The sequence below is a fragment of the Heterocephalus glaber genome, unplaced genomic scaffold, assembly GCF_053883595.1.
Source record: "Heterocephalus glaber isolate CG9 unplaced genomic scaffold, H.glaber_assembly_v1.0 deba00001463, whole genome shotgun sequence".
NCBI lineage: Eukaryota > Metazoa > Chordata > Mammalia > Rodentia > Bathyergidae > Heterocephalus > Heterocephalus glaber.
In genome coordinates this window covers 18296768-18439753 of record NW_028258310.1, presented here as the reverse complement: position 1 = coordinate 18439753, position 142986 = coordinate 18296768, and the positions used below count along the sequence as shown (strand labels likewise).

At 41.8% G+C, this 142986-nt stretch overlaps 2 protein-coding genes across 5 annotated transcripts; one reads left to right on the top strand and one right to left on the bottom strand.

The window, feature by feature from the left end:
- Positions 1 to 10548: 10548 nt before the first annotated feature.
- Positions 10549 to 23978, bottom strand: Gnpda1 (glucosamine-6-phosphate deaminase 1). Of its 2 annotated transcripts, none has more exons than XM_004854311.4 (7): positions 23895 to 23978; positions 22841 to 22970; positions 19390 to 19491; positions 17151 to 17333; positions 16023 to 16207; positions 12785 to 12959; positions 10549 to 11999 (listed from the first exon to the last, which is right to left on the bottom strand). In XM_004854311.4, exons 2-7 carry the CDS (start codon positions 22962 to 22964, stop codon positions 11905 to 11907), a joined length of 864 nt encoding a protein of 287 aa, XP_004854368.2. In that variant the 5' UTR covers positions 22965 to 22970; positions 23895 to 23978; the 3' UTR covers positions 10549 to 11904. The 2 variants fall into 2 exon arrangements, with proteins under 2 accessions (XP_004854368.2, XP_004854369.1); XM_004854312.4 differs by having other exon boundaries at positions 23296 to 23907.
- Positions 23979 to 33659: 9681 nt separating this feature from the next.
- Positions 33660 to 141292, top strand: Ndfip1 (Nedd4 family interacting protein 1). 3 transcript variants are annotated; one of them, XM_004854314.3, is made up of 9 exons: positions 33660 to 33784; positions 35544 to 35682; positions 119506 to 119593; positions 124543 to 124673; positions 128125 to 128212; positions 128981 to 129105; positions 130625 to 130691; positions 134076 to 134181; positions 140295 to 141292. In XM_004854314.3, the coding sequence occupies exons 2-8, from the start codon at positions 35647 to 35649 to the stop codon at positions 134177 to 134179; spliced, it is 639 nt and encodes a 212-aa protein (XP_004854371.1). In that variant the 5' UTR covers positions 33660 to 33784; positions 35544 to 35646; the 3' UTR covers positions 134180 to 134181; positions 140295 to 141292. The 3 variants fall into 3 exon arrangements, with proteins under 3 accessions (XP_004854371.1, XP_021121793.1, XP_004854370.1); XM_021266134.2 differs by having other exon boundaries at positions 33750 to 33958; XM_004854313.2 differs by lacking the exons at positions 33660 to 33784; positions 35544 to 35682 and adding an exon at positions 91707 to 92122.
- The last annotated feature ends 1694 nt before the right edge of the window (positions 141293 to 142986 follow it).

The following is a 142986-nucleotide window of genomic DNA, read 5'->3' as shown; positions in this document are numbered from 1 at the left end:
AATGTCCTATGAAGCCAGTGGGTTTGTGGAAGGCTGCTGTGTCAGGAGGTGTGTGATGGAGTCTTTGTATCTCAATTAATTGCTGGAAGGCTTTTCTTTTTTTTTTTTTTTTTTTTTTTTGGTTACCGGGGATCAAAATCGGGTCCTTGCGCTTGCACGGCAGGCAGCAAAACCACTGAGCTAAATCCCTGGCCCATGGAAGGCTTTTCTTACAAGTGGGCTGAGATTTGCCATAAGTGGACATGAACCTTGTAGGTCTTTTTGGTGGGAATTTGAAGGGGCTTTGTCTTTTGATTTTATATAAAAGGCTTGTGGGTCTAGGGCTGATAAATGAAAGTAAGATTCCAAATAACTCTCTTCTTTTTTTTTTGGTACCGGGGATCATGAACTCGGGTCCTTGCGCCTGCACAGCAGGTGGCGAAACCACTGAGCTAAATCCCAAATAACTCTTTTCTTAAGTCAAAATAGAGACTGACTTTTTACACTTGTGATTGAACTAACTTAAGGGCCTGCCTTTGTCAATTGAACTGCATTGTTGCATCCATTTTTTGTAAATGAACTTTTAATTTTGGAAAAGTTTTAGATGTACAGAAATACCTCAGAAATAGTGCCGAGTTCAATATATACCACACCCAGTTTCCCCTATTAATATCCACAGTAGTATGGTACATTAGTCACATTAATGAACTAATACTGATACATTATTTTTAGCTAGAGTCCATGTTTAATTGAGGTTTCCTTAGTTTTCCTCATGTCATTTTTTTACTCCATCCGGGTTCCACATTATACGTTGAATCATCATGTCTCCTTACACTCCTCTTGGCTGTCACAGTTGTTCCCTCCACTTTTATTGTTAGTATTATATACATATTCATTGTATCTTTTTTTTTTTAGTGTTAAGGAGTTAAGGATTCAACCCAGATCATTCACACTGAACTACATCCCCAGCCCCTATTTATTTTTATTTATTTATTTTTAGTACAGGGAATTGAACTCGGGACCTTGCGCTTGTGAGGCAGGTGGTGGAACCACTGAGGTAAATCCCTGACCTCTATTTTTTTTTTTTTTTTTTTTGGTACCAGGGATCAACCTCAGGTCCTTGCACTTGCGAGGCAGGTGACGGAACCACAGAGCTAGATCCCAGGCCCTCTATTTTTTATTTTGAAACAAGAGTCTTAAGTCCCTGAGTTGCTTTGGCTGTGCTCATACTTGCAGTCTTTCTGCCTTAGCCTCCCAGATTGCTGGGATTACAGGTATGGACCTCCATGTCTGATTTATATCCATTATATCTTGAGGCACCTGAATGGGTCAGGAGCTGAAAAACTTTTCTTGAAGTCTGATTATATGATCTTTTTTTTTTTTTAAGATAGGGTCTTGCTATGTAGTTCAGGCTGGCCTTGAACTTACTATGTACCCCATGCTGGCCTCAAACTCGAAGCAGTCCTGCCTCAGCCTCCCTAGTGCTGAGCTTACAGACCTGTGCCACCATTCCTGGCTGATTATCTGGTTTTAGCAGGCTCAACAAAATCCGTGAAATTATTTATTTATTTTTTGGTACCGGGGATCGAATTCAGTACCTTACACTTACTTACAAGGCAGGTGTGGTGCCACTGAGCTAAATCCTTGGCCCGGTTAAATTCTTTTTGATTGAGGTGTTTTTGCAGCTTTAAATCGATCATTTCTCAAGACATTTCACTGGTTGCAATGCCGTTCCAGGCTGTTTACCTGTTACAGTTGTTTCCCTGCTCAGCTTCATGAAAAAAAATTAAACACTGGACAAGTTGATAAGACTACCCACATGGCTCTGCTCTGTCATGAGAGGATTAGCTTGCCTTCTCAGCTAAGTCCTGAAGTTTGCAGAATCCATTTTAGCATGTACAGGGACATGACAAACAAAAGACTTGGAAGCCATCTTCCCAGATCTGTAGCTTGGCTAGTAGTCATTTTATAGTTGTAGAGCACTCTAGGTTACATCAGAAATCCCTTAGTATATCTCGTATTTATTTTTTCAAAAGACATTAAGTTAATTAGCTAAGAAACATGAAGCTATTCACATAGCTGTCTAGTTTAAAAGGAAATTTCAAAAGTTTGACTGGAGTTTGGGGCTCTTGCCAAGTATTAACTTTGTCATAAGTATCACCAGCAGGTGGCAGCAGTTCTCACAGAAATAGAGTAGCTAGCCCCAGCTGATCCTGGTGGAGCTGGCACACCTTGGAGTCCCAAGTACTAGAGGCTGAGGGGATTGCTTGAGCCCAGGCATTTGAGACCAACCTGGATTACATAATGAGACCATGTCTCAAGAAACAAAAAATAAAATAACTGGTTCAGTTAGTAGTTTCTGTATTTTGTTACAGAAGATTTAATTTCTGGGATTTTAATTTTCCTCGTATTTCATTATGGTGACTTGTATACCTTGATACACATAGAATGATGTTAGCAGCAAGGCAAGAACAGTAGTGTTACCCAAAACTTTAAGCCCACTTAAAACTTTTTTTTTTGGTACCGGGGATCAAACTCGGGACTTTTTGCTTGCTAGGCAGCTGCCTGAACCACTGAGCTAAATCCCCAGCTCCATTGTTGACATCTTAAGCAATTTTTACATACCAAAGTGTCATGCCAAATGGTTACCCTTATCTTCAACTACTGACACAAAGCAATTGAGTTATAGGACCAAAGACTTGTTATACTGTGATGCCTGCTGATGCTGTGATACTAGTAAGAGTAGCTAGTCTGTTCCCTAAACTTTGGCTTAATTAGAAAAACAATTGGTCAGCAGACCAGGCTGAGGGCTTATGGTCAGATAATTGGCTATAGGAACTCTAAGGATGTTCTTCACAAATGTTTATGATAAGTGCCAACTCTCAGCACCCTGTCTGGATTTTGTACAGTTACTCAAGTGGCCTGAAAATGTACCACTCCAAGGATTCCCATGTTTCTCAGAGCCAGAGGAAGCTCTGGAGGAGACTGCTCAGTAAAAACAGTGAGGTTCTGGGCCAGGGATTTAGCTCGGTGGTTCCACCGCCTGCCTCACAAGTGCGAGGTCCCAAGTTCAATCACCGGTACCAAAAAAACAATGAGGTTCTGATGCCAAAGTTGCTAAGTACAAAACCAACATGATTTCTTCCTCTTGCTTGGATCTCTTTTTTTTTTTTCCCCTTCAGTATAAAAACAAGTATACAATATGAATGTATATATATTTTAAAGTAATTGTGTATCTTACTCTCCACCCTGTTCTACTTTGTGCAGCCTATTCACTTCCTTAAAGAACTTACAGGACAGCCGGGGATGTAGCTCAGTGGTTCTGGCGCCTGCCTTGCAAGCAGAAGTTACCCAAGTTCAATCCCCAGTACCAAAAAAACCCCAAGAATTTACAGGAGCTCAGTTGTTCTGACACCTGCCTTGCAAACACAAGGTTCCAAGTTTGATCCCTGATACCAAAAAAAAAAAAAAGAATTTACAGGAGCTGAGCATGATGCTGCACACCTATAATCCGAGCACTGTACTCCAGCACTCTGGAGGCTGAGGCAGGAGAATCACAGTAAGTTTGAGGCTAGCCTGAACTGCATTGTAAGTTCAAGGCCAGCCTCAACTACATAACGAGACCCTGTCTTTAAATAAAAACCACTCATTTTATTTATTCATCTATTTATTTGTTTTTATGGTACTGGAGTACATCCCCAACCCTTTTTATCACCTGTTTTGAGATACAGTCTCACTAAGTTGCTCGTGCTGGGCTCAAACTTACAATCCTCCTGCCTCGGCTTCCCAGAGTGTTGGGATTATAGGCATGCATTACCAGGCTCAGTGAGAAAACTTCCTTAAAATAGCACTTGAACAAAGGCTTGGCAGTGTGGAAGTGATTCTTGTGGTTACCTTAGAAGAAAGAATTCCAGGCAAGAGGGACAGCTAGGGCATAGCCCCTTGGTATAGAAGCATGTTAGAGGACTCCAGGTATGGCATGGCAGCCAGTAAGGTCTAAAGCAGACTGAGGCACGGAGAATAGTGAAGATGGGGTGTGAGTGGGTAGCGAGGCAGACTCTACAGGGCCTTCATGACCTTGGGTTCCTACTCTGAGATGGAGAGCCTCTGAAGGGCCTTGCACAGAAAAGTGATGGGTCTGACTTCCATTTTAGGGTTGAACAAGGGCAGAACAAACCACTGAAGCCTTTCATTGTAACTCAGGTGAGAAGTCAGGTGGCTTGTCCCCATGTGTCAGCAGGTGGAATCTTAGGAATTGATTAGATCCTGTACTTACCTTGAAGATAAAACTAATAGGCTTTACTTATAGATTGTATGTGTTGTGTGAGAAAGTGAGGCATCAGGGTTGACTTCTAGGTGTTTTGTCTGAGCACTGGTGGAGAAAACTAGTACAGGTGTGCAGTGCAGATCAGTAATTTATTTGTGGACAGTTAAGTTTCAGATGCTTGTTAGATAGGGAGTTAGTGATTCAGGCTAGCAACAAGTATGGAAGACAATGTGTAGATGGTCTTCAAAGCCATAAGATAAAAAGATTACCAAGGGAGTGAGCTGTGTATAGAGGAAGGTCCAAGCACTGAGTCCTGGATCACTCCAAACACTTAAGAGGTCAAGGAGAGGAGGAAGAATCAGTTAAGGAGACAGAGAATGGCTTGTAAGGTATACTGAACTGTCAAGTGCTGCACATAGGTCAAATAAGAGCTCCAACAATAGGTTATCACTCAGCAATCAGTGTTAACCATTAGGGACTTTGACAAGTGCTGTTCCAATGCAGGGGCGGTGAAAATCTGGGATGTGTTTGAGAAAGGATGGGGTGTCCTCTTAACAGGAAAGCAAAACTGAAAATCCATCCAATTCCTCCTCTTCCTGCTGTCTCCTCTCCCTCCTTTCTGCCTTTCTCCCTCTCCCTCTGTTTTTTGTTGTGTTTTGTTTCATTTTTCTGAGACAGTGTTTCACTGTGTAGTCTGGGGTGGCCTTGAATTCACTCTGCCAGGCTGATCTCTTAACAGCGATCCTGACTCAAGCCTCTTAAGTGTAGGATTATAGGCTTGCACCGCCATGCTCAGCACAACAGCTTTTCTTCCATCCATCGGAGAATTGAGGCTATAGGTTAACGGGTTAATGTCCACCATAAAAACTAAATAGATAGGAAGATACACATCGGCTTATCTAAGGCAGGACCTCCTGGAAGAAATGACTGGAATTTAAATAATTTCTGGGGGCTAAGAGTGGACCTGCTTGAGAGTTAAAAACTAGGACCCACGGCTGGGGATTTAGCTCAGTGGTGCTGCTGCCTGCCTCGAAAGCACAAGGTCCTGAGTTCGATCCGTGGTACCAAAAAAACCCCAAAACTAGGACCTAGTCCAGGGCGCCCTGAATTCACACTTTCATGGGTTTTACCTCCAGGAGCCCTGCTTCCTTCTCACTGTGAAGATGTTGCCAAAAAGACACCTTGTGCTTTGGGCAGGGGGGAGGAAAAGTAGCCATTTAGAAATACAGAGAGAAAGCAGCCTCAGGTTTTCTGTTCTCTAAGGCAGAGGCCTGCCCTAAGGGAAAACTACTTTGCTAAAGCCTTCTCAGTGGTAGAGGAAGGGCAGTGAGATGGCTCAAGCCTCCTCTGGCTTTGCTGTATCGAGTAAGAGGAGGGAAAAGAAGCTACTGGGGGGAGTGGCACCAGATTTAGTAGAATGCTGTTTCAATCATAGGGCTCCAAAATAACAGTGGATTACAATGGAGAGAGCTGCAAGATTTTAAGAAGTGTCTAGGGAAACCTAATGACAACAGAGAAAACAAAAAGAAGGAAACAGGGAAATTGAAGGCCCTGAGATACCTATAGCTGTAGCAAACAGTCAGATAAACAACCTCCCACTAAAGGCCTATTTACTTCAGTTCCTATTACCCAATACAACTGTTTCCAGTTTATGTTTTTGTTTTTTGGTACCAGGGATCAAACTCGGTTGGGGACCTTGTGCTTATGAGGCAGGCGCCAGAACCACTGAGCTAAATCCCCCACCCAACTGTTTCCAGTTAAAAAAAAAACACGACAAGGGAGCAAAGTGTAGACAAAGCATCAGAACCAGACTCAGGTACAGCATGGTTCTCGGAGTGGTATACTGGACCAAGAACTTAATAACTGTAATGTGCTAAGGTCTTTAATGGAACACATGAACAACATGCAAGAATGGCATGGTGGTGCATGCCTGTAATCCCAACACTTCGGAGGCTGAGGCAGGAGGACTGCCATGAGTTCATGGCCAGTCTGGACTACATAGTGAGTTTAAGGCCAGTCTAAGCTACATGGCGAGAACTTGTCTCAAAAAAAAAAAAAAAAAAAATCATGGTGGCCACACTCCTGTATTTCTAGTGCTTGGAAGGCTGAGGCAGGAAGATCGTCAGGAGTTCAAGGCCAGCCTGAACAACAGCAAAACCTTGACTCAAAAAACAAAACAAGGAACAGTCAGTTACTGTTAGTAAAAAGTTGAAATGGGGCCGGGGATTTAGCTCAGGGGTTCTGCCACTTGCCTCGCAAGCACAAGGACCTGAGTTCCATCCCTGGTACCAAAAAAAAAAAGCTGAAATGTTAAGAATTTTAAAAAGTACTGGAAGTCGGGCCGGGGATTTAGCTCAGTGGTTCTGGCGCCTGCCTCGAAACCACAAGGACCCAAGTGAGTCATCATCTAGGAAGGAATCATTGACCTTGAGGAAGTGTCGATAAAAACTGCCCAAATTGGAATTTGAAGTTTGGAAAAAGGAATGTGTCTTAGTCACTTTCTCATCACTGAGATGCAATACCTGATACCCACAACTTAAAGGAGGAGAGGTTTATTTTGGCTCAAAGTTTGTAGAAGTTTCAGACCGTTGGCTTCAAGGCAGGACCTCACGGCACACAGGCACGGCGGAGGAGATATTGCTTATGTTATAGCATTGGGGAAGCAGAATGAAGAGAGGAATGGGAGGGAGCTATGTCCTTCTAGGCCACTCGTCCAGTAACACATCTCCATCCGGCCTCTACCTCCCCAACCAGGCTCCACCTCCTCCTCCGAACATCATTAGGTATAATGCCCCAGGATCCAATTGCCGCCCCCCCAAAGCCCCACCCATGAATGCATGAGGCTTTGAGGGGACATCTAGATATAAACCATAATATTTCTGCTCCTGGCCCCCTAAAAACTCATGTGCATCCTTTTATGCAAAAGGTATTTAGTCCATCTTTTAGAGTTGCCAAAGTCCTAACAGTTTCAGCATTGCTGAAAAGTCCCAAGTCCAGTCTCCTCTGAAACTTCAGGCATACTCTTAACAATGAGCCCCTGTAAAAATCAAAAGAAAGTTAAACCTTGCTGACATACAAAGGCACAGGGTACACATTCCCACTCAAAAAGGGAAGAATAGGGGGACAGAAACCAATGAAACTAAAGCAAGACCTAAACCCAGCAGGGCAAATAATCCTGTAGCTCCGTGTACAGGAGGACCTGGGGCAAGCTGTAGTGAGATGTGAACTTCCAAGGGCTTGCATGGCCTCGCCCCTACAGCATTGCCAGTGGTTGTAGCCCTCATGGCTTTTCTCTTGGGCAGGCTTTGCTCACTCTTTGTGGCTTCCTCAGATGTTCTATGTTCCTGGCTTGCCAACTTCCTGTGGTCTCCACTGCACTTCTGGCTTTACTCTCACAGCTTTACACACTGCCCTCTCAGGGGCACACTCCTTGGCCTCCTCAGCCTTCTGAAATCTGGGCAGAAGCCCTCCTGACCTCACAAAGCTTCCATTCCGTATATCTTTAAAACTACATGGATGACATCAGTGTCTGCCTCCAGCTCCAGCAGTAGTCTGGCTCTTTTGCATCATGGCTCCTGGGGCCTCTGAGTGTCTGAGCACTGAACTGAGTCCCACATCCCTGGGAATCAATTTCTAGAAGGCTCTTCTCTGACACAGTCTCCCAGCTTTACAGGAGCTTCCTTTCTAGTAAAACTCAAAACTTTTAAATTACTCAGCTGTGCTGTTTGATCCTGATTTTCAACAAAGAGCTGGCTATCGTCACCTCTGCATTAGGCCTCCTTGAAATTTCCTCTGCCAGACTAATTCCTCCATTGCCCTTAATCTCAGTCCCACAGTCTTAGGACATGAACAAATATAGACATATCCTGCCAGAGCATAACACACATGGCCTGCAGTCCAAGTGCCAGTGGGGGTCTTTGTTCTCAACTGATATCTCCTGAGCCTGGTCTTTACCATCTGCGTTTCTATGAGCATTCTGGTCTGATGGGCTTTGACCAGAATCTCCCATCAAGCTCAGCTCACTGCATTCAAAGACTTTTCCAGCCATCATCTCAAACCCTGTCCAACTAGTTGCAAAGACATCTAAACCACATGGTCAAGTACAGGCACAGCAAGAGGCTGTCAGGCTGAAGTGCAGCAAACAGTGGTGCTGTCTAGGGCAGTGTTAGGTCTAGACAGAGCAGTAGTTAACAAAGCCTGCCTTCATGGAGCATATGTTTAGTGGCAAACAGAATACCTGAGATGGTCAGTGGTTCTGAGGACACAGAGCAGGGCACGGAGTTAGGGAGTGCTGCTTTACACTGGAGGGTCAGGGGAGATCTCTGATAAATGGTGTTTGAATAGAGACCTAAGGAAGTAGAAAGCCAGAAGGGCAAGAGTAGGCCAGGGTCTTGTATCTATCTCTAGGCTATGAGCAGATACACTTAATAGAAGGTAGGTGACACCTATTTGTGCCCTCCCGCCCAGTACAGCCGTTACAGGAGTTTGGTCCCAGGGAGCACTGAGCTACATTAAGTTTTATCTTTTATTTTGAGACAAGTTCACACTAAGTTGCCCAGCTGGCCTCCAACTAGCTGAGGTTACAGGTACGTGTTCCTGCAACACCAGATTATGTCTACATTGCTACTTACTAAATGTAATGAAACTTTAAACACATTTTATCTGCTCTTCCTGAAATGCAACTCTATGTATAGTTAATAATTTTTTTCCCTGAGTATGAGACTTCTTGCCGTTTTATAGATTCAATTTATCCCTATTAGCTATAGTTAATAATTCCTCTTGCATCAGATCTTCATGACCTTGTCAGTGGGAACCCCATTTAACAGGCTTTGTCCTCTCTATACTGCTTCAGACATTTTTGGAAGTGCCCATATTTTCTGGCAAAAAGATATTCTAGGCCCACCAAGATCCCTGCCCTAAAATATCAATAGCTCCTCTCCAAGCCATCCTGAGTAGTTCCAGAGGTCCTCACTGACCAGGGGTACACACACACATTCTCATGTATTTTCTTTTGTAATGTGTCTACTTAAAACTTAAACATCTTTTTTTTTTTGGTACCGGGGATCGAACTCAGGTCCTTGCACTGCGAGTGCCGGAACCACTGAGCTAAATCCCTGGCCCCAAAACTTAAACATCTTGACTGGACAAACTGTGCTATAGGGACAGAACGGAATACTAATCAGCAGTAAGCAACAGATCACTACTACATGTTTGAAGATGAAACTGAAAAACATGCTTGGGGTGTGGACACAGGTCTGATACAGTACCTCCCTAGCAAGTGCAAGACCCTGGTTCATCTCCAGCACTGTAAGAAAAAAGAATGCCGTGCATGGTGAAAGAAGCCAGACACAAAAGATAATCATGTAATTCCATTTGTGTGAAATGTCCAGTAGAGGCTGGGCATAGAGCTCAGTGGTAAAATGTGTGCTTAGCACGTGCAAGGCCCCGAGTTCAATGCCGAGCATGTGCACGTGCACGCACACACACAGAAAAAGTACATCTTTAGACACAAAGCAAATCAGTAGTCACCTGGGACTGGGGATAAAACAGGGAACTTTTTGGAATGATAGAAATAGATTGTGGTGACTTATTATACAACTCCATAAAATTAAAAATCACTGTATTTACAATGGGTGGATTTTGTTGGTATGTAAATTATACTTCCATAAAATGATAAAAATTAAATCCCTTCTTCCACTTTCTTGTACCTCTGCAACAGGTTATATAGACATGAGACATTCCATTTCATTACTACAATTAAAACTGAAAAGACATTTTTTCCATACCTCACAGTTATGATTATGGTGCTGGGGATCCAACCCAGGGTCTCACAAATGCTAGGAAAGCACACCACCACTGAGCGCGCTCTCTAGCCCCTGCCCTTTTTTTTTTTTGAGACAGTCTCACTATATAGTTCAGGCTGGCCTCAAATTCCCGGTGATCCTTCTGCCTCAGCCTTCCAAGTGCCGGGATTACAAGTGTTCACCATCACATTCGGTTGCCTTATTCTTTTTTAAAACAGCTTTATCTCTGTTTAGATCTCAAATAAACACAATTTACCGCTCACCTGTTCATTCCCTTGTCACATGGGTGCTTCATTTTTATAAACTCTTTCTCCCACTTAAAATTGAAGAACAGATGCAGTGACAGTGACTACTGCTACATTTGTGACCTTGCTGTAAACTCTTGTGAAGACTAAGTGTGAAGCTTTCTGACCTGCTACTTCCAAAATAGCTAAAATTTGGAATCAAAACTTCAAAGAACAGCCTTCTGAACTCAAGATGGAGATCCATGAATGACACTTTTTTTAAAAATACTGGATTTAATAGAAAAATCACATTATAAACAAGTCTATTGATCCATTAGCTTAACACAGAATGACAGCACAATCACGTGTAAAAGCTAAAGACAAAATGCTGGTAGCAAACAGCTCTCAGAGAGGCCTGAGCAGGCTCTGAAAAATCTTTCCCAGAAATAGGCAACAGTTGCATCCAACAGGCACAAAAACAGGAATCGGAGGCAGCAGCCACTCCATGAGGCCTTACAGGGCATAAGGAAAGGCAAAGGAACAGCCCATCTTGGGAAGGAGAGGCGCAGGATACACCAAAGGGCTGTGTTTCTCAACGTCCTGAGAACCGCAGTCCACACCACAGGAACCTGAGTGTGTTATGGGAGCAGAGTGTTTAAGTGGATAAACAGTACAGAAGCATCCGGTGTGTGGTCTTGGCACTCAACTTTTAGGGAGGCAGGAAGTCAAAGCACTATACTGTATGCCGTGACTAAATTCAATCTGAGCTGCTGGCCAGTGCATCACCTTGGCCAGACACGCTGAAACTGCAAGGGTCTGATGCCCCGGTGGGCCTCTTCCTTACTGATGAGAACATAAGAGGCCTTTGACAAAAACACAGGGCTCCAGTGGGAAAAGGGTTTCCACCTTTTTCCTCACAGGTCCCTGTGGGAGAGAAGCTTGTCATGGCTGGGTCCCTGGGGCTTGGGTTTACCAGCAAAAATCACCTCTTTAACCCCATTCACCAAATCCTCCCACGGGGAGTCCTGGCAGTTCACAGAAGGGCCAGCTATGAGAGCAGAAAAAACTGTCCCTTATTACCTTCCCCCGGGAGAGTTTTCTTTCCACAGTACCTGGTACTGACCAGAGATGCTGCTTCCTTGCTCCTTGTACGTAACTTAGGTAGTGAGGGAGTCTGTTCCTTATTCTGAAACAGGGATTCTCAGATAAGGGGAGGCCTGCTCAAGGGGAACTCTCAAGACTCTCCAGTAGTGCTGTATCTAAAATATACAAGCCCCTACTTCCCAACCACTTGAGAGTAAGTGCACCTAAGGGTGGAAATTCCTGATGGGAGTGTGTTGTACATGTGAACAGTGGCTGAGACAGACAAAAGCTAAGAGCCCTAACTTGGGTGTGGCAGACATCAAAATAATGGAGTACACTTTTCAGAGATTTTTTTCTGATTAAATTGTAAGTCATTCTCCCACTAGCTAAACTGCATGACTAGGCTTCCTGTCTCACAACTGGGAAAACCCACTTATCTGCAGTAACCATACTGGATTAAAGAAAGACAATTCTTGTCCAATAAAGACAACTTCCAGAAAGGCCCGCCTGTTTCTGCGAGGTACCCAATACTAAGTCCCAGCACAGACTAATCACTGTATGGTTTCTTAGAAGACTGGCTTTTCTCAATTTCTTTCATACTGTATAGGGGGTCCACCAACTTGTTATGGACAAGCATCAAACCTATAAAAAATTAAAAACAAAGAAACAGTTAATGCAGATAGAGGCAAAGAGTGCATCATTTAATAGTAACATCCAGAACCTCTCAAATCTTGTCCTAGAACTGACATTTACCTCTTTTCTGTGTGATCTCCAAGTGAGAAACACTAAGAACGGGGAAAGAATTTGTCATTCCCAATGAGTGCAGAATTCCCAAGCTGCTGTCAACCCATCTACTACAGGAGCTGGCTATTAAAGGGTCAGTCTTTCTAAGAATAGATTACTAATTTACATGCTTAAACAATGAGGATTTTCATGTAAGTTTGGTAAAAGTAGTAGGTATCTTTTTTTTTGGTGGTGGTGCTGGGGATGGAACCCAGGGTTTCACACATGCTAGGCAAGCACTCTGCCCCTGAAACACCCCCCAGGCCTCCAGCAGATGTCCTCCTAAATGAAAGAAATAAAAATCCCCTGACAGCTTGTTCAGGCCCTCGGCTAGAGGGGAAAGAACTGAGGGCAGAGATATTGGTGGACACAGAAAACCCCAGGCTCACTGTCACTGGAAGGAGACCACCACACAGCCTTGGACTACAACTCTGCATTTTCTGGCCTCCTCCTCAGAGCAAACACCCCCAGAAATGGACCCCTGCAATCATGGATGAAAGAGAAATGACCATATAGTGAGGCAGTAGGGGTTGATTTTTATTAAAGCCATGGGTGTTGACTGAAACACCTACAATGAAAGCTAGCGCCCCTCCTTACTCCCACACACCCGAGCCTGACCTCATATTCCCATGCCCACCCCTCACCTTTGAAATACTTGACGGTCTTCACTTTCAGCTCCAGGGTGGCATCCTCATCACACACAAACACAGTGCAGGGATGCTGCTGGAAGGCAGACACCGTCCACATGTGGTTCACCCCCTCCTCGATGGCCTTGTACAGAGCAAATGCCTTATGAGCACCTGTGATAAGGATCATCACCTGGGGACCAGAAAACAAGCCTGTGACTGGGAGGCCCAGACACCTGAGTTCCAAGCCAGTGGTAAGGCTCACTCCTGTAATGTCACATTGAAAGTAGTAACTGTGCAACATGTTCTGCTCAGTGCCGGAGGGCACTGCTTCCCCTCTTATTTTAGGAATAGGGAATGCAGCTCCAGTAGATAAGTAACTTTCCCATGGTCATTTCTGACCCCAGAGCATGTGCTCTTCAGTACTGTGTAATAATAGTCCCTCCAGGCAACTTTGATGAGGACTGTGGGCGTGCCTTATGAACAGATGGGCCACATCCCTCAGGGCATAGCTAGGTGAGCTCACAATCTTTGAAGGGACCTCCACTTTGGAAGCAATGGTGAGAGTTATCTCTGTGAGGCTCCTGAGGCTGAATCCCAGACAGGCTACCCTTTAATCTGGTCCCTTTCAGTTCAGAGCATTAAACCTGCTAATGTGATTTGGGTAATGCTTTTTGTTTACATAAAACAAAGGCATAGATGCCACTTAACAGTTAAAATATCAAGGACATAAGTGCTGGAAAGTGGTCCTAAAGACTTCAGTTTCATAGATTTCCTTTTAATTCACTTGTACTATGGCATTATTTGTACTCAGTGTTGCTTTCTTAAAAGGTGAGCACACAGAGGCACAGAGTGACTGTGATTTCAGTACTCCTCAGCAGTTTGGAGCCCATTCTAGAAAAGTTTCCTGATTTCCAGCCCCAGGTCCTTTTCCAGATCAGATGCCCTCAATGAACAAGGATGGCCCCCAAACCCTGGTCAAAAATTTATCTTTTGAATAAAAATTTTTTGTGGTGCTGGGGATTGAGCCCAAGGCCTCACACATGCCAAGCAAGTGCTGTACCACTGAGCTATATCCCCAGCCCAAAAGTTCACTTCATAAATAGGGAACTTTTCCCTGATTTAGATGCTTGTTTGTAGATTTGGGCAAAGAAACTGGAAGCTAAGATGTCTATAGCTACTTCCCATTCACTATACCTCAGAAAAGAAGAGTAAATACTTCTAAATGCTAGTGAAAGCAGTAAGGACATTGGAATCACCAAAAAAAAAAATCTAATCTAAATGGCACCCAATTCTAGGGGGAAACTCCTTAAATTCAGTTCAAGATGCTCTTTGTCTTCAGTACTGGAGATTGAACCCAGGGTTTTTGTACCTCTCCAGCCCTTTAAAAAAAGTACCTGAGGGCCGGGGATTTAGCTCAGTGGTTCTGCCGCCTGCCTAACAAGCACGAAGTCCCAAGTTCGATCCCTGGTCCCCCCCAAAAAAAGTACCTGAGGGAGCCAGGGATTTAGCTCAGTGGTTTTGCCACCTGCTGCAAGCAAGCGCAAGGACCCGAGTTCAATCCCCGGTACCAAAAAAAAAAGTACCTCAGGTTAGCAATTTTTTTTTTTTTGGAAACAGGACCTCACTATGTAGGTCAGCCTGGCCTTGAACTCACTATGTAGCCCAGGCTAACCTCAAACTCATGACAATCTTCCTGCCTCAGCCTGTGGAGTGTTGGGTTTACAAAATGCAGAAGGCAGGGCTCTCTGAACATGATGTTTTGGAGTCTGTCAAGAAACTTCTCAATAACTATTTGGTTGTGCTTTTTAAAAAATTTTTTCATCTGGGCGTGGTGGCACACACCTGTGATCCCAGCACTTGGGAACTACATAGTGAGACCTGGTCTGAAAAAAAAAAAATTTGTGAATGTATGTTTCTTTTTTTTGGGTACCGGGGATTGAACTTGGGTCCTTGTGTTTACGGGGCAAGCGGCAGAACCACTGAGCTAAATTCATCTTGGGCAACTAGTATATAAACATATTGTGCCTGTGTCATTTTTACTCCCCTTTCCCCCCACCCAAGCCCTTTATTTTTTATTTTGAGATAGGGTCTCACTAAGTTGCCCAGGCTGGCCTCGAACTTGTGAGCCTCCTGGCTCAGTCTCCCAGAGTGCCGGGCTTACAGAGATGCCCCACCACATTCAACTACATACTTATATTCTAATTATGCCTCACCACATTTATTAGCCCTGAGCACAAGGCTATAACCACAGCATCCCTGGGTGCAGGAGGCACGTTCCTTCAAACGATGACCAAGGGGGTCCTCGGCCACATTTGTGGCCTGGGGCTGTTCTGTGCCCAAGAGATGCATATAAAGGGAACACTAGCAGAGGCCAGGGAGCCTGCACTGGTCAATCAGCAAAGGACAGAAAATATGCTCAAAGGATTCACCTCACACTGGGTACAATGGTGACCTCCAAAAAAGAAGAGGAATAGTGTTAGGACCAGCTGGAATTTTACCCTTATTTGTAGTGTTTTCATCTTTAACAAGAATGTATTCAGAGGGTGGGTGGTGTAGTTTAGTAGTAGAGTGCTTGCCCACAACTCCCAAGACCCTGAGTGTGATCCCCAGTCCTGCAAAACATGAAGCAAAAAACCAGAGCAAGGCATGTACAAGGTGAGATAATACAGTGAATGCCACTACCAAGTGCCATCCAAAGAAAAGCTGCACTGGGAAAAACAGTATGGTGTGTTCTCATCCACCTTACTCACTGGATCTGGCACCATGCGACTTCTGGCTCTCCCCCAAAAGTCAAAACAATCATGAAGGGTAAATGTTTTGAATCGATTCGGGACATCAAGGCAGCCACAAGAGAGCAATTAAAGATACTGACGGAAGAGGACTTCCAGAGCTGGCTCAGAGAATGGCAAGAACTATGGGATAAGCGTGCTCCAAGCAAGGGGAAGTATTTTGAGGGAAACTAACAGCAATGTATTATTATTAACTTTTTTCTATTATTATTATTTTATTTTCTATTATTATTATTTTTTCTTATTAATTTTTTTTCTTGGTACTGGGGATCGAACTCAGGACCTTGCGCTTTCGAGGCCAGCAGTGGCACCACTGAGCTAAATCCCTGGCTACTATTATTAATTTTTTAAAAATTACTCACTGTATATTTCAATCACACCTTGTGTTCAGGTAGTACCTATACAGCTAAAATTAACAAAAATATGAGCCCTCCACAAAGCTGGTGGAGCCCTTGTACCCTTACCTCTCTAGCGTCCATGACAGTGCCCACACCCACCGTCAGGGCCATGGTGGGAACCTTGGCAAGATCACCGTCAAAAAACCTAGCATTGGCCAGGATGGTGTCCATGGCCAGCGTTTTCACTCGGGTCCTGGACACCAGACTGGAGCCTGGCTCATTGAAGGCAATGTGTCCATCAGGGCCGATGCCTGCAGAGACAGCCACAGCAGCCCAGTAAGTTCCTGGGGATCCCAAATGTCAAGAATGGACAGTCTCTCCTTCCCTAACTGGAGTCTGAAAAAACAGCCTTTGAAAATGTATTTCTTTTCACATAGGATCCATGGTGGGGAAGTCTTAAGCACCCAAGGTACATACACACATTGTAACTTGTTCCCACATTCAAAGAGCTCAGCAAGAAGCAATCTATGAAGCTTCTGCCTCCACAGATTACTGGGCAGTGTAACTTGTCTGTCTCTCTTGCCGGTAGATGGGGTCCTGCTGCTGGGACAGAATTGCAACACAGCACCTCAGTAGGGGCTGCCAAGTTTAGGAACTCTTAGCATATCAAGCTCCTGCCCCCTCCTCCCCACTTCTAGGTGTAAGATCTAGAGCAGTAAAAGGCAGTCCAATCTCACACCCCTGTACATGACTCCTAGGGAGGCAACAGACAGACAAGAGCCCAAATCTGAGAGGTAGACACCCCAGGTTTCTGCCTTCTTCCCACTACTCCTTGATGAGTCATATGACTTCTCTGGGGTTCTACTGGTTATCAACAGCACGCAAGAGCTGTAGGGAACCTTCTGGAACTAGAGGAGTCCATAATCTTAAACGGTTTTGTTTTGTTTTTCATAATCTTAAATGTTTAGGTAAGTTATGGACTAATCTACAAAGCTTTAAGACCTCGGAGTAGAGGATCTCAGAGTACAAATCGAAACCCCTCAATGTACAGACCAGGCATTGAAGTGCAGAAAGAGGGAGTGTCCAAGACTACAGTTCTTGAGCAGTAGGGGCTCCCACTCTTGACGTGATGGATGACCCCAGTGTCACTAGCACAGACAAAGCGGGCTACGTGGAGACAGGCATGGCTTCTGGTTTCTCTTTCTACTGATTCCAAGCCCACTGGGCCTGGCCCTGCACATATACCACACTCACCTCCAACAAACAGCTCGATCCCACCGGCAGCCTTGATCTTCTCCTCAAAGGCATTGCACTCAGCCTGCAGGTCAGCTGCATTCCCATCCAGAATGTGGGTATTTTCTGGGTGGATGTCAATGTGTTTGAAGAAGTTGTTCCACATGAAGGAGTGGTAACTCTCCGGGTGGTCTCGAGGAAGGCCTGTGGGGCCAGGGGACACTCAGTTATGCCAGAGCCCTTCTCCCAAGGTGGAGACACTACCATAACAAACAGGGACATTCAGGACTGCCCATCATGGAGCCTTGGGCACCAGCCCTCTGACCCCAAACACTAAGGACAGCCGAGCTGGTGTCTCAGTGTCCACTCAATCAGTGCCATCCCCTGGGACCACAGGACCGGAAAACGCCCTCCTTCTGATCTCCTTTTCACAAGGAGATGACCACAGGCTGAGGTTGGGGCACTCTTGGCTTCTAGAGGTGGCCTGGCCACCTGGAGTAGCACTGGGCCCATCTAGGAAAGGAAGCAAGCACACTCTTCACCCTGTGCCTCCCACCCCCATTCACCCCAATTAAACCCTTGCTCAGTCTAAACCCCAATTTAAACACCAGGTGATTGGAGAAAGTTATCTCAGGGCTCCTCAAAATACACTTTGTTTTTTCAGCCAGAAAAAATGAATGTCTAAGGTGAATGTTTAATGTTAATCATTAAGAATATTTAAGATCAGGGCTGAGGATGTAGCTAGTGGTACAGTGCGTGTCTAGAGGGTGTGAGTCCCTGGCTTGATCCCCAGTTCCACAAAAATAAGAACAAAAAATTATATAAAATCAGCCTTAAAAAGGAAAAAATGCTAACACATACTACAACACAGATTCACCTTGAAAACATGTACTTATGTGAGGTACTTAAGAGAAATCAAATTCATGGAAACAGAAAGTAAAATGGTGGTTTCCAAAGCCTGGGGAGAGGAGGAAATGGAGAGCTGTTGTGTAATAGTTATAGTCTCACATTTGCAAGATGAATTCTGGAGTCTGGTTGTGCAATAATGTGACTGTACTTAACACTACTCAACTGTATATATAAAAGGGCTTAAACTGGGCATAGTGGTGCAAGCTTATAATCCTAGCACTCGGGAGGCTAAGGCAGGAGGATCGCCCCAAGATCAAGGCCAGCCTGCATTACAAAGTGAGACCCTGTCTTAAAAATACAAAAAGAAAAAAAGAAATCTAAGATGACAATTTTTTTTTTTTGGAGATAAGGTCCTGGGGTATGTTGCTCAGGCTGGCCTTGATCTCCTGGCCTAAGAGGTCCTCCTATCTTAGCCTCCTGAGTAGCTGGGACCACAGGGTTGCAAACCACACCATTTTTTGAAGATGGTAAATTTTGTTTCTGTACAGTAATTCTTTTTCAATAATTTTTTTAAAAAAGAATGTTTAAAGTGAAGCCTTTATAAATGATGGGATGGGGTGTGAGAGAAGACATGGTCAGTAGCAGAAAAGCCACCATCTCAGCCCTCTCCAAGTGTCTCTAGCAGAAAAGGGAGCTGGAGGAAGCACACTGGAGACACAGGCCCCAGGGACACATGCCAGCCAGGATGCATGCGTGAGCATTCATCCCATAAAGAGATGGTATAGAGCTGGGGAATGGGCAGCGGGGAAAGAGGCACCCTAATTATTAAGTGCTCACTCATGTTTTACTGCATACCAGAAGCTTCCACATTTACCACGGTATTATTTAATGATCACAGCCCATGACCCCTAAGGTCAGCTTTTTTTTTCCTTTTCCATACTGGGGACTGAACCCAGGGCATCTGCACCGAGCTACATCCCCTCATGGGGATGTAGTTTTTTTGTTTGTTTTTTTTTGGTACCAGGGATCAAACTCTGGGACCTTGAGCTTTCAAGGCAGGCGGCGGAACCACTGAGCTAAATCCCCAGCCCAGATGTAGATATTTTAAAAGTTTTGAGACAGAGTCTCACTAAATTGCTAAACTTCTGAGCTGGACTTGAATTTGCAATCCTCCTGCCTCTGCCTCTGGAGGGTGCTAAGATTATAGCCCTGTACCACCATACCCAGCACAGGTCAGCTTTACTAGCCCCATGTTCTAGCTGAGTAAACAAAGGCTAGAAGAGATAGGTAAGGAATCTATCACTAAATAGGGCTCCCTGACATCCCCCATCATTTATCAGAGCCACGCCTGCGAGAGGAGAGGCATGATGCTCCTGGAATCAGACAAGAACCCTGAAAGACGAAGACTCACCCACATACTCATCCATGTTGAAGGTCTTCACATATTTAAAGGACAGGTCCCCATTCTTGTAGTACTCAATCAGCTTCTTATAGGAGCCAAGTGGGGTGCTCCCTGCAAGAGAGGCCTCAGCCATGAATGCTGCCATACCCGTGAACACTCCCAGACCCAGCTCCTAAGGGGGCTGTTCCCCAGAGAGAATCTATCAGATCTGAGAGAAACAAATCAGAGTGTCCTAGCCAATGAACACTCTGGCCCTACTGCCATCTGCACACCACCTCCTTGTTCAGTGCCCATTTCCCACTAGAATGCAGGCTCCAGAAGGGCAGGGCTGGGTCTGTCTGTCTGCTGATCCCCAGTCCCCAGCATCCTGGTGACTGAAATCACTCTATCTGTACCTGACTTGAGCATCTGATGATTACTGATGTGATCATCTCCCAGCAACTACTATGTGGGAGGCAAGGGGCCGAGGATGGGGATGGAGACGAGAGAGAGCCGTCTGAGGAGAGGCCACTGTCTAGGACGGGGGACAGAGAACAGGGGTATCAGTGGTGCTCTGGGGTTCAGGGAGGACTTCCCCCTGAGAGGAGATTCAGAAAATGCACATAACAAAAGGCAGGAGGCCCACCGTGGATTAAAAGGCTGGAGGAGGGGGGCTGGGGGATGGCGCGGTGGTAGAAGACTTGCCTCACATGCACGGGGTTCAATCCCCTGCATTTAATAAAATAATCAGAAACTAAAGATGCAAGAGCCCCGAATGGACACTAGATTAATTTAATAACAGCTACCCATAAAAGATAAATACGCACAATAAGGAAAAATTTTTGAACATAGCTTATATATTAGATGGAATATAGTAGACCAGTTCTCAAGTCTGATAACAGTGTGGGGGTTATGGGAGAGAATGTTCTCATTCTTAAGAGGATAGAAGTTGAAAGTTTTAGAGGTAAGGTGTCAGGATGTCTGGAATGTATAGAAAAAAAGAATTGTGTGTGTATGTGTGCGCGCATGTGTGTAGACCATGAGCCAGAGAAAAATAAAAGCAAATGGTAACAAATGGTGCATCTTGATGAATGAAAACTACATTGTTAATTTGAACTTACCAGAATATTTGAAACTTTTCAAAGTAAAAAGATGGAAGGAAAAAAATCCAAATCAGACCATGTTATCATTCATCTTTTCAAAGCCCACAACAGCCCCTCACTCCACTCTCAGTAATAACCAGTCCTTACAAAGATGCCATATAACTCAGCCCCTGGCTCCCTCTCTGTGCTCCTCATTCTACACTGGGCGTTTCACCTCAGGGCCTTTTCACATGGTGTTCTTGCCCAGAAATGCTCTTCCTTCTTGTACCTGCGTGGTAACTCACCTCTTCAGGCCTTTCCCCAAATGTCACTTTCTCAGAGAGACCTTCCCTGACACGGTATCTGACACTGCAAAGCCCCGTCTAAATACTTCCTATCCTTCTTTGCTGCTTCATTTTTCTCTTTCCTTCTTAATGCCACCTAACATACTCTATGTTTTGCTAATTAACTTTGTTTATTTTCTGTCTCTCCCACTATAATTTGAGCTTTGCGAGGTGGGAACTTAAAACCTTTTGTTTGTTGCTGTATCCCTAGAGTTCTTTAGCTTACTGAGGGCACTCAGTGAGAATCTACTGAATGAATGATGGTGGCAGCACCACTCACCCCACTCACTACTCAGCTGGTCCCTGAGGCCAGGCCTTCACCATTTTCCAAACCTCCAGCCTTCCCACCAATTCTCTGAACTCCCCAACATACAGCCAATACTCTTTTACTGCTCCTTTTAGCTAGAGTTGGTTTCTATGCCTTCTATCCAGAACGCTGACCAGTGCTGCATCTAATGGAAGGAATGCTCCAAGGAACCCGGATGAAAATGCTGCACTGGTTCAAGCATGATAGGCAGGGAGGGGCTGCATTTTGAAGGCCTGGAATTCCACTCTGAGGAGCTTGGATCTGATTCTGTGATAATGGGAACCAGGGAGGAGGTGCAGCAGGGAGTGACTCCCTCCCTTCCGTTAGGAGACAGGATGTTAACTCAGTCCCTATTGAACTGAGACACGGGCGGTTTCACAGGTGCAGGATGATTTGACTCCCAAGAGGCTTATGCCTCTTGGACAGAGCTCAGCAAACACCACCCCAAAGGCCCAATCATACCTACTGCCTGTTTCATTCTGAGTTAAGCTCATAAGTTAAAAAGGGTTTTTTTGTTTGTTTTTTGGTACCGGGGAACAAACTCAGGACCTTGCGCTTACAGGGCAGGTGATTAAAAAGGGTTTTTACATTGTTAGTTTTTTTTTTTAAATCAAAAGAATATTTTATGACAGAAAATTACAGTAGAACCTGGAGTTATGATCGGCCTAACATAAGAACATCTTGGGTTATGACCAGAATTTTCGTTTTAACTTATGACCAAAGTCTTGAGTTACAACCCAAAAGCCGGCCCCCTGTGCTTCTAGATGATCTCAGATACAGATTTAGCCCTTAAAGAGTTCTAGAAGGAAAATTACAACATCCTTTTCTGTGAGGGGTTAACTGAGAAATCCTGGGCCAATATCTAAGGGCACTGAGATCTGCCTGTACACAGGAGACTTTGAAGGCTGTGTAGAGGAGCCTGAGCCTTCATTGCCCAACCTGAGTTACAACCGGTCCTCGTGAACAAATTGATTTCATAAGTCAAGGGTCAACTGTATACAAATTCAAAGTTAAGTGTCCATAAATAAAGTTTTATTGGCACACAGCCACATTAATTCATTCATGTATTGTCTGTGGGTGTTTCACACTCTACTGGCAGAATTGAGCAGCTACAACCATGAAGAGTAAAATATTTACTGTTTGGTCCATTACAGAAAAAGTTTCAATGCTACTGTTTTAGTGGATGGGCCCAGTAAGACCTTAGCGCAAATCCCTCACTGTAAAAGAAATAATTAGAACATTCGCCTTGAGGAACTGGGGTCAAAATACCTTCCTGTTAAAGCTAACATTCTGGCCTTTTCCAGAAGGAACTGGGACTGCTTTTCACTTAAGCTCTCTGCTCAATTGTCTTCTGAAAAATTATCTGACAGACTATCTTGTCAATTCTCTTAAGGATGGTACTTAGCTGGTACCTGCTACATGCACAAAAGAGAAATTAATTCATTTCATAAAATGAATGCCTTAGGGCATCAGGACTTAATTCTGCTAAGAAACCCTGGATGACAGGATTGACTTAGGATGTAACCTAAAAATCAAGTTCTTCCTGACTAAGAAAGATCCCTCCTGGAACAGGAGGGGTCAATAGGCCCAATAGCAGCAACCCATACAGGAAACCAAGTACTGTTTTGTACAGGCAGGGGGTCTGGTGTTCTCACAACAGCAGTACCTCAAACCCTTCTCTAAACCCCTGTGGCCCCTTAAAAGCCCGATATCCACTCTCCCCACCCCATCACTGTCCCACAACGCACCGGTGGGGAGCCCCAGGGTGAAGTACTTGTCTGGGCCTGGGTTAAACTGGATGATTCGGTTCCTGATGTACTTGGCGGCCCACTCGCTGGCCTGCGAGTAGTGGTCCAGGATGATGAGTTTCATCTTGTTCTGTGGTGGGGAGATGAGAAGACAAAGTAAATATAACGCTAAGGAGCCTGCGGAGAAAAGAAACAGAGAAGGCTGGGGGCGAGGAAGAAGCCCCTCTAAACCTGCACCCGACCTCCTTTCCAAATTAAGCAAGAAAAAGGCCCTGACTTTTAAGTTCCCACCAATAGGCTGGGCCAAAAGACACCACCCACCAGGAGGCGCAACTGTGAGGTGGAGCTGGGTTCTAATCCCAACTCCCCCATTTTTTTAAACCAACGACCAAACCTCATAAAGCAGCCTCTGGGCCCGTTTCCCACTACACAAAAATGTGGAGAGTAGTACCTACCTCCCCAATGTCATGGGAATACCGTAGTAAATGAGAGAAGGGAGTAAACACCGTAATATTCAATATGTTGACTATGATCTTGTAGCGCACGACTCAGTCCCGCTCTCTACACCCCCAGTCCCATACAGGACGGATCTCCACCCCTCAATTCTAGAGAATTGTAGATTCTCCCTCAATCGCAGGAGGCTCATGGGGTCCTCGGGCCAGTACAGCAGATGGAGGCGAGGGCGCCTGGGGACGTGTGTTCTTCAGTTCTGGGCGAGGGGTGCTCCCACCGCCAGCCTTACTTGGCGAACCCTGCTGGGTCTTCAGGTTCCCGCAAAGCACGAGGGACTAAAGTAATCGTTCCAGAAGGAGGGCGTTCGCCAACCCCCACCCCAGCACTAAGGTCACTGAGGGCGGAAGCCCGAGGTAGAGGTGGCCCGCGGGGCCGTCGGTGCGGTCGTGTTTCCCCCACCCCGTCACGATCACTTCACCTCTCCCGCCCCGCAGGGGAAGGGGTGAGAGCAGCTCGCCGGGATCCCAGCCCCCGAGGACCCGGGCAGCGACCCGGACCCCCACTCGCTGGGAGGGTCCCGCCTACCCAGCTCCCCACTTACTAGGTAGTCTCCCGCGGCGCGTCAGCGAGGACTGAGGCGGCCCCGCCCAGCGCGGTCACGTGGCCGCGGTCACGCGGAGCGGGCGGCTGCGGCTGACTCAGCGGGCCGGGGAGCCTGGGGCTTGGGGGCCCGGGGCCGGGTTTGGGGGCCGGGCCTGGATGGACTCTACCGGCCTCGGACCTCCGGTCCCCGCGCTCTCTCCCAGCTCAGCGGAGGAGCGAGCCGGCTGGGAAGAGCCATGAGAAACTCGCGTGCGGGAGGCGGGCGTCAGAGCTTGGCTTTGCCCAGGGGGAAGGTGACTTGGAGGGGCCAGGTAGCTCCCAAGACAGAGCTGGGCCCGGTGGCAGTGTGGTGAGGAGGGAGAGTGTATGTGGAATTCACTTCGAGAGCCTCCCGCGGTCGGCCTGTGATTGTAGTTTGTTCGGATGCCATTTATTGAAATGGGTATTGCAGCTTTCTTGCTTTAAATATAACTGGGGTTTGAAGTTTTAAGATCAAACGTTGCAGCTTGAGGTGGTTGTGCATGCCTGTAATCCCAGCACTCCGACTCCGGAGGCTGAGGCAGGAAGATTGCTGCGAGTTTGAGGCCAACTTGGGCTACAGAGTGCAAGACCACCCCGAATAACAGAGCAGGACCCTGTTTCAGAAAACCTAAAAATAACCATTTCTAATAGTGTACATTTAACCGGGCCTGAGGGCACACACCTGTAATCCCAGCACTCGGGAGGCTGAGGCAGGAGGCTTGGCATGAGTTCAAAACCACCCTGGGCTACACAGTGAGTTCGAGGCCAGGCTGAACTACATAATGAAATCCTGTCTCAAAAATTTTTTTAAAAAGTGTACATTTTGAATATTCTTCTATATGCTTACACTGTTACACAAAGTGTATGGTGCGTATACCCAAAGTCAGGTATTTAACTTACATTATTTCATTTAATCTTTACTAACTCCAATGAGGTAAGTTTACTATTACTCTTTGTTTGGGTTTTTTTTTGTTACTGGGGATCCAACTCAGGACCTTGCGCTTGTAAGGCAGGTGCCAGAACCACTGAGCTAAATCCCCGGCCCAGTTTACTATTACTCTTTTGTAGGTGGGAAAACTGAGGCTGAGACAGAAATTAACTTGGCCAAGGGCATAAGTAGCTTCCATAAGACTTCAAGACAGGTAAATCTTTTCAAATCCCAAAGCTCTGCTTTTAACCCTAACTTACATTGCCTACAAATTGCTACGACAAGCAGACTTTGGACTCCTTATGTGTCAACAAGTGATGTCCCTGCTGACAGGGCTGTGAATCAGCTGGGCGGGTTTCTTAACTGCCTACTGTGGATGCCTCCAGGCTCACTGGCCCTTGGGCCTAGCTCCCATGCAGACCACCTCAATAGGGGTGGCCTTCATCTGCTTCATGTCATTCCTGAGGAGCCCAGGGATGGTGGAGCTTACACTTTCATATTTTAGGAACTTGTTCTTTGGCCTTAGAATTGCTGTAGTTTTTGTTTATCTCTATTTAAAGTGGATTAGAAATCTCATCTTAGCATGAGGGTCACAGATCTTCAGACATGTCAGATAACACAGGCCTGGTCTGCAGCAGCTGCATACAGAGCGTCTTAGGAGTGACTCATGTGGTTTAAATTGAGCCAGTTTCTCCGGAGTCACTACTTTGGGGAACCTGTGCATGCTTCCTGTTAAGCCTGGAGCCACTGGAGTCACACTGCTCAGGGACCCAGCAGAAAGGCATAGGCAGGGGCCAGGGATTTAGTTCAGTGGTTCCGCTGCCTGCCTTGAAAGTGCAAGGAACAGAGTTTGCTCCCTGATACCAAAAAAAAAAAGGCATAGGGTTGGGTTCCGTCTTACCTTCTGGTTCTTTTTTTTTTTTTTTTTTTTGTACCGAGGATCGAACTTGGGACCTTGTGAACCACTGAGCTAAATCCCTGGCCCTAGCCTCTTGGTTCTTGAAGGAGTAACTCAAGCAAATGATTTTTTCAGGTCCCAGTTTTCTTATCTGGAACAAGAGAATTGGGTGACAATTGAGCAATACTGTCCTCACGAGGCTGTTGTATTAAGTGAAATGTAGCACAGCATGGAATTCATGGCCAGTTGTGATCAACCTCGATTCCTTCTGCCCTCCTCGCAGCCCACTTCAACCACAAGGACATGTCCTCTGGCCTGAATCTCCTATCCTCTTGTGTTCCTTCCATGCCACACGTTACCATACACATTCTCCAGCCTCTTGTCTCGAACTACAGTTGGCAACTTAGAAGAATTGTGACTTCATACAGTGGGACGCTGCAGCTCTTACAAGTACAGATGTTTTATGCCCTCTAATACATCCTTGCTTTGGGCAAACACCCTGTCCCCATGCCCAGAATGTCTAGCTTAGTCCATGGGATTGTAGAGAAACCCAAATACCCATTTTGGGTAGCACATTTGGGTGAATAAATGAGCGAATACATAAATAAATGTCTTTTACAAATTCCCCTTGAAGCTAGAGAAAATTCTAGAAGGGTATTTTATTACTAGCTATTGCTGCATAATAGATGACCCCAAAACCTGGTGGTTTAAAATGATTATAATTATTTGTTATCTCTCATGGTTTCCGTGGGCTAGAAATTGAGACAGGGCATAATAGGGATTGGGGCCTGGGACTTCAGATGAAAGATGCAGCGTCTGGGGCTGGAGTCCAGAGCTCCCACTGGCTCTCAGGCCTGGCAGTGTGTGCTCACCCACACCAAGAATGTTCCCACATGGACTCCCTGTGGCCTGTGCTTCCTGGAGACATGGGGCCTGGTTCTCAGGGCGAGCCGAGCACAGAGAGAGGCAGAGGTTGGCTAAGGTGGCCTCCTTTTGATGACATCTTGGAAGTCACATGGCATCACTTCTGCTGAGCTAAGTGGGCTGAGGAGATCACAAGCTCCCACTCGATTTTTAAAAAGAACATACCCCCATCTCTCTCTGTGAGTTCAGTAACATTTTTAGAACAGTATGTTGGATGAGACACATATTTAAGGATGGCCATCAGAAAATACAACCTCACGTAGACACTTTGAGCTGTAAAACTAGCACTGGACTGCAGGAACGGAGTATCTGCTCTGAGCCAGGCCCTGTGCTCCAGGTCTGTCGATCACAGTCTCATTGCTTCATGGTACTGAGTTTGTCTCCATTTTCATGTGTTTTTATCTTGGTTTCCTTGATTTGTAGGGTAGGATTATAGGGGAATGTTTACTCTCTGCCTAATACTTGTATGAAAGGAATGAGTTGGTCTTGATTAAAAAACAAGAAACCTTTAAAAACTTCAATCAATTTTATGCTTCCATCCAACCCTCAAAGTGCCACCTCTTCTTTGTGGTCTCTCATTCATTTGTAAACTATTCATTGAGTCTCTACTTTATTATATGCTTTCCCTGTTTTTGGTTCTAGGATATAATAGTAAAGAAAACACATCTTTGTGGATCACCACACTCTAGTGATTAAATTGTGATAAATTTTAGTAACTCAGTGTGATAGCCAACCTCTAAGATGGTGTCTAATGATTCTTCCTCTCATATAAATGCATCCCATAGTGGATAGGGACGATCAGTTATTATAGGAATGATGCGTGTGACTTCTAGGGCTAAGTCGGTGCCACTGAGCTAAATCCCTGACCACGCCTAGCCTTCTTTACTTCTTTTAATGGTAGCTGAATCTCATAGAGATTGTTTCTTGTGACATTCAGCTCAGGACTTTGCACGTAAAACCCAAAGCCCTGTGTGGTTCAGAACATTGGTGCTGGAGCCCCGTGCATTCAGATCCTGGAGCCAGGGATTTAGCTCAGTGGTGCTGCCACCTGGCTCACAAGATCCTGAGTTCGATCCCCGGTATACCCAGAGTACTTCCCACTACCACTGCCTGCCAGAGTGCTGAGATGTGCACTCTCAGAGTGCACCACCATGCCTGCTAGCTGGGACACTTTTCTTAACTTTTCCATGCCTCAGCTTCCTCAGCTATAAAATGGGTATGATGACAGTAGCTACTTCTGAGGGTTGCTCTGAGGATCAGATGCGTTGACACATGTACAGCATTTGGCACTGTCCTGTCACATGGTAATACCATGTAATACCAGTTTTTAGTAAATTAAACCATATGAAATTGACATTTTTCTGGATCAAAAGCTATTAAATATCAGCAATTTCATAGGGTTAATCTAATATTCTTGTCCTTTCACTATGGTTAATTTCAAAGAAATAGCCCAGCAAACAGAAACAATCAAATATTTGTTATCACCACTAGAAGAAGGTCCAAGAGCACCTAAATCAGAACCCAGAGCATCCCCTTAAAATTCTCCTCCTTTATTTCTTTTACTGTGAATCAGGAAACCTTCTTTGCTGCTCATTCTCAACTCCTAAGTAAAAAAATCTTTTTGGCCTCAACACCACACTCATATCCAAGCCAAAGTAGATTCCCCTCTTGCCCTCCCTTCAGTTCACCTTCATTCTCCTCTTCCCCATCATCAGTTTCTCCCAGTTCTTTTCCTGCAAATAGCTTAGTGTGACTCCTCCGCTGTCTGTCTCCCCCCCCCCATCCCCTTGAAACCGTCAAAAAAAACACTCCTTACTAGGAGCGCAGAGAGAAGTAGAGTTTTTTCCTAATTGTGTAAGAAAAACTAGCCTAAACATGACATGAAGTTTACTATCTACAGCTCAGTAGTGTTAATTATATTCTCACAGTGTTGTGTGGCCAATCCCCAGAATTTTTTCATCTGGTGAAACTGAGACTCCAAGTCGAGTGTGGTTATAAGAGTGCTGGGGTTATAGGCCTATGTCACTGTGCCTGGCTCAGTCTTGCCTTTCCCTACCAATTTTTTTGTTTTGTTTTGGTACCAGGGATCGAACTTGGGTCCTTCTGCTTTCGAGGCAGGCAGCAGAACCACTGAGCTAAATCCCCAGCCCTTTCTTAGCAATTTTGTTAATCTCTTCATCTGTAGATGGATGCTTAAGTTTCTTCAGCCACTTGGCTATTGCAGAATTCTTTTAAATGGGGACATAAGAACAAATTTAGTTCTTTGAGGTCTCACCACAAGGGAAAGACAGTACAATAACTCCTTGATTGTGTGGTTCAAATGTTAAATGGGAAAGCGGGTTGGAGGCAGGAGAAGCCACGTGGAGCAGAGCAGGACAAATGTGGGTGGTGTGTTCAGGAAAGGACACCAGAGCCACACTGTCTGGTGTTTTGTTTGTTGTTGTTTTTGGTACTGGGGATCAAACTTGGGACCTTGCGCTTGTGAGGCAGGCACCGGAACCACTAAGCAAAATCCCCGGTTCTCACACTGGTTTTGAATGTCAGCTCTGCCATGTGGATGGTGTAACTTCTGATAAGTTATCTAATTTCTTTGTGCCCCAATTGATTCATCCATAAGTAGGAAAATCATGTCTCCCTTATAGTTCATACTGTATTCTCAAAGAAATAGCCCTAGTGAAGAGTAAATGATGTCTTCTGGTTTTTGGTGGGTTTTTTTGCAGAACCAGGGATCGAACTGAGGACCTTGGGCTTTTGAGGCAGGCGCTGGCACCACTGAGCTAAATCTCCAGCCCAAATGACATCTTCTGTACACCCAAGGTGCTTGGCACAGTGCCTAGCAGAGTTAGCCCTCACTAAAGGATCACTATTCTTATTTCTAGGGTTTTGAGATGGGCTTGAAAAAATTAGGATTTGATCTTGAGGAGGAGGAAGGCATGGCAGATAGGCATGAAGGAAGGCACTGAAGCAAAGGACGGGGGGAATCACTTCCAGATTTAATTAATAAAAATACAGGACACACGGTGAAATTTGAATGATTTTTAAACAGCATGCATGCATACATTTAAAAGCGAAATACTCTGCAGGACATACTTATTCTAAAAACACATTTATTGTTTATCTGAGATAAACTATAGATATCGAAATCACACATCTCTTTCTTTCATTCTATTGCCTTGGTGATGTGGCCCTCTTTAATACTCCCTCATTATTTTGCAGAAGTTGCTTATAAAATTCCTTGCAGTTACAGGCCACGTTCCATTTACGCTTTGACATGACTTCTTCAGTGGTCACATCCAACTTTTATTTTGTTCTTTTGACTACTGAACATTCATTAATGAGAAATCATGCTCAGAGTTAGCATTAGGAGCCATCATAGTGGACATGTACAGGTACAAAATTAACAGCTCTGAGAACTACTCTTCAGATTTGACTGGTTGAAGGACATAATACCATCCTTCACAGCTTAGCTTGCTGTTCTGTTCTTCAGGGTTGCATTGCATGTTTTGATCAAGGACTTTTTTTTTTTTTGTACCGGGGCTCGAACTCAGGTCCTTGCGCTTGCGCAGCAGGCGGCAAAACCGCTGAGCTAAATCCCCGGCCTATCAAGGACTTTTTAAAATTGTTGCCCATTGACAAGAGAAACTTTGTCACCAAGTTTTAGTCTTTTAGCAAGGGAATACTCCTATAACACTCTTTCCTCTTTCAGTTTGCATGAACTTGTTACTAAATTGAAGTTGGGAATGAATAATTCTCTTTAATTTGTGGAATCTAAAAAAGTTAACAAGATAGTAGAAGGGAAACTATTATTAGATAAGAAGAAGAGAATAGGGGGCTGTCAGGTGGGTAATAGAGGGGATGGATATGAGCAAAATACAGACCTTGACTGCCCCTCAAATGTGAAACTAGGGGGGAGAGCAGGGCAGGGAGGGGTATGGATGTGTGTGAAAATGATTGAAGTATGTTCTGTGCATGTACAAATCTGCAAAATGAAACCCATTAACCTGTATAACCAATAAAAAGAGTGAAAAAAAAAAAGTAAAAAAGGGAAACCAAAAAGAGGAGGAGGAGGGGGAAAGCCAGCATGGTGGCACATGCCTGTAATCACAGCACTGAGGAGGCCGAGGCTGGAGGATCCCTGCAAACAGAGAGTTTAGGGCCAGCCTGAATTACATAGCCAGAACTAGTCTCAAACAAACAAACAAACAAACAAAAAAGAGAAGAAAACTACAAACAAGAAATATGTAGGCTTCATTCAGTGGATTGTTTTAAAAGTCAAGAATTTGAGGAGCTTTTCTTCATAATAGTGCTTCAGATAAATAGAGGATTCCCTCAACTGCATCTGTTAAAGATTGCCAGTCGATTTTTGAATATGAGAGAAATGAAAAATTCCAAATGTTAACAGAATCATAAAAATCCTATAACTGCTCAGTGAGTGCTATAAATGCTGAAGTAGGCAAACAATTTCACAATTGCTTCAAGCTCAATGGAAGACATCCAAAGCTATTTGTGATCATTATGCAAAATATGGCAAGACAGTTGATGCCTTCCATAAAATCATTCGTGCTTCGCTTCAACTTTGAATAAACATTGTACCTTTATGCAAACATCCACTAAAAGTTTTATTTGTATTATCACCAACAAAAGCAGTAAAATTTTTCTCATTAACTTCTAACTCAAAAGTTTCTGCAAAATTTGGCTATTGTTTCTGCAGTCTCATCTGGAAAGAATTCTACTTGCACTAGCCTTAATAAGCCTTTTTCGTGATTAAACAAATTGCACAAAAGTTTTTTTCTTTATTGTGATTACTTGTGGCTATGACATATAAAGTAAGGCATTTTTATTTTGGCAACAGATTTTATCCTAGCATTTGAAAATGTGCTTGCAATTTTAAAACCAGAAAATGCGTTTGTTAGTAATATGTTCTGTTTTTTTTAGCTGAATGATGCTGATATACAGTGTGGAAAGCCATGACAACGTCTGCTGCAGTTATCTCCTTAATCTGAATTTCTCTTAATAAAAAATTTATGAGTCAATCAGTTGTATGATTTTCTCATCTAGTAGTAAGGGAATTAATAGTTGAGGAAACTGTACATTTCTGTTCTACTTAACTATTAATATATGCTTTCCACAATTTTTTTCTTTTCTTTTCTTCTTTCTTTTTTTTCTTTTTTTTGAGACAATGTCTTGCTATGTAGATCAGGCTGGCCTCAAACTCAACAGTGTAGCCCAGGCTGGCCTCGAACTCATGGCGATCCTCCTGCCTCAGCCTCCCGAGTGCTAAGATTACAGGTGTGCGCCATCACACCTGGCTTTTTCCACAGTTTCTTATATTAAATGCGGTTTTTGTTTTGGTTTTTTTTTGGCATTGGGCAGGCACGGCACCACAGAGCTACACCATCACTGGCCCTCATATTAAATGAAGACTTGCCAGGGATTTAGCTCAGTGGTTTCGCTGCCTGCTGTGCAAGCGCAAGGACCCGAGTTCGATCCCTGGTAGCAAAAAATAAAATAAAATGAAGACTTGCCTACTGCACAGAAAGCTTCAAAAGGACCTCACCAAGTGTAATAAATGTCTATTGTTCAGAAAATTTATGCTTCCTTTTTGATATTTTGGGGATTCAGACATACACAAGAAATAGAAAAGAACAGCAATAATAGAAACCACACCAAGAATGGGAGATACCTAATTTGCTCAGCTCACAGCCCCTTCATACATGTGTCACAAGTGTGAACTCATAACAAACCATAAACGCGAACCCAGCTGCTCAGAATTAGATTAAACTGAAGTTGGCATCTGGTGAAAAACAAAAGCCCACTTTATTTCCCTGCAGGAAAGAACTGTACCAGTATGGCAAAGTCTCCCCAACACACCAGAACCCATTTTATGTAAGCTGTTGGGAAACTCTGCGCTCGGGCTGGTGGGCTCTCAGATGGGAAAATTTTTTTTAAGTGTATAATTTATATTTATTAAATGAAACGTCACATCCTACAATTATTCATCAATTAAAATTATTTCAATTTTCTATTACGAAAATATATAACATTCTGCTGGACGAGGACAGAATATGTAGTAAGGTTATGCAAAGTGCAAGCTGCTGTGCTCCTAAAAGGGGGGGGCTGCCAAAAGTGATTCAGGATAATTTACCATCTCCACCCTGGGAAAGAGATTTAAAATAAAATTGTGACTAAACTGCATTTTAGGATTAAGGAAATGAAAACATTGTTGTAATAGACTCTAGTCTCATTCACTGCCACAGACCATCACTTTTAGCAAGCTACTGAAATGTTCACAACTGTACATATCAACAATCAGCTGACATGATCACCCAAACCTAGAACATTAGTTACAGAACACTGAGATTATAAACACGAGTCCATATTTCTAGAATACTGAACAAGAGGTATCCGTGGCTTGACAGTACTCAGTAATCTGTGGCATCCTTTTAAAACTATTTTACATTTCTACAATGAAACCAAGCTATTAATTTCATGTTTATAAGGATCTTTCTCGATTATTAGTTTGAATCTGATCAAATCATAATCACTCCTTACATTTTTCTCTCAACTAATGATTTCCATTCTGCTACCTATGGTTCAATTTACCGTTTATTCTATGATAGCCAGAGCTTATTCCACAGGATCTGATCTACACAATTATGTGTTAGAGACAAAATATTTTCAGGTTTGTTTTCAAATGATATTCTACAAAGAATATATCAAGTGTTCAAGTTTACAGAAAATCATACAACTGACCATACAATTCACCAATATAAAAGCCTTAACAGTTGTTTAGTCCCCTGTTTAAGTAACACTAACAAGCCTTAATGCATACGGCCACCACCTGTTCTTCCCTGTGCTATCCTTCTGACACTTACATAAGAACATCAGATGCGAAATGTTGAGAGATCTTAGAACTTTGATCTGTGTTAGCGCAACTCAGCCTCCCTTTTGCAAGCGCAGGCACCTGAGTGAGGCACTTCCCGATTGGCTGATGTGTAAAGGGAGCTGCTGCTGATTGGCTGCTTCTAGGGCGGACGCGGATCTGCTTACTTTCTGACGTAGTTTCTGGAGCGAGGCAGTCGCTGTGCGGAGGATTTTCAGGACGTTTGTACCGACTGTAAGTTCTCTAATTAGCGGTGGTTTCTCTATAGGACTCGGACTTCTGCCAAGGGCAGCGCGCTTTTTTCTTTCCCGAATGTGAAATGCTTTTAATTCTGAGTCTCGCCTTCAGTTCGTCCCTATCCCAACCTGCCAGAGGCCATAGGGATTGTTCAGATCCTTATTTGTGGAGGTATGTTTTTCTGCACTAAAAAGAAAAAGAAAAAATTTTTTTGCAGTACTTTGCCGCTTAAGTGCTTTAAGTGCCAGTTCCTGTGGAGGAAACATAGCTCTGACAAAATTTTGAATTTATTGAAGGGAACAGAAGATAACAGTCAATACAAATTGTAGGAGAAAATACAGGATATGCCCTACTGGGTGGGGAGACAGGGGACTGCTCCCAACAGAAATCGAACATTCTTTTTTTTTTGCGGTACTGGGGATCGAATTCAGGACCTTGCGCTTGTGAGACAGGCGCGGCGCCACTGAGCTACATCCCCGGCTCTAGAACTTTCTTCTAAAAGGCTATTTATTATGCCCCAGGTTATTAAAGGGAAATAGTCGAACAACTTGAAGTGTCTTATGAGTCAGAAACTGGTTGAATATATATATTCTTTTTTGGTACCGGGGATCGAACTCGGGTCCTTGAGCTTGTGCAGCAGGCGGCGAAACCACTGAGCTAAGTCCCGGGTCCTGGTTGAATATATTTTTGTGCACCTGTAAAATGAACAATGTTTTGTTCTCTTTTATATCCATAAAAATTTTTAGTGCAGCCATTAAAAAGGATTATCACAGTAGTCAAATTTTTAAAAAAATCGATATCCAGCGTTCCCTGTATAGTATCATTTGTGCTAAAATATGCATGAGGGAGGCCATGGGCGTACTGCAGTTGTAGACTAATTGTCTGGTACACCCAGGCCCTGGGTTCGATCTCCAGCCCTGGAAAAAAAAAAATGCATGAGGGTCAAGGAGGTACGAATAAATACACTGTATGCTCGGTGCACATAGACTGTGTCTAGGCGGATATTCCGGAAACAGATCATGGTGCTCTCCTTGAGGGAGCGAAACTGAAACCAGGGGCCAGAGGGAGCTTTCCTTCTCATGGCGCATCTGTTTGATTTCCTTATCATTTATGAAGCATTGCCCTATTAAATTATTTTAAAAACAATGATTTAAAAAATCCAAGAGCCAGCCATGGTGGTGCATGCTGTAATCCCAGCTCACAATTGCCTCAGGCTGAAGCAAGAGAACTGCCTTGAGTTCCAGGCCAGCCTGGGGTACCTAGTGAGTTCTAGGACAGCCTGAACTACGTAGTGAGACCCTGCCTCAAAAAACCAAAATAAATATTAAAAATCAAATGTGTGGCTTGTGCACAGGCAGGAGTCACTGAAAGGTCAGGGGGTGTGGACGGGCTGGATGCTTTCTGAGCCGTGTGACTTCTCTGCAGCCGAGTGGACTTGAGAGCCTGGCAGCCCAGCTATATGGGATGTTTTCCACGTCTCAAAGCCTCTTACACACCGAAGAGCACAGGGAGCACAGGAAATAGCCCAGGCATGGGAAAGGAGTCTTTTGCCAGGGTGGGGAGGCAGTATCATCCCACGGTGAACATCCCACATAGTGAAAGAGTTCATAGTAAATGTTCTAAATGGTGGGAGGAGCCAGAGGGACAACAGAAAGCATTCTAATTATTTTGTGTGGCCTTCACTTCCTGGGAGCTTCACTGCTGGTGAAGATAAAAACCAAAAAGTCTCTAGAGCTTCCTTGGAATTTCATTACAGGAAGTTTCCTCTTTTGAGAGCTGGCCTGCTTTGAGGGGAATCCTTTCCTACCAGAAAAATATCAGCAGCACAGAAGAGACATACTGTGGTAACGTGTGTGACAATGGAGGAGCTGGGGACAGCCAGATCCACTGAGCAGGTAAGCAGCCTCATCATAGCAGCTGTTATTTATTGAGCACTCACTGTGTCCTAGAGACTGTTCGAACTACTTTGCACATATTTTCATTTAGCCCTCAGAACAACTCTATGAAGAAGGCGTGGTTTCTTCATTTTTATTGGTAAAAAGAACTTGGATAGATGGCTTATAAGTTCACCCAGGATCACCTAGCTAGTCAGTGGCCGACCCGGGGTTTGAGCCTGAGGATAGCCATCCTGCCTCCAGAAAAGGGCTTCTATAGCACAGCTCTAAAAAAACAATTAAAACCAGCCTGATGTGGTACAAGTCCAGAATATCAGCACTGGGTAGGCTGAGGCAGGAAGATAGCAAGTTTGAAGCCAGTCTGAACTACATAACAAGACCCTGTGTAAAGCATGCATGTGTTCTCTCTCTCTCTGTCTTTGTCTCTCTCTTAAAGCCATCAGACATTCATTGAGTACCTTTTGTGTTTCCCGGGATGAGAAGAGTTGTGGAAAACATTTGATGTCCCTGAGTGCCAGGGTAGCTCCTGGAATGTGATTTCTTTTGGCAGTAAAATATACATGACATAAACGTTACCATTTTAAAGTAAACAATTCAGTGGCTTACGATTCTTTGTTACTGAGGTGAAATTCACATAACAAAATTAGTCACGTAAAAGTAATCAATTCAGAGGCATTTAGGACGTTCACAGTTGTAAATCACTGTTTTTAATTCCAAAAACTTTATCACCGCAAAAGGAAATTCTCTACCAGATCAACAGAGTTCATTGCCATTGCCCTCTCTTTCCTGCCTGGGTCACCACAAATCTGTGTTCTCTCGCCATGGATTTGCCTATTCTGGGTATTTCATATAACTTGAATTATACAGTATGTGAACTTTTCTGTCTAAATTCTTTCACTTAGAATGTTTTTGTGGTTCCCCTGCATTGTAACATGTATGAATGCCTTAATCCTTTTTATAGATGGAATACTACAGATGCACATACCACAGTTTGTTTATCCAGTCCTTTACTGATGGAGGTTTGTGTTGTTTCCATCTTTTGGCCCCTGTTCATAGTGCTATTATGAATGTGCATGTGCGCGTACTTATTTGAATACCTGTTTTCTGCTCCTTAGGGTATATACTGAGGAGGGGAATTGCTGGGTCATATGGTAATTCTATGTTTATCTTTTTGAAGAATTCCCATAGTAGCATGTGATGTTTTGCCATTAGAATATTTTCTTCGTACTTCAGTTTATCTCTACGGAAGAAAAGGAGAGCATCTTTGTAGGGTGAATAAGAGGAGCATAATGTAGTAGAGTGGAGAGAAGACACACACTGGGCTAGTTTTGAATCCCTGCTCTACTGCTTGCTAATCACATGTGCATAGGCTCAGTTATGAGCCTCTATGAATCTTGGTTTCCTTGTCTGTAGAAATAGAGATGCTCATTCCACTCATCCATCTATTCATTCAGTGTATCTGCTCCAGGCTTACTGCAGGCTAGGCACAGGGGATACCATGAACAACCATGGAGTTTACAGAATGAGGCAAGGAGAAAGGGAGAACTCAGGGGTGAACTATTTTGCAAAAGGAAGAATCTTTTTGTTGTGAGATTAATTTCTCTCTTGCATTATAGGTGGACAGTGAGTATATCCATGTAGGCCCACATCTTATTCCTCTCTATAGCAGCATTCGACATAGACCCTACAGGTTATTTCAGGTTCTGGAGTTGTGAGCAATAGAAATTGACTGGCTCAGTTGAAGGGCTATGGAGGAAAGACTAGGATGACTTCTAAATGAAAAGAAGAACTAAACAGTACTCAGAAGGGTCTGGAAGTAGCCAGAGGCAGTGACAAGATCCTTAGCCTTAGCAGCTTGTAGCTAGGCCTCCTTTGGGCTCTGCCTTAGAGGTCTGCTCCAACGCTTTCTCCCAGTGCCCAGTGCCAGTACCTATTGGTTGCTTGCCCAGGCTCAGGGCACAGGGTGCGCCGTGCTACCTAGTGCTGTAGTTAGGTTTGTACAATGCCAGGGTTTCCCACTGTAGGCAGAAGAGGATTGAGCACTCACGATTTTCTTGCCGATAGCACTAAAATGTCCTGGGGAAGGGTGTCTTGGACAAAGTCATAGTTGGAGTAGAAAGAATAAAACTCTGAGACTGAAAGTGAAAATCAGCTTGGACTGAAAAAGAAAAAAGCAGGCTAGAAGGACAGAGATGACAACCTAGTTGTAAAGCCAAAGGAAACACTATTCCTCCCAAAGTCATACACAGCTGTGAGGTGTTATGAAGGCCCTTCTTTGAGTGACCACTGCTGTGTTACCTTTGACAAAAGGCTAAAGTAAGGCCTGCTGTCTTGGTTACTTTTCTCATTGCTGAGACAAAATACCTGACACCCAAAGTTAAAGGAAAAAGGTTTATTTAGCTCACAGTTTGTAGAGGTTTCACTCTATAGTCCGCTGGCTCCAAAGCAGGGTGGCATTGCAGAAGAGAAATAGTCCACGGCAAGCAGGCAGACATCAGCAAAGCAGCAAGCAGCAGCAGCAGCAGGCTTGCCTTCTTTCTCTTCCTTTGTATTCCATCCAGGCTACAAGCCTATTGATCGGTTCTGTCCATATCCAGGATGGGGCTTCCATTATCCATACCCTTAATCCCAGCATCACACCCTGAATCCGAACTCACACCCCCTAATCCAGCCATCTTTGAAACTCCCCACCTATGACCACATGGGGCTTTGTGGGGGGGTCATCTAGATACAAGCCATAACACCTGCCTTGCCTTTCTCATCTATTACTGGGGGTAACCAATGGTCCAGCCTCCCCAGCCATGATGATAATGCTAAAATTTCTAGTTAAAGCTGAGTTTGCTGGTGCACACCTATAACCCCAGTACTCTGGGAGGCTGAGGCAGAAAGATCATAAATTCAGACTCAGTCTAGACAACTTAGTGACTTAGTGAGATCCTGTCTCAAAATGAAAAAGGCAGGGGATGTAGCTCAGTGCAGAGGCTCTGGGTTCAATCCCCAGTACTAAAAAAACCAAAAATCCCTAGTTAATCCCATATCCAAAACAGTAACCAACCCAGAACTTACTCCTGCTTATCAGACTGAAGGCTTATTCCTGGTAAACTCTTGCTGAATAGGCTTTAGAAGAAATGGCAAGGGCTGGAATAGCACGCTGTGATTGACAGTCCAGCCAGGACCATGGCTAGTGGTGGCTACTCCCCACAGGAAAATGGAGCATTGTCTCCAGGAAAAAGTAAGGGCACTGAGCACCTAGACACAGCAGACTATTTCAGTTAATGCTAATTATTTTTTGTCATTGTGTGGGTTTTGTTTTTTTTTTTTCTTTTTGTGAGATGAGGTCTTGCTGTGTTGCCCAGACTGGCCTTGAATCTGAAATCTTCCTGCCTCAGCTTCCCAATAGCTGGGATTAGAGGTGTGTACCACCATACCTGGCTCGATGCTAAGTGTTATTAATGAGGTTATTTTTAGAGACAAATTATAGATAATAATAATGCCTCCTGATGATTATTTGCAGTGTGTCAGGCACTGTAGGTCTACCAACTCACTCGATTCTTATGGTGACTTCACACCTTCTTGTGGGTCTCCAGTTTCTAGGATATACTTTCTGCATGGGAAGGGTCCTCTGACACACATCTTCCAGACTTGTCCCTCACACCGGTAATGTGGCAAATAACTCTGAAAGGCAAGTCCCTAAAAAAATAAGAGCACTTCTTAGCAAACTCCTGGGAAGGGAAGAATTCTGTTGTCATGGGATGGATGTGTCGTCACTTCCTAAACATGCAGAAAGCAGAAGATGGCAGGTTGCTTCTGCCTCTAATATCACCTCACCTATTTGCTGGCCTAGCAGCGCTCTCTAGATCCTTCTAGATCTTCTGGAGGATGTGTGAAGTGAAAAGTGGCTGTGGATGCTGGGCATGGTGTGCACATCTATAATCCCAGTACTTGGGAGGTTGAGGCAGGAGGATCACTGCAAGTTCAAGGCCAGCCTGGGTTATATAGTGAGACCCTGTCTCACAAAAACAAAAAACAAAAAAAATTGACAAATAAAAGTGGCTGCAGGGCAGGAAGCTTGTAAGTTAGGTACCAGCCTGGGTTACATGGCTTGGACTACATAGTGAGACCCTGTCTCAAAAAAAAAGGAAAGAAAAAGTGGCTCCAGAACACCCCCCCACACCCCCTTCCCACAGGTTGGGGGGCTTACACCCTGCTCTGGTCCTACCAATGATTTAGAAGCTGTTCCCTGTGCACTAGGGTCTATGCTGAGAGCTCTGCATGTGTCATCTCATTTAACAGAGGACGAAACTGAGGCCTGATGCCCTTGCCCATGTGATGACAGAGCCAGGTCCCAGCCAGAGGCTGCCTAGAGGTCACGTGCTGAGCCTCAGGTTGCCTTGCTTGGCTGACCTGGGACACTCGGTCCATGCAGCCTGCTTACCATGTTTACATGTTTGCTTCTGTACTTGTTCATATGTAAATATATTTTAGTGAATTACCATACAAATCATAATTTGCAGAGGACCTAGCCCAGTAGGCTGTCATTATTATTGGACTCATAAATGGATGGGTTCCTGACAATTAGGCCAAACAAATCCTATTTTCTTTTTTGGTACCAGGGATCGAACTCAGGTCCTTGTGCTTGCGAGGCAGGCGGTGGAACCACTGAGCTAAATCCCCGGCCCCACTAATTCTATTTTCTCCACCACTTTAGCTTATGGCTCAGTGCACAGCTATGTAGTTTGCCTGAGCTCTTAAAGATTCTCCATCTTTCCAGTGAACTCCATCCTCCAGACTTCTCCCTCACACCCGTAATGCAGCGAACAATGCTGAAAGGCAAGTCCCTGAAAAATGAGAGCATTTCTTAGCAAATTCTCTTGGGAAGGGAAGAATCCTGTTGTCATGGGATGGATACATCATCTCTTCCTAAATTTTCTTTCATAATCTCAAGAATCCTCCTCAGGATCCTGGGAGGAGAAGGGGAAGGGAGCCCCTGCCCCTGGGCCCTAAGGCTGGGGAAAGCCCGGGGAGCCTCTCTGGTGCTGCCAGTCACCAGAGTGGTCTGAGGTGTGAGCTCTGTCACTGGCATCACCTTCCTCGTGGGCAGCACGGGAAATGCAGTTTCCTGGGCCATTCCAGCCCCACTGACGCCAGGTCTCTGGGAGTCTCCATGGCCCTACATTTGGTACATTTCCGGAGCTGTGGTCTTTTTCTAACATCAAGGGGAAGAAGACTGAGGCAGGGCTGGAATTAGGGGAGAAATGTGCTTTAAAAGCACTTCACCTGATGACCCTCACACATCTTTCCTGCCTGATTGTCATCATGGCCGCACTTGTCTCATTACTGTCAACTTCCTCAATGCACCGCTGTTCTAAGGCTCCCCCTGTGGAAGACAAAGTGATGGGAGTAGGCACTACCCCCACCCCCTGCTCGTACAGCACTCACGTCTTTCAGGCCCCTCTCCATCTTCCTCCATGTTCTGCTCTGCTGCTGCTGTTGCATTGGGGCAGGAGGGTATATGATGATGATGGCAGCTCTAGAATGTGCAAAGACCCATTACCTTTATGAAGGTCAGAGGTGATATTCCTAGGAATCAGTTTGTGTTTGCATTTGGGGCACTGATATTTTGTGCCTAATTTAATATGGACTGGATTGAGAGAATGGGAGTCTGTCTGTTTTCTCTCCCTGCCTGACCTTCCTTTCCCTTCTTCCCGAGTTTGTTTACTCCTTGTCTGTAGCTGCTTCTGCAGACTTCATCAGTCTGGCCTGCCTGAGGTGCCCTTCCAAGATGCCATTCCTGCTACATGGGGGAGAGGACAGCAGAGGAGACAGGGCCTATGGCTCTGCCTGGCTTAGGCTTAGGTGGGGGATTATTCTAGTGTCTGTGGGAAGACAGGAATAAATGTATGTGGAGCAACTTGCTACAACTCAACAACAATACTAAGTAAACATACTGATTTTTTTGTACTGGGGATCGAACTCGGGACCTTGCACTTGCAAGGCAGGCACCAGAGCCACTGAGCCAAATCATCCTGATTTTAAAATGAACAAGAGACTCAAACATTTCTCCACAGAAGATATGCAAATGGCCAGCAAACACATGGAAAAATGCTCAACATCACTAAATCTAAGGGAGTTGCAAATCAAAACTGCAATGAGATAGGCTCGCTCTGATGGTTACTCTCAAACAGAAGCCAAGTGTTGTCAAAGATGTGGGGAAATTGGGTTCTTTATCCACACTGCTGGTAGGAATCTAACATGGTGTAGCCACTATGATAGTTCCTTAAAAAATTAGAATTCAGGCTGGGGATATAGCTAAGTTGTAGTAGAGCAGTTGCCTGGCATATGTAAGACCCTGGGTTCAATCCTTAGCACTACAAACAATAAACAAACATATAAAAAAATTTTTTAAAGGATACTTTATTTTTTAAAAAAAGCAGGGGTGGGCCAGGGATTTAGCTCAATGGTTTTGCCACCTGCTGCACAAGCGCAAGGACCTGAGTTTGATCCCCGGTACCAAAAAAAAAAGCTGGGTACACATGCCTGTAATCCCAACACGCTGGGAGGCTGAGGCAGGAGGATTACAAATCTGAGCCCAGCTGGAGCAACTTAGCAATTTAGTGAGATACCAGATACGTGCTTCACGTCATGGCTTTGCTCAATATAACACCCTTGAGAAGTGGGGTCAGTGGGCAAGTCACTTTCCAGGCCCTCCGTCTGTCTCTCTTAGACGAAAGCTATCATTCTCTCAATAAATTTTGCGTACACTTAGCCTCCGTTGCTCCTAGAATTAATTCTTTGATTTTAGAGAACACGAACTGGGCGTGTTGGACATCTAGCAGGTTGGGAGTTATAATATTTCTCTTATATTATTTGGAGGTCTGTATATTGTATGCCCTATATATTATTATTTTTGTAATATTTTTCTTTAAAGTCATCTTTTAAATTGAAACATTTCCCTAATCAACTGTTACCTATATGGATTTTATGTTTCACTAAACATATATTTATATACATATAATTTTAAATAAATACATAACTATTAAAAAATTAAGCTGAGCATGGTGGAACATTTCTGTAACTGCTGTGGAAGCTGAGACAGGGGGATTGCAAGTTCAAGGCAAGCCTGGGCCATTTAGCAAGACTTTTTCTCAAAGTAAAATTTTTTTTAAAATTTAATTTAATTTTTTATTTTTTTAAATTTTATTTTATTTTAATTTATAGAACTTTCCATAACCTTTATGTAGACCACACTTCCCTTCTCTCATGAACCCAACTTTATTTCTTTTTCCTTAAATTCTTTTATTGGTACATTTTAGGTATACATTTATCTTTATCTCTGGGTGCTTGTACCTGTACATGATGCATCTTGGTTCTTATTTTTTCCCCATTCACTGTCCTCCTTTCACCCCCTCCACCCTTCCCTATTTACAAAGACTTTGTTTCCATTTTTTCTTTTCTCATAATTTTCCCTTTCCCTTCTTTCCTTTCCCCTTCCCCTCCCACCATCCCTACCCCTTTGGACCTTTTCTTCCTATTTCAAATTATCGATTAGTCATTTTAATCATTTTAATCCTTATTTACACTTTCAATTTCTCACACCAGAGAAACTATTCAGTAATTACACATGTGTGTTCTATGTATTTCACTTAAGATTATTGCCTCAATGTGCATCCATTTAGCTATAAATGTCTCTAATTTCTCATTTTTTATGGCTGAGTAGTGCTCCATTTTATTTTTAAAAACCCCACATTTTCTTTATCCAGTCTCCAGTTGATGAGGACTTGGGCTGTTTCCAAGCTTTAGCTATTACAAACTGCTGCTATGAACATGGGTCCACATATATCACTGTGGTATGATTCTCTTAATTCTTTGGGGAAGATACCCAGCAGAGGAATAGTTGTTCTCAAAGTAAAATTTAAAAAGGATGGAGGCTGTAGCCCTGGGATAGAGTGCTTGCCTCGGATGCATAAGGCCTTGGGTTCAATTCCCATTACTGCAAATAAATTTTTAAAAATGTACTCGTGTACCACTAAAATCATCTGGTATGTGTACTCCAGTGCTCAGAGTAGACTTACATTAGTGGACTCTCTCAGGCTTATGGAAACCAAGGACTGTCTGTGTGTGTGTGTATGTGTGTATTGTGTGTATGAGGGGCTTCTTGGCCAGTGGGTATGTGGTCTTCCCTATTTTCTGCATGGTGTTTCCTTCAACACTGAGCCAACAGTTCCAAAGCATTGTGTGCAAACCTTTAAAATCCCTTCATGTCCCTGTTTGCATCAAGGCATCCTCCCCAAGTTTCTGTTATTCCTTCTTTTATTGGAGCTGGTTTCACCCTGCTCTGTCACACCCTAGGGCGAGTCTGTCACACCCTAGGGCGAGTCTGTCACGCAGGCAGATCAGCTGACTTGAGAGATTGCTTGCCCTTGGAACACTGAACCATGTCTTGGGTCCCAGAAAGGGCTGGTCAGCTGATCTGAATAGCCCTAAGCTGCTTTTATGTTTGTTTCTCTTGCTCTCTCTGTTCTGGTGCTGGGAATCAATGAAGCCAGGACCTTGTGCATGCTAGGTAAGCACTCTACCACTAAGCTACATCCCTGGCCCCTCTTAAATCTTTGTCAGAATGTGTATTTTTAAAATGTTTTTATTCATTTTGTTGAGGTTTAACTTCTAGTCTTAAAATATATATCTTGATTAGTTTTTATTTAAGAATTCATTCACGAATCACTACAGAAATCGTGATGTAGTCCTGTGCTATTTAGTACAGTAGCCCACAGCCACATGCACTTATTGAGCAATTGAAGTGTGGCTAGTTTCAGGGTAATAAAAATATGCCTTTGACAACATAGTACCAAAAAAGTAACATATACCATTGGTATTTTTTCATTGTTGACTAATGTCCAAGTGACAATATTTTTTATATATTACATTAAATAAAATATATCATTAAAATTAATATCACCAGTTTTTAAAAACATCTTTTAAAATATGGCTAATAGGTAACTTTCAATTATACATGCAGCTTGCATTATATCTCTTTGGACAGCGCTGGTATAGAACAGTTCCAGCACTCTAGAACTCACGTTTCTTGCTCCTCAATGCCATCCTAAATGTATCCCCTGATCACTAGCATCCTGGATTCATTTGGCCAGTATTAGACCTTTATGTAATTGGAATCCTATGGTATGTACTCTTTCATATCAGGCTTTTTTCATTCAACATTAAATCTGTGAAATTCATCCATAGTTTAGTAGTTTGTTCTTTTTTACTGTTCTGTAGTATTTTATGGTATAAATAGGCAACAGTTTATTTTACCTGCTCTGTTGTTTGCTAACATTCATGCTAATTCAGTTTTTCATAAAACTATTGTCAACAAAACTTTGTATATGTATTTCTGTGGATAGACAGTACCAGATGACAATTTTTCAGCTTTATAGTGGTTGTTACAGTTTATATCTAGATGTCCCCTGTTTGAGGGGCCAGGGGCAGAATATTATGGCTTGTGTCTAGATGTCCCCTCCAAAGCCTCATGTAGCCATAGGTGGGACTTTTTCAGAGGTGGCTAGATCTTGAGTATGTGATTGATTCCTGGTGCAATGCTAGGATTAAGGGTCCTCAGATTAAGGGTGGATGATTGCTACATCAGTCCACTGAATGGTTTAGCACCACCCTAATCCTGGTATCGTGGACACAATATAAGGGACAGAAAGAGGCTTGTTTTGTCTTTTGCTTGCTTGCTTTTGCTGTCTTCTGCTTGCCATGAACTGTTTCTCCTCTCTGATGCCCCTTTGCCAAGCCACCCTTCCTTGGAGACAGCTGATTATTAAGGACTGAAACCTGTGCAAACTGTGAGCTAAATAAACCTTTGCTCCTTTAACTTGTGGGTTTGGGGCATTTTGTTTCAGCAGTGAGAAAAGTAACTAACACTTCCCCCAAGAGCTTCATGTGCTTATAGATGGGGCTTTTGGAAGGTGATTGAATTATGAGGTGCTACAGCTGACTTGCTGTCAGCAGGTGGGGCCTGGTTAGAGGGGGCGTCATTGGGGTGTGGCCTGGAAGGGTGTATCTCCCTTTTTGTCTCCTCCCTTTGCTGTCTGTTTCCTGACTGCCTTGATATGAGCCACTTTCCTCTGCCCAGACCCCTTTACCATGCCACTGACCATTCAAGGGATGACACTTCTGAAATGTGAGCCTCCTCCTTTAAGTTGTGAGTGTTGCATATTTTGTCCCACCAACAAGAAAGTCATTAAGACAATGGTGCAAAAGTGATACGCATTTAGCAGAAATTGTACTTTGAGTTTTGAATCTTGATCTTTTCCTCAGGTAGTACAATACTCTCATGATACTGGGCAACATGATACTGGGCAACAGCAGTGAGTCACAGCTCCATTAGCCACACAATCATGAGGGCAAATAATCAACCCTCGATAGAATACTGTGTTGCTAAGCCATGTTGTTCAGCACTGTTAGGTGTATTCAATGCATTTTCAACTTTCTGTGGTTGTTTCTTTTGCAGCACTGGAGATCAAACCCAGGGATACTCTTACCACTGAGATACATTCTCAGCCATTTTTCTTTTTAGACAGGTTCTTGCTAAGTTGCTCAAACTGGCCTCAAATTTAAAATCCTCCTGCCTCCACCTCTTAAATAGCTAAGATTACAGGTATGAGCCACTGTGCCCAATTCAACTTGCACTATTTTCAATTTACAGTGGGTTTATAGGGGTTGGCCCCATTGTGAGTCAAGGATCTTCTGTTCATAAACACTCATTTCTCTTGGTATGTATTTGAGAAAAGAATTTCTGGGTCATAGGGTAAATCTATGTTTCACTTTAGCAGTGCTGCCAAATGGTTTTTCAAAGTAGTTGTTACAGTGTAAACTCCATTTGCCATGGATAAGAGTCCTGGATGCTCCAGTGCTTGTGATTGTCAGTCTTTTTGATTTGTAGCCAGTCTAGTAAGAAGACAGTCTAACTTTCAATTGAAACTAATTCTTACCATTATCTTCTTTTTGCAAGGTACAGACACCCACCTAGAAGATACAGATAGGCAAAAACAAGATAAAAATAGTCATTATCTCAAGTCAACCTCTATTAGCATTTGATACCTGCATTTGTACATTTATCAGTGTGTATTGTGACAAAATGGCATCAAAGTATATTTTTTATTAATTTACCATGACCATCTTCCATGTTTATAAATATTCATCTACAGCAGTTTTTAACAGCTGAATAATATTCTGCTGTATGGCTTTGGCATAATTTAATCAATTTCCTTGCTCTTGAGGTAATCAAAATTTTCACTGTTATAAACAATGTTATAATGAGTGTCCTTGCCATTAAATCTTGGCTCATGTTCTTAAAATTTTCCATTGGTGAAGTTTCTTGTTAAAAATACGGTTTGCAACCAGGCATAATGGTACATGCCTGCAATTCCAGCACTCTGTGAAGCTGAGGCAGGAGGATTACAAGTTCAAGTCCAGCTTGGAAAACTTAGTGAGATCCTGTCTGAACATAAAAAAGGGTAGGAAATGTAGCTCAGTATGAAAGCCCTAGGTTAAATCCCCAGTACTGCCAACAACAACAAAAGCTAGTTTGCATGATTTGAAGGCTGCTAGACTGTCCTGTTCCTATCCCCATGCAGCTCTTTCTCTACCTTTGAAGCAAGGGGAGAGGGCAAAAGCATCCTGTCTAGAGCACAGGGTTGTTTCTTCCTACATCTGAAGTGTAGGAGGCACGGCACTCCTAGGACTCAGTAATCGATAATACAAAAGCACAGGTGTTTGTTTCTCTGGGGTTTTGAGGGGGCTATATGGGATTCCCAAAGAGGAGACACCTGAACTAAGAAAAGGAAATGTGGATTGAGAGCAGGGAAAGAATGACCAGATGAGTGAAAGTCCAGAGTGGCCTCTCGATTGTGGTCTCATTTGTGGGACTGGGAAATAACACCACTGTGACTTGGCTGCTGTTGGTTCTGACAATCCATATCCCCAGTAATTCCCATTTATATGGGAAGTTTCCCCCTGAGAAGGAGAAGAAATATCTAGAAGTGGATGAAAGGACCCCTCTCGCTCCTTTGGACTAGACTTAAAACACTCTATAAAAAGAGGAACCATAGCAAGAAGCTGGTGGGACAATTCAAGATGGACTTTCCAAGATTCTGAGCAAGGCAGAGCTGTTTAAGGGTCCAGGTGACCTGGTGTAGCTCAGAAGGAGCTGGCCCTGCAGGAAATGCTGTACCCTGAGCTGGGTGCTTATAAAGGAAAGAGGTTTGTTTAGCTCACAGATTTGGAGGTTGAAAGTCCAAGACTGGGTGACCCCATCTGTTTGGCCTCTGGTGAGGACCCTCTGGCTCTGTTACAACATGATAGAGAAACAGAAAGGAACCCAGCTGCATGAAGAAGGGATGTGGAGTGGCCTCATTTTATAGCAACCTGCTCTCACAGGATTAACTCACTGCTTGAGAACAGTATTAATTTCTTCCTAGGGTGATGCCCCCATGATCTAATTGTCTTGCACTGGGCCTCAGCTGTTAAAGGTTCTACCATTTCTTAACATTGCCACTCTGTGGAACGAGCTTCGAGCACATGAGCCATTGTGGGTCAACCACATCCAAAACAGTGCAGGCTGAATCTTCTACCTTGTAGATAAGGATAACACTCTAGGATAGAATGTTGGAGATATTATCCCAATACAGTAACAGTGAGCCACAAGTGACTGTTAAGCCCTTGAAACATGACTAGTGTGATTGAGGAACTGAATTAATTAATTTATTAATTGGTTTATTTATTTAAATGCTAGGATTAAACACAGTGTCTTGTGCATGCTAAAAACTAGACAACAACCCAGCCCATTTTATTCACTTATCCCATTACAAAAGCAACATAATAACAGGAATTAGTACATACCTTTCTGTAATAACTCTGAATGTAAGTGGTCTTAATTCACCAATTAAAGAACACAGGCTGGGCTGGGGATTTAGCTCAGTGGTTTCGCCACTTGCTGCGCAAGCGCAAAGACCCGAGTTCAATCCCCAGTACAAAAAACAAAAACAAACAAACAAACAAAACACAGGCTGACAGACTGGAGTAAAAAACAAGACCCAGCTGCTGCTTGTGAGAAACAAACCTCACTAGCAAAAAAGGATAGACTAAAAGTAAAAAGAGAAAAAAAATATTCCATGCACTATATGGATATTTCCCACAGGGCTGCCTGAGTGTTCTCACAGCATAGCAGCTTTCTCTTCTTTAAGAAAGAGAGAGAAGCAAGCTGCAGGCCTTTTATGATGTAGTCTCAGAAGTTAGACATCACAGGCTGGAGGTATCCCTCTGTGGCAAAGTGCTTGCCTAGCATGCACGAGGCCCTGATTTCGATCTCCAGAACCACAGTAAATAAATAAACAAAAGAAAGAAAAGAAAAAATAAGTCATATGTTATCACCTATAACATCCATTATATGTATGTATATTTTTCATACAAATGGGGCATTTATTACATTTTATTCATTAGAAGTTAATTCATTTTGCTGTGGTTTAGAGTGAGATGGATTAAATTCTACCACCTTTTGAAGGGAGGAATGTCATAAAATTTTTACATAAATTAAAACAACAACAATCAAATATATATTCTGTCAGTATGTACATCTGTAAAACATATCAGTCCATAAATCTTGTTGTATTGATTAACCATGGTAGAAAAAACAAAACAACAAAAAGTTAATTCCCTACCTTAAATTTTACATCAAAATAAATCCTTAATTGCAACATTTAAATGTTCAAAAGTAGTGGAAGAAAATTCAGATTTTAAAAAATTGCACTAGAAAAGGATATTGAATTTTCAAATGGCACAAACAGCCCGTGGGGAATGTACTGACAGTATCATCCTAACACCAAAGCTTAGGCAACATCGAAGAAAAACCTGACGGATAAAAGGTCATGAATAAAAATTAAATACTTTGGAAGAGAAAAGTCAAAAGATAAATGAAAGCTAGAGAGAAATATTTACAATCCATACACAAGAACTAAGCCCTTGAATTAAGATCTCTTACAATTTCTTGCAAAAAATGGGAAGGGGACAAGAGGTGGTGGAAGGAGGAGAAAGGGGAGATGAAGGGGACAATTAAAAATTAACATGTTATATACATGTACTGACTCCCCGTGATGAATGTAATCATTAGATATTGCAAACATGTACTAATAGAACTAAAAGTTTTTCTCCAAAGAGAGAGAGACTCCAAAATATGTCCCCAGCAGGTGTCCTTTCCTGGGTGAGTAGACAGTGCATATGCAGTCTGGAATTTCTCTCTCCACAGAACATTACATGTCTCAGCACCCAGGCAGAGTCTGTCGATTTCAACTCTTGAGCCCACTTCCAAAAATGCTTGCACCTCTCTGTATGGCTCACCTTCAAGAACTTTCCTCCTCGCTTTCCAGAGCCTCTCATTAAAATGCTTCCTGTGCAGGCTGTGACTCACAGCAGGGTTCTGGTCCTGGTTGTGCTGATTTCAGCAAGCCTTCCCTAAGGCATAGATGGCATTTCTGCAGTGCCCAAAGAGGGAATTAAAACTGGAAAGTCTATGCGTTCATTCAGCACCTCATTCTGAGGCCTGGATGTACCCAGAGCTGTGATTTTCTCTGTTTGTTCTCATGAGGGAGGGGGAAGGGTGTAGGGCTGGAAAGCTGATGTAGAGCTATCCTGGCTGCTTGTCATCCTTGTCATCCTGCAAGTCCCCTGCAGCTCTGGGGCTCAAATTCTCCTGCAAAACTAGCCAGGAGAGCAAGGTGGTCCCCATGGGCTCCTCCAGCTCTACCATCCTAGGATTCCGCTCATTTCTTCTTTTTAATGTGTGGGCTCAAGTATCTGGTAGAACCTTATTTGAAAAGTGTTTTGAAGCCCCTTAAGAGCTCTTCTCAGATTTTGCAGCCCACAGAGAGTAAAGAAAATGGTTCTAGTTACTGAAGCTATTCCTCCATTTTCTAAAACAGATTATGCTCCACTCATTTGGAAAAGGTACAGTTGCACAGAGAGAAATGAAGGAGGCAGTCGTCAGGTTAAGTGATGGGTCAGCCCTGGTCTGCAGGTGTTGCCCTATAATTTGAAAAGTGCCTGTTGGGTTTCCAGGTGCTCAGGTATCCTCTGTCTCCCCAGGGAGGCTGTATAGAGCAGGCTGGCTACAGACACGGAAAGCAGAATTTAAGGGGTTGATTTCAGGTCCCTCCTGTCCCAAAATGTTCTTTAACCTGTCTGAGGCTCCTGACGCTGGTGCTTCCTTGCAGTAAGGCCTGGGGAGCAACTATTTTTGGTTGCCCAACATGTCCTTCCCCTCACATGCGTCCATTCTCCTTCTGGTCTGGCCACAGATGAGGGTATGGGAGGGAGCCAGTGAGGGGAAGCATGCATTAAACCTCATTTTCCTGGACACTTGATGGGTCCAGGCATGGGTGTGATGTACACAATGCTGGGAGGGAGAGGCCCTGTCCCTGGAGTTACTGAGCAGGGAGTGATTCTGAGACTTCTGCCAGACCTCCTCGTTCTGACACAGGAAACAAGACTATGGAGTAAGGACAGGCAGAGGCAATGGGAAGGAGGTTTGAGTTCATTCTTGGAGTCCGTAAGCTACCTCATTGCCTTCCCAGCTGCAAAGTAAACAAATCCCTTTTTTTTTTTAACCATTTGAACTTAGGAGTGTTCTAATTCATGTATTCTTTGGTTTGGTTTTTTTTTTGGTACTGGGGATCGAACTCAGGACCTTGTGCTTGCGAGGCAGGCGCTGAAACCACTGAGCTAAATCCCCGGCCCCCCATGTATTCTTGTATTTCTGTAGGAAGCTCTTCTTAAATTGTGAATGTGTTACCCAAGAGGAATGATAACATGGAACCAGTAATATTGAGTAGGTTTTCACATCAGCTCTTACTGTTACATAGAACAGATAAGTTTGACAAGGAAAATAAAGGTATTAGGGAAGGGTGGAACCCTTGTACATTGGTGATTAGAATGTAAAGTGGTGTAGCTACTGTGGAAAATAGTCTAGCAGCTCCTCAAAAATTATATGTTACTGGATGACCTAGCAATTCCACTGCTTAGCTCTGTACCCAAGAAGATTGAAAACATGCTCATACAAAACCCTGTACCGAAATGTTGTTATTCATAATAACCAAAAAGTAGAAATAAACTAGCTAACAACTGATGAATGAATAAACAAAACATGGTATACCCATACAATGAAATATCATTCAACAATAAGAAGGAATGAAATATTGATCCATGCCACAATGCAGATGATCTTTGCCAGTACTAAGCAAAAGGAACCAGTCAAGTCAAGAGGGGTGATGTCCATAATAGGCAAATCTATGGAAACAGAAAAGTTACTGGTTGCCAGGGGCTGGAGAGCAGCTGTTAATAGAATGGTGTTTCTTTTGACAGTGTAAAACTATTCTGGAGTTAGACAATGGGGATAGTTTCACAATCTTTTAAAAATTAATTAATTAATTTTGAAGACATGGTATTACAGTTTGGATCTGAAATCCTCACGTGCTGAAGGTTCGGTGCTTAGTGCAGCAGTGTTCAGAGGAGAGGTCTTTGGGAAGTGATTTGATTACAAGGGCATTGACATCCTCGAGGGTCAATCCACTGGTGGGTCCATAATTAAAGGGCTACTGGGACTTGGTGGGAACATAGGGTATGGGGCCCAGTTGCAGAAAGTAGTTTACTGGGGACTGCCCTTGAAGGGTAGATTTTGTCCCTGTTCCGCCCCTCCTTGCTGCCATGAGGTGAGCTGCTTTGCTCCACCACATGCTTCCCACCATGATATTTTGCCTCAGAAAAAATGGAGCTATGTGACCATAGACTGAAACTTCTGAAAGCATGAGCTAGAATAAAACTTTTCTCCTTTAAGTTGTTTGCTCTCAGGTGTTTTGTTACAGTGATGGAAAGCAAACACAAGTGGGTGTCTCACCATGTTGTCCAGGCTGGCCTCAAACTCCTGGGCTCAAGTGATCCTCCTGCCTTAGGGTCCTGAGCAGCTGGGACTACAGGTGAATGCCACTGCATCTGGCTTGGTTGCCCAATCTTGCAAATGTACTAAAAACCACTTACGTGCCCTCTAAATGGATGAATTACTGGTATGTGAATTTCATCACAATTTTTTTTTTTTTGGTACCGGGGATCAAACTCAGGTCCTTGAACTTGCGCAGCAGGTGGCGAAACCACTGAGCTAAATCCCCAGCCCTTCATCACAATTTTTTAAAAAGTTATAATTACTGTTACTATCCTGGTCATTCCCATTTTTCTCATACTATGCTGAGTTCATTTTGTGGTTTGACTCTAATTCTCTCTCAGACATCCTTCATTTAGCTGCCCCCTATCATACAGGGTCCTCCACAGTTTTTAGAATCCTTGAGATACTACCTGCTATGAATCGGATTAGAGGCTGATTTCTCTTTCAAAGAAGAGAGATCTTTTTGTTCTTCTTTTTTCAGTTATTTTGCTAAGGAAAGGGACTAGTGTTATCAACTCAAAGAGGACAGGCAGCAGTAGACTGAAACTAATTCACAATTTTGTTTAAATTTACTTGTCAAAGGCAGAAATATTGAATTTCATGGATACTCCCAATTCTCTGCACTGGGAGCAGACTTCCAGGAAGCAATTATGTAGAACAAAATGTAATGGGTAACAGGGGTGCCTGGTGAATTATTCATAATCTGATAATGATTTTAACCCATTTTTGACATGACCTGCTACTGATGCTCGTTCCTGGAAAGTTCCCAAAGTAAGCAACATGGAGGTTTCCTTTAGTCATGCTTGTACAACCATAAAGCTCCTGGCTGCCCCAAAACCACTTGGATAACAAGATCAAAAGTGCCCCAGGATCCCTTTTCTTCCCTAAGACCACAAAGCAGAGGTAAAGGCTGCTTTGCAGCGTCCTGTGACTCATCCATCACTCCTCACTGCAGTCTGCTCAGGGAGGGTAGTGTGGGCTTCCTGCCCAGCAGCGTGCCTGGCACTGAGAAGGCAACAGTGCTTATTTGTTCTTGATTGTTGAATGAATGAATGAACCAATGAATGGTGGAAAGAATGAGATATTTATAGTAAGTGAGAGTTGAGCTAAATAGTTTTGTTGCTTATTACCATAGCTATAGTAAGCAAGTATCTTGCACTCAGTTTCTTTATAAAGTGTAATATAAAGTGTAATATCTGGCTTGCTGCATTATTGGGAGACTTTGAGAACATAGTAACTGCTCAGTAAGTAGTAGATACTATTAGGCTCTTCCTTCGTAGTAGCAATCATGGAACTTCCCCAAACCTGTTTAAGTGTGAGGGAGTCAGTCAAGCTTCCTTAGGAGCCATAGGTTCCCAGAACTGTCCAGATAGCAGAATCCCCTGGGAGATTTTTTAAAAATATAAATTTCCAGTTTTTACTTCTAGGGATTCTGACTCAGTAGGAATTTAATAGAATGAGGCCAGAAAATATATTTTATAGTTTTGATTTTCAACAGGGTTAAATGTACAGATCTTCAGTGTGTAGCTGCATAATTTTTGACAAGTGTATGCACTTGTATATCTAATACCCCAATCAAGATGTTGAACATTTCAGTGGGCACGATGGTGCACACCTGTGATCCTAGCATTTGGGAAGCTGAGGCAGGAAGATTGGGAGTTCAAGGCCAGCTTGGCCTATAGAGCAAGACTCTGTCTCAAAAAAAAAAAAAAAAAACACAAATAAAAAGAATATAGGACTTTTAATTTCCATGATCCCAGAACATTTTCACTTCCCATCCATTCACATCCTGCGGACAACTACTGGTTCTATTTTTATTACCAAAAATTAGTTTTGCTTGTTCTTGAATGTGTGTCAATGGAATCATACAATATGCACTTCTTGGGTGTCTGGTTTCTTTTGTTTCTCATGATGTTTTGGGGATCCATCCACATTGTTGCTTGTATCATATCAATTGTTCATTCCTTTTCATTGCTAAGTACTATTTCACTATATGACTAAACCTTAATTTGTAACCTATAAGAGCTTTTAAGGGTTATTTTATTTTTTGTTTTTTTGAGACAGGGTCACGCCATGTAGTTCAGGCTGGCCTTGAACTCACTATGTAGCCCAGGCTAGCCTTGAACTCGCAGTGATCCTCCTGCCTCAGCACTCTGAGTGCTGGGGTTACAGGTGTACACCGCCACTCTACCTAAGGGTTATTTTTTACTATTATGAATAAAAGTTCTATAAATATGTTTTCATTGCTCATGAATAAATACCCAAGAGTGATATTGTTGGGTAATAGCATACGGATATGTTAACTTTATTTTAAAGACCCTTCAAATGATTCTGATGGTCAGATTTGAGTGAAAGATCAACCTGGATGATTTGATATTGATAATCTGTTGGTCATTATTTCACTGTGTGCCTTTCAGAAAGAAGTTCTTTCACTCGAGAAATACTTTCTGTTCACTCTTTCCCCAGTGGAGGAGACCAACTTTCCTCACTGGCTTTCCAGTTTCTTACCAGGGAAGAGAGCTCCCAGGCAAAGGTCCCTATGAGTCTCTTGGATTGTGTCATCCAAGTAGGTCCAGGAATCAGTGGGGGTGCAGGGAACCCAAGGAAGAGGCTGCAACCTGAGGAAGGTTTCCTCCACCCTTGGGATTGCTAGGTGGGTTAGGAGGCCCAGCAGTCCCACCACCACTGTGTGCAGGCTGGGGTGATTGGAACAGAGGCCTTAGACCATGTATAAGCATCACCTGGGGTTTCTGAGGGAAGAGCCTATCGGGCTCAGGACAGGGCAGTTGGAATCAGGGTCTCTAATTATGATGAGAGAGGAAAGAGAAGAAGCTGTGAGAACAACCATTTTATTTCAAGGGTCATGCTGGCTGTTGGCTCAGGGATCACGATTTTTTTTTTTTTCTCTTTCTGAAGTTGCTTTTTGCTTTTCGACATTATTAGAAATCACAGTAGGAGCAAAGACATGTGGAAGCTGAAGTGATCTTCAAGGTCAGTGTTTCCTAAAGAGTGAATCATGTGCGTGGGATTCAGCATGGTTTCTGGAGCCATGAAGATGAATATGATTAAAAATATGTATATGTTTTAGTGCACAGCAGGAAAACTACAACTATACAGAAAATACATGGTTTTCTGGGTATATTGCTTAGTATAAAGCCAAGTTAAAAAGCTAATTCAGTTTTCAGAAAATAGTAAGTATATAATAGTACAAGTGATATACAGGAGTGATAAAATGTACAAGGGAGAGGCTTAGATTATAGACCGGTAGTAAAGCACTTGCCTAGCATGTACCACCCCTTAGGTTCCATCACCAGTAACAAACATGGGTGAAGGTGGATAAGGATGACTAAGTTTTAGAAACTCCAGTCAAATCAGGCATTTAGCAGATGAGGAAACTGAAGCCTTGCGATGCAAATGACTTGCTCAAAGTCAGACCCCATCAGAGCTAAGACAGGATTCCCAAATTTACCTAATTCCTGATCCAGGGCTTATTCCAGTCTATCTGGTTTTTCACCCTTGTAAAAAGGGAAAGATAGGGGCAGGGATTAACTCAGTGGTTTCCCTGCCTGCCTCGCAAGCACAAAATCCCAAGTTCTAGCCCCAGTACCAAAAAAAAAAAAAAAGGGAAAGATATGAACAAAAGAGCTCCCAGACTACGCCCTAGATTCAGAGTGAAATGCATTTGAGAAACAGCCTACAACTGACTAAACCACAAAATCAGAAGGAATCTGTCAGAAGGTGTGGGCTCCAGTAAATCTGAGTTCATAAAAAGGTAGGGGTTGGGGTGTACCTCACTTGGAACATGCTTGCCTAGAATGTACAAGGCCACAGATAATCCTCAACCCTGCAAAAAAAATGATGATGAGGAGGAGGAGGAGGAGGAGGAGGAGGAGGAGAAACCAGATTTCTAAGGAATGAACAGCAAGATTTTGGTAATTCTCTTTTTTTGAAATCTCAGAGGGAACAAGGACAGAGCAGCATCACAGCTGGTTTCCCTACCCTGCCTCCCATCCCTCCCAAAGAGTGCAAATGACCTCTCAGACAAAGCTCTAGTCCTGTGCACAAGTGCCCACATGAGTCAACTAACCAAACCCTGCACAGACTTTCCAAGGCCGAGAAGGCCATAATTGTTCACGGAAATTGCTGCAGGCAGCTGGAGATGTGTAAGGACATGGCTTCTCAGATGACTGTCTTCTTCAAATCCTTACAAACTCACCAGGGAGATTTAGAGGGCAACTCTGATAGAATTTTAGCATTTGCTGATCCCACGGTACTGAGGGAAAATGGTAGCCCCTGGAAATGCAAGCACAGATTTGAACTTCTCCAGGGGGAGTCACTCTTCCCACCTTTCATGTCCTTCTTTCTCTTTTCTGAGTGGGATCTGCGTCCTTCTTGCTGAGTTGGCCTAACCTCCATGGTCTTGAAGCTGGTGCTTATACTTCCTTTGCATTCTTACTGTTGGGATGCTGGCTAGGTATAACTTGCTAACCCTTTGTCACAGAAAGTCTTAAGAGATCTGAGCATGTGGCCCCAGTTTAGCCCCAAAGGAAACATAGTGGGGGACACCACATAATAAAATTTACCAGTCAACGTAGGAGTTCAGCATTGAGGGAGACAGCATTTTATCATAGGTCCAAACCAGAGTCTATGGCTGGCTGACCCCTCTGTATTCCACTTCCTATCCTTGTGCTGATGATTGGGAACGAGTCCTCTAAGAATGTAATAGTAGGTAAGTTAAATAACTATAATTCTAAAGCTTCTTCTGTCCTTTGTAGGCTCAGAATGAAGAGTCTTTTGTTTAGCAAATCACCTTAATATATTTTTATACTCAGGAACTTGACTTGGGTGGAGGCCAAGAGATGAATACCTCTGCATTAGAAAGTAACAAAGAATTTGGGAGCACATGCAGGGAGATGTGGGGGAGAGGTAAGGAGCAAACAGCGCAGCATCCTTAGTGTGAGTACCAAGGATAGAAGCCAGTGAGAAATGAGTCTCTGGGTGGAGCCTAAGTTAGTCTGAGCTGTGGGTGCCCCCATCTGTCACACCCAAACCTTTAGCAAAATCTGCTGTACAGAGCAGCCTGGAATTTGTTGGTCATGTGTGGAGTAGATGGGACTCCTCTTGGGGGCAGCACAGGTGAGGTGAACAGAGGAGCCTCCAGAGCAGAAGTGACCTCAGGGTCTGGGCCTGCCGTGGGGCACAGGCCACAAGGCTGCCCTCCAGGAGCACAGGTGAGACTGTGAAAGTGAGAAAGGAGAAGTAAGGTGGGAGACAGGAGGGAGCAGAGGGCACACGCTAAATGGTCTCACTTCTCTGGACCCTGGGAGTATTGGCCTTCCCAACCACTGGCAGCCAACCAGGAACCAGGGAGCCTCCTTGCCTGGGCTCTGTGATCCCATCCTTGGTGTTCGCCGATTAGTCCAGGGATGGGACCCTCTGGCCTGAGGCAATGACTCTTTTCTCCTGAAGTCCTGATCTTGGAATTGGACAATCTTTAAAGTCAGGCTGTGTTCTGTGACTGAAAAGTGAAATTCACAGGATTCATCAGCGGTCACACTTCTGTCTTATGGGGAAAACCACTACATGGAGAAGGGAGGAAGCTGATTTCTACACGAGGGAATCAGAGGAGACAGTGACAGAACCCTGGGAACTTTCAGGCCTCGGAGCCTCCACTACCTCATTGCCTAGTGTACTTTTCCCCCCTCAACTGGCTGAAGCATGGTCTCTGCCCCTTGCATCTACAGGTGCTTAGTTTGCACCAAGTGCCTCCTCCTCACTTGTTCATAGGGTGTGTCCTGCTGGTAGTGGGGAGCAGAGCAAGCATGGTCCTAAGATTGGAGCTCCCCAGCTCCTTTCCCTTTACTACCCTCACCATGATCCAAAATTCTCTTTGTTTGTTTGCTTGTTTACCCGTTTCCTTTCATAACCCCTTCCCATCCAGGAAAATGCAAAGTCCCATTTCCTCTTGTTTAACATGGTATCCCTAGTGCCCAGGACATAATGGGCATTCATGTGTCCCTGAATGTGTAAATGAATGTACAAAGAAGCTGCCTTGGAACTAGGCCTCTGTAGACCCGCTGCGAGTCACGATTGCTGCAGAAACATCCCAGTGTGGGTCACTGAATCTGGGATGTTTGAAGTTTGTGTGTCCATGCTGTCTGCCCACTGGGGCGTGTGACCATTCGAAGTGCAAGGCTGGATGCACAAGCAATGCTTCATAAGCTACAGATACAGAGCTGGGGGCTGGGTGTGGCAGGCAGGCTGGTGGGAGGTGAAGTTCAATACAGATCACAAAGATTTCTGAGAGGAGCAGAGAACTGAAAGGCAGCTGTAATTAGAAAGTGTAAGTATTCAGAGCTGCCCGAGGTCAGAGGGGCTGGGCTCACAGGCTGGGGAGGGTGCGCAGGAAATGGGCACAGAGGTCCTGCAGTTCAGGGCTGACACAATTGGACAGAGACCAGCAGCTAGTTGCCATGGGAACCGCCAATCCGAGGGGCCACTCCTGTGGTGAGGAGTCAAGATTTCTGAAGAAGAGGCTAAAAATGCTGCCTTTGTTCCCACTTTGAGCAAGTTGCCATCAAATCCCTGCGGGGGTGATGTGGTATGGGGACTGGGGACAGAACCAACGACTGCTGGCCACTGTGGTCAGAAGGGAGCCACGTGAGGACCTGGGAGACTAGCTGGGGCTGGAGGTGGGGAAGCTAAATATGTCCTTCCGTGTAGCTATTTGTGTGTTCCCACACGGAGCAGTGGCCAGTGGCTTGGATTTCAGAGTCTGAATGTCCAAGATTCAGATCACACCTGGGCCTCTTAGTAGCTGTGAGACCTGAGGAATGACCGAGCCTGTTTCCTTACACATAAGGAAGGATTACCAACACCTTTTCCCCCCAGTGCTTGTAAAGATTTAGAGAAGCGATGCACATTACATATTCACTTAGTGAGTGGTAGATGCTACTGTCATTATTTTGAAAAATGACAGCAGCTTGCCCAAAGGGCTCTTGGCTGCTGGAGTGTAAAAGTCAGATTTTGCTTCTTCAGGGAAGCCAAAAAGGCCATCAAGAGACACTCAAAAACTCCAAGGCATGACTAGTGAGACTAGCAAAGAGATATTGAGAAAGAAAATATTCTCAAGGCAGTCTTGAGAGTGGTAAGTTCTTGGGGACTCCTTCGTCTTTGTTTTTCTGCCCAATTTGTGGGCCTGGATAGGATGAAGAGGTGAGGCCACCCCTCGCTCTCCTGCCACAGTCAAGAGAGAGAAAACAAGACCCTGAAGTGAAAGCTTCCTGGAATTTTCATGGGAGAAAGTGAGGTGATGGCGGAGGGGCTAGTGATGTGGACAGGCCAGAGTCAGACAAGCAAGAGCGCAGCTGTGGTCTGGCATCCCTGCCTCCCCAGCCAGAGATACCAGGAGATGTAGACGTCCCTGCTTGCTCTCTGGAGCAGCCCTATGTTGCTATGGCAACTCGGTGGGCTCTCTGTTGGATGTAAGAAAACAGGGGCTGCGTGAAAATCAGCATTGGAGGCAGCAGCTCTGTCCTTTTGCTGATGACAGGTGTGGGAATGGGGGAGATGTTGTCTTTGCATCTCAGGAGGTCATACAGAGGCCTCTGGGGTTTCCGGACCTTTGCTCCTGGCTCAGATCTACACCTGCCTCACTGTGTGGAGAGCTAGATATCTCCCTTGGTACCCTTACTGTGGAGCATTTCCTCAGACCACATGTTGACTTGAAGACTTCCTCTTCATTTCCCTTGCCAACCGAGTCAACTATTCTCGTTTATTCATCCATTGAACAATATATACTGTACAAGGCGCTGGGCCAGAGCAGAGAATGCTCCTGCCTTCATGGAGCTTATGTGGTTTTTTGGTTTTTTTGCTTTTTTTAGGGAGAAGATAGTAACAAATAAGCAGAGAGCAAGAATGAAGATAATACACAGGGCCAGAGGACCCAGAGAAGTTAGAGAAGCTGTATCCATTTAGACAGTGGTCAAGGGAGGGCCTTCTCTGGCTGCAAAGAGCTGCAGGTGTGGAGAGAGGTCAGGAAGAGCCAGCGCTGAGGCCAGAGCGGTGTGTACGGGCGTTTGGAGGAACAGGAGGGAGGGGTGCATGTGAGGGCTGCAGAAGCTGGAGCTGGAGAGCAGAGGTGGGTTGCTGCGGATCCACAGCCTGGCCACAAAGCCGGGATTTGCTCTGAAGGCAACAGGAAGCACAGGAAGCTTTTAAGCAGGAGAAGGAAGTGCTCCAACACATTTTAAAATTTATTTTTGGTGGTGCTAGGGATTCAACCCAAGACCTTGTGCATTCTAGGGAAGCATTCTACCACGCAAGCTACACTCCCAGCCCAGGTTTGCTTTAAATGCTCATGCTGTTCTACTAGTAGGCAATGGACTCCAGGAAGGGAAGAGTTGAAGCAGGGGGACCTGTGGGGAGACTGCTGCAGTGGCCCAGGTGAGAGATGATGGTGGCCTGGACTGGGACAGTGGAGGTGGAAGTGGAGCTAAGAGAATTTTCAGGTAAACCCAGGAGGGCTTGCTGTGGGGCTGAAGGTGGAGGATAAGGGGAAGGATGAGTTCCAAATATGTGATTTGAACTTCAGATGAGTGGAGGTGCCATTGTGAAGGGGGTGGAGAGCAGAGCACACGAGATGAATTGGACTGCACCTCAGTACTATGGCCTGAGTGAAATGTGTTCACATCATCTAAGAGCCTCTGCATGTTCACCATGAAACCTGAGAAATGAAGCATTTTATAAGCAACATCTCTAAGGAGTTAGGCTGAAAGGAAGCTTCCTTACAACAGAAATGGAGAAGAAAAAAATTATATTAAAACCTAACTACTGGATGTCTAGAGTGGTGGTAGGCTTCCTTGGGTCAATGACTACTCTTTTGGTGAAAGCCCAAATCCTCTTGGACATGATATGAACTAACTTACTGCCTGCTTTAAATACATTCTAAGTTAACCCTTGTTACTTGTTAAGAAATGAGAGCTGAGAAAGGTTAAGTAATTTGCAGAAGTTCACACAGGCAGCAAGTAGCACAGCCCAGATTGAAACAGATGGAACTTGTTAAGAACTCTGCAGTTCCAAGAGAGGTAAATGGCCAGGCCAAGTAAAGCAACAGGAATTTATGAGCTGTTCCCTGGAGACTTGAATGGGAAGAGATTTGGGGAGATGGAAGAGGGCTCTTGAGAGAGAAGAGGCAAATCCACAAGTTGCCACAAGGCCAGGGCCTGTGAAGTTTAGCCAGCAGTCCCTCCACAGTTTAGTGGCTGAGGAGATCCAAGAGTGTTGCCTGGCATTCATTGTAATGTTTCCTGTTTGGAACAGTGCTCTGACCGCTCTGTTACCCACAATCAGTAGAGTCACTGGTGTTGGGGACAGTAAAGAAGGGATGGTGAGCATAGAAAGAAGAGAGCAAAGAGGCCAGCAGTGATTCAAGAGCATGAAGTAAGGGTGGGAGTTGACCAGGAAAACATTATTAGCGACGTTGGAATCTACAGACGTCCTGGCCAGGGAGATGCCCTTCCTCTAGGAAGAAAAAAATCTCTTTTATTTGGATACAAGGAAACAGTGCTGGAAGGCTGGAGGACTTGAGTAAATCAGATCATTCCTGGTTTTTTACATCACAAACCAGCAGCAGAGCAGCTCAGAAAGAAGCTCTGTAGAATGAACACTTCTAAGTCAGTACAGTTAACCAACCGTTAGCAGGTTGCTCAAAGGGCTGGCAACGGCAGCCTCCTGAGCTGGCAATGGGGCAAACACCGTTTTCTGTGCAGCACTGCTCCGCTGCAAGGATCTCCATCCTGTTCCTGCCTGGCTTTATTAGAGCCAAGCTGGGTGGGCAGAGAAGCCGGCCTGGAGGAGGGGCCTGGGCAAATCCTCTGTCATGCTCTCTCCCTGCCCCTGTTCTTGATGACTGGACAGACGGTGCTTTATTTATTGTTCAGGGTTTGTATTATCGTGCAGATTTTCAGGCCTGTCTTTGCTTGTGAACAATGACGTCAGTTTTTGGTCACAATCTCCAAAGGAAAAATCACAGTTCTATAGAACTTTCCCTGTTCCTGCCTAATGGAAACCTCAGAAGTTTCTTTTTCTAGGGTAATTTTGGATTATCTCTTAGAAATTTAAATGTATATACCCTTTACCTCAGAAATTCCCTTTCTGTATTTTACAGGTATTATTTTATTTCTGCATGGATTTCACATATGGCATTGTAGGTAATAACAAAAAGTTAGAAACAACCTAAATATCCATCAAGAAGAAAATCTTCATAGTACACCCATATAATAGAAAAGTAATATGGTAGTCATAAAGAATTCAGTAGATCTACACACACTGAAAAGAATAAGGCCAAGACTAAACATTAAAAAGCAGGTTATAAAGTATGTAGGATATAGTCCCATGCAGAAAACAGAACAAAAAACATTCCTTACAAGACTGAAGGGTCAAAACAACCAGAATACCAAATTAGCTACAGTGGATACTTCTAGATAGAGTGGGTTTGGAGACTCAACTCAGCTTTTATTTCTATTGCATTGTTTGGCCTTTTTTCCAGCCGGGAATATATTTGGGTATTTCCTGTGTATTAATAATAAAAAAAACTTTGTAAAGCTTTAAAAATAAGCAAAGGTCCCTGAGTGAGGTGCAGAAGAAGGCTAATGCAGACTGACCCAACCTGCCTGGCTGCAGATTACGAGCTCCCAGGTCAGCCTGAGTGAGTTTCTATTCACCCAATTCTGCAACCCCAAGGTAGTCAGTTCAAGTTTAGCTTGAATCAAATCCTTCAGCCCTTTAAGAATCCCCTTAGCTAGGTGTGGTGGTGCACACATGTAATCCCAACACTCTGGGAAGCTAAGGAGGGAGATCACAAATTCGAGCCCAGTCTGGGCAATTTAGTGACTTAGCAAGTCCTTATCTCAAAATAAAAAGGGCTGGAGATGTAATTCAATGTAAAGACCTTAGGTTCAATCCCTAGTACCACTGGGCGTGGTGGCACCTAGCTGTAATCCCAGCACTCAAGAGGCTGAGGCAGGAGGACTGCCATGAGTTTGAGGCCAGCCTGGGCTACATAGTGAGTTCAGGACCATCAAGACCCTGACTTAAAAAAAAAAAAAAATCCCTAGTACCACATGCATGTACACACACACACACACACACACACACACAAAATCCCAAGTGCACAGCCCATTATAACCTATAAGAAGTACACATGATGAAACTGGGTCTCAAGATAAACTGTTGAGTGAAAAAAGCTAGGCACAGGGCATTGTGAGTAGAATTCCACTACTTGGGAGGAAATAAAAGGCCGTTTCTAGGAACTGTTAATGGTGATTGCTTCTGGAGTGAGTAACAGCGTGATGAGAAGCTTTATTATGACTACTTTTGTACCTTTGGAATTTTGAAATGTTTTGTGTGATCTAATTTTATAAGTAACTTTATTGGTTATTTTAAAAATATATAACTTTAAAAAAATTAATTATGTATATTGGTCCACTGAGGAGAAAAATTTCAGAAAGTGCCATTTAAGTTGCAGAGACATAGTTGGGAGAAGCTCCAGGATTTGGAGGCCTGGGGAGCACTGCTAGGATGATAGCGACACCTCAGATTACTGTCTTTGGCAATGACTCAGTGGCTTCTAGTGCACATTGGAACTGCCCTTTGAGTGACCCCTAAATCACCCTTTTGCTGTGATTGAGAGCTGCAGGCATCTTATCTTTTAGCTCCTATCAGGATATTTTAGGATAATAGGACACACATTTATTATCATTTTTCACTGTGTTTGGTTCATGCCTTAAGATTGATGTTTCCAAAATGTAGCTGAGAAAGCTTCCTGTTGTTCCCTGCCCAGAAAACATAATATTATATACCCAACTACTTCAATTCCTTTGTGGGTGAGCCAGGACCTAAATAAATAGACATGAATAAGTAAATATACCCAGCTAGGTAGCAAGTGGAGCCCATCTTAATGTCACATTCCAGTTTAAATATTGCAAACCTTCTTTGGAGAAAGCATATGTGCATGCACATACACACACACACACACACACACACACAGATACACAGATACACAGACACACAGGTGGGCGTACTTTTCACAAGTAAGTTCTTTTTCCACTGCTACTAAGGACAGTGGAAGCTCTTGAAGGTTTTTTTGGGGTATTTTTTAGAACTGGGGCTCAAACTCAGGACTTTGTGCTTGCCAGGCAGGCACAGGCGCTCTTGGAGGGTTTTAAGCCAGGGAGTGACCCGATGAGATTTGTAGTATTGAAAGGTGGGAGGGTCAAAATGTATAATTGATATTGTGAAGGAGGCAGAAAATGTCTAAAGGAATAGGGGAAGTTGCAGGGGAAGGGGAAAGGAAAGAAGGAAAAAGAAAAAATATGAGAAAAGGAAAAACAAGGAGATGAAGTCTTTGTAAATAGGGAGGGGTGGAGGGGCTGAAGGGAGGGCAGGGGAATGGGGAAAAAATAAGAACCAAGATGCATCATGTAAAGGTACAAGATCCCAATGATGAATATAACTGTATTGTATACCTAAAATGTACCAATAAACTAAATGAAAAAAAAAAAGAGGTGGGAGGGAATCTTCTCAAGGCTGAAACATGAGGAGAGAAGAGGCGGGGGCCACTGGCAGAGGTCCAAGCTGGACGTGATGGTGGTGATGGGGAACAGGCTGGGGTCAGTGGATAAAAAAAATTGCTTTGAAATTTGCAAAATGCCTTTCTTGTGGACCCTCTTGTGACCACTCTCTGTCCACGACAGCCCTTTGCGGCCCGATCCCGTGCTCCAGTCCAAACAAAGATGACAGACTGTCCTTAGGAACAGCTAAGGAGACAGGAGGAGAAGTTCGTGCTCAGGTTGCTGCAGTTCCTGCAAGTAGCATATAAAGTGCTGAGAAACTTGAGTCTGTGCTGGAGCCCTGAGCTGCTCAGGATTGTAGACTACTAATGTGTCAAGGACAGAGGAGCTTGTTGTAAATGATATGTGGGTGAAGGCAGAGTGAGGCAGAGTTTCAGACAGAAGGGTAGAATGGTTCCCTTTGGCCTTGCATTTATTTCGACCAAAACTTAGCTCTCTTCTTCGAAATCCCCAGTGTTTAGCCCCATGGCAAGCTCTGTGGAGCTGCAGAACAACAGACCGGTGGCATCCTGGCCCGAGTAAGAGGGAGGACACCTGGCTCCCAGTTCGTGACCTCGTCACCACCAGCCACCATGAGCCTGGGGCTTATCGCTTAGCCTCTTTGGACCTCGGTTCCTACAGAAGTAAAATGGTTATTGTTAACATCTCTCTTGGGGAATTTAATATGAACAAATGATTGCAGTCCATCCTTGCCACGTGCTATCCTTCTGTCACAGGAAAGCAACAATCTCATAAAGCAGTGATTTTTTTTTTTTTTAGTCAGTGCTGTGAGTGTCCTACTGTGAGTGAGGAGGAAGGAAAGTGGGTGAGATCCTAGATGCCTCAATTCCCTGCTTCAGTGAGGACAGCTCAACACTTTAACAGATTGGAAGTCTGGATAAGATTTCATGCGAATGAATGGCTCTACTCTAAAACCATGTTTTTTAGCTTGAAAACCACTGTTACAGAGCATCTTTCCCTGGGCAGCTCAGGTATCTGATCTTAACCCAGAAATGGCACATAGATCAATGGTGGCATCCTGGGCCTGCAGCAGACATCAGCAGTCCATCAGTGGTCCTTTTCTACCTAGCCTTAATAAAGCCTCCGCATCATTAGCAACACAGTAGTTCTAGCAGCTAGTTCCACAGTGGGCCTGTGAGATAAAAACCAATGTTATACTTGTCAGGTAAAAGGGCCGAAGACCAAGACCAGACCAGGCCACAAGCCTTTATTAGGGGAATGGATCTGCCAAGCTGTCTCTGAACAAAGGAGAGACAAAAGCAATATGGCCGGGGCAGGGACAGTCTTTTATAGAGACTGGGGTGGGGTTTGTAGGGGCTGAGGTGGGGTTGAGTGAGGTAGTGACTAGGGAATGGAGGAGCCCGTGATGTCACTAGGTGGTAGGAGGTGAACAAGTGTTAGGTTACTTTCTAGGCAGGAACAGGGGCATGCTGGGAAGGAGGGTTTATTCTTTGGTGGGAACAACCATCTTGGCATGATGTCACACAGGGGAGGGGGCAAGGCACCATAGGAAGAGGGCAGCTACTATACATAATAGCTGCTGAGGTGGTGGGAGACCTATCAATACTCTTTTGACTTTTCACTGTAGGTTGACCTTGAGTGCTCAGTTGAATTGAGGACAACAGTGATTTCTGTAGAAACCTCCACATTTCATATTTCTCCAGACATCTGAGAGTTAGAGGTGTGTGGGATGTGATTAAGATATAACTTGACCTCTAACTGGCAATTTACTAACACCTGACTTGTGGAAACTTGAGTACATATGATTCTTTAAAGATGAAAATATTCTGCTCACCTTTTCTATTTATATTTGTTATCAAAATAACTTCGGAAATTACTTGCCCTGTATTTGGGAAATGAGAATTTCTATCTTCTGGGATCATCCTATCACGAGAGAATTATTTGTTGGTTTGCTATGAAGCAGGATTATCCAGTAATTAAGTAGTTGGCCTTACTGCTAGGAGTGCACTCACTGACAGAGAAATCCACATGCAGAGTATGATCACATTCCTGATTCCCAGACCAAATATTGACATCAGTGAGGTAGCTTTTTGAATTCTGAGATTTGTAACCCATTATCTGGTAGTAATAGGTGCTTAAGCAAACATCACATTCTTGCATTTACTATTCAACAAATAGCTCTTTAATGCCTACCCTCCATCTGAGGTTGCCAAGATTAAATTTAGCTCTAAGAACATTACTGGTGTCCTTTCTCTGAGTCAGCTGGCTAGTGAATGCAGACATGGTACTATTTCCTTGTCTGGCCTACTATTGCCAAACGGCTCAATTAAGGCAATAAAACTGAAGAGGGCTTAATCTTCCTTTATCATTTATAATCAACAGGGATTCAGTTTTATTCTTGCAAATGGCCTGGGGAAAGATTTTATTGGGCCCCTTGCCTATTCAAACTAGTATATAACCATTAACTAGTTAATCCAAATAGGTCCTTAGGGAGGCCTGGCAGAACCATTATCGCTGCAGTGCTGGAAGTCAGGTGCTTTGTTCAAGACCAGGGACTGAAGACTGAACTTGTTTACGAAGAACTGGAGTCCAGCCCATCTATGCTAGGTTTGGTCACCTGCCTCTTTATTTTTCTGACATGAAAGGAGCCCCATGTTGCCACCTTCCAGCCCTGCTCCCGGTAACCTCATTCCCACTATGCTCTCTTCTCAGACACCCAGCCCCACCAGAAGCCCCCTGGTGGAAGTACTGGCCCTGAGAAACAAGGCTGGATGGACTTATACTTCAGAAATGACCCCAAATTTTATGCAGACCTTACCAGGTAAGGCTTTGGAGTCAGGCAAATCTTGGATCCAAATCTTGGTTTCATTGCTTATTAGCTACATGACTTAGGAAATATCAGTCTATCTCCAACCTCAGTTTCTTTCTCTGTGTTAATACCCATGGCATTGTTGCAAGAATTAAATGGCATAATATCTGTTAGCATTTGGCATCATACTGGCACATTAATACTAAATGTGTAGTAGCTATAAAATCATTAGGCAGCTGTTACAAATGGCCTTCACAAGGAAATGTAAGAAACTTCTGAGTCAGTTACATTTGGTCTTTGCAATAAAACACACCTAAAAAAATCTATAGACAAAACAGTATAAACCAGACTCTTAGAGATGGGCAGATCTATCTAAATCTGTGTTCTCTGTCTCTGTCTCTGCTTCTCTCTCTCTCCTCTATACAAGAAAGAAAGCAGACATACTTTGGAGAAATTCATTTATTATCTTTGGGAGACTGAGCTAAGTGCAACTGAGAAGCTAGTATTTTGACATTTATCTGTTTTCCTGATGTTTTATAGGCTCCATATAAAACCAGTCTAATGACCAAGCTTGAACAATTTGCTGGTAGAGAATGCAGGTTTCTGTTGGCCTTGGGTATATGGCTTTAATTTCATTTCTGGAATAAAGGAAGTACAAAGACATTAACTCTGAGACCATCAAAGAAAGAATTCTGTAATTGCAGTCTGGCAGCAAATGGGCTTCGGCTGTGTGCACTGGGAAAGCCAATGATAATTAATCCTGCACATTTATCTGAGCCCAAGAGCAGACACACAATAATGACAACTGTATTAGGCAAGAGAATTGTATTTGATCACTGGAGATTGGGCCTTCTGTGATACACACCCATTGCAGCATAAACCACATCACAGCCAAGAAATCAAGACCTTTGTGCCCACAATGGCAATAGCCTGCCACATGTGGTTACTGAGTATTTGAAATGTGCCTTGTCTAAAATGAGACATGAGAAGTATAAAATATATATTGCATTTCCTTTCTCTCCTTTTCTTTTCCTTTCTTTTCTTTTCTTTTCTTTCTTTCGTGTAGTGCTAGAGACTCAGAATAAGCACTCTACCACTGAGCTATACCCCAGTCTCACACACTGCATTTTGAAGACAGTATATATAAAAGGATGTAAAATATCTCATTTTAATATTGAGCACATGTTAAAGTAATGATATTTTAGATATGTTGGGCTTCATAAAATATATCATTAAAATTAATCTCACCTGTTTCTTTGTACTTCTTTAATATGTCTGCCAGAAAATTGAAAAGGTCATATATGGCTTTCACTAGAATTCTCTATAGTCAGGGGCCAACAGGTGAGGCAGACATTTAAGTCTGCTCCTCAGAGTATAGTGAGTCCTCCTTTTTGGGTGACTGTCTTTGTCCTGATCACAGGGTTGAGTCTCCTCTTGGTTACCATGGCGTAGGTTTTTGACCTGGGAATGGACAGTGGCTCAAGCCTGTCAATCAAATGCTTCCCTGGACACTTGCACTAGGAACTGGGGCTGGAGGCTACAGCATGCAAACTGGAGAGCTCTAGGTGGCTGTGGTTTTCTACTCCATGGCTCACAAAGGCAGACAGAGCTGATCTGCCAAGAAGGATAAGAATACAGCACATGTGCAGGTGTAGAGATGGAAGACGGGGAGCCTTGCTGGTGTTTGTCTCCCTGGTTGCAATATGTCTTTGGCCCAGGTGGAGTCCCGTCCTTGGATTTTGTGACATACTCTGGGTCCTTATCATATATGTCAACTTTTTTTCACTCAATCTAACTCAAAAGGGGTGCTATCTCCCGGAAGAGTCTGAGTAATCTGAACTTCAAATCCTCTGGTATTTGTCATCTCAAATCTAAATATGAGAAGATTTTCTATGATCACGAAGCCTAAGCTTCAAGTCCACTCACTTGCAACGGCCTTTTCAACACCCCCCACCCCTCTGCAGTACTGGGGATTGAACTCAGGGCTTTCACACTGAGCTCTGCAGCCAGCCCTTTATTAATTTTTTGAGACAGGGTTTCACTAAGTCTCTTAAATTGCCAGGGTCCAGCTTATGATCCTCCTGCTTCAGCCTCCCAGGAGTGCTAGGATACAAGTGTGCACCATCAAGCCCCACCTGTATTCTTTTTCTTAAAGAAGGTCTCCCAAACTACATATGGTCTAGGCCAGTGATGGTGAACCTTTTAGAGCTTTCAATAGCAACTAGCCTGCTGTGGCACAAAGCACCACTGGCCATACAAACTGTGGACTTTCCCTGCATATGTATTCCTTTCTGTAGCTGTAAATGGAAATCTTCATGACTTTAGAGGGACTGTTCCTCTGTCATACCAAATGTGTTGTTACAGTCTCTGACAAGCCTCACTCTGCCTGCAATGATCTTTTTTTTTTTCATTTTTCTTTCTTTCTCTCTCTTTCTTTTTATTTAATATGGGCTCTTGCTATGTTGCCCAGGCTACCCTGGAACTCTTGAGCTCAGTGATCCTCCCACCTCTGCCTCCTGAGTAGCTGGCACCACAGGTGTGCACCACCCTACTCAGTAAAGACCCTTCCTATGAACATCAAGGCTCACCTTCAGTGTGTCACACAGAATCAGACACATTTTAAAGGTGGTAAGGCTGATTTTATTCAGTAGTGCAGCAAGGCAGAGAGACTTCAATGTAAACTGAGCTGGGCTCATCAAACAAAAGGTCTATTTAATTTTTTCTTTCTGATACTGGGGTTGAACCCATAATTTTCTACCACTGAGCCACTTCCCCAGTTCTTTTCTTATTTTGAGACAAGGTCTCACTAATTTGCCCAGGGTGACCTTGAACTTGCCATCCTCCTGCCTCAGCCTTCTGAGTGGCTAGAATTAGAGGAGTGCGTCACCACACCAAGAGCGAAAGACCTTTTGTTGCTTCTCTAGGTGCTGGGAAATGCAACGGGCAAGCTTATAGAGGATGCACAAACTTCTCATACCTTTGGGATAGGAGGTATAGGAGGTAATTTTTTTTTTTGGTACTGGGGATGGAACTTGGGTCCTTGCGCTTATGAGGCAGGCAGCAGAACCATTGAGCTAAATCCCCGGCCCAATAGGAGGTAATTTTGCAGATTGAAGCAAGGCAACCACCAAAGATAGGTTCCTCCCCTCCCTCGGAAGAATGGCCAGGCCAGCCAGGACTCTAGGAATTTCCTGTGCCTAGGGCAGCTGGAAACAGGGAAAAGTCTGAGGGTTGTGTGGAATTTTAGACAACTGAATAGAGGGAGAAAGCATATTACTTTGCAGAGGAGGAACCAAGGTTAACAAGTGGCAAAGTGTTTTCCTCCAAGTGTAGCTCTAAAAAAAGATGCAGGGAAGAAAAACAAAGACAGAGAACTGCAATTCAAACTTGGGGCTGTCCAATTCCAAAGTCCATATTCCTAAGGATTGGGCTTTGGCTGTAGTTAGATGGTAATTTACTGGGATCAAATGTGTCATCATTTCCTGGTAGCTTTTTACATAGTAACATCTGCCATTGACTGAGCATTTACTGTGTGTGATTTTCTTTATATACCTCATCTTAAAAATGGCTTTATGTTTTTTAACTCATCCCAAATCATTGTGTAAACTAAACAAAACAAACCCGAGCCATATGGAAATGAACTAAGAAAAAAAATTTAAATCTCCAGAAATCTCACCCCCAGAGAAAATCAAGGCTAACATTTTGATAAACAGTTTTCTAAACATGTGTTTGCAGATAAACACATGAATACATGTTTAAATATATAAGTGGGAGCATACCACATAGGTTTTTGATAGTCATAAATTGTCCTAGCTAGTCATCCCAACAACCCTAAGGGATAGGCAGCGTCTTCTTCCTTTGGGGCTGAGAATGTTAGCTGATAAGCCCAGGACGCACAGCTAACGGGTCAAATGGGGCTAGTTTCACTTTACCTGATCCAAATACCCCAATTCCCTGGCAGAATAGAATTTGACAAAGTAAAAGTCTCTTTCCTTGTGAAATCTTTAAAAATCTATTCAGATGGGCCTGCTGTCAAGGCACCTTGGAGACAGGAAGATGTGCGGGCCCAGTGGGCTCCACAGTTGTGGTGACTGCACCCTTTATGAATAAAATGAAACATTTTGGGGCTGGGGATTTAGCTCAGTGGTTCCGCTGCCTGCCTCGCAAGCTCAAGGTCCTGAGTTTGATCCCTGGTACCAATAAAATAAAAATAAAATAAAGCATTTTCCAGAGCTGAAAGTCTTCTGGGAAGCAGTCTGAGGTCCCCATGTAAAGTAATGCTGCTTTGATGTCACCCAGGGAGTTGCCACTTGTCACCACATGCCACGTGACCGAGTCCTCCGGGATTGTCAGTGTTTATCCTTCCCGATCACTGCAAGAACTGTTCATCCTGGTCCATTGAAAACGACTTTATTGATATCACTCCTGCCCCACCCCAGCTTTGCTTTTGCTTTTCTTGAGGTTGTGCTTGCCAAGTGTTGTGGACTAAGCTGAATAATCTTAGGAGCTGCAGGATTTTGAGTGAATGAATGAAATACGGCTTTTTCTTCCTTTATTGACGAGGAGCATTTTAAGTGGGTCAGGGAGGCCACTGGTCTTTAGAAAGAAGAGAGAGAAGAAATTTTGATTCTGGTACTGGTGTGTTTGTTTGTGCCATACTAAAGGTTTCGCATTGAGCTACATTCCCAGCCTTTTTTTTTTTTTCTCTTAAGATGGAAGTCTCACTAAGTTGTCCAGGCTGACCTCAAATTATTTATTTATTTATTTATTTGGTACTGGGGCTCAAACTCAGGACCTTGTGCTTGCAAGGCAGACAGTGGAACCACTGAGCAAAATACCCAGCCCCTTACCTCAAATATTTGATCCTCCTGCCTTACCTTCCCAAGCTGCTTAGATTACAGATGTACAAAACCGCACCCTGCCCAGCCAAGATGTTGTACGATTAATAGGACACTGATTAGCCAGCTGAGGTAATGGGCACCTGTAATTCCAGCACTCTGGGAGGCTGAAGCAGGAGGATCACAAGCTCAAGGCCAGCCTGATCTACCTAGCGGGGGGCCGGGGGGCGGGCACTGATTAAATAAAATATGACACATACATGTGTTGGAAAAAATCACATGAATGAATTAAGTGGGTAGATAGGGAATGTCAGAGCACATTATCTTAAGAAAAAAAGGCAAGCAGAATGTATTGTTGAGCATGGTATTTTCCTTTTCCTCTTAAAAAAGAATATATATGGTTTATGAAAGGACAAAATCACAACATAATTTATTTTATTTTTTATGGTACTGGGGTTTGAAACCAGGGCTTTCACACTGAGCTACATTCCCAGACCTTTTTAAAATTTTTTTGTTTTGAGACAGGGTCTCACTAAGTTGCCCACGCTAGGTTCAAATTTGTGATCCTCCTGGCTCAGCCATTTGAAGTGTTGGGATTACAGGCATGTGCCATCACGCCTGGATAAAAAACTATTAATAATTAATAGTTGTTACCATTAGGAAGGGAGGGAATGGAAGCTTTCGGTTGTCATTTTAAACTTTCATGTTAAAATTTTTAGCCATATTCATTATTGCTAATGTGATGTCATAATTACTATCTATCACCAACAGGAATAATTGAGCGGTGAGAATGTGGGCCATTAAATGTTTTTCTCTCTGTACTTCTCCATTCCTTAAAAAAAAAAAAGTTAAGTGTTTTCTTTAAATTTCATCTTAATTTTTGTTTTTGGTGCTGGGGATTAAATGCAGGGCCTCATGTATGCTAAGCATGCTACCACTGAGCTAAACCTTCAGACTTAAAGATTTATTTTCTCTTATTTCATTTCATTTATTCATTTTTGGTACTGGGATTGAAATCAGAGCCTTTGCACTGAGCTACATCCCCAGATCATTTTTATTTGTTTGTTTTTTATTGAGACAGCGTCCCACAAAGTCTCTAAATTTCCCAGGCTGGACTTGAACTTGTGATTCTCCTGCCTCAGCCTCCCAGAGGCATGTGCCACCACATCTGGCTATAAATTTTATTTTTAAAAGGTGTTTTAGAGGACCCAGGGGTGTAGTTCAGTGGCACAGCGCCTGCCTGGCAAGTGCAAGGCACTGAGTTTAATTCCTGGTGCCAAGAAAAAGATGTTTTAGGGCTGGGGATTTATCTCAGTGGTTCTGCCACCTGCCTCGAAAGCGCAAGGTCCAGAGTTTGATCCCCAGTACCAAAAAAAAAAAAAGATGTTTTAGAAAGATTTTCTTTCTCCTTGGAACAATAAGGGGCCCTCACATCTTATAGAATTTTGGTGTTAGGAGAAACTCACAAACCAGCACTGTAAGTACAGTGAGCACACCAACTGTTAGAGAGGATCTGAGCAATATTAAACAATCCAGTTTGGGGGGGAAGCTTTTCTTTTGCCACTCTTGTAGTAAAGCAAGCAGGTCTGCCAGCAGTGCAGGAACTTAATAGTGTTGGGTGCTTGGAGCTCTGCGGTGCGAAGACCCTGGGGCCATCATGGGCTAAGATGTGATCCATGAGCCCTGTCTGGCCTGGCTGTGATGGCAGCAGCCCTCACCTGGAGAGCAAGCGGAGTGTGGTGAGTGTCGCCCAGGGACAAGTTCTCCTGGGTCAGTGACGGGCTCCCCACCCAGTATGCCACCACATCACGCTGTGCTCCCCAGTGTTCCAATACCCCAGAGGGGAAGCGGAGTCTGATGGAAACAGGAGAGAATACAAAGCCTAACAGTGCGTGAAATTAGCAGTGAGCACTAGAAAATGGAAGCCACTGTTCTGTCTGTTCTGGTGTAGGAGGGAAAGCACAAGCATTTCATCAGAATAGAAGTTAAAAACAGAGCAAAGCTGAGTACCAAGCCTGCCATTACCCTCTGAAGTGGAGGCCCTACTGCATACTGGCAGGGTGCTCCTGTGGCTAAGAAGACAGAGCTGGGTACTGTGTCAGACCAGCCTTGAGCAGCCGTGTAGCCCTTAGTATCTCATGGTGCTGTGCGGTGTCAGGGAAGATGGTGACATCTGAACTGATTACTGAATGGGACCAGAGAGCCGGCTTGGGCAGATGCAAATATGTCACCTGCAGTAAAGGTGCATCTGTTGGAACACTGTGGGATTTTCCAGGAACTTGGAGAAAGATTTGTCATCTCTGGTCTGACATCCACCAAGTCTTAACTAACGAGGATGAAGAGGCCTTTTCTCAATGAAGGGATCCTTTTTGTTTATTTTTGTTTTTTGAGACAGGTTCTCTCTATGTGGTTCAGGCTGGCCTTGAACTCAATATGTAGCCCAAGCTGGCCTTGAAGTCACAGTGATCTTCCTACCTCAGCCTCCTGAGTGCTGGGATTATAGGTGTGCACCACCATGCCAGGCTCATGAAGAGCTCTTTGAATCTGCTTCCACTTGGTCTTCAATGAGTTTGACAGTGCAAGGCTGTGTAGTGCCTAAAAGAGCTTCTTGCACCAAGCCCTGTGTCTGCTATCTGCATGAGCTGTCAGGCCTAATGCCCCAAACAGCAGCATTGACCTTGCCTCCTTAGTCTGTTGTCTCCCTGAGCTGCATCAGACAGTACTGAGTAGTCACTTTTGGAACATGGACAAATCATTTGATTCCGTATTAAAATGGTAGGGGTTTTCTTGGTGTTTTTTTGTTTGCTTGTTGGCTTTGAACTTGTGATTGGTTCAGGATTACTCCGGGCTAGCCTTGAGCTCAGAATCCTCTTACCTCAGCCTCCTGAGTGCTAGGATTACAGGTGTCAGGCATGCACCACTATTTTATTGTCTTTGTTGTTGCTGTTGTTGTTGTTTCTCAATACCAACTCTACATTCCCAGCCACCACCACCCCTTTTTTGTTAAATTTTGAGAAACAGTCTCACTAAATCACTAAGTTGCCTGGGCTGGGCTCAAGCTTGCCCCAGCCTCCTAGAGTGCTGGAATTACACCATACATTTGGTTTTACATTGTTGATGCTATATTCCTGCCTTCCCAGTAACAATTAATATACTTTTCCAACTATGCCTACCTCAGATAAATTGTAAGGTTTTTGGTTTTTGGTTTTTTGAGATGGGGATCATGCTGTGTTGCCCAGGATGGTTTCGAACTCCTGAGCTCAAGCATCTTCTGGCCCAGTCTCCCAAGTACTGGGACGATAGAAGCTCACCCCTGTACGGGATGGAATCTGCCTATGTTGTGCCTCAGAATTGGGTGGGGCTACGGGCTGGGGGGAAGCAAACCATAGAGTGGGAGCAGCAAGGGCTAGAAAATCCCTCATTCTCATTTAACAAGGACACTATATTAATGGTGCACCTGCTGCCCTATCACAGACAAGATGTAATCTTTGTTCTCTAGAACTTAGGGTTTAATGGGGAAGTCAGGTCCATTAAAAACTGTGTCTATCATATGTTTTGCTTCTTTGATTCCACAGAACCTTATCTGTGGCAATTCGGTTAACAGCATGATTCATAAGAAAAACCTACTTGATGTTTATGCCAGTTTCAAATGGAAACCCAAATACATGAACAATTGATGGAGTTCCTTCAGCATCACTTTCATTGCTGGAGCTCAGAAAGTGGCACCCCAAATGTGGCATTCTGTGATGTGGAGCTGGGGAAACAGTTGCAGAATGAAGGTCTCTCTGACATCATCCCCAACACCTTTCAATCATCTTTGATTCTCTCTTTCTCCTGAAGTGTAGAAAAGGGCTTTCTCTGAAGTTCCCTTATCTACCCAAAGATCGGCTCTGTCAAAGAACACAATGACCTTCAAGTCTTCTTACTGAAATTTTCTTAATCAAGGAAGAGATTGAAAATCAAATACCACACCATAGCCCAGAGGAACTTTGTCCCAGCCCATTGCTTTTTTCTAAGCTCATTCATTTCTCCTAAAAATCATTTCCTACCTCTTTAAAATTGCTTCTACTTCTCCATCACCACTTGCCCCTCTCTCTCCTTTCCCCTATAAAGGGAGAATTTAAGATGCAGACATCTGAGTCGGGTACAGTGGCACAAACCTGTAATCTCAGCTACCCAGAATGCTGAAGCAAGAAGATCAAAGTTCTAGGCCATCCTAGACAACTTAATGAGATCCTGTCTCAAAATAAAATTTAAAAAGGGATGGGATGTAGCTCAGTTATGGCTCCTTTTGGGGGTGATGAGAATGTTTTGGAATGAGATAGAGGTGATGGTTGCATGACATAATGTAGTAAATCCCACTGAACTATATTCCTTCAAATGGTTAATTTCATGTTATATAAATCCTACCTCAATAAAAAAAAGAAATTAAGTGCAAATATATGCTATACTTTGAAAATATGCTCAGGAAGAATTCAAATAACCAAAGGCCACATATTGTATGATTCCATTTACATGAAATCCCAGCAGTTAGGAGGCTGAAGCAGGAAAATCGTGAGCTCCAGACCAGAATTCACATAGTGAATTCAAGGCCAGCCTGGATTACAAAGGGAGGACCTGTCTCAAGTCAGTCTTCCCTTCTAGTGATACAAAGGAAATCTCGTTGGCTTACGGGCATTTGATTATTATCTTGCTCCTGATTTCTTGGAAATTAGATCTTACAAGTAAACAATTTAGGTTTGGTTTGGTGATGTGGAACATTAGCACAAATGATTCTACTTTTGACCTGCTTCTTTGTTATAACTGCTCTGACATTTATTGTAGCAAATGCTCCACAATGTTAATATATTGAAAGCCATTGAACTGAATGTTTTAAATAAGTGAAACATATGGTATGGGAATTAAGTACCAATAAAGTTATTATAATAAAAGGGTTATGTAGATAGAGGTATAGATGGTGTACTCTTGTAATACCAGCAACTCAGGAGGCTGAGGCAGGAAGATCACAAGTTCAAGGTCAGCTTGGGCAATTTAGCAAGATGTTTTCTCAAAATAAAAATCAAAAAGGGCTGGGGATATAAGCCAGTGTTAGAGTGCCTGCACAAAACCCTGGGTTTGATTCCCAGGTCCAAGAAAAAAAAAGGAGTTGTGGGTGGCGGCGGCGATGTGAGAACTTAGAAAGCTTTTTAAAAACTGAAACTGGGCTGGGAATGTAGCTCAGTGGTAGAGTGCTTGCCTAATATGTGTGAGGCATGGGTTTGATCTGTGACACCACACACACACACAAACACACACACACAATATGTGTATATGCATTTAAAGATGTCAGGTGGTAAAAAACTTTAAATATTAAAGTTTGTTTTTGTTTTTGTGTTTATTTTAAGATAGGGTCTTGCTGTGTAGCCCAAGGTGGCCTTGGACTCTCAATCCTTCTGCCTCACCTCACAGTGCTAAGATTACAGGTTTCTACCACTACGTGTAGTTTTTTTGAAAGTACTGGGAGTTGAATCCACGTAGCACACTGCTATACCATCAGCCCTTATTAATTTTATTTTGAGACAGGGTCTCGCTAAATTGCCCAGGTTAATCTTGAACTTTTGATCCTCCTGTCTCAGTCACCCAAGTAGCTGGGATCAACACTGTGTACCACAATCCCCAGCAAAGGTGTTTATATTTTAATAGTGGAATTTCAGGTCAGTTCTATTTTCTTTCTCATTATAAGCAGCTGTTTTCTAAATTTTCTACAATAAATTTTAATGACTGTAGAACCACTGGTATCTCTCACGGAGATTTATCCAGATGAGGAAAAGATGCTCCTTTTGCCTGGGGCTGCAGCACTACATAGGGGGAAAGTTTTGGACATTGGGATGCAGGCTGGAACTGGCCCATTTAGGTGGGGAGCTTTGCACCTGAACAACATGCACAGCTGCTCGTGATGGTACTAAAACTTGAGAGATAAGTATTTAAAATAAAAGAATAAAAAATAGCCAGGTGTGGTGGCACATACCCATAATCCCAGCACTCAGGAGGCTGAGGCAGGAAGATTGCTGTGAGTTCAAGGGCACCCTTGGGCTACATAGTGACTTCAAAACCAGCCTGAACTATATAGTGAAACCCTGTCTCAAAAAACCAGCCAACCACCCAACCAAACACAATAAAAATGAAAGTTAAAACAACGGCAGAGGAAAAATAATGTGAAAGCTTTTCAAAGCATGTGACCTTTTAAAGCATCCACTCTGGGTGGACTACTGTTCCTCAACTCTGACAGCCCACCAAGTGCATTCTTCCTCCCGACTCTTGCCCAAATGTGATCAATCCAGCTAAAATTGCTCTCCCCACTGGCTTCTTTCTCAGCCACTTCAGCACATGTGGCCATTTCTTCCTTTCTTGAACTTCTGTTGAACTTGGTCAAAAACATTTGAATGGAAATGGAGGTGGCTGGGTTGATTGTATTTTACCTGTCAACTCCATATTAAATGGCAGTGACTACTAGGGGCAAGGTACTGAGGAGGATTCTGGGCTGCATGTGACCTCAGTGGGAGTACTGTGATCAATTACTGATGTCTGTCATGGGCGTGGGAAACAGGAAACATTTGCACTTTCTCTGCCTGCCTTGAGCACTAATATTTCCTGTATCCACCCTCAGTTTAGTGTGATGATAAACACAGAGAGCCCAGGCAGCATGTCTATCACATATTGATCTTCTTTTTTATTTGTTGGTTTGTTTGCTTGTTTTTACCCACTGCACGAGAAGCATGGACCTTGTTCTGTTTAATGATCTATGTTATTGCTTTTACATTTCCACACAAACTAATAATAATACTGTACAAAAATTATAAAAAGAAGCTGGGCACAGTGGCACCCAGCTGTAATCCCAGTTACTTGGGAGGTGAGGTTACAGCCAGCCAGCCTGAGCAATTTAGCGAGAACTTGGCTCAAAATAAAAAGGGCTGGGATACAGTTTAGTGGTAGACTGTATGGCTAGCATGCAATAGGCCATGGGTTCACTCGCTAGAACCTCAAAAAATAAAAATTAAAATAATGAAAATTGAAAGAGTGGGCTGGGGATTTAGCTCAGTGGTTCCACCACCTGCCTTGTAAGTGCAAGGTCCGAAGTTCGATCCCCGGTACCAAAAAAAAAAAAAAAGAGCATGATGGCCTTTTGAAAATAGTGCTTTTTCAAGATCAAGATGGTTCCTAGAAAATGGAAGATATCCCCAAATGACCTCTCGTGCACGGGGGAGGGAAGGGAAGGATGGCAGAGTGGATGCAATGGAAACAGGCACATTTTTACTTTCTGTAGTTAAAACAAAACCTGTTTACCTTCAAAGTATCCTCACTGTATATGGGCAGAAAATGTAGTTTTTTAAACACAGGAAGCTGTGGAGTAAGAATTGAATACCTATTTATCAGATGAGTGAATGCATGAATAAAATAAAAGAACTGAAAACATCCCTAACAGAACAGGTTTCTATGGATCTCAAGCATCATGTGGCCTGGGCAGGGAGCCAGCAAATAAGTCTTTGTGTTAAGACTGACTCTGGACTAAGACGCCAACACCATCCAACAGGAGCTCCTCATGATGGAACACAGTTCTTTCCATCTCCCCAGTTCAGCTGGTTTGCAGGAAACTCAGTTTTAGCTGGCATGAACCCAGCCTCAGGCCTATTTTCTGCAGTGGTTCTAATCTCATCTTGCATGCAAGGAGTCACCCACAGAAATTGTGGGCCAGGAAAACTCCCCGGGTTTTATGGCTGGAAAGTCTGTGTCACCAGAAGCAGCACCAGTGACGTCTCCCTTCTCATTGCGATTTTGAAGAGGCAGGAAAAGGGTGCAAGGGCACATGAGAGTCCCTGGTATTTGCAGTTTGCAAAGTGTTTATACATACATTGTCTCGTTTAGATATCTTCAGGAGGTGAAAGAAGGCCAGAGAACCCCCCCCCCCATCCTGCTGTGAAGTCATCCGCTTTAGAGAAAGTAATGTGTGTTCATGTGTTATAAGAAAAGTCTAGGGCCGGGGATTTAGCTCAGTGGTTCCACTGCCAGCCTCGAAAGCAGAAGGACCCCAGTTAGATCCCTGGTACCAAAAAAAAAAAAGAAAAGTCTTTCCTGTCTGGCAAGAGACACCTCCTTTCAGCAAGAAGGAAAGTAGGTTCCCAAGCAAGGGTGGGCTCTCTGGATGGGGAAGGAAGGGCCACACACACCCCTGCTGGTTGATGAGGGAGATGTTTTAGAAGGGAGAAGGGAGCAATGTTTTTAGCTTGTAAGCCTCTTCTGGGAGAGCTGGGGATAGATCTACTTTTAGATGTGTTCTCTGACACCTTTGAAGAACTGTAGGGGTAACCAAGCACCTGGCGGGTATTCTGAGGGGAAAGTTAAGGGCCAGCAAGCTTCTCCCTGTTCTAAGTTCCATTTGACTTCAGCAATCTGATACAAAAAGCATGTTGTCTTTTTTTGTTTTTTTAAATCATAGTTTATGGCCCAGGGATTTAACTCAGTGGTTCCGCCGCCTGCCGTGCAAACACAAGGTCCCAAGTTCAATCCCCAGTACCAAAAAAAAAATCATTTTAATTGTACTAGCACATCGGAGTGTGACACAAATCCTAAAATCATGGAAGGCTGGGCCACAGCTTCACAGAGAGCATGTGGCCATAGTGATATGTATTCACCCAAAGTCAGTTCCTGTCGGTGTGATCATGGTCATGTGGCTTAACCTCTCTGGGCTCAGTTTCCTCATCTGTAAAATGAAATCTCAAACTAAATGATTTCTAAAATTCTTTTAGCCGTAATGATAAATCAATCTCTCTCTCTCTCACACTAATTAACCTTCATATGGCCTGTTCTGTCATCCACAGGTTGAGATGGATATAGACTCTACCTCATGTGTTATTGTGAGTAGTGAAAAGATAATAAATGTAAAATGCCCCGTCATAAAGGGCTCTATGTTATCCTGGCAGTGTTTTGGGGGTCATTGACATCAGAGGCACCTTTGTTAGGGAACTGTACAATAAAAAAAAGTGTGCCTTAAAACTTTATGGTAGAATATCTGGTAGGAATGGAAACTAGGGATCTGGGGAGCTTAAACTAGTACCTTGTCCACGTTTGCTTATGGAGTGGTGCTGCTTTATCAAGTAAAGGAGAGACAAAGCAAGGGGTTGGGGGATTGGTGTTTTGAAAGCCAAGAATACCCCTCCACTTGGCCACCAGGCTGGTGCCTAGTACATCATGCAGAGATGAAATCTGAGGTTTTATGATCTGTTTCATCATAATCAATTCTGAGCAAGGCTTTATTTCCAGGGTACTTTTTTTTTGAGACAGGGTCTCACTATGGAGTTCACTGCAATCCTCCTGCTTCAGCCTCCCAAGTGCTGGGATCACAGGCATGTACCACCACGCCCAGCAAGAATACTGTTGACATAGGAAAAATATAACTCCTGGCCTGACAGATGTCAAATGTGCTGAGTTCATGGTCTTACAACATCAAGGAATGAAGTCATGAACCAAAGGAGGAGGTTAGAAAAGTTTTGTTGGGAATATGAGTTTCCAGGAGGGGTCCTGAGTGTGTGGCCACAGAGGCCCTTTATCAGGGGTAATTCATACAGCAAAGTCACAATGTGGGTACAATGTGGGTCCAACTACAATCAGCCTATAGGATCACAAGTATGGCAGCTTAGCTAACATTGATCCAATAGGGAAACAAGTCATGTGGCAAGGGTGCATGGAAAGAACAAAGGTATTTTGGGAAGGGAGGGCAGTATGGGCCCAAATGTTCTGGTCCCCACCTGTGCGCCTGATGCCTGTCTGGGCCCACTGGGCCAGAGGGTACTAACTGCAGTCGAATCTCAAGTTGCTGTTCACCTCTCAGGCCTGGCTACTGCGGCCCCATCCTGAGGCCTGGTTCTCCTCAGATATGCTGATGTCTTCATTTCTTGTGCTGACTTCCTCAAGGGCCCAATCCTCCTCTGACTGCATAGTAATTCTGTCTAAGTTACCTGTCTCTAATACTATCCCAACTCATATAGCCACTCATGTTAGTAGTGTTAGCTTTCCATTACTGTAACAAATACCTGAGACAATCAACTTTCAGAAAGGAAAGTTGATTTCTTTGACTCATAATTTCAGAGGTTTCAGCCCATAGTCTGTTGGCCCCATTGTGATGGGGAGGCAGCTCATCACGGCATAGCAAAACTACTCTTCTCATGGCTGGGGTCTGGAAAAGAAAAACAGGAAGACTGATTCCACAGTTCCTTTTAAGAGCACACCTCCAATGACCTAAAATCTCTCAAACCTTCCAGTAAGTCTCCCTTCTTTTTTGAGAAAGGGTCTCACTATGTTCCTTACACTGGTTTTGAACTCCCAGGCTCAAGTGATCCTCCTGCCCCAGCCTCCTGAATAGCTAGGACTACAGGTGTACACTATTGTGCCAACTTTTTTTTTTTAAAGCTCCACCCCTCAATAGTGCCATACTGGGACCACACCTTCACCACATGGGCTTTGGGGGATCATTTAAGATCCAAAAGGAGGATTTAGCTCAGTGGCACTGCACCTGCCTCACAAGTGCAAGGTTCTGAGTTTGATCCCCAGTACCACATACACACACAAAAAAGATTCAAGTACAGCACCACCCCCTTATACCACTGCTCGCTCCAGAGGAGGGATTTGGCCTCAAAGGGTCCTATCTTTGACTCTATCTGTGGGCTTTGGTATTGATGATGTTGTCATAAATAAATATCCCCTCTTCCGGCATAATGCTAAAGAAAGAGTGCTGAATAATTTTGCCAGGATTTCCACCGTAATTTTTGAACTAAAGTTTTATTTCCTGGCCCTCCTGTGCTCTTATTTAGAGATGGAGATTCACTCTTGTACTTTGCCTGGGGCCTGCTCCAAGTCCCCTGGCCAGAGTTCCCTGGAGACCCATAGGAACTGGCATGCGTGCCCACAAGCTGCTGCTCAGTTAAGCCAACATCAGCTTCTTCCAGTGGGGCTCCTGCAGGTGACTTCTCTTATGTGTCATAATGAACACATATTGCTTCTCCCTTGACACACCCCAAGCAGTGCAGAGCTCCTAGGTTTAGTGTTTCCCTTGTGTAATTTTGTTTCTTATGATACTCCCTAAACACAGGGAGAAAACTAGCATCCTGGGAAATGTGAGAAACCCTTTACGAATATTGCTTTATGAATAAGCCTGGAGTTTAGAGGAGTTAAGCACCTTTCCTACTGTCCTTTTTCTTTATTCAAGGAGCTTACTAACTCAACTGGCTGGGACATTTTGTTCAGAGATGAGGAGCAGAGACTGTTTCCTTGTGGATGGACATTTTTCTGTTCTTCATTTCTTGGCCATCCACAATACCTTATAGAGAAGGGAAAAACAGTTTTCCTTCTATTCTTCTAAGTTCCAGGCTGGGGCCCCTTAGCAAAAGACATATTAACAGGAGAAAAGCAAGGAGAAGTTTAGTAACATGCATATCATATATACATGGTGATATAGGGGGAATAAATGTAACTCCCAACCTGCTGGATGCCAGATATGCCAAGTTTGTGTTTCTCAAAATCGAAGAATGAATTTTCAAGAACAATGGAGGTCAAGAATAGGAAAATCTATTGTGAGAGATAGCTCCTGAGAGACAGGAGGGACCTGAAAGTGGGTTGCCAAGAAACCCACTTTTTGGAGTTTTTTTTTTTGTTTTTCAAAGCCACTTTTTTTTTGGTACTGGGGATTGAACTCAGGTCCTTGTGCTTTTGAGGCAGGCCGCGGAAACGCTGAGCTAAATCCCTGGCCCTCAAACCCACTTTTTAAAGGAAGTTTTATAGAGCAAAATCATGAGGTGGTATAAAATCACGAGGCAGGTACAACGTGGTTCAAAACTATGATCAACCAGTAACATTACAAGTATAGCTGCTTAGGTAATATTGATCTAATGGGGAAGCAGGTCACATAGCAAGTGAATATGGAAAGAACAAAGAACTTTTTAGGAAGGGGTGGATTAGGAGGTCTTGGTCACCCACCTGGGTGACTGATGTTTATCTAGACTGTATTGGACCAAGCGATACCACTTATCTTTTTGGGGAGGTATGTAGGCCATCTTTATCTTGAGGCCTTCTCTGTAACAGATATACCTCTAACCATAGTTGTGATGGGTTTTCATCCTCTGTACTGACTCTTTAAGGGGCCTAGTGCTGTCTGACTCTCTGTAATATTTTTACTTAATTTTAGCTGTCTCTAATAATGGGAGATACACAGGGGAATGAGTAACTCTCAGAGTTGATTTAGAATTCAGGCTTAAATACCATCGTCAGCTGTATCCAAAAGGAGGGGTTGGGAAGATAAGTTATAGGAAGGTGACCAGGAAAAACAGAATAAACAAAAATAAGGTTTGTTATGCACATTTCAGATAGTGATTTCATTGATAAGTGTTTCTTGTGATTTAGAGCACCCCTCTCTTCCTGGTAAGGAAAAGGACATACCCTTGAAGATGGAAATTTCCTCTGTAGATATAAATTTTCCTTACAAAACCATCACTTGTATGTTTCATAGTTTTTCCTGTGTCTACTGGTTCTCAAAATAATCAGCTCAAGATAATCTTCATGTGAAAGAGCCATATTTTGGGGTGGCATATTCTTAAGTATACAGAGAACAGTAAGCCATTTGTCAGAAGAAGGATTACTCAGAGATTTTTATGGGATCTCCTCCTATGGTTGCACAGGTTGTATACTGTCCAGATACAGAGTGGGAGGTATCATTTGCACATACAACACTATGATGGCCATCTCTGGAGTTGGTACACCAATTTGCACAATCAAAGGTGGCAGCCCACATGGACAAACTATAGCATCACTCCTGGGAGGAGGGAACCCCAAACTTAAAGTATATATTCTGCTTAGGATAGAGAGATTAGTTTTAGCATATTTTTAATTTCTGTCTTTTTTCATCTTTATAATTAAATGTTAAGCTGAGCGTGGTGGAGCAGCTGTATTCCTGGCTACTCAGGAGGCCAGGTCCAGACAATCAAGAATCTGAGCCCAGCCTGGGCAACATAACAAGACGCTATCTCAAAATAAAAGAAAAAGAAAAAATTAAATGTTAGTGATGACTCTTAGAAGAAATCTCTCTATTGAGAAGCTAGAAAGAAAGAAAGACAAAGAAAGAAAGAAAAAGAGAGAAAGAAAGAGAAAAAAAGAAAGAAAAAGAAAGAGGAAGGGAGGAAAGGAGGAAGGGAGGAAGGGAGGGAAAGAAAGAAAAATTTTTCTATTGGTCTTAGTGACATTGGATGGGGTCTGAGAAGGTCCCCCAAAGAGGAGATGGGAACCTCATCTTAGCCTGCCAAGTAGGTTCTTGACTTGTGTCACAGAAAATTTTAGAATGTGTGAGAGGCATAGGCAGATTATTAGGCAGAAGTTAAAAATAAAGGAGAATAGGAAAAGAATTCCAGCTTGAGCACCTGGAGGGGCATTCTCTGATTCAGGGATTCAAACTGGCCTATCACAAGAAAGGCACCAGTTTTATGGGGTGCTGAGGTGGACTCAGGTCTGGTTGACCATTATCTCAGTCCTGGTTTCATAGCTGCAGAGGAATCCTTATGGCTTGAGGAGCAATTCAGTTCCCATGGGATGATTGTCTTTGGCTGGGAGTGGGGCTGCTGTAGTTCTCATCATGGCATAATTGCTTCTTCTCGGGAGGTGATCTCATCATGGGGTGGTCTGCAAAGCTCTGCCTTTCCTGGAACTAGCAGGGTGATTGTAGGTTTGGGGACTCCTAGGCATCACTCAAGGGAGCTCTGGAACTGGACATTGTAAAAAGCTGGCAATTAGGTAACCCCTCAATCCTGGAAATTATTTTAGTTACTCTTAAATTGTTGTCCACAGCATTGAAGGGGGATGAGATAGACTAGGTAAATTTAGGGCTAATAAACCTTGTAATGCATATATTCCTTAGGTGATTGAAATGCCTATGTGTAGAACTGAGCAGGGATCTGACCCAGGGCTTTAACTGTAATAAGATAATAAGTTTCCTTTCTACTTATTGTTATTCCTTCTACCTTACCTCACTTACATCATGTCTCATTTTATCACCTCAGGGTCACTCTCAATTATATAACTAATTAGGCCTCCATTTTAATTGTATACCTACTTTATGGTGCACTTGTAACACATATAACTTAATTTTTGTGTTAATCTTATTCCTGGTGTTATTTTAATTCTAATAGGACCTACTATACTCAGCTCTGCCTGACCTGTTTCCGTCACTTCCGAATAATGCCATCAAGTTATGACCTTATTAATCCATGTGATGAAGTTAGACTCCTCATGATTCAATCATTTTCCAGAAGTCCATCAGCTGGTCTTTCGGGGTCATTGTATAATCAAACTCATAACAAGGGACAAACAAAGGTTTTTCTGTTATGCAGAGAAAATCTCCCAGGTAGCAGTCTCCAGAAAACCTCCTGCGATAATCTGTCTGGACAGATGTATGACCCCTAACCTCTTCCTGTGATAAGATCTTTAGTGTAGGAAGAAAGTAAGGAGGAAGAGGAGGGAGGCCTCAGAGAAGGTTCGTTAGCAGCCACTTCTCCTACAGGTACAAATCTCCCCTCAAACGGACAGCTTTTCAGAGCTATTCCTGTTTCTTCGGGTGCTCTGAATAGTCATCTTGGCCTATTTTGATCTCCCTAGATAGCAGTGCTAAATTTTGCTGAATGAAAGGATCAGTTGTATTCCAGTAGCAAGAAGGTAAACCAAGGAATCAGGAGTCCTATGCGGGATTGCTATTTGATTAAACCTTTTCCTCTCACTCAACTTTTTAAATAAAAACCATTTACCTGCCTATATTTTAGGATCTTTTCTAGATCCTTATCCTCCTTTCTCATTTCCTTCCCTTTCTAGTAGGTCTTCTACATTACTCTTAGGTTTAAATTCTCGGTTCAAGCCCTTAGCAAAGAGCTTTTGTCTTACTACTAAGCTAAAGGTTGGCAAACTACTGCCTGAGGAGCAGATTGAGCCCACTGTTTTTTTGTGTGTGGCCTGAGAGTTAAGAGTTTTTACATTTTTAAATATTTTTAAAATGAAGGATAATATTTCATGACATGTGAAAGTCATATGAAATTCACATTGAAATGTCCATAAATGAAATGTTATTTATTATTATTATTATTTTTTAATGAAATGTTATTAGAACAGAGCTGTCTTAGTCCATCTGAAGCTGCTATAACAGAATACCAGAGTCTGGGTAATTTGTAAGAATTTTTTTTCTCACAGCTCTGGAAGCTGGAAAATCCTATATCCTTTCTTGCTGAGTCATTTATCACAAAAGGAAAGAGGGCAAGAGGAGCCAGAATTCAGTTTTATATTAACTCACCCTTGCAATAACTAACTTACTCCCCAGATTACAATATTAATTCGTTGTGATGGCAGAGCCTTCATGACCTAATCATCTCTTAACATAAGGTGCATCCGTTTTTCCTACAAATGACTTAAATAAAATAAAACATTTTAAAAGGACTGGGGATGTAGCTCAGTAGTAGAGTACTTGCCTACCATGTGTGAGGCTCTAGGTTTAATCCCCAGTACCCAAAAAACAGAACTGGACATGTGTTTACTATCTTTTCTTTTTCATTGTAAAGACCCAAAGGTTGGCACTGACCCTTCTATGTTCTGTTTTTCCTTCCCTGAACAGAGCAGTGCTCATATTTTAGACAAATTCTCACATTTTAAACAAATTTGCTTTTTGTTTTCCCCACTCCTACATGAGCAAGTGATGTAAATTTCCCGATTCTTCATCTGCAGAATGAGTTTGTGCTGAGGATTAAGGAGATGGTGTGTGCCTGGGTCCAAGACCAGAAACAATAGCAGCAATTATCAGTGGATAATTTATTTGTAATATGAAGATATTCTTTTTGGCCCTAATGAAACTCATGGAGATGTAGTGAGAATTAAAAGAAGTAGTCAGAAATGAAACTGCTTGGTTCAGCGCAAAGATTAGCTGGGAAATTTCAAGGCCTCAAAGGAGATAGATGTTAGGCTAACAAGGCTCTGAACAAATTTTACAAACACTTCTTGGATACTTACTGAGCTCAGCAGTGCCTAGGTCAAGCCTCAAGTGAACTTGAAAGATGGATGACCACATCTATCCTAGAAATTTTTATCTAAATTGGAAGGAGGGGCAATACGAACTTGAGCTATGCTCTTACTTGTCTGTGTTTCACCTTCTCTCAGGATTCGTGATTCAGAGTCAGCAATTCACATAAAAAACATTGCACATGGAAAGTATTAGTTATTCTGTGGGGAAATAAGTTTCTAAGTGTGGCAATCTGAAAGTCATAGCTTTCTCTATGGAAACTCTCTTGACAACATCCTGAGATGAAACCAAAGTACAATTTTTACAGGTTTGAACTATCTTCTCTGTCCACGTGGCTTGTACAGGGCTTGGATCCTGAGTACAAGAAATTCAGATATCCCCTTCTTTGGACAGTTCGCTTGCCAACTGCAGCCGTTAAATAGCAGTGACTCACTTTCTTAATTCTCCAGTTTATCCACCCATTGAATCAGGTCAAATAATCTCAGTTTTCTTATGAAAGGATTTGGAGAATTCAGGGGAAAAAAAAAGAGAGCAAAGTCTTTACTGTCAGTACCAAACATTTTAGTTGAGGATATTGGAAAAGAAGGACAGGAAGATGGGCACTTAGAGAGAAACTTTCTTTTGCTTTTGAGAGAAAATATCCTGTTATTTATACTGTGATAAATAAGTACATGTGTCCACATTCTAGGGATATGTAGATATTGAGGGAGAAAGTAATTTAGGAAAGAAATAGGAAAGGCAGCAACTTCTTTTTCCAGAAAACCCACAGCACTGCTGACACACATGAAGATGGCAGTTGGTTCAATGGCCATATGTGGCAGGACAGACATATTCCTCTCAATTCTTTCTTATATGTAAATTTAGACAATCTGGACAAAGAGGCCTGGATTTCTATTTTCCACTGATGATATTTTTTTTAAATTCCAAGTTAGACTTTTCCTCCCTTATATAAGAACACAAGGAAGGACATTTACGTTTGTTTGATGCATTGAACCTTATTACATTTAAAGGTTGTTTTTCTGGGTTAAAAACAACGAAGAGTGAGAACCCTCTCAGAATAAGGAGACCTGACAGCTTGGCATGTGTCTGAATTTGTTCATCTCCCAGCATGTACATGGGTGAGTCAAACATTTGAAAATAGGGATAGATATGTAGGGGTCTGGATGCTGATGGAGCCCTCAGAGGGAGGAAGATAAACATCTAGAATTTTTATGGATTACAATTTGCTCCTATATATGGAAACCTCAGGGTGTTTCAAAACATAGCTTTGTTTTAAAATATATAGTTAAATAAACTTGAAAATTACAGCACAGGCCTGTATTTCCAGCACTCTGGGAGGCTGGGGCAGGAAGATTGAAAGTTTGAGAACACTCTGGGCATTTAGCAACTTATTAAAACCCTGTTTCAAAATAAAAACACAAAAAAGGGCTGGGGATGTAGCTCAGCATAAAGACCTTGGGTTTAATCTTCAGTACTGGAAAGGAAGGAAGGAGGGAAGGAAAAAAAGAAGGGAGGAAGGAAGGAAGACAGAATGAACAACCCAACAAGCAAAGATAATCATAAGTATTAATACCAAGTCCAGATTACCAACTTACAAAAGAAATCAAGAAAGAATGGGCCAGGTGTAGCGTGGCACACCTGTAATCTCAGCTACTTGTGAGGCTGAGGCAGAGGGCAGCAAGTTCAAGTCTTGCTTGGACGACTTAGACTTTGTCTCAAAATAAATAAAAGAAGTGGGGAGTGTAGCACAAGGGTAGAGTGCCTCTTAGATCCCTCGTAGAAGAGGAGGTGGAGCAGTAAGGGGAGGAGGAATAGATGAAATGGGAATTGCAACAAGGTTCAAAGATTGAAGGATGACCCATCCCCATATTGGACATGTAGCTAGCAGCAATTGCAGATGGCTGGATTGATAAGAAACATACCCTGAATGTGGCATGAACCTGTATTGTGCTAGATGTCATCGGTAAGACAACAGACAACTACTGTCTTCATAAAACTTACTAAATTATAATAATAATAACTAAATAGTTGCATGACACAGTTAAGAAAGCTGGCTTAAAGGGCTTGCATTTCAACTTCACCCTTTGCTAGCCCTGTGTTACTGGATAAAGCATTTCATCTCTTCAGGCTCAGTTTCCTCATCTGCAAAACATTGATAATTGTGTCTCCTTCGTGGCAGCCATGCCAGCCTTCTTCCAGTTCCCCCACAGGTCAAGCTCTCTCTCTTGTCACTACCTTTGCTTACTTATGGTCCTGCTTCCTGTAAAGCTCTCTGGCACGGCTTTTTTTTTGTACTGGGGATCGAACTCAGATCCTTGCGCTTGTGAGGCAGGTGCTGGAACCACTGAGCTTAATCTCAGGACCCACGGCTGTCTTTCAAAGTTTGACTTTCATGTCTTCTCAGGAAGGTTTGTTCTAGAAAATATGGTTTCTATATCCACCCATGAGGCTGCTACTTTGCTAAAGGGTTGAATAAACATTCAGCTGCTATTATAGATACTCCCCTCTAACTAGGATTTAGGATGAGCAAACTTTTTCCAGTCAGCAAGCATTTTAGGGTTTGCAGGCAGGCTATCCTAAGCCAAAGGGCGCATCCGTGTTCTAATAAAACTTCATTCGTAGACACTGGATTTGGCCCCTGCCCTGTGCTCGGCTGACCCCTGACCTACGAGGATGGCAGTTAAGGGAGTAGATAAGAATCTAGCTCTGACTGCCAGACTGCAGGGCTCAGGTCGCCGCCGTGGGACACTGCCAAGCTCCAAAGCGCTCAGACTGCAGCGGCGGCGCGGGTCTGGGGCGAGGCCGGGCGGGCGGGGCGGGGCCAGTCGGGGGCGGGGCGGTGAGGCTGCGTCTTCGTCGTTCTCTTCGTCGTCCCCGCCTCCTCCCCAGGGGCCGCGGCGGAGCTCGGCGGTGGCGGCGGCCCTCGCAGCTTGAAGAGAGCGTCTCTCCGAGACCCGCAGCCTTCAAGACCCGCCCTTGGGGCATCCTCCTCAAGCCCCCCAGTTCTGCCCGGCCGCGGCGCCCGCACCCCTCAGCCCGCTCACTCGCGCGCCCGCCTTCCCTGAGCCCGGCTGCGCCATGGCGTTGGCGTTGGCCGCCTTGGCGGCGGTGGAGCCGGCCTGCGGCAGCCGGTACCAGCAGGTAAGCAGCGCCCGAGTCCAGGCCCGGACTCTGGACCCCCGGGCCGCCGCCCCGCCCTGCCCTGCCCGCCGGCCGCTTCCGGCCTCCTCTGCCACGGTCAGCTGGACACCGGGCTGGAGGCCGCGCTGGGCCTGGGCGCGCCGGGCGGGGTTCGACGGCGCTGCGTCCCTCCGTGCCCCCGGGCGACACGGGGCGGTGAAAACGCGACTCTGGGCCTCACTACCCGCTGTGCATGGAGGGGCCGAGTCCCGAGCCAGAGCTCGCGGTTCTCTGGAGGCATCGCCCTGGGGGCCTTTAGTTTTCCCCTTTCCCCCTTGGTTTGATGTCTTGGAAAGAAAGGAAGAAAGAAGAAAAACGTGAAAGGGAAACTGGGTGGTGAGAAAAGATTAAAATCGCTGCTACTGTCTCCGACAGCTCCCCTGATCGAGATTCGATTACTCGGGGTTTCAGAGCCCCGTCTGCTGGTCGAAACCCGTCCCCCTCGCCTCAGTTTTAACACAAAAGTCAGAAATAAAGCGAGAGACAGCCAGCAGTTTGCAGTGAATTTGGCTGGGTTGATGCCCTGCAATCTGGAGCTACGGTGAAGCCGCAGGGCGTATGCCTGGGTGTATTTTAAACGCTTGGGAGTGACGCTTTAAGAGATGTAATAGCACTGCTAAGGGGAAATGTATAGGGAATGATTGGATTATTACCTTGGGTGTGATTTGTAAATTGAGGCCCCAGGGAAAGAAGCTGCTAGTTTTACTCCCCGTCTGTGCAGGCTTTTCCCCTAGAAATTTAGAGAGACCTGCAGTTTCTAGAGGTATTAATCTAACATATTGTAATTATGGGAATTTAGCCAGGTAGTAACTAATTTTGCTAAGAATCACAAATAGGTGCTCGTGTTGTGTCGTGTTCAAAATCCTTCCGGTTTTGCGTACATGTTAATCCTGCCTTTATGAAATCAAATGTCCTCTGTTAAAGGAGCTACATTTCTTTTTATGTCTTAGAAATAAGGGAAAACAGTCGGTTAAAACATGTAGATTAACCTGGTGTGGTCAATTACTGGTTTTGCTGTTTTAGGCCGTCTGTTGCTGCGTTATAATCCGGCATGTTCCCCGCCTATCTCGGACCCACAAAATGACTAGTTAAGAATTTAGTTTCTTGGTTTCATAAACACATTTAAAATTGTGGCGATGCAGTCTAATCCTTAGATCACCACAGCCCAGGATAGCGTATGCTTTTTTGTATGACCTTGGACAAGAATCTGGGTTTTTCCTGCTTTAATAAAACAGAATCACAGATGTCACTTAACTGTCATCAAGGTATTGAATTATCTGTACCTCCTAGTGCCATCTGACTAATTATTTTCCCCCAACTTGGATAAGGCAAACAAAAGCTGTGGTTTTTCTTTGTACTGCCATCTTCTTGAGCTATTGGGTAATGCTGATATACTCTCAGAATACAGAAAATTTGTTGGAGTGTCAACATTATGGATTCCTTGGTGTAGTGTTTAGTAGCTTTTACTTATAATTAAGGTATGTCAAGTGTGGGCCATTTTATTTTAACCTTTTAAAAATAATTATTTTAGGGGCCGGGGATTTAGCTCAGTGGTTCCGTCACTTGCCTTGCAAGCGCAAGGACCCGAGTTCGATCCCCGGTACCAAAAAAAAAAAAAAATTAAATAAAAATAAATAAATAAAAATAATTATTTTGAATAATTTTCAATAAAAATTAAAGAAATCTTCCTAAATTGTAAAAATGAGTCAGAAAACTTGCTGTAACAAAGATCTATCAGCCATAGATAACCAGAGTTAATATTTTTATGTATAATTCTTGAGGACTTATAGCTATGTAAATATACAGAACTATAGATCTGTACTACATTTGTACAGATAAGGAAAGCTAATATTAGTTTACTATGTACTAATCACAGGTGGTTTATATCTATTTTTTTAATTGAATCCTTACAGAAACCTTTTTTTTTTTTAAGTGTAGAAAAATTTATTGGGGAATAGGAATGGGGAATAAGGATAGCTCCTGAGAGACAGGAGGGTTCCCAAGTGAGTTGTCAGTGACCCCACTTCTCAGAGGAAGTTTTATAGAGCAAAGTGAGGGGTGGGTACAACGTGGGTAAAAACCATAATCAGCCAATAAGATTACAAGTATAGTTGCTTAGATAATATTGACCCCACTAACAAGGGTATATGGATGACATCATTAGCCTGGGTCAATAATCTGTAGTCTTAGTCTTCTTAGTTGTTTTTTTTCTTTTCTCTTCTTAGTTTTAGTGTTAGTGGTATTAGTCCTAGTGGGTGGGTGAGGATGGCCCACCGCAAGTGAGATAATGGTCTGTAAGGGAAATCCCGGAAGGGTGGTAGAAATAATCTCAAGCTTCTGTTCATCCCTTAGGGAAGCATGCAGATCTGGGCATTGTGACTTTAATCTTCTTCAGGTGCGTCCCCAGTCACAGCTTCTGTGTTTTCTGATCTTCTGCATTGACTTCCTTGAGGGCCCATTCCTGCCTGACTGCCTACAATATTTCTACCTAACTTAGCAGTCTATATCATTCCCCCCTCTGAAAAGGTACCCCTAACTGCAGTTAGGGGAGAAGGGGCATAGTTTGTATGTAACTGCTTGGAGCTGAGAAGGGTTGATGTGAGGGAGACTACAGTCAGGGACCCTTTCCAGCGAGCTAATCTAATGAGCTTCAGATGTCCTGTTGTAGGTTACGAGTTAGGAACTTTCTTTATATAAGGTCGATCCTGTGGATCCTGGTAAAAGGAGTCTACCACTTTTGTCTTTGGTTCCATCTATATTATTGTTTGGAGTTTGGCAGCCTCAGAGTTGTGGGATCCTGTAAAAAAGGTTCCCTCAGGTCTGGGTCCTCATTGACCTTGGAGGGCCAGGGCCAAATATTGGCCATCCTCTTAGCCCAGTTACTGTTCTAGTTCTGGTCTCCAAACTTTAGTTGTTGAACACCCAGAAGAGATTAGTGACATTAGTAGTGCAATAGGAGCAATGAATTTAACTATTATAATTTTATTTGGACATTAAGCACTTTTGAAATAAAGTACATTTAGAGGACTGTTATTTCTTATCAGCCATGGTTGTTCTAGTAGTTGAATCCCTCCATCCAGTGATCTCCATAGGAGCTCCAAATGATACAGGAATGATATAAGGGAAATAAACGTAGCTCCCAACATGCTAGATGTCAGATACACTGAGTTCATGTTCCCTGAAGTCGAAGAATGAATTTGAAGAAACAGTGGAGGTTAAGAATAGGAAAATTTAGGGCCCGGGATTTAGCTCAATGGCACTGTTCCAGGCTCCCAAGCACAGGGTCCTGAGTTTGATCCCTGTACAAAAAAAAGTAGGAAAATGTATTGGTGAAAAGGAATGTGGAACAAGAATAGCTCCTGAGAGACAGGAAGGGTCCCGAATGGGTTGCTCCTTACAGAAACCTTTTGAGTGAGGATTTGTTTTCATAATGGTAAAGTCAGGTTTAGTAACTTTTTGCTCAAGGTCACAAAGCTGCTAAGTTGTCATTATAAAGATGACCTTATCTACTTGAAATACAGGTGTGATCCAAATACAGGAATGTGCTTTAGCAGATACTACATATATGTGCATATGTATTCTCATGCACTCATACATATAGCACATCTTTATATGCTCATGTGCAGTTACATGGGTTCCTGGTCATACTTGCACACACTTTTGTACATGTGTCCATGTGTATCGTGTTCTCAGATACTTGCATTCACAAATTTGCATGTGTGCATTCTTGCACACATCTGTACAAAGGGACACAATCTAGATGTATAATAAAGTGGGTTTTTATATATATATTTTTTGTGGGGGGTACCGGGAGTTGAACTCAGGACCTTGTGCTTTGGAGGCAGGCAGCGGGCACCACTGAGCTAAATCCCTGGCCCCGGTCTTTTATTTATATATATATATATATATATATTTTTATATATATATATTTTTTTATATATATATATATATATTTTTTTTTGAGACAGGGTCTTGCTATGGAGTTCAGGGTGGCCTTGAACTCACCGTATAGCCCAGATTGACTTTAAACTCATGGCGCCTCAGCCTCCCAAGTGCTGTGTGCCACCACACCCCGCCTTTCTTTTCTTTTGAGGTAGTCTCACTATGTTGCCCATGCTTGTCCTAAACTTGTGGATTTGGAAAATAATCCTCCTGCCTCAGCCTCCCAAGTTCTAGGACTACTTAGGCACATGCCACCCTCCCTGACTTGTAGCAGATATTTTTAATATCTGCACAATATGTAAATGTATGGCTGAACCATACAAATTTAATAATTTGCCCATTGGTGATTACTAACAATGTTTAAAATGTTTCATTTGCTAAGTTTATTTTTATTTTATTTTATTTTTATTTTTTTAGTACTGTACTGAGGATTGAACCTAGGACCTTCACACTGAGCTACAGACTTAAACCCTTTTCATTGTGAGACAGGAGCTTACTCAGTAGCTTAGGTGGGACTCAAACTTGTAATCCTTCTGCCTCAGCCTCCTCAAATTTTAGGATTACAAGTGTGCACCACCGCACCCAACTCACTTTCCTTTATAAATTTCTAGGTGTGACAGTATTTGCTTAGGGAATATTTTTTTTTTTTTGGTACCAGGGATTGAACTCGGGACCTTGCATCTTCCAGCAGGTGCCAGAACCACTGAGCTAAATCCCTGCCCTGTGAATATACATATTTTAAAGGCTTTTGAATTATAGAATGTCATTGAATTGTCCAGGCAACTTGATAGCATGATACTCTCGTCACAAAAGGTGGACTTATATTTGATATGGTTAATCAAATTGAGGTGGTCCTCGAGCTGCATAAATGTAATGGAAAGTTGTACGTTTCATTTGTAAATGCAAACAGCTCTCTTTATGTGCACAACTTGAGCATAGTGACGGACTGGCCTCATAGGTTCCCTGTGGCATTTTTTTCCTTTTTGCATTCTGAAACTGAGACTGTGGAACCATGTGGAAACATTGTTTGAGAAAGGCTTAGGTGGTCCCAGAAACCTTTCATGTGTTGCTCTCTGAGGATAGGAATACTGGTTCATTCACTCTGGAACCTCTTTGCTTTATTGCAGTGCATCTTTTCTGTCATGAGTTTTGCCACTTCATCCCAGATGTTTTTAGATATTTGGATTTGAATCCAGTGTAAGTGGGTAATAACCTTTCCATATTTGTTGCAAAACAAAAGATTGTGCAGTTTGGGACTTAATCCATTGTCTGCTAAGGAAGCTGCTATTATGAGCATCACCAGAAAGCTTGTATTGTAGTCTGATGATGTTGTAGAGCAACTTTGGGGATAACTTTTGAGTTAATTCTCCCAGGTTTATGGAGGAACATTTTGATAGAGCTGAGAAAGAATTTCATATCTCTACCAGGTCACTCCATAGATGAAGTCCTGATCTTGGAAGAAGGGCTGAATAGTGCCCATATGAAATATACAGACATGTTTGTAGTTTTTTTTTTTTTTTAAGTTTCAAAAGTCATAATTATATCGTGGAATGATACAATTTACATGTTATAATGTTAAGATTTTTTTTTAGGTTACTTGCTGTATTTGTGGCCTATATGGTCAGTGATTAAAGAACTTTTAAAACAAAAGATACTGGAAAGATAAGTAAATTATTTCTTTGAAAATTCTTAAAAATGGTGGTAAAATACAGTCTGTCTCTAGAACATTTTTTTCCATACCAAACTGAAACACTGTACCCATTAACTCCATTCTCTTTGCTCTAGCTCCTGTTAACTACTATTCAACTCTAGAGACTTTTTGTAAGTGGAATCATTATTTTTCCTTTTATGACTAACTGCATTTATCATAATGTCTTCCAGGTTTGTGCATATCGTAGCAGGTGTCAGAATTTCTTTAAGACTCAGTAATATTCTGTTACATATTTATACTACATTTTCTTCATCCATTCATTGATTGGTAGCCACTTGGTTTGCCTCTACCTCTTAGCAGTGTGCATAATGCTGCTGTGAGTGTGAGTCTGGTTTTGACTCTTGAGTATATACCTAGAAGTGGAATTCTTAGATCATAAAGTAATTGTTTAAAATTGCTTTGAGAAACTACCATGCTGTTTTCCACAGTGGTTGCAGATTTTACAACCCTAGCAAAAAAGTGCACAAGGGTTCCAGTTTTTCCATGTTCTCAGCAACACTTGTTCTGTTCTATTTTGTGGATTTTTTGGTGTTTTGTTTTTGTTGTTTTCAGACAGGGTCTCACTACGTAGTCTATGCTGGCTTCAAACTCAAGAGCCTTCTCCCCCAGCCTCCTGAGTGCTGGGATTATAGGCATATGCCACCTCGCCCAGCTCTGTTGTATTTTTTTGATGGTAGCCATCAGATGGGTGTGAAGTGGCCTATATGGCCACTTGGAATAGTGATCACTTCTCTAAGGATTAGTGGTGTTGAACATCTTTTTGTTCCATTGGCATTTGTATATCTTCTTTGGAGAAATGTCTGTTCAAGTCCTTTGCCTTTTTTTTAATTGAGTTTTTATTTTGTAGGTATAGATTTATTTCTGAGTGATACTTATATTTTTAAATTTTTGTTGTAGGGATTTCAAACACATACAAAAATAGGATAGTAGGATAGTGTAGTAAACCTTAGGAATCCATCACCCAGTTTAAGCTGTTATCATCAAACAGCTAATCTTACTTCATTTGTACTCTGCACCATATTTTGAAGCAAATTCTAAAAATTATATATTTCTGCATGATGAAATAGCTTTTAAACATACTGTTAGATGAGGAATGTATCATGAGAGCTCTTTTGTAATCTCTTGGGAAATGGAAACAGGATTTGTGAATGTCATGAGCCACAGATCTGTAATTGTCCTATTTGATTTGACTCACTTCGTAAAAAGTAATCAGTTTTTTTGTTTGTGTTTGTTTGTTTGAGATAGGGTCTTGCTATGTAGTCCAGCCTGGACTCAAAAACACCAAGTAGTCCAGGCTAGCCTGGCGCTCTTAATCTTCCTGCCTCAGCCTTCTCAGTATTAAGATTGCAAGTGTGGGCCACCAGACCTAGTTTAGGAATGTTTTTACATTTACAGAAATGGTGAGGAGTCAGCATGGAATTTTCTTAACCACCACACCTCATTTCCTGTATTACCATATTACATTGATATGCTATACTTTTCATAATTATTGTTAAATAAAGTCCATACCTTCCTTATTCAGATTTTCTAAGGGTTGTTTTATAGTGGCTCTTTCTCTCTTTTTTTTTTTTTTAGGTGGTGGGGATGAAACCTATTGATTCCTAATTGCTAGGCAAGTGAGCTACCACTGAGGTATATCCCTAACTCCTTAATTTTTATGTAATGACCTTTTTCTGTTCCAGGATCCTATCTAGGATACCACATTACATTTAGTCATTATGACTCTTGGCTTGGATAGTTTCTCACAGTTTTCTTGTTTTTGATGATCTTGACAGTTTAGGATAGTACTGGTTCCAGTATTTGTAGAATATACTTCAATTGAAATTCGACTGATGTTATTCTCATTATTAGATCAGGGTGGTGGGTTTTGGGGAGGAAGATGACAGAGGTAAAATGCCATTCTCTTCACATGATATCAAGAATGCATGCTATTAGCCGCTGATGTTGCCTTAATCATCTGGCTAAAGTAGTACTAGTCAGGTTTCTCTTCTAGCAAAGTGTGCTGTCTTTTCTTTTTTTTTTTGGTACCGGGGATCGAACTCGGGTCCTTGTGCTTGCGCAACTGGTGGCGAAACCACTGAGCTAAATCCCCGGCCCTGTTCTTTCTTTTCTTAACATACTGTACACTGTGGGAGGAAGTCATTATATACAGCCCAGACATAAGGAGTGAGGAGTTAATACTGAAGGTAGAATACAGTAGTATTTATACAAATTGTTTGGAATTTTGGTTCATGTCTCTTCTCTATTCAGTCATTTATATCTGTATGGACTCATAATTATTTGGGGCCATAATACCACTTTCTTTTCTTTCTTTTTGGTATCAGGGATCGAACTCTGGACCTTGCGCTTGCAAGGCAGGCACTGGAACCACTGAGCTAAATCCCCAGCCCAATACCACTTTATTTTCTTGCTCAAATTGGTCCAGATTTGGCTTTGGGAATTCTTTCAGTTGGTACTTGTGTCCTTTTGACAAAACTCCATCGTTGTGTTTTGAGTGTGTGTGTGTGTGTGTGTTTTAAAATACCTTCTTCTTGTTATCAGATTAACCTTGTGTGTTTCGTACTGTCTTAGAATCAGGCATTTTTTTCTAAGGAGCCTTGGTTCCTTATATTGGAGAATGATGTAGAAACCAGATGTCCATTCCTTGCTAATGAGGTGTCCTTGCTTCTAAGCCTTCTAAGTAAATAAAGCAGGGAAATGCATATGTATATATTAAATTTGTAGATGTATTTGTCTATAGATCTCTTTCTCTCTTTGCCTGCCTGCCTGCCTTTTTCCTTCTCTTCACTGAGAAGTGAATCCAGCACCTTGTGCATGCCACTGAGCCACACACCCAGCCCTGTAAATATGTCTGTCTATCTAAACATAAGCTTGTGGTAATATCTCTGATTCTAATTCATTACCACATAGCTCACTGTACCCTACTCCTTATTATCTGTAAACTCCCAACAGTGAGAAATTTGGCTCCAACCATCTGGGCTCCATTTATTTAATTCTTCTGTTCTAAAATACATGTGTAGTGGTACGTTAGCTCATACCGCCATGGGACACAGTCTCATTACTAGAGGACAGGACATATATACAGTTACAGACTACTCATTTCCAGAATTACTTAGATCAGTACCTTTCCCTCTGACCTCTTGAATGAGGTTGTTTCATATGGTAGAGTTGTACTGTTACATTCTGCATACCATTTTGAGACTTCCTACCTGTCTAATTGGATTTTTTAACAATTGGATTCAATAAGATTTACTCTGTGCTATGAAGTTCTGTAGGTTTTGACAAATGCACAGTATCTCTTTTCCCCTTGCTTTTTAAACAATGTATTTTAAGAAAAATGTTAAGAATGATTTTTTTTCTTTTCCAGGTGTCATGTTAATGATCATATATACTTTTGTATATATCCTGATAATCAAACCCAGAGCCTTGCACATTCTAGGCAAGTGCTGTCCCATTGAGCTACATCCCCTGCCCCTCTTTAAGTACCTTTAAAAGAATTTACATTGCCCTTTACACATTTTGATGAAATTTTGTGGATTAGGGGATCAGCAGTAATAGTCACAGTATTTTGAAACTTATGTTATATAGCATCTAAACTTTTATACACAATTTTGCCTTAATAAACAGCCCCCCCCCGTTTCTTCCCTCCCCTCCCCTTCCCCACTTCCTCTCTTTCTTTGGTGGTACTGAAGATTGAAGCCCAGACCTTGCACATGTTAAGCACATGCTCTACTAGTGTGTTACATACAGGGTTTTGGGGGGCTTTTTTTGTACCGGGGATCGCACCCAGGATCTTGCACTTACAAGGCAGGCATGGTGCCACTGAGCTAAATCCCCAGCCCTACATACAGTTTTTGAAGTTTGTAATGTAGACTTCAGTATCTGGAAGTTTTATCTTGGGCCCTAATAGGGAGTGAAGAGAATATTGGACTGTTAAAACATTTAATTGATAATAGTCCCACCTCTGTCTGGAATTAACTTTGTGACTGTGGGCAAGAACACAGCTTTTCTAGCCTTGTTTTCTTTCATGAGATGAAGTACTTGGACACATTTTAGTTTGATGGTTCCTTCCATATTTATAATTGACTTTTTATGAGGCTTTGATCCACAGAGACTGCATTATAGTGATTTAGCAAATTTCATTCTTGCCTTTTTTTTGTGGTGTGCTGGAGCTTGAACCCTGGACCTTGTACATGCTGGATAAGTGCTGTACTACTGAGCTATTCCCCCATTCCTTTTCTTATTTTTTATTTTGAGGCAAGGTCTTACTAAAGTTTCCCAGGCTGGACTTGAACTTAAATCTCCCTCCCTTCTGCCTCTGAAGTAGCTAGGATAACAGGAATGCACCATTTTTTGCCCAATTAAATCAGTAATTCTTTTTTTTGGTACCAGGGATCGAACTCAGGACCTTGCGCTTACAAGGCAGGCACGGTGCCACTGAGCTAAATTCCCTGGCCCAAAATCAGTAATCTTAAAAATAAGAAAATACTGATTTTTAAAGCATTTTTACTTTTCTTTTCTTTTTAAGAGAAGCTGTCTTGGGCCGGGGATTTAGCTCCGTGGTTTTGCCACCTGCTGCGCAAGTGCAAAGGACCCAAGTTCAATCCCCGGTACCAAAAAAAAGAAAAGCTGTCTTTTTAATTTCTAGTAGCCTCCCATTAGTAGTTGCATTTTCAGAAGTTTAGAAAATCTGCTCATGTTAGTCTTGAAACAGCATTAAGTGTGATCTGAAGGTTATCTCCACCTTGGGGATCTTAACACATGATTGATGGTTAAGAGATTATTTTCAAAACTCTTGCCAGTGTAGCTGAATTGCATTTTCATACTGTGTTTTAAAGGTGCTTAAAATCAGTACTGCTCATTTATTCATCGGAGGCTAGGCAGCATGAATATTTACTGTTCAACATAGTGCTTCACTTTCTTCTCAGGTGCTTCAGTCAATAGAGGTGATCAGTTAGGCAATAGACCTTGTGAGCTTTACAGCCATCTTGTGCTAGCTCTTGCCAAAATGGCTTAGAGGGAAAGAAAAGACTAAGCTATGTTGGGCATTAAAGGTAATTGCCTTATTATATTGGCACCTACTGTTATTTGGGAGATAAAAATATCTTAATTTTTGGTGCTTCAATTAGGTATTTATTGATTTTGTGGTACTGGTGATGGGACCCAGGGCCTTTGCACTGAGCTACATCCCTAGCCAGCCCCTCCCTCCCTCCCTCCCCCCTCCCCCCTCCCTCTCCCTCCCTCTCCCTCCCTCTCTCCCTCTCTCCCTCTCTCCCTCTCTCCCTCCCTCTCTCTCCCCCTCTCTCCCTCTCTCCCTCTCTCCCTCTCTCCCTCTCTCCCTCTCTCCCTCTCTCCCTCTCTCCCTCTCTCCCTCTCTCCCTCTCTCCCTCTCTCCCTCTCTCCCTCCTCTCTCCTCTCCCTCTCTCTCTCTCTCTCCCTCCCTCTCTCTCCCTCTCTCTCCCTCTCTCTCCCTCTCTCTCCCTCTCTCTCCCTCCCCCTCCCCCCCCCCCCCCCCCGCTGGAGATAAAACCATGGACTTTCACATTACGCCACATCTCCAATCCCATTTTTATTTTTTATTTTGAGACAACAGCTTGCGAAGTTGCTCAGACTGAGCTCAAACTTGTGATTCTCCTGCCTTGGCTTTCCAACGTGCTGGCATCCTTCTTTCTTAATATCGTGTAGAAGGTACTCACTAAATACTTGCTGAATGACTCTAATCCAGAATAATTTATTGTATTGATATAATCAAGTGCTAAAATAATTTACGGTATGAGATGCTAGATAAAAGACATCATTTGGGGATGGACATTGAGAAGGAAGAGATCACCTAGTTATAGAAACTTCTAGGAAAGCTGAGATGAAACTTAAGCCTAGTCTTAGAGTAGTCTTTTTTTTTTTTTTTTTACTTAAGCCTGGTCTTTTTTTTTTTTTTCTTTTGGTACCAGGGATCCAACTTGGGTCCCTGCGCTCCCTGCACTCCCTGCGTTCCGCTGAGCTAAATCCCCAGCCCCAAGCCTGGTCTTAAAGGGATAAGTGTGATGTAGATGGGGGAGACAAGGATTTGGGGAGAGGAGTAGACTCATATAATTTGTTTTCCATGGAGAACTTGTAACATTTCCTAGCATGCATCATCTTCTCTGACCTGGTGGCCACTGCACATTCTATTTTTCTCTACCTGGAGTGCCCTTTTCTCCTACCTCACATGTTAGTTTAGGTTGGTTACCCTGCGGGGAGTTTGAGTACCCTTTCTCGATGTTAGGTTAATATTCTCTGAACACGATAAAGTTTTCCTTTTGTACTCACTTTTTGGTTTGTTCCCTTTTTTGGTGGTAGGGATTGAACCCAGGCAGGGCCTTGTGGATGCCAAGCAAGCACTCTGCCACTGAGCTCTACCCTAGCCCCTTTTTAGTTTTTGTGATAGGATCTTGCCAAGTTGCTTGGCTGGCCTTGACCTTGTGGTCCTTGTCTCAGCCTCCCATGCAGCCGGGATTATAGACTTGTGCCACTTATAAACTCCCCTGGCCTTTATTTTGTTGCCTTTGCTTTTACTTTTTATTTAGTGGTGTTTTTTGTTTTTGGTGCTGAGGATCAAATCCAGGGCCTTATGAATGCTAAGTTACCACTGAGTCACATCTCCAGCCCTTACTTAATTTTTATTTATATCAGAATTATAAATGCATGTAGTTTAAAGTCAGACAGATCTTACAAGCTTATTACAGACCTAAAACAGCAGTCCTCTGCCTGTCTGCCCCTTAGCTCTTTTAACGGTTTCTCCATGTTGTTTTGTTAGTATCCCTATAGCTAAATAATATTTGTAGTGTTCTACATCTTGATTTTTCAACATTTTAAAAATTTAACTTGCCACTGTGGGATACAAGGACTTACCTTTCTTGTATCACCTTTACCTGCATATATTCACTTTCTGTCCCTTCTTTTTCTGATATGCTTATATCCATATGGTTAGACTAACATTTTAGCATTTATAATAATTGACAGAAATAAATGCTATTTGCAGCTGAGACACATACTGTGGTTATTTTCCTTGGTTGACAAGACCTTATTTTCTCATAATTTTAATATTAATTTTTGTTTAGTTTTTTGTGTAGATTTCATACATAAATTTGCCAGTAGCACTAATTCATTTTCAGACTCTTCCCCCAAATATCTTAATTGTTTTTTGATATTCTCAAACACATAAGGTATTTTATTAATTTGTTTTTGGGTGGTAGTGGTGGTCCAGAGATCTTGCCTTGCTTTTTAACCTATTCTGAAAGATTACTTTCAAAGCCTGCTCTTCCTTTGTTATCCTGGGGATTTCCTTTCTCTTAATTGAGTCCCCTTTCTTTGATTCACATCTATCTCTCTTGATTTACCCACCTCATTTTCTTTTTTTTTTCCTCTCTCTTTTTTTTTTTGGTGTTTTGAGATAGGGTCTCACTATGTAGTCTAGACTGACCTCGAACTCATGGCAACCCTCCTGGCTCAGCCTCCTGAGTGCCGGGATTCCAGTTGTGCACCACCATGCCCAGCCCACTTCATTTTGTTGAAGCATGTTCTCCAGTAGCTTTCTGAGGAAGAATGCATGGGGGAGGTATTAGCTTTCCCATTGCTGAGACACAACACCTGACACCTGCAACTTAAAAGGAAGGGAAGGTTTATTTTGGCTCATTTGATCATGTTCAGCCCATGGTTAACTGACTCTAAGGCACAAACATTACAGTGAAAGGTCTGGTGGAAGAAGGCTGTTTACCAAGTCACACCCCCACTGATGCCCTCCAACCAGGTCCCACCTCCTAACATGTTCAGCTCCCCCTGTGGTCCAGTCACCTTCCCCAACCCCCACCTCTGAATACAGGAGACTTTAGGGGGATATTTTAGATCAAAACCACAACAGGGCTGTTTTTCTTTTTAAGACTGCATACCTAAATGTCGTGTCCCCCCCCCCCCCCCCCGCCCTTGCACTTACTTAGGGTTAGGGTTCGTCAACATTTTCCTTAAAATTTTGAGGAAATTTGCTCCATTGTCCTCTAGCTACCCGTGTTGCTCTTAGGAAATCTGGAGCTTTGGAGGTGCCTGATTCTTTAGGTATGACCCTCCCACACACCCCTATCTCTCTCCTCTGTCTCTGTGTCGGCTTTTCAGAGCTTCTCCTTGCCTGTGGTATTCTGAAATTTCACCATGTTGTATTTTGGTGATCTATTTTCATCCATTGTGCCAGGTACTTGTGGTCCTTCTGTCTGGACCCTTGTGTCCTTCAGTTATGGGAAATTCAGAAAAGAATTTATTTGATTTTTCTGTCTTGACTTTTTTTTTCTCTATTCTCTTTGGATTTATTTGAATTTTGGGGCTCTTGTACTAATTTTTTTTTTTGTACTGGGAATTGAACCCAGGGCTTTCATACCAAGTTGCGTCCCAAGCCTTTTTTTATTTTTAATTTTGAGACAGGGTCTTTCCCAGACTGGGCTCCAACTTGTGATCCTCCAGCCTCACACTGTCAAGAGTCCTGAGATGGGCCGGGATTTAGCTCAGTGGTTTTGCTGCCTGCTGTGCACGCGCAAGGACCCGAGTTCAATCCTGGTACCAAAAACAAAAACAAAGAGTCCTGAGATTGTAGGCATGCGCGACAAGGCCCAGTTCCTAATTCTTTATTTTTTAAAAGTATTTTTCTACCTCTTCTCTGTCTTTTTTCTCTCCTATGAGATTCTGTCAATTTTATTATCTAATTCTTTGCTAAATTTTATTTTTAAAAACTCCTCTAATTGTTCTTCCTCTTATAATACATTGTCCTTGTTTTAATGTTCTAAAATTTCTTCTTTAATTCTCTGAGATTATTGAGAGTCCTCTCCTGCCCACAGCCTCATCCATCCACACACTTTACCACCGAGTTACATCAGCTCCTTTTTTTCCCTTTTAAGTTTTCATTTTCCTGCCAGGCGTGGTGCCGCATGGCTATAATATCAGCACTCGGGAGACTAAGATAGGAGGATCACTGTGAGTTCAGTGGTACAACACGCTCCAGCACACATGCCATAGGTTTTCCACCGCCGATGGGCTATATGCCATATACTATTGTTTATGTGGTTGACTAAAACTTTATGTGGTGCTTGACTCTAAATAAATGTGAAGATGTAAGTTAAGATGGATTAAGATTAGTTACCATTTCTTCAGGTAGGTTTCTGTTAGAAGTACCCCTTTATACTTGCTTATAACTGCTCACTGTTAAGTGCTGGAGTAAATACCCTAGTAAACCCTGTGTAAGGGTCCCAGTTCAAAGAAAGCTTACAGTCTACATCACTAATCCTGACAGTTTCCTTTTCTGCCCTTCCTGAGTGAAATATCATTTGCATTCAGAAACACAAATGGTAAGTATGCAACTCGATGAATTTTGACAAATTGACATGTATATTTAACCAGACTTAGATAAAGAAACAGCATTACGAGTATTCCAAAGCTCCTTTCAGTGCCCTTTTGCTTACCCTCTTCTCTAGGGTAACCCCGTACTAGTGTGTTAGGTTCGTTTTTTTAATCTTGTTTTTCTCCTTCAGTATTAAAGATTGAACCCAGGAACTCATGAGCTACATCTCTAGCCCTTTTTGAGACAAAGTCTCACTAAATTGCCCAGAATGACCTCAAACTTGTGATTCTCTTGCCTCAGCTTCCTGAGGGGTTGGGATTACAAATAGGTGCCACCATACCTAGCTAAAACATCATATAAATATTATCACACAGTAAATCCTTTTTTGTGTCTGGCTTATTTTGCTTAATATTATGTTTGTTGCTGTAGTTTATTCATTCATGTTGCTGTATAGAATTCAATTGCATGAAGTTAACACAATTTAGTTTGCCACTGTACCATAGGCACTTGGGCAATTTCCAATTTTGTGACATGTCCTTTGAACATTTTTGTGTGGTTTCTAATAAATTTCAGTGAGTGTTTCTGTTGAATATACAAATAGGAATGGAGTTGCGGGATCATAAGGTGTAAGTAAGTTTATCTTTAGTAGATCCTGCTAAATAGTTTATAAATTTACATTCTTTTTGTGGGGGGGTACCAGGACCTTGCTGTTGCCAGCCAGGTGCAGTGACACTGAACTACATCCCCAGTGTATAAATTTACATGAGCTAAATCCCCGGCTCTAAATTTACATTCTTAAGAGCATTTGGAGAATTCTAGTAGTTTGGTGGTTTTATATCCTCAACATTTGTAATTTTCTCCTTTATTTTAACTATCTGTAGTTTTAGTTTACGTTTTGGTAATTATTAATGAAATGGAGCATCTTTTTATAAACTTATTGGCCATTTGGATATCTTTTTTTTTTTCAGTGCTAGGGATCAAACCTAGATCCTTGCTCATGCTAGGTGGTGAGTGTCCTGAACTACATCCCCAGTTTGGATATCTTCTTTTGTGAAGTGTCTGTTTAAATCTTTTGTCTGTTTTTCATTGAGTGGCTTCCTTTTTTAAAGCAGTTTATAGTTCTTCATATGTCCTGGATATGTGTCCTTGAAAAATGTATCTTCTCTCAATCTTTATGTTGTCTTTTTTGTTGTCTTAATGGTGTCTTTTGAATAAATACAACTTCTTAATTTGGGAAACATGTGAATGAACCTCTTAGTGTCCTTGGATACAAGACAGCTAATAACCATAAAAGAAGAAATAGTCCCCCTTTGAAGGATAGTAAGATGCAGGAAATTACAGAGAAAAACCTGATGTCCCCTGTGATGATCTAGAAACTCAGCTGAGGAGCCAGTCACCATACCTAAGAACTGCTGCGGCTATTTCAGTATAATGACACATAGGAATAGTGTTTTGTCAATTGGTTTCATGAAAAAACTCTTTTGACCTTGTTGACAGATGTTCACCCTAATAATTGTATACAAAGCATTAGTCAACAAAAATCTCATTGAATTAACTTCTAGCCTCCAAAATTATTAACTTAAATAATAATATTATGGCTTAAAGGGACATCTACACTTAGTAAATTAATGAAGAAGTAGAAGTGTTCTTTTGAGGATATTAAGGGAAACATGACAGTAGTAAAAAAATTATGTATAATGAGGGAATCCAATCACTGCCATCTTGATCAGAGATCCCTCTAACCACCACCATGCCCCCAGCACAGCTGCACCTGAGGACTGATAACACTGTCAGCCCTGCTATTGATAGCAGCCACTGCTCCCAGCGCTTTCCCAAGCCTCTTCCTTGGGCGGCACCCATTACTGCTTGTGCTCTCTCAAGCCTTGTTCTTGGCAGGTACAAAAACCCACAACCCTACAAAAGACCCCATAGCCTGTAGGAGAGTTGCAAGTCTGGTCTCTAGTACCAGAGCAGTCGCTCTCAGGTTTGTTGTGAAATAAACCTGTCCTGTTGAGCTTGTACCTTGTTTCTTCCTTCTTTTCCTAACATACAATGATCCTGATGTGTAGTGATAGCTAGTAAAATTTCACTGAGACACTGAAACTTGCGAATATCTATAAAGAAAGTTGCTGTGGGCTGTGGCAGAAAAGAGTTCTGCAAGGCTTGAATAACAATATATTCACATTTTTCCTTGCTTTTTGTTTTGTTTTGTTTTTTGAGACAGCATCAAGCTGTGTAGTCCCAGCTGGCCTTGAACTCACTGGAGCCAAGGCTGGCGATCCTCCTGCCTCAGTCTTCCAAGAGCTGGGATTACAGTCCTGCACCACCGCATCCAGCAATATATTCACATTTGATCCCACTCCTATAATAGTATTTCCATTTTTTAATATGTATAGTATAGCTGTTTTTCAGAAAACATATACAAATTAAATTTGTTAATAGATATGTAATTTAACAAAACTTTACGTTGGACTTTTTTTTTTTTGGTACCGGTGATTGAACTCGGGTCCTTCCTTACGCTTTCGAGGCAGGCGCCGGAACCACTGAGCTAAATCCCTGGCCCTGCATTGGACTTTTAAAAGTTGATTTCTTTGTAGTTTTAGCATGTTTTATAATTTGCTTTAGAATTAAGATTTAAAGATCTGTCTGTAAAAATGTTTCATTTACCCTAAATATGTAGGACTTTTAATGTGCATATATACATGTGGGTATATTAATGTATATATGTATATAAGCTCTTAGTAGAGGCTAGAAATGTCCTATATGCTAAGTTCAGAATCCTTTTAGCTCTTTTGTGAGTTTTAGGTATTGTGAGTTTAGGTAAACAATTTTAAAAATTGTTCTTGAAAGGTGGGCGTGGTGGAGCACGTCTGAAACCCCAGCACTTGGGAGGCTTATGAAGAAGGAACCCCATGAGTTTAAGGCCAGCCTGGGCTACATAGTGAGTTCAAGACCAGTCTGAACTACACAGCGAGACTCTGACTCAAAAAACTAAAACTAAAATAAAATAGTTCTTGAAACCTAAAAGAATTCTTGAACAGATGGCAGTTGTAATCCATTTTCTTTTTTTTTTTTTTTTTTTTTTTTTGTGCCGGGGATCAAACTTGGGTCCTTGAGCTTGCGCAGCAGGCGGTGAAACCACTCCCCGGCCCAAAACAGTATTGGAAGACATTTATTACCTAATTTTTTTTTTTTGGTGCCGGAGATTGAACTCAGGACCTTGCGCTTGCGAGGAGGCAGTGGAACCACTGAGCTAAATCCCTGGCCCTTTACATAATTTGTTTGTTTGTTTGTTTGTTTTTTGGTACCAGGGATCGAACTCCCATCCTTGCGCTTGTGCAGCAGGCGGCGAAACCACTGACCTAAATCCCCGGCCCTCCATTTTCTGTTGTAATAATTTCTTTTTTTTTTTGAAAAGGCCTACTTATATATCATTTTTTTTCTCTCTTTTAAAAAAAATAATTAGAAAAAGAAATCTGACCACAAGGGATTCTCAAACAAACTCCCAAGAATTTGGAGGAAAGTTTAAGGGAAGTTTTAGACTCACTAGCAGGAGAAAAAGTCCAAATAAAGTTCGAGCCATTTAAAATCCAAAAAATTGGGCCGGGGATTTAGCTCAGTGGTTTCGCCGCCTGCTGCACAAGCACAAGGACCCGAGTTCGATCCCTGGTACCAAAAATAAATAAATAAATAAAATAAAATCCAAAAAATCACCACATAGCACTCTACAAGTCCATAGTTGAAGTTCCAAAGTCCACAACCTATCAGGAAAGGTATTTTTCTACCCTATACACATAAATGATGAAGATCTTGCCTAAGGGGAGAGAGAGTTCGGGTAGTTGTTAATCTGTCAGAGATTTGCTTTTTACATCTGACATGGAGTCCTTTCTTACTAATAGAGAAAGCAGTCCAAACCTGTAGCTCAGCTCTTAATGGAGGCTTAAGAAAGGACTCTGAGGGCATCAGCATCATTTCAGATCACTCTGATATCTGATAATCACTGACAGTTCCCCTTGCACCTCACTAAGAAGCCCAAATTGGGAGAGATGTGGAGATTTTCTGCTGATTACCCAGTTGGGCTATCTGGAGCGAGTTTCTTCTGAGGGACCTTTGGGTATCCGCCAGAGTAGCCCTGGCCATGACTCCTCAGTTGTCACCGCAGTTTCTACTAGTTCCGTGCAGTCAGAGATCTGTGTCCGAAAGGAACCCAATTGCCTGTCTGATCAACGTTTCACCCACCATTGGGTTCAACAGGAGTGGGGATTCACCAGAGGGCAACTGGAGAAACCTGTCCTCTCCTTTGAGAGTGGCAGCTGCTTTGAGGGCAATTACTAGCTGACACTATTGGTTTAGCATTCTACAAGGGACAGATAAAAGCCTGAACTGTCTTTACCTGAGAGAATTTCATAAGAAGCCCATTTTGCAGCATTTTTAATCAACTAAGTCCAAATGCAACGTATGCAAAACAAGAATAAAATGTAATTTTAACAAAGGACAATGCATAGTAAGAGAAGCAATTTGCAGAAATTTAAAATATACAACTTAAAATTAAGACAATTTTGAAGCAAATGCTGAACAAAGGCCAGAATTTATAAAACAAAAACCAGAACTTAGGAAACAAAAAGTTATAATCTATGAAGCAAAAGACCAACATTAGAACCTCTGAAAGAAAACTTTTACCTCCGTCCAGTATCTCTCGGTAGAAGACCTTCAAAATGATATGGTGGGGGGGGGGGTTGAGGATTTAGCTCAGTGGTTTCACTGCCTGCTGTGCAAGCGCAAGGACCCAAGTTCGATCCCCGGTACCAAAAAAAAAAATGATATAGGGGGAATAGAAGTAACTCCCAAACCTTCTACGTATCTGAAACGCGAGCTCATGTTCTCTAACATCAAAGAATGAATTCTAGGAACAATGGGGGCTAGGAGTAGGAAAAATTTATTGAGAAAAAGAAGACTTCTGACTTAAGAGACAGAAGGGGGACTGGAAAGTGGGTTGCCCCTACCATTTTAAATGGTGAATAATTAGGAGCTTGTTTTTGCTTCTGTATTTCTATTTTAGAACTTTAACATCTTAGTTGAAAATAATACAGGTTTTGTTTTTGGTTTTGGTACTAGGGATTGAGCCCAGGGCTGCTCTGTCACTGAGCTACATCCTTAACCCTTATTTCTGATTTCGAGAGTCTCACAGAGTTGCTCAGGCAAGAATCAGATTTTCAATCTTTCTGCCTCAGCCTCCCCAAGTGCTGGGATTACAGGCACATAGCACTGTACTCAGATTTTGATATAGGGTTTTTTTTTTTTAACAAGTTTATTAGCCAAGCGCAGTGATGCATGCTTGTAATACTAGCTAATCAGAGATCGAGGCAGGAAGATTGCAAATTTGAGGCCAGCCTGAGCAGTCTAGCAAGACTCAGTCTCAGAAAATAAAAAAGAATGGGATGTCACTTGGTTAAGAAAAAAAATGGGGTGGGGGGGCTGTCTGTTGCCTTCACAATAAAAGTATGAAGTAGATTTTAATATACATGATTTAAAAGTAAGTCTGGTCTAGCTACTGTTTTAAATTTTATTTACTCTGTAGACAATAGTTGTATGGTTGCTGTTATCCTGTCAGATTCAAAGGGAACAAGCCAAGTATTTAGTTTTCATTTCCTTAGTTTTTAAAATTTCTTCTCTGCATATCCCTGGAGCTCTGAGCTGAGCCTGAGTTTCTCATGGAACCAACTGGAGAAGAGGACATGGTTTTAAATAGTTTGGATGTTGTTCCTTAAAAAAGATTGCGTACAGGGGCAGAGACTAGTTATTACCTATTTGAAAATACCAAGTGATTGTTCTCCTTATTCCCTAATGATTAGCAAGTCCACACTCATTGATGGTGAGCCATTAATCTGGAAGGCTCTGACTCCACGTTTACTGAAGCTGAGTGCCAGAAAACACTGGGGCCATTATTTGACTGTATCTTGGTGGAGCCATGGTTGTGAGAATTATTTGAGCATACTTAAGACACAGGTTGGCAGGTTGTTGTCAAATTGTGGTGCCACTCACAAATCTCATAGTGTTAGTACTATAGCCATAGTTGGCTCACTGAAGTGCACTTATGTATGAGGAATGATTTCTCAGCGTGTGTTGGCTTCTTAGGAAAGTTGAAGATGAGTCCCCATCTTGCCACCTTCTTTCTTTGTTACTTGGACCTAATGTGAAGATTAGAAAGTTAGGAAGAAAAGCTGTCAAATTGGTGATTGTAGTTCACAGTATTTTACTCTCTCATTTCTTTTTTTTTTTTTCTTTTGGTACCGGGGATCGAACTTGGGTCCTTGCCCTTGCGCAGCAGGCAGCAGAACCACTGAACATTAAATCGCTGGCCCAACTCTCATTTCTAAGGACTTCCATAAATACTAACTTAGAGTATTTTCTCTCTTACTAAACTAAGTATTCAACACCTGCATTTATGTTAACACTGACAGCCACAAAAACCCTCAAATAGAAAGCATTACAAACTGATGGCCTTAGGGCGGGGGATTTAGCTCAGTGGTTTCACCACCTGCTGCGCAAGCGCAAGGACCCGAGTTCATTCCCCGGTACCAAAAAACAAAACAAAACAAAAACTGATGGCCTTTCTAAGGAGATTTACTGCAGTATTCTCTTCATCTGTTATTGCATTGACTTTTAAAATCATTATCCTAATTACCTACTTTTCCTTTGCTTTAGTGATTTTGGTTTTAACTGTGTTTTCATTTTGGTATTAAGAGGATTTGCATTTATCCTTCCCTTATAACTTGAGAGATATTGTTGGGGCTGGTCTAAATCCAAGGTTAATTTTTTTGGTTTTGAAATTCACTCTCTGTGTTTCTCTGTTCCACCCGCCCCCTTCCTTTTCTCTCCCTCTCCCCTCCTCCCCCCTTCCTCCCTCTTTCCCCGCTCTTTCCCTCACTCCCCACCCTTCTGATAGTGCCAGAGATCAAACCCAGGGCCTTGTAGTACCTCATGCATGCTGGACAAGTGCTGTACCACTGAGTTAAATTCCCAGCTATTATTTTCAAAGTTATTTGTTTCAATTCTTGAAATAGGAAAAAAAAAATGATTTTCATTCTCAGCCCCCCCCCCCCCTTCTTTCTGAGACAGGATTTCTCTATGTAGTTTAGGCAGGCCTTGAACTTACTTTGTAGCCCAGGCTGGCCTCAAACTCATGGCGATCTTCCTGCCTCAGCCTCTGGAGTGCTGGGAATACAGATGTGTACCACCATACCTGGCTCCAGAACATTTTTAATCACTCCAAAGAGAAACTCAAACTCATTAGTAGCTGTCTCTTTCCCCCTTTCCCAACCCCTGGCAGCCACTAATCTTTGTGGATTTGCTTTCAAGGTTTACCTGTGCGGCAGCATGTATCCTATTTTCTGGCTGAATAATATATCATTGTATGGATCCCCACCTATTGTAAATTGGTGAACACTTGGCTGTGAACATTCATAAACAAGTTTTTGTGTGAATATGTTTTCAGTTATCTTGGATATTGTTATGGCTTGTGTCTAGATATGCCCCCAAAGCCTCATGTGGTCATAGATGGGAGTTTTCAGAGGTGGCTGGATCTAAAGTGTGTGTCCCTGAGATTGGTTCATAGTGCAATGCCAAAACAGGGTTAAGGGTGGGTAGCCTGGATAAGATACAAAATATAGTCCATAGGGTGAGTAGCTTGGGTAAGATATAAGGGACAGAAAGAGGCTTGTCCCTTGTCCTTTCCTTGCTTGCTTTTGCTGTCTTCTGCCTTCCATGAACTGTTTCTCCCCTGCGATTCCTGTCTGCCATTCCACCCTGCCTTGGAGCCAGCTGATTATAAACTGAAACCTCTATATACTGAGCTGAAATAAACCTTTCCTTCTTTAGCTTTGAGTGTTGAGTATTTTGTCTCAGCAACAAGAAAAGTAACTAAAACAGATACATTCCTAGAAGTGTAATTGCTGGATGTTTTTATAGTTCTGTTTTCAGGTAGCTTATTTCTAAAAAGAAGCTCACCAACTAAACATTACTAGGTTATGGATAGCTCACCTCTCCTTCTGGAGTTGGATTTCAGGCTTTTCTCATATTGAGCAAAGATTTGAAGGAAGTGAGCAAAAAGGAGTGGCAAAATTTATTCAAGAAGGCAAAAGTGAAAAATGGGAGAGAAACTGGCTCTGCAGAGCATGCTTGGGTCGAGTAAATAGAAAAAGAGGGTGAGAGCAAAGAAAAGTACACACTGAATCTGGGAAACACAGCATGGGCTATCATAGAAAGTTATGATAGCCAAGCCTTCATGTGTTAGATGTGCCCTTTTATGCCGTTTAAATCTCGAGGGAAACCTCGAGAACGGTTACATCTGGGCCCTGAGAAGGAGTGCTCAGATCCCACCCTCAGCCTGATGTCAGGTCTAGGCCATCCTATTGAAAACTTGCTTGAGTTCTCACTAGAAGTCCTTGCCTATGTCCTGGATCTTGTAATTAACAGGTCCTGCCCACTTCACAGCCACCTTTTGCCACACCCTGATCTATCTCAATTCTATTTTTAACTTTTTTGAGAAACTTCTAAACTTTTCATAACAACTACACAATTTGTTTTCCCACTACATGTCTTTTATTTTAGCTGTTTTAATGGTATATGTAATGGTTTCTTATGTTTGGACTTGTATTTCTCTGATGAGTTAATAATGAACATTTTGTATTTACTGGCCATTTGTATGTTGTCTTTGGAGAAGTGTCTGTTTAAATCCTTTGTTTGAGCTGGGCATGGTGCCTCACGCCTGTAATCCTAGCACTTGGGAGTCTCAGGCAGGAGGATCTCTGTGAGTTCAAGGCCAGCCTGGGCTACATAGAGAGACCCTGTCTCAGAAAAACAATCCTTTGCCTATTTTTATTTATTATTACTACTATTATTTTGGTGGCACTGACTAAGGAACCCAGGGGTGCTCTACATCCCTAGCCCTTTTTAAAATTTATTTTGGGACAGGATCTTGCCAGGGTGTTCCGGCTGGCCTCAAATTTGGCGATTCTCCTCCCTTCACATCCCAAGTAACTGGGATTACTGGCCATGTATGCCTGTCTAAATCCTTTGCCCTGTTTAACTAGGGTTGCCATTTTATTATTGAGGGCCTGTTATCTTGTCAAAAGTATTTGAAAATATTATATATAATAAAATTTGTGTAGTCCTCACAAACTTTCTGTTTCTGAATAACAAAGTAAAATAGCATACTCAGTTGTTTACTGAAAGAAATGTGGTTGTTTACTTCCTGGTAATTACACCGTCTGGTCTCGTAGGATTTAGAGTATGCAGAAATAGTGGGTTGGTAATGAGAGGTTTAAAAATTGCATTACGAAGTAAAAGTTTTTAGAAATTGACTCTAGAATTAAAAATGGTAAATAACCTTTATAGGGCCAGGAATTTAGCTCAGTGGTGCCACCACCTGCCTTGCAAGTGCAAGGTCCAGAGTTCGATTCCCAGTACCACCAAAAAAAAAAAATTTATAGCTAGAGGTTAAGCCCTGACTCGGAATTTTCTGATTGATTGTTAATAACTTAAAGAAGTGACTTAAAATTTACAAGAAGTAAGTGGTGCAAATATTTGAAACTTTATGATTTTATTGAATAGGTTGGCATTATTTTTCATACGCTTTTTGTATTTGGATGAGTTAAGAGGTATATATTGATACCTCTCCTCAAGTATAAGGATTAATGTATTTTATTTGGTAGGGTTCTTCATTGTTTTTCCATTCTTAGTAAATACAGACTGAATGACTTTGATATATTTTTAGGTACTGCCAATCAATGCAGTTATAAATGTTGCCCCTTATGAGCCCCAGTCCTAGCCCTCAGTCTGCTATTGCTCAAAAATAGCTCAATTCCAAAATGATTTATCTATAGAGCTTCTTAGGGGAGAATAGGGTTGAAGTTTTCTTCCTGGGGTGGAAATTCAAATATAAATTTAAACCTATAGAGTACAAATATCTATAAACTTAAAGTTTGCTTCTGTTTTAACTAGAATTGTATGTGATTTCTATATTGAAGGTTGTTGTTGGTTTTAATATGTGGTCTTACCATGCGTGTCGCCTAGACTGGCCTTGACTTCCAGGGATTAAGTGATCCTTCTGCCTCAGCCTCCTTGAGTAGCTAGAATTATGGGCACAGGCTGCCACTCCTAGTTCTTGGAGATTTTTTTTTTTTGTACCGGGAATCCAACTTGGGTCCTTGCACTTGCAGGGCAAGCAGCGGAACCACTGAGCTAAATCCCCGGCCCTGTTGGAGATTCTTTAAAATACCATATATTTGGGAGGCTGAGGCAGGAGGATGGCAAGTCGAGGCTAGCCTAGGTAATGTAAGAAAACCCTGTCTCAAAATTAAAATAATTAATAGAAGGGGTTGAGAGTGTAGCTCAGTAATAAGAGTGCTTGTCTAGCATACGCAAGGGCTTGTGTTCAGTCCCCATTACCACATACACACACACACACACACACACACACACATACACACACACATACACGTCATATTTATTTCTAGTAGTACTTGGATCCAGAGGAAATTGATAAGAAAACGGAAGAAAGCTTTATTTTAGATGTGCTGTAGTTGAATTAATCCTAAGAACACAACAGAAGCACCTGTTTGTAGATGAATATTTTTTAAATTACATATCATCATGCCAAGAGGCACCACATCAGATTGTGATATATCTAAAATAGGAGCATATATCTAAGAATATATGTAGTTTAAGATTCTATTGTCCAGCAAATTATTATTTAGCATAGATGCTGATACTACCTTTTTGAAAGTGGTTGCCTCTTTTACCTCAGTTTTGTTTTATTTTAAAACACCTTTCTTAAAAAAAAAGTTTTTTAAAAAACCTCTTTTTTGATGGAACATAATCTTATCACCAGCATTATAGAAACAAGCCATAGTGGGAAGGCTATGTAGTGAGTTCTTGGGGTTATCTGAGAATGTGGAGCCTCCAAAGGCATAATAGGAATTTTAATTGTTATTTATATTTTTCCTTTTCCTTTTTTTTTTTAGTCAGAAATATTACTGCATGATTCTAAAATAGTGAATTTTAATGGAGAATTTCACCTGGTGATGTCTTTTTCTTACCAAAGAGAAAAGTGAGGTTTCTGAGAAGGTTGGAATTTCTTTGCTCTGTTGTATCTGTTACTGTCATGTGGGGGTGATCAAATTTCACGTTTCCAGGTTGCTAGGAGACAGCCTGTTTTATAGGTAGTGGCATTTAAGACCTCTTTACCTCTTTATTCTTTGAATGTCTATATTTCTTAGAGTTGCCTTGCTTCCTTTCTGAAACCTAAATTATGCAGAAGAAACATGTTTACTTTGACCCAGCTCAGGAAATCTGAAACAGGTTAGAAATGTCAAGCGAGGTTGAAGTAAAAGACATTACTAGCTGCCATACAGTAAGGCAGTATTCTTGAAAAATCATTTTTCTCCCTCTTCTTGCTGTCAATTCTTGCTTCTTTTTGCAGCCACCCTGCCTGTGGCACAAGATTGAAGGGGTTGAGAATACCTTTTTGAGAGTGTCACATGATGTTAAATCAGTAATTCTGGTGAACCATGGTCTCAGGAACTCTCTTAAAATAATTCACTGATTTGGTGTCCCAAGGTATTTGGCTCTACTATAATAATTTTCCCCATATACTTTCATTTACAAGAAAAATCATCTTAGGTTACAATAATTTATTTTGGAAGTGCCTTAAGTTTAAGATTAGATTACTAAGGGTTCAAAAAATGTGCCCATGCGATAGATGCTGATGAGAATATGGCACAAGAAAGAATCATTTGAAGTTGAATTCTTTGCAATATTCATTAGAAATGTTTTCTTAGTATCTGATTTTAAATAGCCTTGGGACTGGAGATTGAGATGGTTGGTTAACATTTAATGGATTAAGGAGCTCTGTTTCAGGTTATGACACCTCAGGCCCTCAGTTGTTCTGTTTCATTTCATGATAAAGTACTTTGTTAACAGTATGGTGTAGAGGTGATGTGTATTTTAATAGTACCTCAGCATACTCTGCATTTCATGATGATAATGAAGCCAGGATCAAAGTCCTGAATTGGTTACATCAGTAAATATCCTGTTACTGGTTTACAGATTGGCTCCCAATCTCAGCCAGTTCATCTTTTAAATAAATGTAGTTGTCACACTGGAAAAAAATATCAGCGATGTCTTCATTTTATGACTTGGGTAGACTGCAGGCAGATACATTTTCAGTCTAAGTTATTTAAAATAACTGAAAGAGGGATGAGTATTTATCTCAGTGGTAGAGATGACCTAACATGCTTTATATGTGCATTAAAATCTGAACTTTTTATTCAGTTGCAGAATGAAGAAGAGCCCGGGGAACCCGAACAGGTTGTAGGTGATGCTCCTCCACCTTACAGCAGCATCTCTGCAGAGAGTGCAGGTAGGTGACACAGCAAGATGATGCATGGACTCCTTAAGTAATGCTTACTTGTTGACCTTGTGTTTATTGGTATTTTGCTTTTGCATTCTGAAGTTGTCCTTGGCTTTGTTTTTAATTTGAAGCCTCAGGTAAAAGAGATGCACCATCACTGTTCTGAGAAACAAATAAAATGGCTTTTGTTGTTGTTGTTTTGAGACAGAGTCTCACTATATACTTCAGACTGGCCTTGAATTCACTCTGTAGTCCAGGGGAGCCCAAACTTGTGTTGATCCTTCAGGGCTGGGATTACAGGCATGCACTGACCCATCCGGCAGAGATTTTGGTTTTTGAATAGAGCTCAATTTCATTCTAACTAAAAAAAAAAAAAATTCATTCTAACTGACTCTTCAGATAAAGGAATAGAAATTCGGGAACTGGGTAATCACCTAATTTTTCTTTCATGATCATTTTTTATTAGCTGTTTTGCCCCCCTTTTAAGTCCATTTTTAAAATTAGTATATGTTTGTGATACATAATAGACACATTCATCATGGGGAATTGGTACATGTACAAATTGCATCTTGATCCTTTTTACTTTTGCTTCCCTTCCTGTCCCTTCCTCTCCCTCATCTCCAGATCCCCTTCCTGTCTCTACTTGCCCTTAGGGATTCTAGTGTCTGTAACCAGGAATATACTGTCATTTTTGCTAGTAAATTGTTGTTTTTGTTTTTCCAGTACTGGGGATCGAAGCTACTGGCCCTCTGCCTCTGAGCTACATTTCTCTGAGCTACATCTCAAGTCCCTCCCCACTTTTTCTTTTTTAATTTGGAGGCAAAGTTTTGTTAAGTTGCAAGTTTCTGGGGCTGGCCTCAAACTTGCAGTCCTCCTGTCTCAGCCTCCCTGATAACTGATGTTGTTAGTGTGTGCCACCTTGCCCAAGTATACTAGTAAATTTTTTTTTTTTTTTTCCTACCAGGGATCGAACTCAGGACCTTGCTCTTGCGGGGCAGGCACCATGCCACTGAGCTAAATACCTAGCCCTTTTTCTTTCTTTCTTTTTTTTTCAACTGCTAGGTATTGAACTTAGGGCCTTTGCACAGAGCTATATCCCCAGCCTTTTTATTTTTTATTTTGAGACAGAGCCTGAGAAATCCTCCTGCTTCAGCCTCTTAGAGTGCTGAGATTGCAAGCGTGTGCCACCACACCTGGTTAATGCTAGTCTAGTCTTAATTGAAAATTGAAAAACTTGAAGTCTCTGAACTTTTCATTTTCTATTGTTCCTGATAGTTTAAACTTCCCTTGTTTCTCCTTTAGTCTTCACATATTATGCTAGGTTATCTGATTTTCATGTGTATGTGTGGAAGGGATGTGGGAGGAGAAGAAATGTGTGTGGTTGAGAGCCTAACCAGTTCTGCTATAATTCCTCAAAGTTGACCAGTTTCAATAGGAACCTTTTTCACAGTCTCTAAAACAGGACTAAGTGGGCTGGGGATTTAGCTCAGTGGTTCCGCCGCCTGTTTCGCAAGCGCAAGGACCCAAGTTCGATTCCCCGGTACCAAAAATAAATAAATAAATTTATTTATTTATTTTAAAAACAGGACTAAGACAGGCAAATAGCCGGCCCATGTGCTGCTCCTGAACCCTCGCTGCTGCCAGGCTAGGTGGCCGTTGCAGACATCGTTCATCCCCACAGAGCCCAAACAGCCTCAGGTCCTGTGCAGTGCAGCACTTGAAGTGGTTGTAATGGTTGGTGGTGAGGTTAAATCTATTGGTGATGTCTCTGGTTTGGAGGCTGCCTAGTTATGCAGGACACAGCTCAGATAGTGTTTCGCTTCAGTTTCTGAACTCTTACATTAGTTTTCTTGTACTTCTATCTCATTGTATAGTTGTGATTCTTTTTATTTGTAAGCAGCTGAAACTAACCCTGCTAAATTTAAGTGTTTGGAAAAATTCTAGGTTATCTCATTGCACCAAATCAACATCCGTACTTGGAAAGAAATCACAGTGCTATCCCCTGTTCACTTTCCTGTGCAGACCATAAATACTGGTCTTCCAGTAAATGTACCCAGTGAAAACCCTAATTCATTAATAAGAATTTAAATTTCCTGTTTTATTAATGATAAAAAAGTCCTTCACATTTAGCTATTCAGAATCATAATGTAATTTTTTACCTGAACACTTGAGTTTCTACCTTCTTTGGTTGTAAAACTGCTGACCATTTTAGAGCTCTTTTTTTTTTTGGCACGGGAATCAAACTCGGGACTTTGGGCTTGCAAGGCAGGCAGCAGTACCACTGAGATAAATCCACAGCCCCTTAGAATGTTTTGATTAAAAAATGGGTCCTCTATATCCTGCTCCCACCTTATTGTCAGGTCATGCATCCCATTGCTGCCAGCATGGGGGTCCCTTCTTTCTTTGTGTTTGTGTTTGTCTTGTGGGCCTGAACAGTAAATAATAAAGCTTCTCAAGCCTGGTATAGGGTAAAGATAAGCAATTTCCCATACCTACAGTCTGAGTTTTGTAATATTTCATCTAAATACTCAGAGGGCATGGAAAATAGAGGAAAAGAATGGGAAAGAAACTTCCTGGGTCTCTGTTGAGCTCTTTGCGTTGCAGTTAAGTATCAGAAAAATGCGCTTTTATAAATTGAAAATTATTCAAGAAGATTAATGTTTTTGTCATTTATTAACTGGAGTTTTCTTTCTTCTTGTTTTCCTTTTCTAAGATGAGTCCTCAGGGCCAGGAATTTAGCTCAGTGGCACCATGCCTGCCTCATAAGCGCAAGGACCTGAATGTGATCCCCAGTACCAAACAAAACAAAACAAAAGAGTGCTCAGCTGATCATGGTGGTACACACCTGTAATCCTAGTTTTTGGGAGGATGAGGCAAGAGAATCACAAGTTCAAGCCCCCAGCCTGGGTAACTTCATGGCTTAGCAAGACTCTGTTTCAAAATTAAAACTGATAAGGTTTGGGCCCAGGATTTAGCTCAGTGGTTTCGGCACCTGCCTCGCAAGGTCCCAAGTTCGATCCCTGATACCAAAAAAAAACCAAACTGATAAGGTTTGAGGATGTAGCTCACTGTGAAGGCCATGGGTTCAATCCCTAGTACCACTAGCTAGCTAATTAGCTAACTATATATATTTTTTTAAAGGGTAGGGGTTGTAGCTCAGTATGAAGGCTTTGCAAATGAAAAAAAGAAGAAAACTTCTACAATGGCCTTTCCCCCTTCATTGCTGAATTAGCATTGCTTATTTAGATCTGAATTCTATCTGGAGCTGATTAATCTGTATAGTATGAAATAATGATCAAGATTAATTTGCTTTTCCACTAAATTTGAAGATCTGTTTGAGGAGAATTAACATCTTTATAACATTAAGTCTTCCTGCGGGGGATATAGCTCAGTGGCACTGTGCCTGCCTCGCAAGCACAAGGTCCTGAGTTCGATCTCTTGTACCAAAAAAAAAAGTGTATGAGACATTAAGCCTTCCAACTTATGAACATGACGTATACCTCCACTTATTGAGGTCTTAAATTTCTCTGAATATTTTATAATTTCCAATGTAGAGGTCTTACACATCTTTTACTAGATGTAATCCTGCATGTTTGCTGTGTTTTAGCGTTGTTTGTTGTTGACCTATGCAAATACAGTTTTTGGGGTTATTAAACAGTGTGCCCAGAAACTTTGCTAAATTCATGTATTTTGGTAGCTTATCTTTGGGTTCTTTTTAGTTTTCTCCATATGCAGTAATGTCATCTGTGATTGATAATTATTTCTTCCTATTTTTTTCTCTTTTTTGGTGGTACTAGGGATTGAACCTAGGGCCTCACATGCTAGGCAAGGGCTCTACCACTGAGCAACACCCTAGACCCCTTTTCAGTTCTTATGTTTTTCATTTTCTTGCTTTTTTTTTTTTTGGTACCAGAGATTGATCTCGGGACCTTGCACTTCTGAGGCAGGCGGTGGCACCACTGAGCTAAATCCCTGGCCCTTTCTTACTATTTTGTACCAACTAGGACTTAAACCTTTGGTTAGAAGTGGTGATACCAGTAGTAGACATTTTATCTCATTCTCTAATATTAGGGAAAAAACATTTAGTAATTTGCTCCTTTTTTCGGGGAGGGGGGATAGAGATTTGTGATCAAATTAAGAAAGTTTTTATTCCTATTTTGCTATGTGTTTTTAGTGAGTATTGAATTTTATCTACCTTTTCTATTTCAAGATAAAATATTTTTCTTTTTTCTACTAATAAGATACATTGATAATTTCAGTAGTATATTACAGTAAAAATTTTGGCTTTAAAGAAAAATGTTGATGAACTATAGAAATTTTTCAAAAATTTAAATTAAAAATTATATAGACATTTGATCCACTTACAAATGCATTTTTCCTGATTATATTGAATCTTTTGTAATAGAGGTCAGTGAAAATGCAGGTGCATTATAAAAAGAAATAAAGATTTAATAGAGATAAATAATTGTTCTGTAACTGAATTATTTTAAGCATTATTAGAGAGAACAATACATAATAAGTAATGTAAAAGAGTCAAAGTGCCAGAACAAAGCTATAAAAAATTAATTTTAAGCCTTTTTTCCCTTTAAAGTTAATTTTCCTGTTTGACAATAGAAAAAAATCAGAATACAGGTGTACATACACAGTTTTTTTAGCTTACCTTATTTCTCTATTAAAATTAAATGCTTTTTGAGAAGATCTGCAGTAGTGTTTAAAAAGAAATTGAAAGTTAAGCTGCAAAGTAAGTCTGGGCTTTAAGTAATTGGGAAGTGGATAAATTTGAAAAATCACTGCTAGGCTCTTACATTCAACTGTAACTGTCTTGGTTCAGTTATTCTACATGTACTCTTACGGAAATGCCTGGGTTTAGCTTGCTACAATTTGCGGAATCCTTTTATTCCTTTAGTTCAGATAAGTAATCATCAGCTATTGTGACTTCATTTTTTTTTTTTCTTCAGCATATTTTGACTACAAGGATGAGTCTGGGTTTCCAAAGCCTCCATCTTACAATGTGGCTACAACACTGCCCAGTTACGATGAAGCCGAGAGGACCAAGGCTGAAGCTACCATTCCTTTGGTTCCTGGAAGAGTAAGTATAATTTGCCATCCCGAATACTTGATGGGCAGCTTTATGGGAGTTAATATATTTTTGTTAGCCAATTTTGAGTTATTATGGTTGATTAGTCAGTTTAGTTAATTTTAAACACATTTTCTTTTCAGATAATATCTCTTTCTGAAAATGATGAGATTAAGAGGTATAAATAAGCAGAAAATGACCAGTGAAATTAGCTGATTTTCCCTATTTCTAAGACTAGTAGGTATCTCTGCTTTCTTGCATCTGCTGGGGTGGCTGAAACATCTTGGAGCAGGAGCTGATTTCGGAAATACAGACTTTTTCTTGATTCTGCACACTTAATATTTTGATGTTAGGTGTAGATGGTAGGGAGACCTATGGAGAGAACAACTCATAAAAGGGACTTTAACAGTCATATAGATGAACCTTGTGCTTCCAACAGTTCAGATCATGCCATTTATGGGGGTACAGTGAGATCAGATCCCATCTAGTGTGCTGTTGATTCATGGAGGTTAAGGTAGGATATGATGTGAGCCTGCACTGCTTTTTGGGCACTCTTGGCTCTTGATGTTAGACTTGTTGGTAAGTGATATCGATGCGGTTTCATAAATATTTGTGCAGATTGATGCGGTTAGGGCCCCAGGCCAGATATTAGGAGAATGAGTGCAGGATGCAGTCTCCAGGAATGTGGAAGTGATTAAGGTTCCACCCTGTATTCTTGGCAGGAAGTTGTAGTGAATCATAAAAACAGAAGCCTAGAAGCCTAGCCTGGTAGTGCAGTGGCATAGGCTCTAGAGGTTCCTCTGGTTTTAGGGTAATACATAGATTATAAACTATACCTATTATAAGGAGTAGCAATCTGAAAAACCCAGTTTGGAAGAGCCTAGTCCTGCTAATCTGCATTCAAATCTTATAGGTACCAGGAAGAAACTATTAAACCTCATGGAGCTTATTGTCAAAAGACGAAACAGTCAGACTAACGTAACAGCCATATATTGGAAGCAAATATGCTGGGTACTATGCTGGATGCTCTTCTATATTTTATATATTGTTTTCAAAAGATGGAAAAATTTAGGGCCAATTGCCCAAAGTCGTTTGATTAGTAAGTAGCTAAAGTGAGTCAGCTTGAGATAGAGTAGACTCCAAAGGGCTTTCTTGTATGTTCTACTGTATTCTGCAGAACTGTTGGAAATATGGTAAATATACAAATGTGGAAATTAATTCTGATTACTCACAGAACTCTTCAGAAATCTTTTGACAGGTAGACATATTTAGAAGCTTATTAAAGCTCTATTAATCATCAGATGTATATGTGGCATTTTTTTCCTATAAGGTGCTATATATTTTGCAGTGTGTAAGTGGTAAGCCTTATACAAATCAGGATACAGAGTTTAAAATCTAGCTAGGGTAAAAGGCCAACAAATATATCTACACTACACAAGAGCAATGGGCATCAAGATCTGTGACTTTAATAGGTGATCATGGAAGAAGATGGATAAGAGTTCCAGAGGGAAAAAGCCCAGAAAGCAGATATGAATTCAACCAGGTTTGGGGCAGTACTGTGGATATAGTGATTGGTTTTGCATGAGTATGACATTTGTCAAGGCTGGTACGAAGGTAAGACCCGAACTTTTGTTTGCAGAATTCTTGGAATAGCTAGGCTGAGACATAAAATCTTAGTACAGTATGTAGCTCACAAAGAGTCCTTCAGAGTTTTTGAGCAGGAGTATGGAAGGACTATTACAGTGTTTTGGAAATGTTAATCTGGCAAGAATTTATGGGAGGAATCATTACAGAAGAGATATGAAGGACAGGAAGAACAGAAGGCATTTCTAGTGGTTTTTTTTTAATAGCGAAGTTTATTTTATTTTATTTTTTGCAAAGTTTTATTAAAGATAGGAAAAGAAACAGGCTCTGCAGGAGAGTTTGGGCGAAGTAAAAGGAACATAAGTACACCCGACAACATGAGGGCACCCACTGTGCAAGAGCGAACACAGTGGCCATTTCTAGTGTTATTAGATGCTATACCCATGTATTTTAGAGTATATCTCTGGGCTCTTATACACAGATCTTTTTCTGCCAAGTCAGAATAGTAATATTTCATGTTTTTAAAAATTATAAAATGCATTCTTATAAAAATTGCAAACATAGAGAAAGTGTGTGCAGTTTGAAAAGGAGGTTGTCACTGGCATCCTTTTACTCTAGTTTACACTCATAGGAGAACTGCTAGTTACAGTTTGGTATGGATCCTCCTGTTCCATTTTCTGGTAAGGAAATGTCCTTGGGACATTTTCTTTTTCATTTGAAGAGCCATCTTTGAACCAGGTAGAACTCTTACCACTTTTACTTTTAAATTATATTGTTACTTTTAAATATCTCAGTACATACCTGAATCAATTGAAAAGGTAGTCCACATATGTTGATCTTGGTCAGGATCAGTGTTCCTTCTAGAGCTACAATGCTGTCTTTTCAAGATGGGATTGTAAAGATCTTATCTGCCAATAAGATTGGAGGTGAGTTTGTTTTGGGTCTGTGTACCAGTAAAAAACAAATGTTAATGGAGTTGAGCCATGGGTAACCTTGTATAGACTTTTATATATGCTTATATTGTCGTTTTACCACCTCCCTTCCAAGCAGGTCAATTTTATCTCAATAGACCCCGATTACTAATACCATATACCAGTAGTGGCAGACTGTTTGTATCATTGAAAGCTTCACCATCACTGCTGTAGGTCCTGAACATGCCCTAGACTACTGAGATTGTAGCATCTCAGCCAAATGTATAAGTAATTATTTTCTCTTTTTATTTCTTGATTTTTTTGTTTGTTTGTTTGTTCAGTACTGGGGATCAAACTCAGGACCTTGAGCTTCCAGGCACGGCACCACTGAGCCAAATTCCTGGCCTGTTCTTGAGATTTTTTTTTTTTTTTTTGGTACCGGGGATCGAACTTGGGACCTTGCGCCTGTGAGGCAGGTGGCGGAACCACTGAGCTAAATTCCCGGCCTCAATTTTTGAAGTGTATTCTTATAAGAATTCAGATTGGGGCTGGGTATGGGTATGGGTAGAGATCATGCTTACCATGCATGAGGGCCTTGGGTTTGATCCCAAGCACCAAAAAATAATTTGAATTATAAAATGAAACATTCATTTAGAAAACTGCAGATAGAAAACAAGATTTCTTTCTAATTATTTCTTTGGTGGGTGGGTACTGGGGATCTAACTCGGGACTTTGGCTTGCGAGGCAGGCAGTGGAACCACTGAGCTAAATCCCCGGCCCTAATTATTTCTTAGGTATAATGCAAAGTAAAAAATTTTAAATATACTGAGGCTCTAATGCTGATAGCTTTGAATTGAACCAGACCAATACATTTTGTCCTTGGTGCTCAATATTTGCCTTTTATCTTTCTTCATGTCTTTCCTTTGCCTAGAAATAATTTATTATTAATTTACCTTATTTTTATTTAGGATGAGGATTTTGTGGGTCGTGATGATTTTGATGATGCTGACCAGCTGAGGATAGGAAATGATGGGATTTTCATGTTAACTTTTTTCAGTAAGTATATACATGCAAGCAGAGTAACTTCATGCAAACCAGAGAGCTTTGGATTCATCTATGAAAAATATGATTAAGGCAGCAATGGGAGTGCTGCATTTTCACATGAGCTAATCTTCATCTTTTAGGTCAGCAGGGGCTCTTAGCATTGCTCATATTCATGCTCATCTCTAGAATAGGACTCAAATGCCTTTTTCTGGTGGAGTTTTTTCTGAAAGGTTCTATTGTCTGATAGATCAAAGTCAGCCCGATTTTTCTCCCTTAATTTTTTTTGTATTTATCTTTTCATGAGCTTCACTTAGATATGAGCAATTATTTTATTAGCTTTATTAAAAACAAAGAAAATGCAATGCTTTAGAGGTGACTTTATGTAAACTTTAAGAATTCACAGATGAATAAGTTGAATTAGATGATTTGGGAGCAGCAATTTAATGTCCAAGACATTTATTTACTTAAGTATTCAGTACACTGCAAAAAGCCCAAGTCATGAGTAACAGTTTGGTGAATTTAAGGCTTTTTTTTTTTTAACAGTGAATAGCAATAGACATAATAGTGTAAAACATGCTAGTCAGACAAGATATTTTCTTGTTGCTTAGAGGGGAAGACAGAAAGGTGGGTGTTGGGGAGGAGGTAGGGTGAGGCCTGTGAAGGGTAAGTCATCTTTTATCCTTGGGAAAGTCACTTAAGCAGAGGCAGATATAAAGAGCACTATTGTTCCTTGGCTAACAAGGAACAATGTCTGAATCTTTTCCTGGTCTGCTTTTACAGTGGCATTCCTCTTCAACTGGATTGGATTTTTCCTTTCTTTTTGCCTGACCACCTCAGCTGCAGGAAGGTATGGGGCCATCTCAGGATTTGGTCTCTCTCTAATTAAGTGGATCCTGATTGTCAGGGTAAGTTGTACAACAGAAAAGGTAGATTCTGCCAAGAGACAATACTTAAAATGATTTTGGATCTTCAATTTTTGAAAATTATCTCAACATTTTTTTTCTTCCTGCAGCCTTTGCCCTGAACTACACTTCCCTCCTTTTGAGGCAGGGTCTCCCTAAGTCGCTGAATTGCTCAGACTAGACTCAAACTTGTGATACTCCTGCTTCACCCTCCTAGAGTGCTGGGATTACAGCCATGTGTCACCATCCCCAGCTTATATCAACATTTAAAATTCTATTTGTTTTGTCTTTCCTCTGGTTTCATGATAAAGTTGAACCAAAATCAGTTGCAAGTGGTTACTACATACAAATTTTATAGTGAAGTTTAGTGGATGTTGGTCTGTTCTATAGGTATTTCACCAGCTCCTTGCTTTGTTTTTAGTGTTTATAATATATTGTATGTGTACAATCTGAGTTAGTTGTTTTCTAATAAAAAGGTTATCACCTCTGTCGTGTCTTATCAAAAGTAGGCATTCCTCTCATTAATTCTTCATATAATTACTTATCTCCTTCCTTGCACCTCCTTCTGTCCCTCCATTACCTTCTTTCCAGGACTAGTCATGCCAAAATGTTTGGGGATCCAAAAGTGTTCAACAACTGTTACTCTGTTAGGGGTCAACCTATGAAGTAAGTTAAGGAGATGTATGTTTTCATTGATTTGGGAGTTGCCTGTTAAAGTTGCATGAAATAACTTAAAGTTCTCAGAGATCTTAGCTTTAAAAATATTTTCTAGCTGGATATACTGTAATCCTACTCCTCAGGAGGCTAAGGCAAGAGGATTTAGTTCGAAGCTAATCTGGGCTCCATAGTGAGGATGAAGCCAGCCTGGATTACATAGTGAGACCCTGTCTCAAAAAGAAAAACAAAAAAATTTAAAGTATTCTGTGACTTTCAATACGTGTATTGCAAGTGCCAGCCTTAGAGACAAAACCAGTTTATTCGTTATAAATTGGCACACCAGCCAAACAATTGGCATTAGCACTATTGGATAAGCAAAGTAAAATTATCATCGATAAATATTTCTAGAAGGGTAAATACTATGTGAGCAAGACTTTTTTAAAAAACAAATTTTGTATACTTTCAAAAACTATAAAGCTCACATATTTAAAGGTTGCTTTTTCATGAAAGGAAACAGATTTGCATTTGTCATAGCTTTCATATTAGTAATATATAAAATACTGTCTGAGCTGGGCATGGTGGCACATGCCTGTAATCCCAGCATTGAGGCTGAGGCAGGAGGATTGTTATGATTTCGAGGCCAGCCTGGACTACATAGTGAGTTCAAGGCCACCTAAACTACAAAACAAGACCTTTTCTCAAAAGAAAAAAAAAGGGAAAAAAAAAAAAAACACATTTTGAAATTATTGTAAGGATGAAATGACAACAATGGCATAACAAAGTCTCATGTTTTGTATGTCCTTAAATTAATATATGAAATTGTATCTTATTAATTTGCTATAAAGTGCTTGCCTCATTTTTCCAGTTTTCCACCTATTTCCCTGGATACTTTGATGGTCAGTACTGGCTCTGGTGGGTGTTCCTGGTTTTAGGTAAGTACTTTTAATGTAAGGAGAAAAATGTTATGTTAAATTCCATAGCTAAAATTACTTTCAGTAAATTGTCATCTCACTTATTGTATAGTAATATATTAATCATCAATTAAAAGTATAAAGTATAATTTTTTTAAATGTTTCTTTCATAAAGATGAAGCAGTTGTCACCATCGAAGTAGTAATATGCACCTTTATAAAGGCTCTTTGTAGGATTAGGTTTTTCCTAACCCATTTATATCTTTTTCTCCTGTGATCAGCAGAATACGCTAATATGGTGACCTGGTCTGTGGAGACACCCCCCTGACACCCCCACCTCCACCGCTCCCCCTGAATTATTGCCACAGAAGGTTCACAAACTAAGCCTCAGTTTGCTTATAGGCACATTATAACTAGTTGAACTAACTCATGGATGTATGTAGCTTATCTTTGGTTAATCTGTCAATAAATAGCAAAAAGTGTGTAGTCTTATTAGATGTAACTTCTGAAAGAACCATTATGGGTTTCCAGAATTCTTCAGTTTACCATTGGGGAGCATAAGAATTATTTTTGAGTGGGTAGGAGGCTTTTTAAAAATATGTCTAAGTAGTTCAGGCCATCAGTCTTCAGCTCTAAATATTTTAAAGTCCAGTCCTAAAAATTAAAGCAAAGAAATGAATGCTAGGGTGAATTATTTTAATATGACTTCATTATTTATAAAGAAAATGTATGTTATGCACTAAGAGTCCACCATCACTGTCATTTCTACAGAGCAGTAGTAGGGCCATCTTATAACTGTTAATTATGTGATTGACTTACTGTACATCTTTGACATCACTTCCTCCTGTCTCCTGGCTTGGGCCTTCTTATTGCCTCCTTATTAGTGCTTGATAGTGGTGCTGCTGCTAATGGGACTAGCTAGGGCACCCTAACACCAGTGCCCACCAGGTGCTTAAAAGATTCACTTAGAAGCCTTTGTAAATAGGGAAGGGTGGAGGGGGTGAAGGGAGGGCTAGGAATGGGGAAAAAATAAGAATCAAGATGCATCATGTAAAGGTACAAGTTCCCAATGAGAAATGTAATTGTGTTGTATACCTAAAATATACCAATAAAAGAATTTAAGAAAAAAAAAAAAAGACTCACTTAGGCTGAAAAAGCCATGCATCAGTGACTGCATTTTCCTTGGAAAATACAAGTCATCCATCACATTATCCTCCCCCAATAGCATCATCTGCTCTACTCTTGGTCATTGGAATTCCAATAATTCCAGAAAGAGAAATAATGATTTTTTTTCCTTGATCAATAAGAAGTTTAATAATAAAAATGATTGACAAGGAGAGTAACTTATGAGGAATAATTCATTGGCTTGCTTATGCTTTAAACTGTACTTTTAAGGGAGAGCCTGACCTCCTCTCCTCACCTGAGCCTAAAGTTAAGTAAAGTCCTGAGAGGAGCAAAGAGTCATTAGGCATATTTTCAGGTTTATTGCTTATAGCATAATTATTTAAAGAAATTAATGTTGATTTTCTTTTTATATTAAAGCCTTATGGGGGATGGATTTATATACTTTATTGTTGATCTGTGTACTATTTACTTATGAGCAAAACATGCTGGGACTTCCGATACACTTATTTGCCCCCAATGCCTGGCTCAGTGTTGGAGCTTCTCTTTGATTAGAACCAGTTTTATGGAGTGTCTCCTACAAGGGCAGAGCTCCCAAAGCTAGCATCTCATGAACTGCATCTAACCTGTAATTGGGTTTGTTTGTTCCATGGTTATTTTAGAAGTTTGTTTTTGGTACCAGGGATCGAACTTTGGACCTTGCGCTTTCGAGGCAGGCAGCGGAACCACTGAGCTAACTCCCGGCTCTATTTTAGAAGTTTTAAAAATTGATTGCCAACATTTAAAAATCAAGATTTCTCACATAAGACACCTGAATTTTTAAATTTTTCTTAGGAGCTGGAATAACTAGCAGAACCAGTCTATATTTGCACATATGGTACCTTTTGGTTGGAACTGAGCTGGGTATAGCTGCATTCCCCCCCCCCCCCCCCACAGGTTTTGTGCTCTCCATTTTAGGAGGCTTCCCCTTGACACAGACCCTTGTTCTATAGTTTTGTGCTTCTGGCACCAAATAGAATGGTGTTCACCAAACTCAGCACTGACAATTCTTGGTTATTGCCAAAAATCATTCTCCTGTCTGAGTATAAAGAGTTTTCACCACTGAATATAATTTAAAATGTGTCCTAAAGAAAGTTGAATAATTGCCTGGGGCTGGGCAAAGGGGAAGAGGGAGTAGGTAAATTAAGAGTGATTGCTAGTTGATACAAGTTTTCGGCAGGGTTGATGAGTGTGTTTAAAAATTACCTTATGGCTAGGGGCTGTACAATTCTATTAAGTACACTAAAACCCAGTTTATGGTACAAAGTGACCTCTATGATATATAAATTGTATCTCAGTAAGGGTGTTTTAAAATGTGCCTAAGACTCAGGGACCAGCCGGGAGTGGTGGTGCACTCCTGTGATCCCAGCACTTGAGAGATTGAGACAGGAGGATCACTGAGAGTGGACTACATAGTAAGACCCTGACTCCCCCTACCCCCAAAAAAGACTCAGGGACCAGCTCTGAAAGTGGAAGGTCAGGAGTGTGTGAATTTCCATAGAACAGAGAACATCACACACATCAACCCAACACCATCCCCTGACCCTTTGAAGTGGTGTGAATTAATAGATTCTAGTGCAATTGTACAAAATCAGCCTTAGACTGGAAATGAAGATCAGTGGTAGTGCACTTGCAAAGATAGGTAATTAGGCAGACTGACATATTTGGGTAGGTAGGTGGATAGATGAATAGATAAATTCAATCTTAATAAAAGTAGAGAAATAGAGTTCAGAATTGAGAATATGAGAATTACTGTAATAGTTAGGAGGACCCTGACCTCTAGTGGACAACATTATGTACTGTCAACAGAAAAATCACTGAACAGATAGATTCTCTCCCCCTACCCCCTTCAACTTGAGAAAAATAGTTCTAACCTCTCATGTTTTTTGAGTTATCATGCAGTAATTTTTTTTTTTGGCATATAGTAAGTAGGTTTTGATGTGCTTCTCAGTGAGGCTTCCAGATATAAATGTTGGGCTCCATTTTATTATTTCCTTGTTAGACCAATTAAATTGTGAATGTGCCAAGGAAACTTCTGATTTTTGACTCTTGAGGTTATACTCTCTCACTGAGGAATGGATAATTTGGTATGAAAATTCTTTGGAGGTGCTGAAGGAAATGTTTCATGTTTTAATAGCCTTTAGTAGAAAAATGACAGGATATTGGTATCAGAAGGGATCTTTCTGGTGAGGAAACTTAACGTGGAAATTGTAAATTCATTCTTAACTTTTCTTTTTTAAATTAGGCTTTCTCCTGTTTCTCAGAGGATTTATCAATTATGCAAAAGTTCGGAAGATGCCAGAAACTTTCTCAAATCTCCCCCGGACCAGAGTTCTCTTTATTTATTAAAGGTATTTTTAAAAAAGTGTTCTAGTTTCACTATAAGCATGTGATACATTGCAGACTTCCATTCAGTTTTAGAGTAAAGATACATGGTAGGGGATGTAGAGGAGGTAAGGAAGATATAGTCCCTACCTCTTTTGCAGTTTCTAGTTTGGGATAGAGAGGTCAACAAAAAGCTGTCATAAAGGAAAGTGAGAAAAACTGCTGTAGGAGGAAATGTTATTTCATGTTTTGACAATTCAAAAGAGACAGGGGTCTTAGTAGCCATCAGGGAGCTGAGATATTGTTTGATTGAAGCCAGCATCCTGAAGCCACTGCTTGCTTTTGTACCTGTTCCAGAGGACATCATTCAGAAGTAATCCTTCAGGCCTAATCAGTAATCACACAGAGCCCCCTGACTCTAGAGAGAAGAGATGATAAGCTTAGATTGCTGCCAAGCCCACCAAGGCTTCCATCTCTTAAAATTAATCATTGTGGGCCAGGGATTTAGCTCAGTGGTTCCGCTCCCTGCCTTGCAAGCGCAAGGTCCCAAGTTCAATCCCCGGTACCAAAAAAAAAAAAGTCATTGAGTCTTTCCTGGTGTCTTTTTTAAGTTCACACCCAGATAGTTTCACTCTGGTGGTAGGAAGGTTCAATCTCAAGGCAAAGAAGGGAAGAGAGGACCTTTCCCTTGTCTGTAATATGACTAGGCCCTGCCTAGGTTCTTTGATTGATACCTGCTTTTTTGCAGAGGCTGACTTCATCCTACATCAGTAGCTACCTAAAAGAAGAGGTAGGGAACTTTGAAAAAGAGTACACCAGAGAGAGCTCTCTGATAAGACCATGTAGGTCTACTTGGACTTGGCTCTTTGTTTTTAGGGCTTTTGGGAGCTGTGTGGATGAAGGAGTGGACACTTCAGCATCAGCTGAAGATCTCAGGCAAGAGTTTACAACATGCATGTAGCAGTTGTAACAAACCTTGAATAATAAGTAGAATTTCAGCTAGTGGGAATTGGATAGTGTGGGAAAGGATTTCCGAATCACTTTAGGCAGAATGAAGAGCAGAAATAGAGGCTGAGAAATATAAGGACAGCAGCTCAATTGGAGCATAACAGAGTATTGAGGATCAAGGCAGGAAAGCCAGTTGAATCAGTGTTCTTAAACGTCTTAAGTATTAAGCCCATTTGCAGTGTAACTGTTAAGTTCATAGAGCTGCACTTTAACATGGTGACATGTTGGCTCGATGCAAGGCTAAGCTCACGTGAACATCATTTTGTTCTTGTCACTGTTGAGTATCATAATTTGCTCAAGTAATCACATACTAAGAATGAGGTTCTCAGTTTTGAAGACCTGTTGTGATGCCAGTATGCATCAAAATTTATCCACCCTATTTAATTCTCTTGGTAGTGGGACAGAATTGAAAGCTTTTAAGCAACAAAATGACACCTTTAATGTAACAAAGGGTTTTTCAAGTATGATATAATCAAAATAACTACACTGACATTTTAAAGTTCTCCATGTATCAGACACTATTAAACATTTTACATATATAATTTAATGTACTTAGGTAAGTAACGCATGACCTTAGCTTGTGTTAAAGTCAGTTTCTTTAAGGAAATATGTTCTGTGTGTTTGTGATGTTTTTAAAGGGGTAAGAAATCTTACATTGGATGTTTTTAAAGGTATGGCATGTCATGAATTTGAGCTCAGTCATAGTCTGGACACATGTACATTAACCACTGGCTTAGGCCCTAAGGCCTATGGTGTATCTTTCTGTGTAGCACATCCTGACTTTATGAGGCATATCAAGTATTTGGTGCAGTTTTTGTTCAATTAAATACTGGATTCTGTAGGTGTAGTATAATGGTATCTATGAATTTCTCAGTGGTCTGAAATTACCCCTCTGTATATTCTCTTCATTCTTCATTTAGAGAGAAATTTCAGTCTTTTTAGGGAATTATGTACCTTCTTCATCTTGGGTTTATTTAACACTTAACAAATAGGTCATGAGAAAGCTTGAAATACTGTTTTTCTGTATTGTTAGTGATTTTAATGACAATGTTTTTATTTTGATTTTTTAAATCTTTTTTCAAATTTTTGAAATTTGTTTTGCTTCAAAATCTTTGAAATATTTCTTGAGTGTTCTGAATTTAAAACAAACCATCTTTAGGGTTATGCTTTGGAGCAGGCAGCCCTTAGTAAAATGCTCGGGAGCTGTTCAGGGTACTTGTTTGAACTTAAGAGCCTGGCAGAGTTTAGCAGTGTGCTTTTTTTTTGTTTTTTGTTTTTTGTTTTTTGTTTTGGTACCGGGGATCTTTGAATTCAGGCCCTTCCGCTTGCAAGGCAGGTGGCGGAACCACTGAATTAAATCCCCGGCCCAGCAGTGTGCTTTTGGAGTCATTAGAAACTTGGCCGTAGATAAATGAGTGTCCCCCATGAGAGGGCATGATAACATTCATTTGCTTCTCTGCCCAGCATTGATACCTTAGTTGGTTTGAAATCATTCCCGACATGCCCATAGGATTCAGAGTTCCAAATTAAGCATGGGAGGACTTAACAGCATTCAAGATTCTAATGGCTTCCTTACTGATTCTTAGGGAAACCTCAGAGAGAATCTGAGAAGCCATAATATCCTATGGGACTGAGTGTCCTTTGTTCAGTGAAAGGGGTAAGAACTCTCCACCCAGATCCAAATGTAGAAAGCTGTCCTTATTTAGTTCAGAGCAAATTTAGTTAAATGATCTGCAGGAAAAGCATTGTGTCAAGTGTGAAGGTTTTATTTTCTTTGAACTCCTACCTTTTCTGATGGTAGTGTTACTAATTAAAAAGCTAACTGTAGGGGCCGGGGATTTAGCTCAGTGGTTTCGCCGCCTGCTGCACAAGCGCAAGGACCCAAGTTCGATCCCCAGTACCAGAAGAAAAATAAAAAAACTTAACTGTAGGTTTATTTGTGCCAGAAAGACCAAAGGTAGGGAATTTTAAAAATAAATTTGTTAACAGAAAAAATAATATACCTTCCATGCTTTACTAAGATTTGGCATTTTAGTAGAAGAGAATCTAAGAATAATGACTTTGTTTCAGCTACCCAGATACATTACAAATACACTAATCTTAAAATGATCAGAGAACCCCCCCCCCAATCAACTAAAACAGGTGGTATAAAGTCTAAGAAGGCTGTTAAGCTTGTGTATTACTCAGGTGGAGCAGTCTGGTCCCTTTCAGAGTTGCCTTAGGCCCAAAGGGTGGGTGAGAGCATTAATTTTCTCAGTTAAATTGTTTCCCACTTCACAACAAAAGCCAGAAGGAACTGCTAAAAGTGGACACAGTGGCACCAAGTGTATGTGACTGTGAGGAAGTAGAAGAAATGAAATGTTCCTTATGTGTTGTTCACAAAGAAACATTACTTTTTTTTTTTTTCAAAGATCTTTACCTGTGGTGAATGATAAAAAAGGAAAGTATTCATACTTCTTCTTAATTACAAGTTCACTGAAAAGTACACTTTTGCTAGGTATGGTGGTACATACCTGTAATCCCAGCTACTCAGCAGCCTTAGGCAGGAAGGAGGATTGCCCTGTCTCAAAATTAAAAGGGCTTTGGTTATATTCAGTGATGCAGACCCTGGGTTCAATCTTAGTATTGCAGAAGAAAAAAAATACACCTTTATGGAATACTCTCTTCTCTGATTGATGCTGCCAGGTAAATGGAAGGTTAGCTGCAGTAACTGTTAAGGTGGTAACACTTAATTGATTACAGCTAATACTACTTGTTAGCAAATGCTAAAAGCACTTGCACATATGAAGCATAGTATTTTTAAAAAATTATTACATCCTAAATAGAAGGGAAAAGGTTTTTAAGCCCTGGCACTAATGAGTGAGGGCTGTTCATAATTAAGAAGTGATTCCTATGTTCTGGTAAGCAGTATCTTTCAGGGGTCAGATATTGTAATTTTTTTCCATGTGATGGCAAACACTTCATTTTTCCCTTTCCATAAATTTCCCCCAGTTCCCAGTACTACCTCTCTTACAAAAGGAAATTAATCTCAAGGTCAGGTTTGATTTAGAAGACGGTGTTGTAAAGTACCCAGACAGTAGAAATGGTATTTTCCTTGGACTGTGGTTTAAAAAAACAAAACAAAACACATAATGTTCAGTTGTTTTCCTCCAATTAAATGATCTGTAGGCTATTGGCTAAATGATCTGATTCTCAGTGCTATTTGTATCATTGCAAGCTCTAAAGGTTCACTGTCACTGGTACAGGGGATCCTCAGAGAAAATTTGTAGGATTCCCCAGTCCCTACGATCTGTTTGTCTTCCAGCTCATGTATCACCCAGTGTTTCTGTGACACTGCCTTTCAAACTGATCTGAATAAGCTTCCAGGTCTTACACTGCAGTGCTTCTCTAGCAGCCTTTTCCATTTGGAGTGTGGTGATAGAGACTGCTTGTGGTAACCTATCTAGGTCCTCTTAGTGGATTTTAAATGATTGTCTGGGGCAGGCTTTGATTAGAAGGAATCTGTTAAAACTGTTCATGAAATAACATGAACTAAGGAAGTGCTTCAGGTAGAACTACCTGTACTCTTCTAAACTTCAGTGTGTTGACCATTAAGTCATTCTTTCACCTACTAATCAAAATTGATAAAACAGATTACTTGGGTTTATAGTGATTCTGCCCTCATCATAAACCTTCATTTGATAGCAGTCTTCTAGTTTCCTGTTTTCTTCAGCTTGGTTTACAGTTCCTTCTAATCCTCTCTGATAGCCTATTTTTTGGGGTGGGGGGGGGAGCTTTTTGAGACAGGGGCTCACTATGTAGTTCAGGCTGGCATTGAGCCTCCCAAGTGCTGGGATTACAGGTGTGCACTACCACACCCAGCTCTGATATCTTTACATTCTGACATCTTTCTACCTCTTATGTCTCTCAATCTGAATAAATGTTGGCCTTGTGTCAATATTATTATTGATTTACTAAACGCAACTGAATTTTGAGTTTGAAAAATTGTTCAGTTTCTTAAAGAATATTTCAATTTCCTGAAGTATTTTAGTTTCTCTGCATTTTGGCAGCCTTTTAAAGATTTATGCTTTTAGGGGCTGGGCATTTAGCTCAGTGGTTCCACCACCTGCCCCAAGGCCACAAGGACCCAAGTTTGATCCCTGGTACCAAAAAAAAGATTTATGCTTGTAGTCTAAGCAGAAAAGACATAAAAGTGTTTCTTGTGGCTTTTACAGTAATCTAGAGTGATAGAAAAGTACCCTAATTGTCAATCCATGCTGGGTGCCACATATTAAAGTTATGAGTATATTTCTATCGTTTCTCTTTTAACATTACTTGTAGTTTTCTCCCAAATTTTTTCCGTAAGAATCAAAATAATTTACTGTGTCAGTCCCAAAATGCCTCACAGAAAGCCAAATTTATTGAACCATATGGACAAAGTTGGCTATGTGGCTCAGTGCAGAGAACTTTAGCTAACATGCACAGGGCTACAGTTTCAATCCCCAGCACCATTAAAAAAATAATTACTTTGAGAACATATATATTCATATATATGCCTTTCTTTAAATTGGGAATACATTAACTATTTTCAGAGAAGAATGCCCCCAAAATACTTTGGCTTTTAAAGTAAATTTATTTTTAAAAAGTATTGTGTGTGATTTTATAGTTGTTTTTTAACTTTGCTGATAGCATGACATCATTGACATCCTCGTTGGAAATCTTCCTGTGTGAGATCTGGCAGAATTGTCAGAGGAAACTGTAGCTTCAGTTGTATTAGGGAAATTACCTGTACTCTTGAATTCTGTCCCAGTTTTTAGTTATTGCTGGCAGGGTTAAATGTAGAATGAAAAATTGCTGCTTCCATTTTGTTCTCTTGCTAGAACAGAAGAAAGAATAGGAAGAAACTGCTGAACTCATACAGATTTTTAGAAACAGAATACCAGTTCTAATTCTGGAGGCCTTGGTAATGTTAAAAAGTAAAATTTTAATGTTTATTGAATACTTTGATGTCAGTATATAGTGATCTTAAAACTATGTTAAAATGCACCTCTTATGTCTCCAAACATCCTGCCTTCCTTTGTGACTACATCCTTCTCTTAGCCAAAATAACAAGCTAACTAGAGTTTCACTATTCAATATCCTTCTCTGGCAGATGTTTTCTGGCAAAGGCCTTCCTGCATTTATGAATTCCCTCTCAAGAAGCAAGAGAACACCTGCAGGAAGTGAATCAAGATGAAGAACAGAGGAGTAATCACCTGCTTTAAAAAACAAAGTACTGTTGAAAAAGATCATTTCTCTCTATTTGTTCCTAGGTGTAAAATTTTAATAGTTAATGCAGAATTCTGTAATCATTGAATCATTAGTGGTTAATGTTTGAAAACACTCTTGCAATCAAGTCTGTGATGTATTAATAATGCCTTATGTATCGTTTGTAGTCATTTTAAATAGCATGAGCCATGTCCCTGTAGTCAGTAGGGGGCAACCTTGCTTTATTCATCCTTCATCTCAGAAAAAAAAAATGAATTTGGAATTAAAGATTTTAGTGTAAGATATAAGACTGGTTATTTTAAAGAGTTTTTCTCAAAAGTTAATAACTTCTATTATGACTGCATTTCTGTTTATAATCCATATTTGCTGTTAAAATTAATCTAGAAAATTATTCAGTTGTACTGTGTGTGAACACCTGGAAGCAAAATCATAGTGTGAAATATATTTAAGTTGTAGTCAAAAAATACATTCTTAATTAGTAAATAAGCATTAATTTTTATAGTCTGTATGCAGAATTTTACAGTACCTTATTCTGTGGTGTGTATCTAAGGAATTCAGGAAGTGTTACTGTATAAATAGAAAGGACAAAGACAAATACAGCTTAATTACAAAAATGTAATTTTAGACAGTCTGTAATTTCTGACACTATAATTAGAGTCCTAAAAGATAAGGTAACTAGGAGCAAAGAAAGAATTAGCTTGGAACTTTTGAGATGATCCCTAACATACTGTACTACTTGCTTTTACAATGTGTTAACAGAAACCAATGAATTAGTAATGTAGAATGATGTGCTTTCTGCCCAAGTGGTAATACACCTTGGTTTGTATGTTAAAACTGTAAATACAACAGAACATTAATAAATGTCTCTTGTGTAGCACCTTTTACTGTAGATTAGTGTGGGGTTTTTTGTTGTTGTTTTTTGTTTGATTTGCATTTATTGATTGCTAAAACAACTAATCTAACAATCCTTCGGTAAATATTAAAAAACTGATTTGGGGTCAATTTTTTCTTTATCGCTGCATAGGAGGTTCCCTTCTTTCGTATCCTACTCCATACATTTCTAAAAATGTATGTGAACATTGGTTCTGCTAAAGATAATGGGTGAAAATAGGGAGCAACTGTAGAGACTTTTAAGTTATTCTAGAATTCCTGATTGCTTTATTCTGTAGATGCGATCTTAACTTGCAGTGTTTTCTACATTTATCCATCCCGTTTCTCAGTTGAAAATAGACAGTGGGCCCAGGCTGGTGGCGCACACCTGAAATCTTAGCACTTAGAGCCTGAAGCTGAGGATCACCATGAGTCGAGGCCAGCCTGGACTACATAGTGAGACCCTGTCTCAACCAAAAAGGAAAGTAGGAAGGAAAGAAAGAAAATGGCCTGTGGTTTGAGTCCTGTGTGTGCCCAATTGAGGCTAAAGACTCCTCACTCTAATCTTCCTGTTTGTATTACATTTACAGACCAGTGGTTCTTAAAATGTGGACCATTTGATATTTCCCCCCATATTCCACTTAAATTATATATTTAAAAAAATGCAAGGCCAGGGATTTAGCTTAGTGGTTCCACCGCCTGCCTCACAAGTGCAAGGTCCCGAGTTCGATCCCCAGTACCAAAAAAAATGCAGCAAGATAATCAAATTGCTTATACAAATGAGTGCTAGCTTGGTATCATAGCTGTAGATGTTCATTAATTTGCTGTCCATGAACTTCTGGAATCACGTGACCATCCCGAGTCAGCAGGGGGTGGTGTGTGTTTGGGTTATCGATATGGAACAGACAAAGAAGGCTGTTTGAAAGCCAAACAGGAAAATAAAAAACTTCCTGGATATTTCAGTGATCAGTTTGACTAGTTTTTTGTTGATTGTTAGAAGTAATAACGTAACGTATTCTTGTTTAAATGTTATTCATAGTAGAGAAGGCCCCCAGGAGAGGGGTCGTTGACCCTACAACCTTCATGGTAGGCCACATTCCCAGCCCTTTTTATTTTATTTTTAAATGTTGAGACAGGCTCTTGCTAAATTGCCCAGGCTGTGCTTGAACTTGTGATCCTCCTGCCTCAGTTTCCTAAGCAGCTGGGATTACAGGTGTGCACCACTGCACCTGGTAGGATGGGGTTTTATGAAAGCTTCTGAAGATTTTTCTTTAAATTTTGAATTAGATTATACCTACAATGGTTTGGAAGTTTTTGTGACTTATAATATTAAGTTCCAGAATGAAAAGATCTCTATCAATCTGAATAAATGTGGACACATAGAACAGAGACAACTATATAAATTATCTTACAGAACAAAATAGAAGGATCATAAATTCATTCAAACATTGTAAACCAGCTCTGTTGTCATTCTTTTGGCCCTTGTCCCTTATTTGGTTTTGTATAATCAGTGAACTGAAATACTTGGAATTCCTATTTGTACACATTTGGTGATCTGTGAGATCTGTCAAACATAAACCTATAATATGATATATTTTTAAAGCAGTCAAGTGGTAGTGGATACCTGTAATCCCAGCACTCAGGAGGCTGAGGCAGGAGGCTCTCCCTAAATTCAAAGCCAGCCTGAACTACATACCTCAAGGCTA

Excerpts from the sequence above, each read along its gene's own strand:
- Gnpda1 (XM_004854311.4), bottom strand. The coding sequence starts at position 22,964 with ATGAAACTCATCATCCTGGACCACTACTCGCAGGCCAGCGAGTGGGCC. Across the intron at positions 12,960-16,022 it reads CTGTCATGGACGCTAGAGAG|GTGATGATCCTTATCACAGG; the intron begins GTAAGGGTACAA and ends TCTGGTCCCCAG. Across the intron at positions 12,000-12,784 it reads GACCGTCAAGTATTTCAAAG|GTTTGATGCTTGTCCATAAC; the intron begins GTGAGGGGTGGG and ends AATTTTTTATAG.
- Ndfip1 (XM_004854313.2), top strand. The coding sequence starts at position 92,060 with ATGGCGTTGGCGTTGGCCGCCTTGGCGGCGGTGGAGCCGGCCTGCGGC. Across the intron at positions 119,594-124,542 it reads CATCTCTGCAGAGAGTGCAG|CATATTTTGACTACAAGGAT; the intron begins GTAGGTGACACA and ends TTTTTTCTTCAG. Across the intron at positions 130,692-134,075 it reads GTGGGTGTTCCTGGTTTTAG|GCTTTCTCCTGTTTCTCAGA; the intron begins GTAAGTACTTTT and ends TTTTTAAATTAG.